We start from the raw sequence: 134,947 nt of genomic DNA on the forward strand, positions 1-134,947 counted from the left end.
CCATATTGGAACTGCAGTGAGAGGAAAGGGTTAACCCCCTACACGTACACGTGTACACACACGGGTTCTGACCCAGGTCAGATCCCTGCATTTTGAGTAATGAAAGAAAAGACTTAGATTCTACCTACATCTTTAAAGTAATGCGCAGTTTGACCCATAGTCACCTCATAACCACACACTGATTTAACTCTGTGACACTGTACAATCCAGACCACTTTCCCCTGTATACACCCAGCTGACCTCTAAGATCTTTATAGGATGCCTTGTTGGCCATTCTGGGACCAACAGAATATCCCCATGTAACATCTCAAAAGCAGAGCCTTCTCGACAGTGGCGCCCACCCTCTGGAACACCATCCCCCATACAGTTCAAGAGGCAGAAAGTGTGGTAGGTTTTAAATGCTTCCTGAAAACGTATTTGTTCACGCACACTTTCCTGATCATCATGATGCTGCTTCATTTTGCTGTTTCTTTTGTTGTTGAAAGTTGAAATGTTTTAATGAAATATGATATATGTATTGTTAACTATGATTTAAACAATTTTTGTATGTAAACCACTTACAGATTATACTATATTAAGCGATAAACAAGTATTACAAATGAATGAATGAGTACAACAGACAATGTTTGAAATCCTTTAAAACTGGGATGGATAATTTACGAGCATACGCTAAAATATAGTTGGGGAAGCTTCTGAAATTATCCCCGTCCAAATTTCTTCCTGGAATTTGGAGCTCTGAATTACCTAGCCCTGTTTCCAAAGTGGAAGTGATGCATTAGGTAATCTCCATTGCTCTGTCTTTGTTTCCTATTGTACAAAGCACTTCTCAAATGTATAATTTGCCAAGCATTTGTTTCATTCAGTTTATTCTCAGCTTCCCCTCACTTTACACTACCAAGGAACATGTACATATTGATAAATACTATAAAAAAGCAATGTTGATATCATTGTGCATGATTGTTTGAATATGCTTTTGGGGCTGTGTTTCATTGATGCACATGCACACAGGTATGCATATGGATAAAATGCTTGGGGGAAAAACAATCTTGATCCACTGGTATGATCAGTTGTATAAAGATTCTTTTGGTGTGTTTTATCAGTGCATCCTATGTGTATGTGCGCATCAGTAAAACATAACGCAAAATTACAGTCACATCACCAGTGTGTTAACAATGTGCGTGTGCAAATGGGTAACATAAATGATAGAAAATATGCAGATAAACAGAAAGAACTGAAAGCTACAGCAGACTTTGCATGCCCCACTTCCAGATTTTATATTAGAAATTGCCCTAGTTATTTATCGAATTATTTGGAACATACGTGGGCAATTTGTGGGCCACATATGCCCCTCGAAGGCCATCTGTGAAGCCCACTGTGGGTGTCCAACCCCAGGCCCCACCCCTTAAGATTCCCCCCTCCCTGCTGAGTTCATGCTTCCCCAAGCTTGCTGCTCAGCTGTTAGACGGAGTTGTGGGAGCACAATTGTGCTCCCACAACAGCATGCAGGGATGACTTTCCCCATGTGCAGTCCTCCCTAGCACACTTGTGCTCCCACAAGCCCACCAAACAACTATGAGCCCCTCATAGCTGTAGGGTTGCCTCCTCTCAGGGCCTGACCTGAAATTTCAGGGTTTACACCCCACAGGAGATGGCCCGTGTCATATGCAGTTAGGATCCTGCCCCTGACTGGGCCCCCAAATGGGACTCCTTAAACAAGCTTGAGAGGACAAAGGTGATCCCCACTGAGCAAAGGCAATAGTAAACAAAACAAAAGGGTGGACCTTTCATTAGCGATGTGTGCCTAAAACGGGGTTTGCCACCTACTTAAGCTTTATGGTCCAGGCAGATATCATAAAGCCTATCTGAAGGAAAGAAGAAACTGAGGAGAGCACATGAGTGAATCATGAAATCAGCAAGGTATTTCAACTGGTGACCATTTTCTACTTTATCAGGTTACCCTGCAGTACTCCTAAAACAAGCTTTATGCCATTTTGGGGTGTTAGCCTCAGCCAAATAACTGGAGGGACTGCTGAAGTGGCAATGACAGTGGTGGTAGAAGAAAGCAGTGGGTTGTGGTAACATGTACCAACTCCCTCTCCAATAGGAGTATTCATGAGAGACATTAGACTAGAGGATATGTATCTGACCCTTGAACTTGCCTCATTCAATCTTCCCCCTCTAAAAACAATAAATAAGAACAAAAAAACACAACCAGGCAAAAATAGTAGAAAATATAATCTACTATGTTCCATCTGAGAAGATAATCTGCTTTCCAATGCACAAATTGCTTTCTTCATGGTATTTTCCACTGACTGTTGTATAGAAAGCCAGTGTGGTGTAGTGATTGGAGTGTTGGACTGGGACTCGGGAGATCTGGGTTCTAGTCCCCACTCAGCCATGAAGCTCACTAGGTGACTCTGGGCCAGTCATTGACTCTCAGGCTAACCTGCCTCACAGAGGTGTTGTGAGGATAAACAGAAGAGGACCATGTAAGTCAGCTGTCTTGGGTTCCTTGCAAGTGGAAAAAAGCAGGATATAAATGTAAAAATAAAATAAATATTACTTGCTGTAGTATCTTTTCATTGGGAGTAGGGTGGGGAATGATGCTGGATCCTCCCCCCGCCCCAAAAGAACAATGAGAAAAAGGGCTTATGAAGAAAGTAATGATGTTATACACCCCACTCAGATACATATCTGCAATAAGTCGTTATGCTTTTCAAAGCTCCTTGCATTGTTATTTAGGTTTGTGTATATGAGGGATCTGGCACATTACCAGCTCTTCCTTTGTTTCACGTTCTGCCTGTCCCCTTGCACCATACATTTAGACCCTTGCATGCCTATCCTAGCACAGAGGGCAGTTCATGTATCTATATGAACTAAAGAATCCCTGGATTTGTGTGGTTGCAGCAAGGCTTGCATGCCCAACATGCATATATCCACCAATGTGCTGCTGATACACCCAGTTTTTGAGAATGCAGTTCAGAATGACAGAATTATCTTTTCTATCGAACCAACCAGAAACTGATGCAGAAAACAGAACAGTTTCTCCATTGCTGCATGTTGTTGCCAGATGTTTCCACAACACTTCAACACATTAAAGTTATTTGTGTGCCCATGACTTCATCCCTAAAGACTAGTTTGGAAGGCTCCTCCTCCTTAATTAAACCAATTAGCTCTGTACCACATTCTTTATAAAGCACTTCTATTGTCTTGCTCATCACAGTATCTGAGCATTTCAACAGTTTGTCATTCTTATACTATGCTATGGTTTGAAAGGTTCTGTCATTCTTATACTGTGCTATTGTTTGAAAGGTTCTCCTCAATGAAGCTTAACACCTTTGAACATTATCTTTGACCCACTGGAAAATGGCTTAAATTTCCTTCAGAAGAAGTACAGAAAACCTGCAGTGTTTTGACAGTAGAAATCTAACAACTTGGGACTGGTGTCACCAAAGGAAAATATTCAAGAGTTCCATTGGCCACTAGATTAAACAAGATCAATCATTTTTTATTATTATTATTTATTATTATTACGGTCATAGACCAACAAGGACAAGATATCTTAGGCAGACTGACTCTTCAGGACAGGCTTGGGATTTCACAGCTTCCATAACAACGGTGGGTCTATCTTAGATAACAGGATGTAGAAGATCTGATGAAAACAGGAGGGTTAGGAGAAGAGGATGATGTCATTTGGAACCCCCATAATGAATGAGGCAGGGTGATGGTTTGTTGCACCATTTGACTGGAAGCATTCCTGGCCTTTAACCAGTTACCAATACATAAGAGGACTTCTCCTCTTACTCCATGTTTGCTATGTTTGCTCAGGAGTCTTTCATGAGGGACTTTTGTCAAAAGCCTTTTGAAAGTCCAACGTCAGTGGTTATTAGTTCTGTTAATTTTTCTAAGGGAGCCATCACGTATATTCCACTACCTTGGATCCATGACATTGGTCAACACAACATACTGGTTTTCAACTCCTCTTTTGTTTAAAGTTAAGTTAAAGAAATAATCTCATTTTCACCTACATAACTGCAATTTGATATATTATTGTCTTTGCCCTTGGTTCTTTTAGTACAGTGGTGGGCAGACTTCAGGCTTGCAAGATCTACTTTGTTTTTACTAGAACCCCGAGATCCACTAACAGACAAAAACTTAAAGAATTCTGAGCCCAGGAACTAGTTTTGAGTACCAGAATTGAATGCAGCTCACAGTCCTTCCACACAACAATCCAGTCTTGGCTACCCCCAAGCTTTTTCCATTTCAGCATTAATTTAGGTCAGTGGGAATCATTTTGTTGTGGCTATTGTTAAATAAGTGGGAGTCAGAAATCCTTGCTGGTCTGCTGCAAATCACCTAGTGATCTACTAGAAGATCCACATCTACTTTGTACACACCCCTGTTCTAGCTCATGTTTTATAATAATAATAATAATAATAATAATAATAATAATAATAATAAGCTCATGTTTTCTTATTGCCTGTATGCAGCCACAAAACAATTAAAACCACCATTTGGGTAGCTCAGAAGTGTGAAATAGGATTTCAACCATGGTTTCTCCAGATTAGATCTGACACCCAGTCTATTGTAGCATATTGGTCAGTGCCAACAACTCATATGCTCTTAATTAGGATCTCCAGATCATCTACATTTATCTGTCACTCTTAATACTCTATACTTAGTTATTTGCACATTTTACAACTTATCGGCTGTAGTTCTCAAGCTGTTTATGATGGAATGTCCCATTATTCAAGCATTATCCAATCAGCAGGATTCCTGGGGCTCTCTCATGAAGTTGCAAAACATGCTGCAGGCTATTTTGTGGATATATATTTCATCTGATTTTTACCTTTGCTAGTTTTCCCAGATCCTGGAACTGTACACTTCAAATGGTTTATGCAAAACAAAACCAAAAATGAAAAAAATGAAAGAACACACATATATAGCAAATATAGCAGTTGCTGATTTGTCATTTTTTGGTTAATTGTGAGCTAAGTAAGCACTGTCTTAACAAAGGATTAAATTTTTAATAGGTAAAAAAAGGAGAATACTGCATAGGAAGGGCTTTGATGCCCATTTCAGCCTTGTTTTAGAAGTTGCAGTCTTCACATGGACTCTGAAACTGATCCAATTAAAATGCAATCTTACCCAAATCAGGTAGCATGTTAATCTGGGGTCCTGGTTTTTTCAGGATCTTTAACAAAATAGATTAGGGATAAGCTAAAGGGAGACAAAGCCACACATGGATCAATTGAACAGTTTATTGATTACATGGATGCAGAAATAAAGCAAGGCAAATAACCTCACAAATCCCTTGTGCTGACTGGAGCTGGGAACTCCCCCCACAGCCATGTGCGTATCTGGGTCGCAATCAAGATGCACAGGACACCTCTCCAAGGACCGATAATCAATTCTCCAAATTGGTATGTGCGCCAGTTCTCCTTGGAATGAGACCAGCTCGGCATGCTTTAAACAATGCTTATATACCTTTCCTTCCATCTCCTAGTGGATGCATCATAGCCAAGGCAATGGGCCCCAACATTCCAGTCTGGGCCCGGAAGCTTCCCAGCTCTTCACAGAGACATAACACTACACTCTTATCAGAAGGACCAGAGCGACCTGGCAAGAATCAAACAACTTCACGTTCATTGACATATTGAATTGGCCTTGTCTGCCATCAGCTCTCCCATGTAAGACAGCCTGCTTAATTACCTAGAAGCCACCTTCTGTACTATGTTAACACAGACCTCTATGCACTTAACAAACTGTGGAGAATGTGACTGTGGAAACTCACTATACTCTTTGCCATCTTCCAACGTAAACCCCTACAGGTGGCCGGTTGCAAATTTATCTGGATTCTTCCTCACTGTTATGGGGTTGCTCTGTAACTGTTGCCGGCCAAACTAATGCTTGGTGCATTGCATATTATCAATCAATGCCTGTCGCTTGCTGACCTTAGTGTTAAACAGCGGAACTGGAGTTAGACATTAAAATCATTTTGAAGCTGAAGAGTTCATGGAGAGACACAAAGGTTAAATGATTGAGGATATTTTATCACTGAGACTGCAATCCGGTATGTGGTTACCTGGAAGCCCCATGGCACGGAACTTAATGGGACTGACTGAATAGGCATGTATAGGATTGCACTGTAAGTAATTCTGAACATAAATCAGGCTCTTTATCCATTATCAGATTATCCAATACACTTATAATACTTTTGCTTGGCTTCCTTTGTTCTCTGATTTACTACTCGTTCCCCTACTAGAGGAAAGCAGCCATCACTTTCTATTAGCTGTATTAAAACTTTACCACCAAATTTTCCAAATCTTGATTCTACACTTTTTAAAATTCATGATGAAAACTAAAACATGATGAAGTTTTTGTTAAGTATGTTTGTTACAAAAAGTATGTTCTGTTTTTATTGATTTTAATTGGCAATTGGTTTTCATGGATTGTACTGAAATGTGGTTTTTATGGATTTTAAAACCACTTTGAGTGGTTTTTATTTTGTACGCTGCTTTGAGATGTTTCCACCCTTAAAGGAGCCTAGAAATATTTTTAGATTAGATAATATTATGCAAATGAATTGGGGTTGATTCGAATCTAACCCATTGTGGGAGGAGCTTACGTGCTGTGCGTGCAAGGAAGCTGGATGGTGAAACCTGGGGTGCTGCCAGACAGAGGGCTCTTCGTGCTAGCAATCAGAAGGCCTTGTGCAGCTATTTCTTCTTTTTCTCCTTCATGGATTTTCTGCAGTAAGAAAAAGAAAGGTGGAAGAGGTGGTCAGAAAACGTGGAAGGGTTATGAGTGGAAGACGACCATGTCTGCCGCCCCCCTAAAATTATGGGAATGAGGCTGAGTGAAGGTGTGATAAAAGCCTCATCTGGAAGTACCCCTGTTGATGACTGAGGGGCTGGAAGAAAATCTGACCCAGTTTATTTACTTAGGCAGCAGCACCTAACATCCCCCCACCCTCCTATGGACGCATCCAGCAACTCAGTCCCTTCCATGAATGTTCCTCACACTGTGCATGGGACTGAATGCCTAGATGAGTCCAGGGGGGAGGATGCCATCAAATGCCATCACTTAGGCAGCAGGTGAGACTGTGCAACAGAAAAAAGGGGAATGAGGTGGCTCAGCTTATTACCTTCCTCCTTGCCCATCCTCCCTTTCACTCAATGGCAGCTTTTTGTTCACAGGCTTCCAGATGTTTCTGTGTGGATCCAACATACTCTTTCTTCTATAACAGGCGCTGAATCATGGCCTGTTACAATGAAAAATCCATATGTATTTTCCCATATGTGAGGAGTGCCTCTTTTATTTCTATTTATTACAATTCTGTACCAACCAACAGCCAAAGCTCTCTTGTGTCTGCATAGTTCTTTTTCTCCTTTGGGTTATAGCTAGGGATGCATAGATGTCTGCTGTTATCCTCACAAGTCTTCCCATTGTACTTTTAAACATTTGGTTATAATTGTACATCGCTAATTAGAAAATGCACCTGTAATCTATATTGCATTATGCTTGTGGAAGTAGACCTCCAGCACTGACTGGCTGAGCTGATTGATGGATCAGACTGTTCAATTGCTCAGGGAACAAAGCAGTTTGCAATTCAGATTCAGTGAGAGAAGGGGAGATCGTTTGTTTGCCTAAATTTAAAAACTCACACAGGGGTGGGCTGAGAACTAGAAAGAGGTCCCAGAACCTAGGAATTCTAATGGACAGAGAGCCCCAAGTTAAAGAGACTGAAGGAAGGTGCAGAGCAGGGAAAAAGCCGTAGCTCAGTGGTAGAGCACATGGCTTGTACGCAGAAGGTCCCAGGGATAATCCCAATCAACTCCAGTTAGGGGAAGGATTGAAGGTCAGTGGTAGAGCACATGCTTTGCTTTGGGTGCCAAAGACCAAGGTTCAACCCATGGCAATTTTAGGGTGGCCATGTGTCCTACTTTACAGAAGACAGTCCTCTGTTTGAAGGCAATCTCGATGTGAAGGGCTGTCCACTCCAAGTCCAGCTTAAAGATAACCATAGAATCATAGAATAGTAAGGTTGGAAGGGGCCTACAAGGCCATCGAATCCAACCCCCTGCTCAGTGCAGGAATCCAAGGCAGAGCATCCCTGACAGATGGCCGTCCAGCCTCGTCTTGAACGCTTCCAGTGTGGGAGAGCCCACCACCTCCCTAGGTCATTGGTTCCATTGTCGTATTGCTCTCACAGTCAGGAAGATTTTCCTGATGTTCAGCCGAAATCTGGCTTCCTGTCACTTGAGCCCATTATTCTGTGTCCTGCACTCTGGGATGATCGAGAAGAGATGCTGGCCTTCCTCTCTGGGACAACCTTTCAAATACTTGAAGAGGGCTATCCTATCTCCCCTCAGTCTTCTCTTCTCAAGGCTAAACATGCCCAGTCCTTTCAGTCTCTCTTCATAGGGCTTTGTTTCCAGTCCCCTGATCATCTTTGTTGCCCTCCTCTAAACCTTTTCCAGTTTGTCTGCATCCTTCTTAAAGTGTGGTGCCCAGGACTGGACACAGTACTCCAGATGAGTACTAACCAGTGCTGAGTAGAGGGAAACTAGTACTTCCCAGGATTTGGAAGCTATGGTTCTATTAATGTAGCCCAAAATAGCAGTGGCCTTTTTTGCAGCCACATCACATGGTTGACTCATATTCAGCTTGTGATCGACAATTCCAAGATCCTTCTCGCTTGTCGTGTTGTTGAGCCACGCATCCCCCATCTTGTAACTGTGCATTTGGTTCCTTTTTCCTAGGTGCAGAACATTTATCCCTATTAAATGTGATTCTGTTGTTTTCTGCCCAGCGCTCCAGTCTATCCAGATCACTTTGAATTTTGTTTCTGTCTTCCAAAGTATTAGCTATCCCGCCCAATTTTGTGTCATCTGCAGATTTGATCAGCATTCCCTGTACCTCCTCCTCCAAGTCATTAATAAAAATGTTGAAGAGCACTGGGCCCAGGACTGAGCCCTGCGGTACCCCACTCGTTACCTCTCCCCAGTTTGAGAAGGTCCCATTGATAAGCACTCTTTGGGTCCGAATCTGCACTCTTTGAGTCCGATTCTGTAGTCAACTGTGGATCCACCGGATCGTTGTTTCATCTAGCCCACTTTGAGCTAGTTTGCTCATCAGGATATCATGGGGCACTTTGTTGAAAGCTTTGCTGAAGTCGAGGTATATGATGTCTACAGCATTCCCACCATCTGCAAGGGAGGTTACTTGATCAAAAAATGAGTTCAGATTCATCTGGCAGGACTTGTTCTTGACAAATCCATGTTGGCTTCGAGTAATCACTGCATTGTTTTCAAGGTGCTTCCAGATCCGCTCCAGAATTTTCCCAGGGATTGATGTCAGTCTGACTGGTCTGTAGTTCCCAGGTTCCTCCTTTTTACCCTTTTTGAAGATAGGGACAACATTAGCCCTCCTCCCGTCATCTGGCACTTCCCCTGTCCTCCATGATTTCTCAAAGAGAATAGACAGCGGTTCTGAGAGTTCTTCTGCCAGTTCCTTTATTACTCTAGGATGCAGTTCATCTGGCCCTGGAGATTTGAACTCATTCAAAGTAATTAGGTGTTCCTGGACCATGTGCCTATCGATCTCAAGCTGCAATCCTGCCCCTTCAGCCTGTACTTCGCCTTTGCCAGGGGGCTCATAGACCCTCTTTTGGGAGAAGACTGAGCCAAAGTAGGAATTGAGCAAATCTGCCTTTTCTTTGTCATCTCTTATCGATTTGCCATCCTTATTTAATAGCTGAACAACCATTTCTTTCCTCTGCCTTTTACTATGCATGTAGCTGAAGAAAGCCTTTTTGTCATTTTTAGCATCCCTCGCTAACCTCAGATCGTTCTCAGCTTTAGCCTTCCTGATGCCATCCCTGCAATTCTGTGCTACCTGCCTGCGCTCTTCCTTTGTTACTTGGCCTTCTTTCCACTTCCTATATGTGTCCTTTTTTTGTTTTCAGGTCATCCCTAAGCTTTTTGTGAAGCCACATTGGCTTCTTCTGTTGTCTTCCACCTTTTCTTCTTGTTGGAATTGTTTGTAATTGTGCCTTGAGAATTTCCTTTTTTAAAAGCTCCCACCCATCTTGGACTCCTTTTCTCATTAGAGTCGCTTGCCATGGGACCTTACTGATCATTGTTCTGAGTTTATTAAAATCAGCTTTCCTAAAATCCAGGGTACGCGTTTGACTACACTCGGCTTTTGCTTCCCTTAGAACCAAGAACACAAGTGCAACATGGTCGCTTTCCCCCAGAGTTCCTGTAACTGCTACTTTATCCACTAAGTCATCTCTGTTGGTTAGGATCAAGTCAAGGATAGCCGATCCTCTAGTTCCTTCCTCTACTTTCTGTGGGAGGAAGTTATCTGCCACACAAGTCAGGAATTTCCTGGAGGGGCCATGTTTTTGCAGAATTTGTCTCCCAACAAATATTGGGGAAATTGAAGTCCCCCATTACTACTACATCATGCTTCCTTAAAACATTGGCTATTTGCTTTTCAAAGGTTTCATCCTCGTCTTCTCCTTGGTTGGGTGGCCGGCAGTAGACTCCGACCACCAGGTTCCTTTTATTCTTTGCTCCATTTATTTTGATCCAGATGCTCTCAATGGGGCTACCAAGCTCCTCCTCCTGTATTTCTGTGCAGATATATGTATTTTTCACATACACTGCAACCCCGCCTCCCTTTCTGTTCCTCCTGTTCATTTTGAACAAGTTATATCCTTCAATTGCTGTATTCCAGTCATGAGAGTCATCCCACCAAGTCTTAGTTATACCTATCAAGTCATAATTTCCCTCCTGTATTAAGAGTTCAAGTTCGTTCTGTTTGTTTCCCATACTCTGGGCATTAGAGTATCGAAGACCATGTGCTTCATAGTCTGGCTTTCTTACTACATGTGTCTGAAGACTATTATTGGGCGCTATCAGAGCTGTTCTCTCCGTTGCAGTACATGCGCCTATGTCCATTGTTACCCCCAACATTACATTTCCCTTCCCCGTAGGATTCAGTTTAAAGCCGTCCCGATGAAGTTCTTCATGCTGTGGCCAAACACCTTCTTCCCATCCTTTGTGAGGTGCAACCCATCCCTTGCCAACAGCCCATCTTCCAGGAAGTATAGCCCGTGTCCCAGAATCCAAATCTCTCTCGTCAGCACCACCTTCGTAGCCAGTCATTCACCCGAAGTATTTTTCGTTCCCTTTCTATCCCTCTTCTAACTACTGGAAGGATGGATGAGAAAACTATCTGGGCCCCAAAGTTCTTGAGTCTCCTTCCCAAAGCTTCAAAGTCTGATGTGATTTCTTCATAGCTCTGCTTGGCAGTATCATTTGTTCCCACATGGACGAGAAGAAAGGAATACCTGTCAGTAGGCTTTATGAGTGTAGGCAACCCTTCAGTCGCATCTCTAATCCATCCTCCAAGGAGACAACAAACCTGGCAAGTCCACAGATCTTCGCGACATACTTGGGTCTCAATCCCACGCAGCAAGGAGTCTCCCACTACTACCACTCTTCTCTTCTTCTTGTGGTAGGCCTGGGTTTCATCGCCTCTGTTTGACTGACCTTCAGCCTCTTGCTCACTCTCATGTAGGTTCCCCCGTGATTCTTCAGGCTGCAGGCTGTCCTCCAGTCTCATCCACAAGTACCTGGAATTGGTTCCACAGCTCCACTGCTTCCACTGGTGCAGAGTGGCGTCTAGTTCTTCTTCTCCTGTCACCCTTTTCCAAGGAGTATCCTCTACTCCATTTTTCCTCACCTCAGCATTTCCCACTGCCTCATCTTGCTGTTGCTCTTCTAGCTTCTGGTCTTCCCTTTGCTGCTGCAGTTCCCCCATTCTGTCCAAGAACTCTTTGTGTTCTCTTATTCCCCGGAGGGTCGACAGTCGCCGCTCCAGTCCACTTACTTTTTCTTCCAGCAGCATGATCAACTTGCATTTGTTGCAGGTGTAGGCCATGTTGTTCTCAGGCAAGAAAACAAACATTGCACACACCTTGCAGGTCACCACCACTGGAGAGTCCTGTCCTTCCATTGCCTCTTTTCCCTTTTTGTGTCTAGCTTTGTGATTGTCTAGACTAGCCTGTGCCTGTTCCTCTACTCAGTAGAGGTTAAAAGCAGAGTCCCACTGGTGTGGAAGTGTGTGTTACAAGACAAATAAATGAAAAAAAGTTAGTTAAAAAATAAAATGAAAAAATGAAAAAAAAAATGTTAGGGGCCTCCCCCTTGGCCTCCCCTGGCCAACTCCCGTTTGCTCCCCTGTTCGCTCGCTCTGGTCGCTCGCTTTCTGGGAGCTTGCTTGCTTCTGTAGCCCCTGGACCAGCTTGCTCTGCTCTGCTCAGCTGGGAGGCGGGAAACAGACTGAAGCTTCCTGCCCACTCAGCTGCTGGGAGTACTCAGGCCACACACACACCCCAATTCAGTTGGAGCTCTCAGAAGCACCTGGTGAGTTCACAGCCACTCAGAAGGATAAAGGGCAGCCCCCTGGGCTTCCTGCAGCCCACTTACCTCTTTGCCTCTGTCTCCTTTGTCTCTTCTACTGCTGCAACTCCCCTGGCCAACTCCTATTTGCTCCCCCTGTCTGCTTGCTCTGGTCACTCGCTCTCTGGGAGCTTGCTTGCCTCTGTAGTCCCTAGACCAGCTGGACCAGCTTGCTCTGCTCTGCTCAGCTGGGAGGCAGGAAACAGACAGCTGGGAGGCGGGAAACAGACATCTATAGGAAGGGAAAGCAGGGGTCTTGAAGTTGCCCATGAGCAGATAGTACCTGGAGAACAGACTGAGCAGTCACATAGGTCACCTGGTCATAGTCATCCCCACTGTAGTGGGAAGTATTATTTTATTTAAGTTTATAGTAATTATTTCTAAATGTGCATCTATCTATCTATCTATACATACATACATAATTTTTTAATGCAAATATGTATCCTCTTTTGTCCTCTGTTTTGGTAGCACTGCATAAGTGGCCACCTTACCTAGGGATGTACGAATCCCTTACCTGGCTCCGCGCAGGGGCATCCGCGGTGGTGGGGAGATGCTCCGTCCCTCCCCCCGGAATCCTCAATGGGGGTGGGCAGTGCTCCATCCCTCCCTCCGGAATCCTGCCTGGCTGGCCGGCTCCAGCCACCCGCAGCCGGATATCCGGCTGCTGGGCAGCCCTGCAGGGACACAAATGGCGGCTGTTGTAGCCGCCGCCATTTGTGTCCCTGTATTGAGCTGTGATAGGCTACGTAAATATTTATGCAGCCTATCACGGCAGGGGGAAAAACCCCAGCATACGCAAATGGCGGTAGCCGCCGCCATTTGCATATGCTGGGTTTTTTTTCCCCCTGACGTGATAGGCTATGTAAATACTTATGTAGCCTATCATGGCCTCCGCAGGGACGCAAATGGCATCCCTGCGTTAGCCGTGATAGGCTACATAAGTATTTACGTAGCCTATCACAGCTATGAAGAGGAGGAAGCGAATGGCGGTTCGCAAAGCAGCGCGGACGGGAGCAGGTAAGTGCTCCGTTTCGCGCACCTTTTGTGGGTTGGGGGGCTTTGTTCCACGACAGATTTCGGGGGGCCGAATGCACTGGCATTTGGCCTCACTGAGATCCGTCGCGGAATTCTCCGACATCCCTAACCTTACCTAGCATCTCTACATAGGACTTGGAAAGACCTCTGTCTGAAAACCTGGAGAGCCACTGCCAGTCAGAGCAAACCAGTCCTTCTCAATCTGGTGCCTTCCAAATGTTTTGGGCTTCAACTCCCATTAGCTCCAGTCAGCATGACCAATGCTTAGGAATGCTGTGAGTTGTAGGCCAGAACATTTGGTAGGCACCAGGTTGGGGAAGGCTGGAGTAGACAATACTGAGCTAGACAGGCCAATGGTCTGAATAAGGCAGCTTCCTATATTCCTTAGTAGACAGTGCACTGAGAAAGAAAACCCTGAAGGAAGAGTAGATAAGAGAAAGCAGGCAGAGTAGGCAGGGAATTAAGGCAAAAAAAGCTTAGCAGGGAGGTATCTCTAAAAATCAAACACACATCAGTTAAGAGGACAAGAGGCTGTCTTCTATGGGTGAGGGAGAGAGGCACACTGGGTACCTCTTCAAGAAAGAGAGTGGCTAAAAGAAGTGGGGCATAATAGATAGTGTCCCGCTGGCTGAAAAAGGAAGAGTCAAGGAGAAAGTAGAACTGAGGCAAAAGTATGCATAGGGCCCACAGAGTAGCAGTTGCCGATGAGTGGGGCAGAAAGCTGTAAATGGCCACTAATGCTGAGCGATGACCAAGACAGAAGGGAGTCCTGCACCCTTACTAACTGGCCACTTGGAAGGGAAGAAAGCCTCTACACACACTATACATACAAGATGGGAAAGGAGGCATAAAATGCATTTTGCCCAAGGTACCTACTTATTTGAGCTAGCTCTTTAACCTTTGCTCCTTTTTCAAAAGCACTGACAAACTCTCTCACCCTTCCTGGTCACTACAGATAAGAAGCTGCAATGATATCTTGGAATATAAATACTAGATAGGAGGGAGGGGAATCATACTGCTCCTCAAGCAGAAGTTGACTGCCATTGATCATTATTCTTTTTACATCATGCAGAAAGCATGCATGGCTGACGGCTACATCACAGAAAACAGGGAGCTATCCAAAAGAAGAAAACTGAGTAGGTTACAAGTTCTTGTATCAGTAGAAACAGTAGGAGATGTCAGAAAGACTACAATGATAAAAAGAGGACTTTTTTTGGCAAGGGAATCTTTTTTCTTCATGCAATTGGTATGATTGCCAGACAATAAACAAAAATTACTGGCAGTCATTGAGGATTGTTTTTTTGGTTGTTGTTGTTTCTAAACTGTTGACTGTGAAGTAAATAAATATGGTCATTCAGACCTTGGAAGAATTTGTTAGCACTACCATTGGAAATAATATTGGATACAATCTACCAAGCACAGCTCCTTCACAAAATCCACTGAAATGAAACACAGTTGTGTGGGAAGCTGTGGAGGCTCTTCCATTTCACTCTACAATTTCCCCTCTATCCAAGCTTAGAACATGCAATGTAATGACAGTTTAATAACATTTGTCAGCATAGACAAATGCTTAATTCCAAGATAATCTCACTTTAAAGATATCCCTAACAAGTACTCTGGCAACATAATTTTCTGTAACCTTTATTTTTATTGATTTTGAGATAACCAAACCTTGAAAGTAAATATGCACCTCCAAAAAATCAGTAATATGTTGCTTTTAGATACCTGTATTGTGACTCCAATGTTACAACAGCTTCACTGGCTACCGATGTTTCAGGGCACAATTCAAAGTGCTGGTTATGACCTACAAAGGTCTACATGACTTGGGACTAAGTTATCTGAAAAACTGTATTCTTTGATACAGGTCTACCCAGGTTTAAGGTCTTCAGGAGAGGCTGTTCTTTCTGTCCCAACATCTGAAGTGCATTTGGTGAGAACTTGAGAGTAGGTCTTCTCACCGTCTACTTCCAAATTCTAGGATTCCTTGCCATGGGAGGTCCATCTAGCCTCTTCTATGGTGACCTTCCACTAGGAGGCAAAGGCATTTTTATTAAAGCAGGCTTTTGGCCTCATAGGCCTACCAATATAGCCATTTCCATGTCACAGTTTGGTCAACTAGCTGTTCTTTGTAGTTTTATTGATTTTATTTATGTTTTATCTACTTGTTTATATACTTTGATTCTACTTTGTATTTGATGGGAAGGCAGGATACAAATTTAACAAATAAATAACAAATAATTGTATAATGCTGTATCTGTATTTCCTCTGACAGCAGAGGAAATACTAGGGTGGAAAACAGATTTCATAAAAGATACTTAATGTAGGGATTGGTAAAAACAAGCATCGTTATAGAATGAATACTGCACAGTGCTTTTATCCTGCGATTGGGATTGCTTCTTCACAGAAGTTTGCAGGCTCTTTACATGACGCCATGATCCTCCTGCACTAAATGCCCTTTGTTCCGTTTTTAAATAGATCGCAGATAATAAACTATCAAATTACCCCATTGTGTTCCACTTGAGTTCCCTCTGTGAAAAGAGGGAAAATGGCAAGAAGAGGAGCGAGATCAATGAAAGATAATGGAAGACTCAGATACGGGGAGAAGGAGATGGAAAGGGGAGGGAGGAAAGGAAGAACGTGAAAAATGGAGTCATGCTAATCCTGCATTTAAAACAGAAGCAGAAAGCCCGGTTTTAAATGCGGTAGAGATGCCCATAGAGTGCATACTCTCCATTTAAACTGCTTGGCTATTCACAACTAAACTGTCACCATTTTTTAAAAAAAATATCCCATTTGTACTTAATGTCCACTCTGGTTGCAGTAGCCAAATGGGTGGAGAGCAAGAAAATGCACCACATACAGTATGTGGTGGAGAGCAAGAAAATAATCCTTGGCAAGAACTTTATGGGATAGCAGAGATGTGCACACCAGCAGGGAACCTCTATTGGCTTTGTCTGGGAAATCCTGAGAATTGTAATTTCATGAGGGGACTGAACATTCTGTGTGTGTGTGTATATACACACACGTGAGTGCACATGCCTGCACACCCACACACACTTTAGTTTGAGGAGGGAAGAGGATTAAATCAGCATCCCCCTCATAAATGTACTTGGCCTCTTTAGAAATCTGTTCCAACTTCCCACCCCGCCCCACCTCAGCCCAATCATCATTGAGCCCAATTTATTTTCTATAGAAGAGTGTTCACATTTAATTGTTCAAAAAGTTGCTGAACTGTTCATTTTTGCTAAGTTGATCTATTGCATAAATATCACAGGTTTTTATTTTTAAATGATTTATAGCACATCCCATAAATGTTTACTCTGAATGGACTGAGACCTTTGGAGTAAGGTGCCACCAACATGCCGATATCACCAAATTCTATTTCTATTGCTCTTTGTCACCTAACACCAAGGCAGCAGTTGAAACCCTTCAACACTGCCTGGGTTGGATAATGGGCTGGATGGGGGCGAACAAGCTGAAGTTAAACGCAGTCAAGACAGAGGTGCTGTTGGTCAGTAGAAAGCCTGACTCAGGGACTGGGGTTCAACCTGGAAGCTGTTGTGCTCCTCGTGAAGGCTCAGGCCCATTGCTTGTGAGTTTGCCGTGATCCTACACTGTCTCTGAATCTTCAGGTGGTGGCGGTGGCAAGGAGTGCGTTTGCACAAGTACACTTGCTGCACCAGCAGCAACCCTGCCTGAATCCGTCTGACTTGGCAAGTTATCCATGCCTTGGTTATACCACATTTAGGGCGCAATCCTATGCAGATAGGCAGCTGCCTCCGAACTCGGAGGCGACCACCTATCCAATGCAGGGCAGGAGAAGCATGGAGGTCATTGTTCCCTCCATGCTCCTCCCGCCCTGCATTTTTGGCTAGACAGCTGCTTTCAGCTGTCTAGCCGTGGGACGGTGGAGTGGGGGAGGAGGCTGCCAGACAACACATTGGATGTATCATACAGGCATTTCTGCCCTCCCAGCTCCGGAATGCCCCTTCTCAGCTGCTCTGCGCTCCTCTTGTGAGCACGAAGCATAGTTTCTCCGTGCTCACTCACAGGCAGTGTGGAAGCGGGGTGGGGGAGTCAGTTCTCCAGGGACCCAACGTCAGAGCATGGGCTCCGAGGTCAGTTCCTGGAAAACAAGATATCCTATGGCCATCTAGCCACTGACTAGTGGCCATAGGATTGCTTCCTTAGACTACTGCAATGTGCTATACATGGGGCTACCCCTGAAGATTGACCAACAATTGGTGCAAAATGTGGCAGCTGGGCTGCTAACTGGTGCATGGTATTGGGACCATATTACACCTGTCCTGAAAGACCTGCACTGGTTGCCAATTGCTTTCCAGGCTCAATTAAAGGTGTTGTTTTTAACCTTCCAAGCCCTAAACGGCTTAGGACCTGCCTATCTAAGGGGCTGCCTGTCTCACTATGAAAATGCCTGGGTATTAAGATCTGTAAGAGAGGCCATTTTGGGGGCACCATTAGCTGCAGATTCCTGTTTGTTGGGCTCACCTGAAATGACTCCCGTGTTGTCCCTAAACTATGGAATGTGCTCCTGCAAGAACTACAACAGGCCCCCACTGTCTTGGCCTTTGGAAAGGGTATAAAGACATATCTTTTCAATTTAACTTCTTAAGATGTGTAGCTTTTAATGTTTTAACTATTTTTAATGTTCTTATTTTTATTGTAGCAGGGGTTTATTGTTTTAAATTGTTGTATACCACCTTGATGACTTTTTAGCAGAAAAGACAGTATAAAAATGTTAATAAATAAAATTGACCTCCTTCCTTTATTTGACTAAACAGGACACAGAGAAACTGAGTCAGTGTATATCAATTCCCTATCCCCCCCCACCCCACTTTGCCTGTTCTGGGCTATACTGGCCCTTCAGTTGTGTGGATCGCTTTCATGTGTAATGTGTGAAGGGGCTATTTACACTGAGTCAAATCTGTAACAAAAATACTTTTCTGTGGTCAGTGAAGTGAAGTGGCCTTAATACATTTTTAAAAACTGGCCCTCACGAGTTACTTGAGTTATGCACCTCTGGAGTCCATGGATAATATTTTTATAGGGTCAAAGGGAGTTTGATTGAATGACCCCACACACACACACATCCAGCATGCTGAAAAAGTAATATATATGAATATTGACACAGTAGAAAACACTGAATAGCTCTGGATATTCAGTGTATTACAAATAGCTCAGACACTCAGGATAGGCTACATGGATTTTTCCTCCCAATTATTAGTATTATTGTTACATGTCTATACACCTAATAGCCAAAGCTCTCTAGGAAATTCACAAAAATTAAAACCATAAAACACAACATGATAAAACATAATATGAAGCCATGAAAAGTTCTAAACATAATAAAACCAAAAATGAAAATCTGAGTAAACGCTAGCAGCAGTGTAAACATCTAAAAACACAATAAAAAAAAACTGAAGGACTAAAAAGCCTAGGAAAATAACAAGATCTTCACCTGGTGCCAAAAAGTCCACATTGCAGGCACCAGATGAGCCTCTTTGGGAAGGGCATTTTGCAACCAGGGTGCGACCACTGAAAAGCCCTCTCCTTAGTAGCTACCCGCTTCATCTTATTTAGATGGCCTATGAAGATGATCTTGGGGTCTCCGCAGGTGTGCAGCGGGAGACAATTCTCCAGAAAGCCTGGCCCCAAGCCATTCAGGCCTTTAAAAGTTAATACCTACATTTTTAATTGGCCCCAGAAACAGATTGGAAACCAGAGCAGATCACAAAGCGCTGGCATATGATCTTATTGACCAGTCCCAATAAACAATCTTACTGCTCTGTTTTGGACCAGCTGGAATTTCCAGACTGTTTTTAAAGGCAGCTTCACGTATAACGCATGGCAGTAATCCAAATTTATCTCCATTTGACAAGTTTGGTATTGGTTTTACAACTTTTTTTTTTACAACTAAGCTATTTAATATTGTTACTATATTATGAGGAACTTGATCCGTTACTTATCTGCACGGAATTTTGAAGTTCTGAAAGTGTTTGTACTTCTGGAAGGAGACATGTTGTGACAACGAGGCATGCTGCACTTACAGCAGCCCCAGCAATTTAGGCGAAGTAAATCCCATTTCCTTTAATAGGAACCCCCCCCCCCCCGAAGCGTGAAGAGGGCTGCAGCCTTTACTACGAGCCCCTAAACGTGACAATGCGTTCTGTATGCTGCAGGGAAGCACGTCTTCGAAGTATTTCAGATTTGACCGACCGGCGGTAGCTTGCCCCTCGACCCCCGCGGAAAGCGGCGCTTGGGGCTTGCTCGCTGCAGCGTGTGTGCAGCCCCTCGTTCCTTCTTCCCCGAGCCTGCACGCAGCTGGCAAAATTGCGCTGGACGGGATTCACCGCCCAACGACGCTGGCTGTGCGCTGCCCGGCCGCCACCCAGCGCAGTTAGGCGGGAGCGAGGCCCTCGGAATTCGGGGGGATTTACTTCTGAGTAAACACGCCCAGGAGCAGCCAGTGGGGGCGAGGCGGGCGAGCACAGCGAAGGAAAAGAAGCGGCGCTGGCGCCCCAGAGGAAAGTGCGGCGGGTGAAAGGCCGGGGGGAAAGCCGCGGCCGGCGCGGGCGGGCGGCGAGAGCGCGGGCGGGGAGGAGGCCTCGTTCGGGGCTGCAGTTGCCGCGCTCAGTCAACAGGTCGCACCGTTCCCCCTCGGCTGCCCCGCAATGCGCGCGCTCGCCGGCTGGCGGGCTGCTTCCCGGACGCGCTCTCTGCTGCGCCGTGCCGTGCCGTGCCGTGCCGTGAGCGGCCGGACCGGCGCGGCTCTGCTCCCCCTCCCGTGCGCGGCTCTGCTCGCCTCCCATGTCTGCGGGGAGGGGGCGGGAGGCAGAGAAGGAGGCGGAGGCAGCCGCCGCTGCCAGCGCCGCCGCCGTCCTCCATTTTGTGGCCGGGGCAAGCCGTGGAGCCGAGCGCGGACGGAGTAGCTGGCGGCTGGGTGGGGAGGAGGAGGAGGAAGGGGGAGGAAGGGGGAGGGCGGGGCGCTCGGTGGGTGTGCGGAGCAGACGGGAAGGGGGGGCAGCGAAGGAGGGGGCGAAGTGTGGCTTTAATTAATCGAGGGGCGCCGAAGAGCGTGTGTGGGGCGAGAGGGGGGAAGAGGGGCAGGTGAGGGGCTGCTGGGCGGCTGTGCCGGGAGACGCGGCGGCTGCCTGAACCCACGCCCAGTCCCAGTCCCGCGCCCCGCCACTCGCCTTCCTTCTAGCCCCCCACCAAGTTGTTTATTCGCGTCGCTTCGTGCTGGAGCCATGGAAGTTGGCGGCTAGAGGAGTCCCAGCGCCCCCACTGGATAAGGTAAGGGGTGGCCTTTGATGTCTGTCTGCGGGGCGGGGAAGGAATGCGCTGTGCTCTCGGGATCTGCGCCTTGCGAAGGGAGGTGCATAGCTGAGGAGGACGACGGCGAGGGGGGGAGGGGGGGCGGCGGCGCTTTTTCCGTAGAGGTCGCCCTCCCCCATCTCCAGCAATGTCTGCCTCCTCCCCTCCCCGGCCGCCGTTTAGACCCAGCGATTTGTTACGGAGTCGTGAGGCCAGATAAGGGTGGGAGTCTCTCGTCTCGCCTTGTTGCGTCGCCCAACTTTTGAGCCGTCCGCGTTAAATTTGGACTTGGGAGAAGTGGTGTGTGCGCGCGCGCGTGTGTGTGTGTGTGTGCGCGCGCGGGGGGGGGGGGAAGTGATTAGCGATCCTATTTCACAACCATCTTTGGCTAATTTTAGTCTCGTAAGATAATGTTCAAAATGGCCAGTCTGGGAAAGAAAGGGTTTTAAAGTTGGAATCCTGTACTCACGTACCTGGGAGCAAGACGCATTGAATTTTGTGGGACTTACTTCTGAGTAGGCATGTCCTCTGTAAAAGTAATATAGTCTTATGTAATGGTTCCCCCCCCCCCCGTTTCCCGTGGTTGTGGGAGAAACGATACTTGGGAGTATTTTTTAAAGTATATTTATTGGCAATCTTTTTTTGCCTTTTTTTTTTTTAAGATCGAAGTTGCTTTCCCACCCCCTTTTTTAATTTGGCGGGCCCGAGGGATTGGAAACAGAGAAGGAGTCGAAAACTCGGAGTTGGGAGTTTTTTTGAAGCAAAGGGCTGGTGCTGTTTTTCAGAAGTGGGCGTGCCAAACAAAATGCTCAACAGGTCCCGACACATTTTTTTCTTCATCTTCAAATTTACTTTTCGCAAAGGAGATTTTGAACTAAAAAAAAAAATTGCGCTTAAATACCCCCTCGGGGGCGGGCGGGGGGTCCTTATCCACAACTGCTTCATGTGATAGATTTCCCCCTTTGGCGTTGTCTATCATTTTAATGGCTTTTGTGTCTCTGTGTGAGAGGGACTCTTGTCACATGTAGTAACTCCAGTTATTTCCCCGTTTTTCCTTCTTTTTCTTCAGAACTATGTTACAGTGTGGATGTTTGTTTTTTTAATTACATAATGGCGCCATGCCTCCCCCCCAAATACTTTAAGTGTTTCGTGCAACTTTTGAAGAGAGGATGTTGTAGAATTGGCCGTATCACTTTTGCATGGTTGTTTCCGTGTTGGAGGGAGCTGTCAGGAAGGCTTCCTGCCCATTCACAAAGTGCCCTTTGCAGCTTTCTGTGTTCTGGGGAAATCTATGCAATTTTCTAAAAGGGAAAAGAAGAGGTTAAAAGAAGCTAAATATTGTTGAAGTTATTGAATTACTTTAAGAATAAATGTCTGCTATCAGCTTGTGAGTTTGACCTTTTGACACCTCGTCATATTTGTCCATATTTGACCTCCAATCCAGTTACTGATGGGAAACGCAAAATAATCAGCTGTTTTTGGTTATAGCAACATATGCCAACTTTACCTAGCTTTCTTTCCATGCAAGTGGGCGCAAAGGATGGAAGGTTGAAAATTTTAAAATAGAATTATCTGTCTCAACTTATTTCTAGTAATGATATGTTTTAAGTATAACTGGGTTGCTTTTTTAGTTTATGATCCTTAAATTCCAAATAATAGCAATTCTAGAAATCTTAAGAAATGTGTAGGACTAATTGTTGGTACATCTGTGTTTTTCCCCCACTCATTTTTAAAAAAAAATACATCCCCTTATTTCACCCTGTACTGTTTGAAACTGACCATGGTTTTGACCCAAAGTAGACTATTTGCTAAGTTGGTCAAACCTAGAAATTAAAATACTAACTAACAACGCCTTTTAATTGTATATTTTTAAGCTTGGGGAGTAAGAGGAGAGAGTGAAAGCCATTTGCTAAGTTACTAGGCATGCCAGATAATATGGTGTTGTCAGGGGATCTTTTTTCCTAGTAGAAGTTGGCTCATTGGGCCGTACTGAAAAAGTTGTCTGGTGTGTTGTATGAATGGGGGTGGAAGTTGTGACGTAGTAAAATTCAAGTACGTGTGGAATAGTATTTGAACGGACCTTAAAATCTCAAGAGAGAATTCTTGAAAATAAAATGTAATAGTTTACAAAAAGAATCAAAGTTGAAAACTTATTTATCTCTACTTTAATTTCTATGTAGACATTTTGATTTGGCATAAATTATATACTTAATATCACTTCAGTGACAAACATGACTGAGATGTTCTGATTTTGAGTATTTTATAATGATAGTAAGTTAAGTATGATTTTTATTAAACCCTAAATTGAAGAAAATTTTAAAGGTTTCTAGCTGTTCAGATGGATTGGGTTAGAAATCTTATTTAAAATACATTGGAAACGATTAAGCATATGCCTGCCTTTTTCATTACGATGTTTCTTCTCTGTCAGTTTGTAGGGATTTTTATTTTCACTTCTTCTGATGTTGTGCTAATGACAAATAATTTTCTTCTTTTATAGTATTAAAATAATGGAGCCCAAAGAGTCACTAAAATCCTCAGGAGGGGAGGAAGCAGGGAAAAGTGCTCACTTCCGTGACAAGGGAGGAATTGTGATAGACTTCCATCCATCCTTTAGGGGTGGTGCTACTGTCAAGAGTCCTGCATCTACATCTCCCCTGCCTGTCTCTTCTCAGTCTGACTCCAAGCAACAACCTGTTCAGTGTGACTTGTCAAAGGGATTAGGAAGTAATGTGCCGCAGCCAGATCTCTCCAAAGCAGTGTCACTCTCAATGGGATTGTATATGGGTGAGACAGATGCAAAAGTGATGGGAAACGAACTTGGATTTCCTCAGCAGGGCCAAATCAGTCTCTCTTCTGGGGAGACAGATTTTAGGCTCCTTGAAGAAAGCATTGCAAGCTTGAATAAGTCCTCTAGCCTGGCCGAAGGCTCGAAGGGTACTCTGTCTGTCGATCTGCCCTTAGAACCAGGGTTCTCAAGCATGGCTAGTCGTAATCTTAGTTTAGATCAAGGGGCTTTAGCACAAGGCCAGGTTGGAACTAATGGTGGCAACTTGAAGCTGTTTCCTGAAGACCAAAGCACCTTTGATATTTTGCAGGATTTTGATTTGCCACCAGTGTCTCCAGGAAAAGAAACAAATGGGAGCCCTTGGAGAATGGACCCTGTACTGGATGAAAGTAGTTTGCTTTCACCTCTTGGTGGAGATGAGGGTTTTCTCCTGGAAGGAAATGAAATGGAGGACTGCAAACCTCCCATTTTACCAGACACTAAGCCGAAAATTAATGAGTGTGGGGATCTTTTGCCCAGTTCCACAATGCAAATGCCACAAGTGAAGACTGAAAAGGAAGATTTTATTGAACTGTGTACCCCTGGGGTAATAAAGCAGGAGAAAATAGGCACAGTTTATTGTCAGGCTAATTTCTCTGGGTCAAATATGCTTGGAAATAAAACATCTGCCATTTCTGTTCATGGTGTCAGTACTTCTGGAGGACAAATCTACCACTATGACTTGAACACAGCATCTGTCACTCAACAGCAGGATCAGAAACCAGTTTTCAATGCCATTCCATCTCATCCTGCTAGTTCAGAAAATTGGAATAGGTGCCAGGGCTCTGGAGATGATGCCCTTACTCCAATGGGGACTTTGAATTTTTCTGGTAGATCAGTCTTCTCTAATGGGTATACAAGGTAAGAGACATTTTTGTATTAAACTTAATTAATACAGTAATATTCATGTTGACCTTTCCTTTAGTTAAACCAGACTACTAATTTCTTATGCTTGGTGTGTATATGTTAACACAATGCAGTAGAGAAATTACTTTGATTAAATGAAAGACTATCGGCAGTAAAAGGCAATTCATCGTGGTTTAGAAATGTATATGAGGCACAAAATATAAAACAGGAGTATTAAACATAATTAGCTATTGCAGCTATATAGGTGACGCTAATTTTTAACCACAGGTCAAAGATTCCTTTTGGAATAGAAGAACAAGTGTATTAGTGTAAAATTGCCATTGCTCAAAACAGTGAGTGTTCAGTACACACAGCTTGGTGGGTTCCCATGGTGTCAGGCTTTCAGAACTAAAGTTTGACGGTTCTATTTGCCTTGGTGTATTAATTGCGGTCAGTAAACGTTCAACTCCAGTGATCATAGTAAGATTTTTTTCTTAACAGAAAAGACAAAGATGATTATGTTCTAATCGAAGTTCTGATTATTAATTACGTTTCTATACCACCCAGTAGCCGAAGGTCTCTGATTTTAAAGTTGAGAAGTGAATTAGAGAAAGATATTCTGTAGACTGGAAAAAAAAAAAATCTGTGGAGTGGTGTTAATGCTAAATGTTGAAAATATTTGGTTCAGAAGTTTATAGAAGTATTTTTTCATTCTCTCAAGTCTGTATGATGAGTACATTTCTCCAGATTCTAGAAACGTAATATGTGGTGCCATCACCTGCTGAACTCTCATTTCCATTGTTCTTTCTGCTTTTCCTGTTCTTTCAAACTAAACTTTCATTTGATGTTTTTGTTGTGTCTAAGTGATTGAAAACCAATCCTGTGCGAACTTACATTAATAAGCCTCGCTAAAGTCAATAGGACTTATTCTACGCAAGTTTGAATAAGATTGCAATATTGGTTTCTGTGGCACCTCACTTGTTCTTACACCACATAGTGGTTTAAAGGATTTTTTACATGAACTACCTCATCCTTGATTTCTCATGCATGCTTTTTTAACCAGATGGGGTACAGGTTCTTACTTTGCATTTGATACTGGATTTTGAGTAAAAAAATTAAACTGTGAACCTTGCTTATGTGCCTTAGGGGTCTATAGAGCCCTGTTTCTTCCCTCCTCCCTCTTTTGGCGTGCGCAGTTGGGTATTTATGAAGCAGCAAACCAAGAAATTATAGGGAATGGGATACATGAACTGATCTCCCGTTCCATGTACTATCCTGCTTTCACTCATGACCATGCACCCATGCTGTGGTGGGGGAAGAGAAGATAGGGTTTTATTGAGCCAATGGGAATCCCTTTGTAGATATATATCCCTAGACATGGAAGGATTGTGAGCAATACGTGTTGCTTCATATTAAAATGAGCTACTGTTTGTAGGGCATGCTTTTGGAGCATATATTTCTAGTGCTTTTTATTGTCGTTACTTTTTGTTACAATATAATCTAAGTTCAGCACTGTAAAACCTATGAAATATGCATTTCATGATTTTAAAAAATCCTAATGCTAATATTGCTCAAACTTACGACATTGCCGGGTATGTCTGAAATACTTGCTTATGAAATGCTCAATTAAAAACTGACTGCTTTTTGTGTCATCCTGATTTATTTCTGATGTTTAACTTAAAAGGTAAATTAGAAGTAGCTTTTATTTTGAATTGTTCTACACCTATTTTTATAGGAAAACAGAACTAATACACACACACACTGTTAGTTCAAACAACAGTGGGTAATATCCAGCATTGTCTGACTGAACTTCAACTTGTGCAATGGAACTTCCCCTTTCCTCTGTGCTGAGCCCCCCCAAGTCAGCTCCAGGGGATCTTCCAAACCTCTGAAGCAGATTTGATGGTACACAGGGGACTTCATGGGAAAGGGGAAATCTGTTCCAGCAGTAGGGTCTCTTTCGTTGGTGGGCAGAGACGGTTGGGTACAACCCAAAGAGTCCTGTGATGCTTCAGAGGTTAATGTATTTGTAGTGGCATGGGCTTTTGTAGGCTGAAACAAGTAACTTTAATAGGAGCTTCCTCCAGGATAACATGACTGTCTAGCTCAGATAAAAATGAACTGGGACAGGTTTTTGTTTTTTAACCTTTGAATATAGATGTATGATTGGACATAGGAGTAATTTTTAGCCTTCTAAATATTGCACAGAGGAACTCGTGACTAACCCCACCTCTAAAACAAAACTAAAAACTCAGGGTGCAATCCTATGGCTGCTAGACAACGGCTAGACAGGCATAAGATTGGTGTGTTCTCAGGAACCGACCTCAGAGTCGGTGCTCCAAGGTCAGTTCCTGGGGAGCTGCCGCCTCATCCTCTCTCCTGCTGTCTTGTAGGCGGCATGAATTTTCCCCACGCACTATGCTCAGACGACCAGCGCAGTGTGGGGGAAAGGAGGCGTTCTCTGGGGCAGGGAGGGGAGTTCGTAAGTGCCAGTATACTTCCTATGTGCTGTCCGGCCTCCCCACCTTGAACTCTGATGTCCCATGGCTAGACAGCGAAAATTGGCCATCTAGCCGCGAATGCAGGGCAGCTGGAGCACGGAGGAGACGATCCCCTCCATGCTCCTTCTGCCATGCATTGGATAGGTGGTCATCTCTGAGTTTGGAGGCAGCCACCTCTTCACACAGGATTGCTCGCTTAAAAGCAGTTAACATACATGGCAGGCTGATGTATTTCTAATTAGATGTGGTTGGTAAAGGAAGAACGGTGTCTAGAAAACCAATAACCCAGTGGGTTCTTCAGTCTGTCAGTTGTTTAGGAAAAACTAAGGCTTCTCACTAGCTCTAGATCTGTCTGTCCCACTGGCTTTGGATCTGTCTCTGGTGTGTGCATCTCTGGATTTTGAGAGGTAAAATAAGTATTAGCCTACTATGGCCTGATTCATAACACTAATCCATGTTTTATTTAACCCAGGATTTGTTGCTCTACCCAGGTTTGTCTGGCAAAAGATCGAACAAACAGTGGTTTGTTTTCTCAACCCCTGGGTTGTTTGTTTTCCTCCTCCTTCACCCACTCTGTGCCTGTATCCCAAATGCCTTTGTGGTGCTGTAGGGCTGACATATAGAGTGGCTAGTGTTGTTTTTTTATCACTCTTGCCTGCTGCCACTAGCCTGCAAAACAACCTATAAACAACCTGGGTTCTGGGTTCACACATAATGACAACCCATGGTTTAAACAACCCAGAGTTCACAACCCAACAATCCTTTCTGGGTTGTTCATGGCTAACCATGCCCTGTATGAGCTAACCATGTTACTGTGGGCACAGTAACATTAAGACAGCCCAGAATTCAGCAACCTATACCATGGATTTGTGCATGTGCGAACCAGGTCTGTGAGGTAAATGCATACTTTCCCTCCTTCTGTTTCTGTGCAGTTTTAATGAGAACTTCTGTAATAAGGGATTCTTCAGAGTTTTTTTTTTTAAGTTGCCTTTAGGCTGTTTTCTTGATGTTTAATCAAAAGAACAAAGTATTGAGGGTTGGCCAAATCCACTCACTTTAGTTTGAAATGAAAAGTATACCATGTCAAGCAGGGTGGATTGATTTAAATTAAGGCAATTTTAAGTCATGATTTAAATTAGCAAGAAGAAAAGGATGATTTTAAATCATTGATTTAAATCAAGTTTCCCATAGATCATGACTTCTTATAGGGTTAAGTCCAACATGGCACTAGCAGAAATCTGCTAGCATGATGGGACATTTTTCCTCTTCTGTCCCCTCTAGCCTTCCGCACTTTCTGAAAAACTCCAAAGGGGTTTCCAGTCCTCTGGAGAACATTTTGAGAGCGGGAGGGGAATTGCCCCCCTCCCGGTTCTGGTGACAACCCATAGTTTCTAAACAATGAGCCAAAACTTATCACTAAGCCATGTTAATTTTCAACTAAATAAAGTATTATGTACACTGTTGCATTCTTACCGGTCCTTGTATCTCTTTTGTTTCTGTATATATTTTGCATGGTTTCTTTTTCTAAGATCTAGAAGGAACATCTTTAAGATTTTCCAGTATAGGTTCTTTCATCTGACTAGCATCCATGACAGTTTGTGGGGTTAAGGGAATACAAGGACCTGTGCACTGGGCAATTTTGTCTTCTACTTTCTGTTGTTGCTCCTTTATGCTTCACTCTTCTTTGGTCCAGCCCCACCCTCACAAAAACAAAGTAGCAAACCAAAATGAAATTTTTATGACTGATAGAAGTAAGGGCTGATAGTTACTGGGCAGACTAGAACAGTGTATTTTCATGAGGTGAAAGTGAAATGCCTATGTTTGGTGTGAAGAGTATAAATACTGGTATTTGAGAAATGATCGAATTGGTTCTTTTACATAGAAAACCCTCCTTTATCTTGATGTGTCTGGTAGAGACATTGATTCAATTTAGAGACCAACTTTAAGATTAGAAGTTATATATCAAGGGTGGACAACTTGTGGCCCTCCAGATATTTTTGGCCATCAGCTCTAGCCAGCATAGCCAATGGTGAGGTATGATGGGGAGTGGTAGGCCAAAACATTTGGAGGGACACAAGTTGCCCATTCCTGGTTTATATTTAGATCACTTACAGTAAGTCTAGTTATTTTTTAAGGAACTTAGTATTTACTTAAAAAAAAATCCATTTTTATCCAGCCTGACATCAAGTACTTTAAAATATTTTTTGATTGTTTATTGCTGTCATCTGGTGCTTCAGACAATGGCAAACCAAGATTGCAAACCAACTTCAAAACGTAGTTTTCTGGTTAGGCCAACACATGCAAACCATAGTTTGCTAATTCGGATGTAAAGACAAAGCTTGGTTTGTGCTAAATTATAAAAGAAAGTAATTAAAGTGGACTGGGGAACTTGTAAACAAAGACTTGGCATTGCAGGTGAACAAAGCCTGTGGGCCAGACTATGGTGATAGAAATTAGTGGTTGGAGTCATAGTTTCTTCAGGGAAGAGTTGTTTAGTGCATACTATTTCCCTAATCAAAATTACCACCCCCACTGCAGCATTTCAGTAAAAACAAAAACATTGGAAGTTCTAGATGGGGATCTCTCACAGAGTGTGTATTAGGGGATTCCTAATAAGAACCTAAGATTCCTAATAAGAACCTAAGAAGGGTGGGGGGATTCAAGCACTGGCAAATGAGTCTTGATGATAATCCGAGTAAGCAATGGATATGCAGACAAGGTGAAGCTAGGGTAGTTCAAGAGAAGCTTTGTTAAGGAAATGGACATGAAGGATTGAATGGAGGAGAGAGAAGTAGCTTGATAAATAGCAATAGGGGGTAGTCATAGGGAGCAACTTGGGAAAACAGAAACAGGGAGGAAAAGATGATAAAAGCTGGTAGTGGTAAGTTGGCTTGTTTGAAATAGAGCTAGTGAGAAGAGTGAATAGACGGGGTCAGTGTAAAATTAAGGAACATATGTTTGGCATGGAAGCAGAAGGTGACAAGTAGTCAGCATAGATGTTTAAAGAGACTTTGGATGTAAACTGGTGTATCTGCTTCATTATTAGAAATATATGATAGTTATGTCTTTGGCATTTTCATAAAGCATGTAGTCTGTCCAAGGTGATGCATTCTAACAAGCTAACAAGCAAACAAACAAAAAATTCAGCAAGTAGTAGTGCACAGTAAAGCTTATTTAGTTCCCTTAATGCCACTTTTCTGTTTTAATAGGTCTTACTCAGTCTGAATAAACAAAATCAATAGCAAATGATCATTTTGGAACAACCTTTATATAGGTAAACCTGTTGCAAGAACAGACCATTGTCACTGTGAAAGTCTACATTCTCTCTTTTATTTATGCATTGTTGATTTTAAAATATACGGTGGTCTTAGCTTAACTACTTTAAATCCTACTGATTTATAATTAAAATGTATTAGTGCAGGAGTGTATTATAGAATGCTGGCTAAAAGATTGTTAGATTTGTGATATGTGTCTTAAGTGGAAAACTTACATTTAATTTATGCCTCTGTTTTACTCACCTATACTGGGAGGACAGGTTAGGATGGTTTATTGATGGAAAGATTTTGGAGCATTTTAATGAGGGTTTTGTGTTTGCTATTTAAAATTATATTTGGAACAACTTTAATTTATTTTATGTTTCCACTGCACCCAGTTTAAAATTATAGTTAGGCTTATTTTACTTTACCACTGAAGTTAAAAAAGTAAAATACAGTGGAAGGACCAGAAGTACACAGTATTTTTTCATAAGACTCAATTATGTCATACAGTAATTAAATGTTATATGTAAAATTACAGTATTAAAGATTACTACCATCATTAACTGTACAGTTAATGGTCTGGGGAGTGATATATTTCCACTGGTGTGTTTATTAGAATTACAGTAAAGGTAAAACCAATACTTAAAAAACAAACATAAGATTAATATTATTTTCTCAAAGTTGGATGCTGCAGATACTGTCAAAAATTCTTCCCCATCTCTGTGATCTGTACAATGTTACAGTTGTCTTATACTGCACTCTTGAAACTGGTCATGTTTAAAAAGCTCTACTCTTCTGGGCTCCAGAAAATACAATACTGCCAAGATCCTGGTAGTTAAACATGTGTATACATATCAGCAGGTTCATGCCCTGGCTAGTCTGTCTACTACTAAATGTACTCCTATATACATTTTTACCTCACCTGTATTTTTCTTTTTTAAAGGTTTCATGAGCCACCCCAATTGCTAACTCATCACTGTCACACATGAGTTATTGTTTATATTTCATGACTTGATATCCACTCTTGTATCTTGCCCACTTCTCTAGGCATTGTTCAATCCCCATCAAATGTCTCACTATGTGTGCCTGAGTAATATTTGTTAATCTGTATCATATCATTATTTCATACCCAAGCAACTCTCTTTTCTGTTGTTAGAGACACTTTGCTCGGATTCATTTTGTTGCTCATGAAATATATATATATTCAGAAATAAGACCCATTGGCTAGTTCAGATGTCACAACAAACCATGGTTTATTTTGAAGGGAACGAGCTGCTGCAGTGAGCATCAGGTTTGTACGCTCCCTCTCTCTTCCTCTGACATCGCCACGAAGAGAAGTTTGGAAACTATCACTTCTGCTTTTGATTAACTTCAGCTTGCCATCTCATCCAAACCTGACAAACTAGTTTGTTTGAAAGGAGATAATTTTATGACTCGTGATTTGAAGTTGGCTTTTTGGAAACAAGTCATAGTTAAGATTAACCACAGTTCATCATGTTCGGACAAAATGGCCAACCACAGTTAATCCAAAACAGAAGTGAAAGATTCCAATCTCCTCATGGCCATGCTGAAGGAGAAGTCAAGAGCATGCTAGCCCAAGGCTTGCTATGGCTCATGCCCATCATGTTAAACCTTGTCGAAACCGGGTCATTTCAAAGAGACATGCTCCCCAGTAACTGTGGGGATTGCAGTCTTGTTAAATTCTGAAGACTTGCTCCGAATGGATTACTATTAATAAATAGTAGATTAAAACTGTGTTATTCCATTGTGCATCTCACCTAATTATAGTACAGTTTGAATTATGGGTGTCAAGAACGACACAGGTAACATTTCATTCTTATTTTTAGGAGTAGCACGTTTCTGGTTTGTCTTGAAAGAACTGAAACTTGGTAGGGACAATACTAAAATGGATATAACAGGTTAGGAAAAATCGCACCAAATCCAAGAGGTTGCTGGCATGGTTAACTAGCAGGATTACGGGAGCTATTAGAGAAAAGAGAGCTTGCTTCAGAAAATGGAAGTTTTGCCCAAGTGAGGAAGACAAAAGGCAAGCACACAATAAGAGATGCAAAAACGCATTTTGAAGAGCATATTGCTCACAACGTCAAGGCCAACAATAAAGAATTGTTTAAATATATCAGAAGCAGAAAACCAGCTAGGGAGGCAGTTGGACTATTGGATGACAGTGGAGTTAAAGGAGTACTGAAGGAGAGCAAGGAGATTGCAGAGAAGCTACATTAATTCTTTTCTTCTGTCTTCACTGCAGAAGATATAGGATGCCTGAACTGCTGTTTTCAGGAAGGGAGTCTTAGGAATTGAGGCAAATAGGAACATAAGAGCCATGCTGGATCAGACCAAGGGTCCATCTAGTCCAGCATTCTGTTCATACTGTGGCCAACCAGTTATCAACCAGGAACCCACAAGCAGGGCATGAGTGCAACAGCACCCTCCCACCCATGTTCCCCAGCAACTGCTGTACATAGGTTCACTGCCTCTGGCACTGGAGGTAGCCATCAAGGCTACCAAGTAGCCATTGATAGCCTTTTCCTCCAGGAATTTATCCAGCCCCCTTTTAAAGCCATCCACATTAGTGGCCATCACTACATCCTGTGGTAGCAAATTCCATAGTTTAACTATGCACTGTGTGAAGAACTTTTATCTGACCTGAATCTCCCACCAATCAACTTTCTGGGATGAACCCAGGTTCTGGTATTTTGAGAGAGGGAGAAAAATACCTCTCTATCCACATTTTCCACACCATGCATAATTTTGTAGACCTCTATCATGTCTTCCCTTACCCTCCTTTTTTCCAAGCTAAATAATCCCAGCTGTTGTAACCTTCTCTCATAGGAGAGATGCTCCAGCCCCTTGATCATTTTAATTGCCCTTTTCTGTGCTTTTTCCAGCTTTACAATATCTTTTTGTAGGTGTGATCAGAACTGTAAACAGTATTCCAAGTGTGGTCGCACCATAGATTTGTATTAGGGCAGTTTCATGTTGGCAGTTTAATTCTCAGTTCGTTTTCTAGTTATGCCTAACATGGAGTTTGCCTTTTTTACAGCAGCTGCATAGTGGGTTGACATCTTCATTGAGCTGTCCACCACAGCCCCAAGATCTCTTTCCTGGTCGGTCACTGCTAGCTCAGATCCCATCAGGTTATACTTAAAGTTGGGATTTTTGGCCCCAACATGCATCACTTTACCCTTGCTTACTTTGAACCGCATTTGCAATTTAGATGCCCATTCTCCCAGCTTAGAGAGCTCCTTTTGGAGCTCTTCACAATCCCTTTTTGTTTTAACCACCCTAAATACTTTGGTGTCATCGGCAAACTTGGCCACTTCACTGCTCCCTCCTAATTCCAGATCATTTATGAACAGGTTGAAAAGTATGGGTCCAAATACAGATCCCTGTGGGACCCCACTATTTACTTCCCTCCATTGGGAGAATTTGCCATTTTTTCCTACTCTCTGCTTTCTGTTGTTTAACCAGTTACTGATCCGTAAGAGGACCTGTCTTCTTATTCCATGACTGCTAAGTTTGCAGTCTTTGGTGAAGGACTTTGTCAAAAGCCTTTTGGAAGTCCAAGTGAACAGTGTCTATTGGATCACCCCTGTCTACATGTTTATTGACACTCTCAAACTCTAAAAGGTTAGCAAGACAGGACTTACCTGTGCGGAAGCCATGTTGATTCTTTTTTCCAGCAGTGCTTGTCCTTCTATATGCTTACTAATTTTATCTTTAATAATGCCTTCAACCAGTTTACCCAGAACAGACATTAAGCTAACCGGCCTGTTATTTCCCAGATCCTCCCTGGATCCCTTTTTGAAAATTGGAGTTATATTGACCACCTTCCAGTCCTCTGGGGACAAAAGATGAAGTTCTCAATCTTATTGATAAATTGAAAATAAATAAATCACCAGGCCCAGATGGATCTGTCTTAGAGTTCTCAAAGAACTCAAATATGAAAATGCTGATCTTCTAACCAAAATATGCAACATGTCCCTAAGATCAGCCTCTATACCAGAGGACTGGAAGATGGCCAATGTAACACCAGTTTTCAAAAAGGGATTAAGGGGGGATCCAGGAAATTACAGACTGGTTAGTTTGCCATCTTCTTGATGTTACAGGCCAGTTAGCTTAATGTCTCCTATAGGCCGATTAGCTTAACGTCTAACTAGCGTATACTTGATACTTGTATTACCATGTCTGTGGCCTTTACTTTGTTTTTAGACTATAAACCTGCAGGCAGACCCCATTTCATTTTGTCTTTTTGGACAGTGCCTAGCTGCTAAGCTGGGCAATCCTATCGTCCTGCCATGTTTGTAGCCATCTTTTATTGGCTTAACTTCTGCATAACTTAGGACCAACCAGATATTACTTTTAATGCGTGGTTAGAAACCATTGTGGATTTTGGAATTGTTTTAATACCAAGTCTCTCTCCCTCCACCCCCATTTTCATCAGAACTGCAGCTAGGAGGTAGGGGAGGTTTAATCCTTTCCTCCCCAGCCACATTCCTGAAACCTCCCTGTGTGGCAGTTAGCCTTGGGGTCAGTGGGGGCTTTTTCTTAAGAGTAGTTGCTGTATGGGAGGGGTTTCTGTCAGGATAGCACTCAGGTTGGGAAGGATTAAACTTTCCCTGGGGTCCCAGTGATCCCTCCCAACACACACTCTTTAGCAGCCGTAACCATACATTAAAAGTGGCATCGGGCCTTAAGTTGCAATCCTGTTCAGTCCTAGCAGAAAATTTGAGAAGAAAGCCACAGCAGTATAAATACCAGAAAAGGTAGCCACCCCACCAGCCATTCACCCGGTATCCATGCTAATACAGCTGATTTCCAGCAATCACTGAGCATCATGTTGACCCTCCTCCATAGCAGCCAGACATGGATGGAACCAAACCATCCATAGTGACAGGAAAACGTCCTTTTGACTTTATCCTACCCTGCCACAAGCAACACTCAATCCACCAAACATAAGGGCAACACATTAGTGGCCGCCATTTTGAATATGCAACCCTCACTCTGGGGTTGTCGTTTCATGTGAACCTGGTGAGAGGAGGTTATGGGATGGGTTAAACAATTCTTGCATAACCCATGGTCTATTTTAGGCTTATGCAAGGGTTGTTTACCCCTTGCTTAACCCACATTCACTGGGTTTGCATGACACAACAACCCTGAGTAGGGGTTGCATGTTCAAAATGGTGCCTACCAGCACCATGGTTCATCATGGGTTAAATAACCCAAGGTTATTAAATAATCCACGATAAAATGCAGTAGGTGAGTTCGTACATCACGCTAAGCCAACCTGAGAATAAGCGACAGTGGGTAGCTTTTCTGTTATGCCTTATAGATGGTCGTCTGCTTGCCATGGCTTGGTTCTCCCTCGGTCCTTCTCAGTCCTCCTAGCCACTGCCAACATGTATCCCAGGGGCCTTTGCAGCAGAAATTCCCATTTCTTTGTTCCATTACTATAGCCCCCTTTCTGCAATTGGTCCACTGGCGTTGACGGCTAATGAGGGAAACTCTCCCCCCACACGCACACACACATCAGATCACCAGAATTATTTAAGCTTCTGAGCCCTTATGAACATGGGAATGCATTTGCAAACTTTTATTTTTATTTTAAAGGTCTTGCGCAAGTATATAGGACCACAAGACCATCTATCCAGTATTTAGGTCAGCATACCGATATCCTCCTCTTGTCAGTTTCCTTCTCAATTTCAACGTCCACTCTTCCCGAGTGAAGCATCCCCTCCCCCCCACACACATCAGATTGCAAAAGGGAAATACATTTCTGAGCTCTTATGAATGCGGGGGACACGTTCACAATTTAAAAAATAATTCCAGGGTCTAGCACAAGTGCACAGCTCTGCAAGACTGCCTGTTAGCTATTTAGCCAAACATACTGATACGTCCCTCTTGTCAATGTCCTTGTGAATTTTATCCTCCATTTCTTCACTTCCCTTGCTAGCAAACACTTCTTTTTTAAAGGCTGCTTCACATTTCACTGAAGTAATAAAATCCGCCCTAAGCTCCTTCCCTCTTGCAGCTAACAGCCATTTTCAGCTCCCCACCCCCCAGTCATGTTTGTTGCTTCTCTCCACTGATCTCCATTGCTAGTTATCAGATGTACCTGAGGGTTACAGAGCAGTGAGCAGGATTGCTAAACATATGCAGATTTCAAGCCAGAGCAGGAACTGAGTGGATAGATATAGGCAAATTTCATGGCAGAGCAGTAAAACTGAGGGTGAAAATTACCCAAAATTCCTACTAGCGGACATTCACTCCTGTGCACTTGTGCAAAGGACTGATTTTTTTTTTAATTGCGAACATGTTTGGGACACCAGGTGGCTCTGTAGGCATTCCTGACAGCCCTCAATAAAATCACCGTGCTGTGTTCGAATGTCACAACAAGCCACCCTGTGAACAAGTAACCCTAACCAACCCAACTACAAGCCCTGGATTCTCAGTGTGGCTTGTTTGCAAAAAACAACCCACGATGGAAAAACTGCTCCATGTTTGGATGTCACACTAAACCAACCGTGGCTTAGCATGATATGCAAACCAAATCAGTGGGTTACTTTGCATGTCACATGAAGCCACTCTGAGAATAAGTCAGTATGGGTTGGTTAGTTGTTTGCTTGCTAATCCGACAGATGATTGGGTGATCTGTGGCTTTCCGTGGCTTGTTTTGCCCCTCAGTCCCCCTCAGTCCTCCTACCCATTCCAGCTTGCATCCCAGGCACCTTTGCAGCAGAACTCCTCGTTTCCTTGGTCCCTACATCAGCACCTTTCCTGCACTTGGTCCATTGGGTTTGCCAGCTAAGGAGGGTCACACATACTCCCCCCCCCCCCGGCATCAGATCGCCAAATGGAATTAAATTTCTGCGCCCTTATAAACGCAGTAATGCATTTGCAAACTTCTTTTTCATTTATTTTTTCGGGGTCTTGCAGGAGGCCCCCTGTTTGCTATTTAGACAAACATACCAATATCCCCCTCTTGTCAATGTCATTGCCGGTTTCATCCTACATTTTAGCAGCTTGCCTTGCTCACAAACATTTTTTTTAAAGGATGTTTCAGGTACTATTTATTTATTACATTTCTATACTGCCCAGTAGTCAAAGCTCTTTGGTACCAAAAAGCTCCTTCTCCTGCAGCTGACAGTCGCTTTCAGCCCCATTCCCCCCACCCCTTCAGCTTGTTGCTTCCCTCCACTGATTTCCGTAGTTAGCTGTCAGATACACATGTGGGTTACAGAGCATGGTGGAATTAGTAAAGATATGCAAATTTCATGGTAGAGCAGGGAGTGAGGGGATTGATAAAGTTATGCAAATTTCAAGGCAGACAAGTGAGGGGGATTGACAAATATATGAAAATTTCATGGTAAAGCAGAGGGGGAAATTATGCAAATTTCATAGCCGCTGACTTTCGAATGTACGCACTTGCACAAGACCTTTTTTTTTTTTAGGGCTGTGAATGTGTTTGGGACACTCTCCGGTGTCCTTCTCAGTTTTTAGAGGCGTGGCGTGTAGGGCACTGAGAAGGGATGAGGATGGCAGTAGCACTAGTGAGATTGCAAGGAATGGCAGGGGGTTTTGCTGCTCTTGTTGGATAGTGCTCTAGTAGTTCCCAACAACCCACAATGAAGTCGCCCTGCCAGGTTCAGAGGTCACAACCAGCCATCCTGAAAACAAGCCACCCTGAAGAAGCCATGGGTTCTCAGAGTAGTTAGTTGGTTAAAAATAAGCCACCCTGCAGAAACACCACCAGGTTCAGACGTTGTGACTACCCACCATGAGTGATCACCCATGCTGGGTTGTTGTGTTATGCAAACCAGGTTAGTGTATCATCTGAACCCCATCAATGACCTACACAAGCACCCAGAAATTGAGTTGCTGCAAGAATCTCTGCCACGGTTCAAATCCCCTTATACCACACTTGCATGTAGGCTGCATATAACCACAGATTTTACTGACCCAACACACTGGGGAAGGAAGGGTAAACAGTCAAGCACAACACCTAGTTTACTTGTGAGGGAGGGCCAGTGTATAATGAGCAGTAAGGCATCCGTGGAACAAGGGTTCAAATGCTAATGAGTGAGCAGTGTTCATATGGGAGGAAGGACTTGGTTCTTTCAGCTATTGATTGTGAAGTTCCTGTTCTTGATTGTTTTTCCTGTTGTTCCTACCTTTTTCGTAGCTCTGCTGTAACCTTACAGAACTCAAAATCTTGTTGGGTCTTTTGAATGATGAAAATTGCCGTTTTTAGGTGGGTCAGAGATGGAGGCCTCTGTTCCTTCAACTACTGTTGTAAACTGGATTCTCGGTTTCCTAGTATCTTTCTTCTGAACACACTCCTTGTAAGAAACAACCCCCCAAACCACTTCTGTCATAAATCTCGTACAGATATTTCAAGACTACTTCTAATTAAACTATGCTGCAATGTACCTACCTAATATTAATAGAACCATCAATTTACAGTTCCTCTAAAACCAAAATAACTACTTGTGTGAAGTTGGGAGAATCCATAGACCACTTTCTCATCTTTCTTCCAAATAAAATACGTGAATCTCTCTTCTTTTTTTTCTGTTGCTTACTTGGCTCAATTCATGTTGGTGTGGTGAGGTCTCTTCATTATTCAATGTGTGTACCAGTCTCCCTGCCTTTCTACTTCATACACAGATGTCCTTTAGGTCAGGGGTGGGCAGAAAGTAGATTAGGATCTACTATTAGATCTCTGCGTGATTGGCAGTAGATTAGCAAGGGTTTCTATAATTTAACAGCCACAACAAAAATACTTTTTTCACCTAACTTTGGCTGCTGAAACAAATAAAGTGGACTTTGGTGTGAAAGGACTGTGGGCTCAGTTCAGTTCTGGTACTGAAAACAAATCTCTAATCTTAGGGTGTGTTCAGAGGCACCTTGCTCCTTAATTCTGTGTCGTTTGTGCTTTTTCTAGTTGGTGGATCCTGAGGTTCTCCTAAAAAATAAAGTAGATTCAACAAGCCTGCAGTCTGCCCACCCCTTCTTTAGATTATTTAAAATTAGAAAAACATCAGTTCGTCATGGAATCTCCCTTGCTAAACATTCTAATCTGTAATTCTACCATATTACTTCTGCGTATCAGTTTGAGCATCACATTTTGTTATACAGAGTTAAGTCATTCTAAGAGTTCCAGTGGCTTTCATGCAACTGGTTAAACTTGTGTCTGTGTCTGTAGACCAGGGGTCTCCAATCTTTTGGGGCCCATGGGCACATTTGGCATTCTGAAAAAGTGTCCTAGGCACCACCCGAGATTCGCTGCTGTAGCCCCCAAGGTCTTTTGTGTGGAGTGGACTATACCCTCTTTAACCATATTTTGGCAAGGAGAACTTTTCCGCCCTGTACAAGCAAATTGAGGAATCGCTCCATTCACTTGCAGAGAGGCAAAATAGCTTGCTGGGCACCTCAGCCTGGCCTTGCGGATGCAGTGGTATCTGTGGGTACCACGTTGGAGACCCTTGCTGTAGACCCGTGATACCTTCCTCTCCACATTTAGATTTTACCAGGGTAGACTTTTTTTTACAGTTTGTTTGCCAGGCAGCAGCTGTTATCATGATCATTCTTATGCATCTGGGTCACATATATAATCTGAAGTTATCTAGTAGCTTCCAGTTCTTCATTTACTTTATTATATTTTGAGGATCCCAGTTTTTTATGCATTAGTTTTCAGAAGGCTTAACTGAATAAGTTAAAATTTTAAAATACAAAAGGAAGTGATCCACGTAAACTAAAATCCAGCCCTGTTTGTACAAGTTGGGCAAAATATCCTACACTTTGCTTCAGAATTGCTAGGAAGGATATGCTATGAACCTTACTAATCAATACTAGAGAATTCTGCATTAAAACATAATTTTGAGGGGATGGAGACTCCACCATCATGAACCATTGCTCATTTTTTGGGAGGATTTTAAAAAGACATGGAGCAATCCTATATCCCCTAAACATCATCTGGGGGACATTGGATATTTCAGTTTCCTGGCTCTGAGCCAGGAAACTGCACTCCCTTTCCCCTCGTAGCCCGTGCAGAGAGAACCACGCCAGCTACCGCTCCATGCTTGAAAAATTGAGTGTGGAGAAGGGGAAAAGGGTGTTCCCAGGAGCGGGGAGGGGACAAGATCAGGGCAGCAGCCATACAACATATCCTGTGGCCACCCCATCCTCCTTTACTCCCCGAAGCCTCCACTAGATGGGCAAAAATGCCCGTCTAGCTTAAATGCAGAGTGGGAGGTGTGATGTGCCTAGTGCTCTACATTGAGTACCCAGGGCGGTTCCCATAGGGTTGTGCCCTAAAGATTCCTTCTGCATCATAGTAGGTTGACATTACATATGATGTGTAACAATAATATTGGGTTCCTTTTTATTTTTTATTTAAACAGTGCTGTGTATTTTCTCAACAATGTTGAATTTGGAATATTCAGTAAATTGTTTCTTCAAACATTCTCTCAGAACTGAATTTTTAATCTTCAATGCTGTCCTTGTTCACAACAGTGTAGAAGCCAGCTAAAGAGGAGGGAGAATGCAGAATGCATGTGCGCGTGTGTGCGCATGCGCGCGCGCACACACACACACACACACACTCTCTCTCTCGTAATTGCAAACAAACACACTTCCCTTTTGTTATAGTTGGCAAATTGCCAGACTTCAAAGCTTAGAATTTTCCCTTCTCTACAATATCGTCAGTAGAGCAATCCTTGGCTTAAAAAAAGGAGTGGATATTCTTTTAAGAAGTCCTTATGAGTGAAAACAAGTAATTAAGGCTGCAGTTGAATGAATGAATCCAGCTATAAGCATTCTTATTAGGCAGTAAGTCCAATTGAACTTGAGCTTTACCTCCAAGTAAAGCTGTTTAAAATTGTGCTGTAAATGTATTGGGTTTGGGGTTTGTCTTCATCTCCATTTCAAGATTAGGCAGCCAGTGTGAAGTATTAATACTAGATGACACTCTGTAGCTAGACCTATCTGTAGGGAAAAAATGCAGCAAATTTCAGTTATGAAAAATACAGCATTTGAAAGGTAAATTATCATGCATTATTGCAGACACGGTGGAACAAGTCCAGCAACGAGCATTCTTACATGATAGGCTTTAAGATTGTTTGGTAGAATTCTGTCCAACTGAGCTAATCTACTCAGGTTGATTGTTAAAATTCTTACTTGTGACTCAAGTGTCTGTTCCTCCCATAATCCAATTCTCTGATATTGTTGTGGAATGGAAGCTCTAAATAAACAAAAATGGACAGCATACAGGAGTAGAAAGTAAATACTCTTGGATGTAGATATATAGATAATCTCTTTTGTTTTGAAAGGTCTATCCTATATAGGGCTTTGTGTATAAATAACAGCATGTTATTTATACTCAAAATATTTACTTCTTTCCGTATTATACTGGGATATACAATTCTTACAAAAGTTAGGATCTAACTAGGGTTTTTAAGACCCATAATATACACTGGAACATAAAATAAGACTCAACTTAGGACCTGGAACTATGTGAAGTTGTGGGATGTGTATGTTTAACCTGCAAGTTAATGCAAAGATTCAGTGCACGTGCTTAGCACATGCATTTCAAACCAGCTGAAATGTCTTGATAGACTTGGTGAGGAATTGAAGACCCTACCTCATAGTTTGTTCTGATGAAATGCCAGGACTGACTTGTATTATAAAACTCTCATGTGAATACTTTGCTAATAAGAGCCATACTTTTGCATGAGTTTATGGCTTCAACGTAGACCAGTCTCGAGCAGTTTTTAATGCACATTGGCCACTGATGTACTGCGGGTACTACATACCTTAAAAGGCTTTTTCACCTGGCACTGAAAAGGCCACAGGTATATCAAGTTTGGTGACTTCCGTTGGTAAAGGAGCACATATAGGCTACAATCCTAAACAGACTTAACTGGGAGTAAGCTTAATTGAAAACAATACTTCTATGTTTAGGATTGTGCCAGTCTACAAATATACCATCTGTGTGTCTCTTTGTGTGTTTAGAGAGCTCTTTCATGGAGTAGTTAAATAATATTTTTTCTCTGGAATCCAGGTGTGCACTCAGCCTCGGTCATTCCTTCATAGCTACTGCCAGCAACGTATCAAAAGTTAGAAACGTAAACTTTGAGATGTTAGTGGTTTCAAGCTTTTAGTGGTATTCTTCATGTAGTATCAGTATATTTCACAATTATAATAGAACAGGGATGGGCAACTTGTACACCAAAATATCTGGAGGGCCGCAACTTCCATCAGCCATAGCCAGCATAAGTAATGGTGAAGGATGATGGGAGTTTTAGGCCAAAACATCTGGAGGGACACAAGTTGCCCACCCCTGTTAAAGACAGAATTATTACAAGCTAACTGTTGAACTGTTTTAAATCTGTTATGGTATTTGAAATCTTTGCATTGCTGCTAGGTTTTATCTTGGTTTTTACTTTTATTTTATACTATACTTTTAAACTTTTATATTGTATCTTATGTTGTATTTTATGGTTTCAATTGTTGTGAACCACCCAGAGAGCTTTAGCTATTGGGCAGTTTAGAAATGTAATAAATAAACTAATGGCAGGTGCGTGCTTACAAATAAATGTTCCTATGGGGAACATATACCCATTTTATATCTTAGGAATAGTTCAAACATGCATGTTCATCACTTCAATTTCTAATCAGTTGATGATGAAGAGTTCAGCATGTGAATAGGCTCCATTAACAACAGTACTAAAAAAGTAATGATGTAAAACTTCTAACTGTGGTGTGAGTCTGTCCATGATAAGTCATTCGCACATGAAAGTCATTATTTGATGATACAATCATAAAGTGACATGGCCTTGATCCTTTGATCTATAGTAGGTCGCATTAATTTCAGCTTAACCAGCCAGCAAAAAATGTAAGTGATGAGGATCCCCCCAAATACTTGAATTGACATGTTCGGATAGCATTGTGCTGTACTTTGTTCATATTTTTTTCATACATGTAGGATGGTTCCAAAAGTGTTACTGATTGCTTACTGTTAACATGCTCTCTCAAAATGCATCTCTGTATTTATTTTTATTTTTTATTGCTTGTATTTTTAAATCGCCCAGTGACCTAAGTTCTTTGGGCGGTGTACTAATTAAAAACATAAAAATGCATAATAGCAGTAAGACATCAAAACAAATAAAAACCAAGACAAAGTCACCAGCAGCAAAATAATAAAAATAGAAATAAAACCAGCAACAGAGATAGAATAGTGCAAAGATCTACAAACACTAAAAACAGTTCCTAAAATGCCTGAGATAATAGAAAGATCTTCATGTGGCACAGAAAAGACCATAAAGTAGGCTCCAGGTGACCCTCTCTTGGAAGGGCATTCCACAGATGGTGTGCCTCCACTGAAAAGGCCTGTTGTCTTTTAGCCACCTGCCTTTCCTCATTTGGTGGGTACTTTAGGGCCTGAGTAGGTAAATATCAGAGGAGATGCTCCATGAGGTAACCTGGTCCCAAGTCATTTAGGGTTTTAAAGGTTAAAACCAGCACTTTGAATTGGGCCCTGGGCTAGCAGCCAGTGTAGATGGCAAGGTTCTGGCTTAATATATTGATCAGTCCCCATTAACAATCTAACCACCATGTTATGGACTCATTGAAGTTTCTAGACTAGTTTCAAAGACAGCCCCACATACAACACATTGCAATTATCCCAAACGGGAGGTTACTAGGACATGAATAACTGCTGGAAAGCTATCTTTGTCCAGGTAGGGTCATAGTTGGTATATTAGCTAAATCAGGTAAAAGGTGTTCTGAGCCACCAAGGCCACCTGTGCCTCTGATGACCGCAATGGATCCAAGAGCACCCCCAAACAATGCACTTGATCCTTTAGAGTGAGTACAACCCTCTCCAGAACAGGGTACACACCACTCAGCCAGCCTGATGAATCACCAGTATCTCCATCTTGGATTGGCCCTCATACAGTCCATTACCCTGCCCAAGCACTGTTTCAGAACATCAACTGCCTTTCCTGTATTACATGAAAGGGAGAGGTAGAACTAGATGTCATCTATATATTGGTGATATCTCAGCCCACATCCCTGGATAATATCTCCCAGTAGTTTCATATAGATGTTGAAAAGAAAGGGGAATAAAATAGAGCCCTATGGAACAACACAGTGTGGCCTGGGGAACTGTAGGATACAGCAATAGCCCCTCAGCACCACCTTCTAGAATCACCATCCAAGTAGAAGTGTAACCATTACAGTAGAGTGTCCCCACATCCAAACTCAAGACAGTCTATCCAGAAGGATACCATGATCAGTGGTATTGAAAGCTACTGAGAGATCCAAGAGAACTGACAGGGTCACACTCCCCCTTTCCTTCTTTCAGCATAGGTCATCTCACAGGGTGACCAAGGCAGTTTCTGTTCCGAAACCAGGACTGAAACCAGATTGAAATGGATCCAGAAAACCATTTTCAGTTAAGAGTTGCCTAGAATTGATTAGTGCCCACTCAGTCGAACATCTTGCCCAGGAAAAGGATGTTGGCAACTGGCCTATAGTTGTTTTGGGGTGAGATCTAGACTTTGGCGTGTTCAACTGGGCTGGCAGAAGGCGATTTCCTCCTCCGCACAGCAATCATTCCAGCCCCCTAGAAATGCTATACGGGGGGGGGGGCTGGTGAATAGGGTGAACTGTGGTGCATTGGGAGGAGATCCCCCCAAATTGGGAAGAGGCACCTTCTGTGAATGGAGCCCTTCCAGCAATGAAAGGCAGATCCTGGATCCAACAGTTCATCTTCTGGGTGCAGGTTAATTTCTTCACGAGTGGCCTGATCCTCTTTTAGAGAGTATACTATTGCCCCCTCTCTCAGAGAAATTTACAGTCTTCTCCATCCAGCTAGACATTTCCTCCCTATTAGATGTAATAAGCCAGGAGGGGCAAGGGTTGAGCATAGAATCAGGCAGCCAAACTCAACCAAGCACCTTGTCTTCATCCTCAGGCCTTAACAACTGAAATGCATCCAACATAACTGGACCAGATGGTGTTCTTGACACTTCCACTATTGGTATTGCAGTAAGTGTGGACTCTAGGTTGTGGCAGATGAAAGTACCTTTATCTTTAAAGTGTCTTGCAAACTTGTCACAGCATGCCACTGGGTACAACCAATTCTCTCTCTGGGCCAAATTGCAACAGGTCACTTACTTAGGCATGACTAATGTAAGTTGCACTGTTTTCGAAGGGGCTTGACTGCACCACGTGTTGGATTGTATGCAAGGTTATCCTCAACTGAGCACTCTTTTATCAAGGAATTGCTGTTTCATATGCCAAGTCTGTACTGTAGACATGACAGAATGCACTACTTCCTTATACTTATATCTACAAGGTAAGTCTAGTTGCTATACAACAGATGCAAAGTTAGATTTGGATTGGACAAATTCATGGAGGATAAGGCTATCAATAACTATTTGTCCAGATGGCTATATGCTACCTCCAGTATCAGAGATCATATGCCTATGTATACCAGTTGCTGGGGAACTTGGACAGGAGGGTGCTTTCGCACTCATGTCCTGCTTGTGTTACTGTGGGCACCAGTGTGTGAACAGAATGCTGGACTAAGATGGACCCTTGGTTTGATCCAGCATGGCTCTTATGTTCTTATGTATAGAATTGGGCATTTAACTAAACAAAAAAATATTTGTGGCAGAATACATTGCTTCTGCATGCACGACAGGACTTTCTCCCTCCTACAGTCCTCTGTGATTCCCAAAAATCTGCTCTGGATAATCCCCTGACCTTCTAGAGCAGTTTTTGAGGGTGAGCAGCAGACTGCAGGGAGAAAGGGGAATTCTCCCACTCCCAGTTCTGCTGGTGGAAGCAGTTCCATCAACAAAACTACTTTACTAGATTTCACCCTTAGGGTATTGACCACTCAAACATTGACTAGTCGATGGGCTAAGGAATTCTGGTGGATTCCAGAGGGCGAGGGGGGGATTTCCTGTTGGTATGGCTGGTACTCCTGTCGATACCCTGTGCACTCTGTTGGATACAAAGATATCCTGGGCAGTTGATGTGATCGCGCCCAAATGCCCTCTCCCTCTGTACAGACCCCATGCCCCTCCTTGGTAAACTTCTGAGCTGAGGACTGCGAAGTGAGCAGGGCAACAGCTAGAACACAAGTGGAGGAAGACTTGTGCCAAAGCTGATCAAAGACAGGTTAAAATCCATTATCACGCCTAATTTGTAGCAGTGACAGTGGCAAAAAAGGGATTCTTTTCTACCTTCATCTTCACAATGTCATATAGCGGAACTTTTCTGGATGGTGAATGGCCTGTTGCAATTCCTTTCAGTGGAGTTCAGTCTTGACTAACATCTGCTGAACTTTGTCCCATATGTTGTATACTTGTATTGAGTGTGTACTTGATTACCATAGTGTCATATTCTTAAAATTATTTCCTCTTAGTAATATTCATTTGTTAGGCTAGTAGCTATTGATAAGAGGGAACAAGCATGCAGTGTTCATGTGTTGCATTTGTAGTAGACAATGGGTAGGTTCGCATGTCACGCTAAGGCACCCTGAGAGTAAACCACAGTGGGTTGGTTGTTCATGGAACAACACACAGTCCTCTCAACAGACAATTGGGCTTGCTGTGCCTGGTTGTCCTCCTCATTCCCCCTCAGTCCTCCAGCTAGCTCCAGCATGTATCCCAGGGGACTTTGTGGCAGAATCTGTCTCCTTGTCCTAGCCTCCTCCCCACTCCAATCACTACCCCTTCTCATTCCCCAGTATTTTTAAATTTTTCATTTCCTCAAAAATGCACAGTTTCGGTGCCTCAAAAATATGCAATTGCAATAGTTCCTATCTCTACCCCTTTTCATTCCCCAGCATTTTTTTTTATTTTTTGGTACCTCAAAAATGCACGATTGCTATTATTTCTCCCCTGATCCTTCACAACTGTGTGCAAACTCACCAGTAGGCAACTTTTTCTTATCAGTTCCATTGTATGTTTTACCTACTTCCGTTTGACCACCGAAAGGGACAAGGTCAGTGACCAGACAAGACTACACATATCAGACAGTTGTAAGTGCACACTTGTGAAATACCAACAAAAATAGTAAGAATAAAAAATTATGACCCCAGTTGCACTGTTTTGAGGCACTGAAAAATATTAATAATAAAAAAGCCGGGGAACGAGTGGCAGTGCTTCCAAAGTGCCATTTCATCATCAGTGGAAAGGCAGTCACTGGCAAGATCACAAAAAGTGAGCAGCACAGGCTTTTTTGCTGTTCTTACCAAGCAGCTCTGTAGCTGATCGCTGCAACCCACAATAACATCAGTCTCCCATCGTGGGCAAGAACAGCCCTACAACAAGCCATGGGTTCTTGGCGTGGTTTGTTCCTGAAAAATAAGCCACCACCCAGAAAACACTTCAGGTTCAGACAACATGACTACCCACCGTGGGTGGCTGCCCATGGTGGGCTGTTGTGCTGTTTCCAAGGTAATTGGCTGGGTTTGCACAGCAGTCCACTGTGGCTTAATTCACCCATGGGAGCTGTCGCATTGTAGCGGGTGCTTGCAGGTGCCATTTTTGCATAGTGCCCATGGCTGCCCAGCCTGCTGTGGCTTGATGTGTTGTGTGAACCCAAGTGGCAGAGGTTATTCTTACCTTTGTTCTTACTGCGAATTCACAGTAAAGTGATATTATTTCATTTTAATAATTAATTTAGGAACATGGACTTCTGAAGACTAATGCTTGTCTAGGATCTTAAGAGTTTTCAGTACATTCTGGAATATGACTGCATACTACATGTGAAAGTATTCACATGTAGAGAGTTGATGAGAGTTTTGTCTTTTTGTACAATATTTAATTAAAACATGTTAGACTATTTCTCCAATAGGCTCAAACTGGCTTACAAAAGAAAGCATTAAAAATAAAAAGTAAAGAAGTTTATAAAAGCAAAATAAAACAGAATCTATAAGCTCACAGAAGAGGTAGATGGCATAAAACAAGCTAAATATGCTTATGCCTCCCAGGACTCATAGGAAGGTAGGAAGATATGTTTGGGACTAGCTAAAGTTTGAGTTGTCTTCAAGTATGGGTAAGTGTGGTAAGATCCCTTCTGTCCAAGAAGGGGTGGGGCCTGTGCAATATATGCAGTAAAGCAGCACCAGCCCTCTGCTGATATATTAAAAAAAAAACAGTGCTGGGCCAGAAGACTCCTGGATTTCATAGTTCCAAGGCAGAAAACATAGCCCCATCAATGACAGGAAAACCAAACCAATCCAAAGCCTAAGAATGTCCCACCCATATCACCTCTGGTGTGTCTGGATTCAACTTTAACTCATTTATGCTTATCCATCTAACCACTTGCAGCTTCTGGGTGATTGCTCAATGAAATACAGAGTTCAGTGTCAACAGCATACTAATCACACATCACTCGAAGTTACAGAGCGAGAGAGAGCCAATAAGAGATTCAGCATGAGTCTTCTACCACTGTCAGTTAAGCTGTTTCCCAGCCTACTTCATAGTGCCCAGCTCCTCATTAAATTAGGGGGATGAGCTCTGTCATTACATTGCTCATCATTCTACATTAATATAACTTTTTTTTTATGGAAGAAGGTTGACTATTTGCAAAAATTCAAGTAAGTTTTGGCAGCTTTCTAAAGTGAAGTAGATTTAATGCTGTCTTAGAATATAATTACATACATTATGAACAATTAAATGTTTTGTTGAAATGTTTAAATCCAATCTTGGTAATGCAGTAATTGGATATTGCTTTTCATTCAAATATTTGATGGATTTTAATTTCATCAGTAAACTTAATTTCTTTTCTTTCTTGCCTTTGTTATTAAATACAATTAACAGTGACCTGGGGGCAGGAAAAAGGGAGAGCATATGCATGCCTCCACATGTTTGTTGTGCCTTAATCTTTGGAGTTGAATATTAAAAACCATTTGGAATGTAACATGAATTCGCATAGAAAAGCCATTTCTTACTTGAGTTCTACATTTTCTGCACAACATCTCTAAACCTGTCTCTTCATTTTATAACTGTGTGTTACTTGTGTAGTAAAACAAATACTTTTTTTACTATCTGTAATTTTCTTTAGAATGTTGATGCTGCTTTTTTTTAGTTCAATATGGAAATGGCAGTATTGAGGAATAGAATTTTGGTCCTATTATAGAGCTTCTTTCCTTCAATAAAAGTTATTTTAACAATGATCTGAAATGTCTGATCAAGTTGCAACTTCCTGTACACAGTTTAAAAGCACTAAATTTTACTCACCTACCCAGTGCCTCTATAGCAGCTTTTCTCGGTGCCCTCCTGATACGTTAGATATGGTTCCCAAACCAGTCCACAAACAGAAACTTTAGTTATACTTCAATATTTGCACTTCTCGAAATTTAGTGATGCAGTTCTCTGATAAAAAACGCTTACAGAAAGGTGCATATTAGAGAAAAGTGTACACACAAATGCATATATTAGGGAAAATAACATAAAATGCATTATATTAGGGGAAATTACTTGCAAAAATGCATATATTAGGGAAAATTTGTATATTGAAAGAAATGCACATGAAAATGTGTAAATAAATGTATGTGGAATCTTTAAAAAATCACAAACTGATGCCGAAATGGGTCGAAATTAATTTCAAGTTGGAAAAATGAAAAACTGAAATTACTAAGATGTATTAATATTTCTTAACCAAAATTAAAAGATCCATCCCTAGTTGGACTTCGTTGTTGTTTATGCGTTCAGTCGCTTCCGACTCTTCATGACTTCATGGACCAGCCCACGCCAGAGCTTCCTGTCAGCCGTCGCCACCCCCAGCTCCCCCAAGGTCGAGTCCATCACCTCCAGAATATCATCCATCCATCTTGCCCTTGGTCGGCCCCTCTTCCTTTTGCCTTCCACTTTCCCTAGCATCAGCATCTTCTCCAGGGTATCCTGCCTTCTCATTATGTGGCCAAAGTACTTCAGTTTGGCCTTTAATATCATTCCCTCAAATGAGCAGTCTGGCTTTATTTCCTGGAGGATGGACTGGTTTGATCTTCTTGCAGTCCAAGGCACTCTCAGAATTTTCCTCCAGCACCACAGTTCAAAAGCATCTATCTTCCTTCGCTCAGCCTTCCTTATGGTCCAGGTCTCACAGCCATAGGTTACTACGGGGAATACCATTGCTTGAACTATGCAGACCTTTGTTGTCAGTGTGATGTCTCTGCTCTTCACTATTTTATCAAGATTTGTCATTGCTGTCCTCCCAAGAAGTAAACGTCTTCTGATTTCCTGGCTGCAGTCAGCGTCTGCAGTAATCTTTGCGCCTAGAAAGACAGAGTCTGTCACTGCCTCCACGTTTTCTCCCTCTGTTTGCCAGTGATCAATCAAGCTGGTTGCCATAATCTTGGTTGTTTTGAGGCATCATCTTGCAAGATTTTAAACTGTCCAGCTGGGTTGGACCAACTACTAGTTGGACTACAACTCCCGTAATCCCCAGCCCATATGGAACGGTGGGAGTTATAATCCCACACATCTGAAGGGCACCAGGTTGGGGAAGGCTGCTATATAGTATCAGGTAAGAGAACTTAGGTTTTAAACAGCATGAGCATGGGGATATGCTTTTCAGCTACACATTGTGAGCTACCAGTTAGACTAATATTAACAAGCTGTAACTACTTGTTTTCTCTGTTCTCTACATAACATCAAAGTTCATGTAAGTGATAATTATGGACATTCACTTGAGTCTTATGTTGGATAGACTGGATTATAAAATAAATTTAAGGTGGTATATTTGCTTTCCTTGGTCTGTCCAGCTTCTGTAGCTTTTGTTCTGTCAAGAGCAAACTTGTCTATTAAAATAACACTGACCTGGTTTACATATAACAGCTAACTACGGGTTAAACAACCCATAACTAGCTGTGGCGAGCAAGCACACTGTGGAACGAGCAAGCACACTGCCTCCTGTGCACTCATAGCTTCCATTTTTCTGAACAAACCAGAAATGTCCTATTCCTGGGTTGTTGTCACCACACGCAAACCCAGCATTCTGGCTTGTTAAGGGTTAAACAACCCAGAGTTTTAATCCAACAACAGACCATTGGGTTAAAATTCTGGGATGTTTAGCCCTAAACAACCCAGAGTGCTGGGTTTACAGGTCACGACAACAGCCCAGGATTGGGCCATTCTTGGGTTGTTTAGCAAAGCAGAAGCAAGCGAGTGGGTGGGATCCAGCATGCTTGCTTGCTCCCACATATCATAGAATCATATCATAGAATCATAGGGTTGGAAGGGGCCTACAAGACCATTGAGTCTAACCCTCTGCTCAGTGCAGGAAGCCTGATTCCCAGGCAGTCTCCCATCCAAGTACCAACCAGGGCTGACCCTGCTTAGCTTCCGAGATCAGACAAGATGTTCACAGACAACTCATGGTTTGTTAACCATGCATCATTGGTCATGCGAATTGGGTCAGTGCCTGCCATTACACTTGTACTTCAATGTAAATTTAACACGTGTTATGAATTGGAAAAGTTCTTGTACACACTTGCATTAGCCCCCTCATCCATTTAATTTTCTTAAAACAAGTAAGTTCCCTACGTGGATAACTACTGATATGCAAGAACATTTACGTTTTTTTGTTCAGAGCTTAACTGCCGGTAATTTGCTCTATATCTTAGAGGGGTCTACATAATTTCAGTTTCTAGCAATCTGTAATATTCTGCTTCTTTAGTGCTTACAATTTTAGACTATGAAATAACCCTGAGTAATTTTAAAGAGCGACTTCTACACACTTTGGAATCTTGGACATATTTGTTTGTGGATCCATTGCTGGACAGCAAGTAAACAATTTATTGTAAATGGGGTTTATGCCAGCTGGCATACAGCTATTCTGAAGCTTGTGGCTGGGCTAGAAAAATGTCTTCACCCTTTTTAATTTTTAAAATGGTTCCAAGAAATCAGTGTTACTGCTTTAGTTCGTAGTTTCTTTGCCATGCATACAAAATTTCAACTATACTTAAACGTACCAAATATATAAATATATGCTAACACTATGATAGAAAGCTAAATAATTGGATGCTTTAAGTCAAAAGTCTGAAATGAGTCTGGTATGCTTTAGAAGCTTTCCAATATAGTTTATCCCAAGATTGCCACAAACATATCTCTCCCTCCCTTGCTCCTGTCTGACTTAGAATGGAAACTTATTCCACCTGATCTTATACTACTGGTTATGACATTATAAAGTATTTATTTTTATTTCATAACCTCACTTACTGCTTTTCAACAGAAACAGCTCTGAAATTGACCTACAATAACACACACCATTAAAAACAATATAAAATACAATAAACAGTGTAATCAAATAAAGATGCTAAAATAACTTTGAGCCTATGATCATTCTCAGAGGCCGCATGGTTGTGCCACATCCTGCAGATGCCTTTCAGGTAACAACCAGGAAAAGGGCCTTTGCTGGCACCCACTTTCTGGAATACTCTTTCCACAGAAATAAAACGTGCGAAATCTGTTGCAGTTTAGGCACATGTTGAAAACTTTTTTATTTGCCTCAACGTTTACTGATTTATGATGGGTTTTATAATTTTTAGTTTGTAGTCTACTGATTTGTTATATAGTTTTGTTTTAGCTATAATGTATATTTATATTGTAGTAGTATTGTTGTACACTGCCTAGATACATTGTAAATGACAGGTGGCACAGGAATATTTTAAATAAGCGTTTTTAAAATAAATTAGGTGCCAGTGATCTTTTGAGTTCACATGTATAAAATATGTGGGCATCGGTGTAATTTGTTTTGTTTAGTCAGTTACATGTGTGTTAAATGTAAGAAATGTCGCTTAAATTCTCTGTTCACCTTAACTGTTTTTTCACCATGTTTATATATCATTGCATATAGCAATTATGTTTATATATTTTGTATTCTGAATTAATTGTTGAGTTGCACACACATGTGCCAGTCACAACACCCTAGTTTTTACAATATATGTGAGTTTCTAACATACATACAGATGCATGCGTAAGGGTCATCTTCTAGTAATGTATTTCTAGTAAAAGATATGATTATCTTATCACTAAAATGCACATACTAGTAGCGTGACCTCCTCATACTTAATGCTTTTGTGCATCATGCATGTAGAACTAATAACCAAGATACTGCATAGATGGGATGTGTGTCGATGTATCTACTACTTGTGTCAGAAGCAGGTTTTCACATTTTACTTTGGGTGAGTGTGCTTTTCTCCCAACCTTGAAACTGCAAGACAGGCTGGAATTGTTTTGGCAGCATGACCAAGGCACATTGAGAGACTTGACAATGCTGGGCAAAATGGGCAAGCCTCTACTCTCCTTTCCTGCTCCAGAGCAGGAAAGTGTGGTTGGGAGCTTCCTTGGCTGCTGCTCAGCAGATGTACTCTGAGCACTTCCTTTTATCATCAGACAAGTTGGCAGGGGAGGGGCGAGGGCAGAAACCAAGTGACTACAATTTTTGGAATGGCTCCCAAGACCAGCGCCAAACTGTGGAGCCCTAGTTACAAGGATGTAAGAGTTGCCTTTCTAGATCATACCAAATCCAGAATTCCAAGGGACTATACACAGGAACTCCCCCCCCCCGCCGCCATTTAGCCACAGCTCCCTGTCCCATTGGCTCTGAAAAGTGGCCCCCAAAGCTTAGGGAACTCAATGGAGTACCATTCTGTGACACAAGGGACTCCTGCTGGGAGAGAAATACCCTGCCTTTGCCTATACAGGTAACCATTACTGGTTTCAGTTGTGGCCACTTGGAAAGCTCATAAGCTAGCAGTGATGCAGGGTGGGAAATTTTCCAGTGCTTAATTTTTGTGTGGAAAATTTTCCTCCTGTTACTTTCATTAGTCAAAATGAATGTGTGCCATTTGCAAATACAATATTAGGCAAGCTTGGCAGTTTCAAAGTTGTACTGTTTTTCAGGTGTTTATCCATAGGAAGCATCTGAGAGAATAAATATATGTCATTGAAATACATATTTGTTTCAAAGTGAAAAGCAACTAATAAATAGTGACAGTGAAACCGAAGGTGCCCCAGCATTGGAGAACTGGGCACCCTTACTAATATGTTTCTGCCCCATCTCTTTGGGAAGCATCAGGTTCATACTTGGTTGGCTGCTTGGCCCACAAGGCGGTGCCTTTGGGGGAAAAAAAAATATAGAAAAGAATCCCCAGTTTTGGAGGAGTGAGCCCTCCAGGAAGGAAGCCATCTTCTTTCTTATACGGCTGGGGGTGGGCAGTTGTGCACACACACATGCAATTACCATAATGACACTGACAGACCAAGAGGTCCTTCCTGGCCCACAGCCACAGCGTAGTAGCAACATCAGCAGCCGGCTGAATAGAAGAAATCGGCATGATGTGGCATGGCCAAGCAAAGGTTTGGGTTGTTGTTTTTTTTTCAAGTTTTAATTGGATGGGATGGGGTGTGTGATGGGTGGGGCACTGAACACCCTTCCCTCTGATTTGCACTGCCGCTGACATTAACATGAGATACTTTTTAAAGCTTTGTTATTTACTCTAAATACAAGCAAAATAAAAATGCTAAATTAGATCTCTCTTGGGCTGGGGTGGACCTCCAGATGTTTTGACCTATGACTTCCATCAGCTCTAGCTAGCATATCCAGTTGCGAGGAATGATGGAAGTTGTAAGCCAAAACGTCTGGAGGGCCACAAGTCCACTCCTACCCTAGAGCATCAGGACGTTCACCGATGCAAATGGCCCTATGCCAATTAACCAGATTGCATTTGAAAATTTTCCAGAAAACCCACATTAATACAAGCTAGGCGATGGCTGTACCAGATTCTGGCAGTCAGAGCAATATTATATGGAAATATTTTATAGTCTTGGAGAACTGCTGGCTTGAAGAAGAGAGACTATAAAGTGGGAGACATGGTTAGAAAAATTACAAACAGTGTGAGAATGTAGGGGGAGAGATTGGTCTGTATCCCATAAATACTGGAACTCAAATGAAGGGTCATCAAATGAAGTCGCTGTCAGGAGCGCCCTAGCCGCCTCTTGCAGTCCCCTCCAATAGCCAACTCAGGACACAGACGACGAGGATTCTTTCCAAGGCTTTATTCCTTTATTACTTTATGACTCTTTCAGATACTAATCACTAGCGACTGAGCAAGGAACAGCACTGGGTAAAGACAGCAGAGTAGCTTAAGCTCCAGGTAAGGCAGTTGGTCTCCGTTTGAAGGAGAACCACGGGAAGACTCTGAACTTATGGGCTATGGAGAGATTTTCCCTTGGGTCCTCGGGACGCGACCGTTGTTTTAGCGCCAAACGAGCGGAGCGCCTCCTTTCGGCACCCTCCATCTGTCCCTGCATCTGTGCCGAGCGTCCAGCAAGCCCCCCTTCAGCACTCTCTCACTGCCAGGATCACTATCCCAGGAATGCTGGCAGGAGGAATCTCTGCCAGCTGCTGTGCTTGTGAGAGATGAGCGAGCTCCTCTCCCATGGATTGCTGTTCTTCCTCAGAATCAGAACTGCTCTGGGGCTCTGTGGGCTCAGTTTCCACCCTGACAGTCACAGATATCAGAAGTACAATGCATGAGTTTAGAATGTAGGTTGAGGTGACGACCACTTTGTTGTTTATTCGCTCAGTCGCTTCAGACTCTTTGTGACTTCATGGACCAGCCCACACCACTAGGTTAGACTTAATATATATTAGACCAATACATGGAGCATAGATTTAGCAACAGCTAATTGTCATAATAGCTAAATAGAACTTTCATGTCTAGGGGTAGTACACTTCTAGGGTTCAGATTCTAGGGACAAACAGTGGGCATAGCCTTTACCTTTTGTGGCCTATTTGTGAGTCTCTCTAGTGGTATCTGACTGACTCTTGTTGGAAAGAGAATGTTGGACTAGGTGGACCTTGATCCAATCTAGCAAGACAGTTGTTACATTCTTATAACTTTGCCTTTTTGGACTTTGACTAGTTGCATATTTTGTCTGAATGATGGCATAAAAATAAGCTATGTCTATAGTTTCAATGCAACATGGCAATAAGCAGAAACTGTGGTGCAGATACTGTGGTTTCCCCTTCTCATAACATGATTTCAGAGCAGCATAATGAACATTTGGCCAGCAGGAAACTTGAGAATTCTTTGACAATAAAACTGACTCAGCTAAGCTTTTGGACCTGGGTATCTGAGGGCTGCCTTTAGGAAGGAGGTACCCAGCTGTTACGGCTGTCTCCATGTCCCACCTTCAAAAGTTAGACATTTTGTGACCAGAGAAAGAACCATCTCAGTTGTAGTGTGCTGTTTGTGGAATGCCCTTCCTGGGGAGGTTTGCCTGGAGCTAGCTTTGATGTATTTTTGGCACCGGGTGAAGACCATTTTTATTTGCCCAAAGCTGCTTTTTTAGTTTCTGTTATTTTTGTTTGGTTTTATCTTGTGTTTTTACAGCCCTGCTTTTATATTACTTTTATATGATCATTTGTATCTTTATTTTGGTTTTTATCTTTTCGATTTGATTTTTTAAACTTTGTAACCCACACTGAGAGCCTGTGACTGAAGGTGATCATCTAAACTCCTTAATAAATACATACATAAATTAAAAAGATTTAGAGAGCAGTCCTGTGGCCCCTAGACAGTCTGGGGGGCTGTCGGATACTTTGGATTCCTGGATTTGAGGTCAGAGACACTGCTCTGACCTTGGACCCAGGAGTCCGAGCTCCCAGCCCCCCTCACAATCAGTGTGAAGAGAACTGTGCTGGCTCCCTCCCAGAGGTCTCAAAGGCGACTTCAGAGGGAAGGGAAAGGGGGCAGTTCTGTGGGCAGGGAGAAGGGGAGAAAGAGGCATTTGGCTTACAGTGTATCCTCCAGCCATCCCAGCCTTCTTCCCTCCTGCTCTTCAGAGCCCCAGCTAGATGGGCAAAATCAACTGTGTAGTGAAAATACAGAGTGAGAGCCGCACAGACCTGAACATCACCTCTGTGCTGCTCCCACTCTACATAGGATTCCAGTCAGCCTCCAAGTTTGGAGGCTGACAGGAATCCCCATAGGATTGCATCTTTAGTGTATTTTAGTGCAAAACTCCTCAAGATCAAAAGGGTGCTTGTGGATGGCAAACAGCACAGGAATTTTACAAGAAATATTTAAATCACCAAACTACTATTGCACTAAATGCACAAGCATAAATTTTGTTCTTATGTTAATCCTTCTAAAAACATGCATTTAACCACAGGTTTTAATAGTTTACAGAAACAAGGAGCAAAGTCTGGGACCATGGTTTCATTTGTTCTTTGCCTGCAGGCTTTATCGTTTATCAATTTGACATTTTTTAAATGTTTCTGAGAACAAAGATAAAATTAGTATACAACAGAATCACCATACCTTTTCTTCTAAGTCATTACTTCAAAGACTTTGCCTTATAGCAAATTTTGACACAAACCAGGGATAATTGTACGTGCTTGTTTGTTCTTTAAAGCTAGATTAGTGTTAAGAGTGATTTTATAGGTTCTGAAACTAACAGAAGTGAGTCTGATTTTAGGCCAGAAGAAGGAATTCCTTAATGGCTAAGCACAAAGCTCAAAATTTATATTCTATGTTGTTCCAACTTAATCTTATATTTTGTATAAGTTGTTTTTCACAGACTACTATGCTGTTTTCTTACTTGCCTCAGAAAAGTTAAGATGAATTATCCACAAATGCTTTGGAAAGACCTCAGCAAATTTCTTCAACTAACGCTGTCCCCTACTTAGATTAATTCAGATTTTACCCTACATTTCTAGAATAGAATACCCCTGTATTATTTTTTTACACTTGTATCCAGCTGACAGATTCCTCAGTTCCAATCTTTACCCCGCCCAGCTTGTTTGCTCTCTTGCATATCCTGTATCTACAACAGTGACTGAAAACTTCCTGGAAACATTTCAAATGTTATAGCCTGAAGATAATGACTTACTATCCCCTTGCAAGGCAAATGATAGAGACAAGCAGATGCAAAGGTCCTTTGAATCAGTAGAATCACAAATCATGTTTATTGCACCACTGCAGCAAAACATGCAGAATGTTGCACGATGGATCAGTTCAGGACAGTACACATACACCATGAAAGGCCATGCATAAGACAGATGCTGATTTTTGTAGTTGAGTGAAAAGGTGAATAGAAAATGCTCTCTCTCTAAGCAGAGGTGTGCAGCCATTTTTCCCTTGCATTTCCTTCAAGGCCATATGCTTGAATCAAATACTGTTTGTCGCTTTTTTTGACTGCTGGTATGAATTTCAGCGCTGTAAAAGCATTCCTCCTGGCAACTTGCAAAGGTATGCATTGTTCAGAAATATGAATGAAGGTTTAAAAGATGCTACCCAGGTAATGATTTAATAAAGCTAAAGTACACAGTAACAATAATTATACCCATTTATAGTAGTTAGGCTGAAATGTTTGCGGTCCTTGTGAGGGAGACATTAATCAGGCTCGCCTAATTAGCATAATTATCCTAATTGTTGTCATGGGTTGTCATGATGACCGAACCCAGCAAAGGTGGGTGGCTGGGGTGGTTTACGAAACATCCTGAAACCCATGGCTTGTTATAGCGTTTCAGGGTGGTTTGTAAGCCACCCCAGTCATCCACCCTTGCCAGGTTCGGACGTCATGACAACCCGTGTTTGGCGAGGGTAATTAAGCCAATTTGGCGGCTCACCACCAACACATTTGGGGAGGGAAAATAAGCCACCATGGCTTATTTTCCCTCTGTGATCGTGCGAACCAGGACTACATATATATAAAATTAAGGATGTGCTTTGGATTCAACTGATTTGGACAGATGAAGGAGATAACCGAACCGAAGCAGGGCTCCTCCAAAGTGGCTCAACTCTGAACCCTCCTAAAGCTTTGTTAGCAATTCAGATACAGAGAGACAGAGGAAAACACCAGGGTAAGGGAAGGAGAAAAAGGTTATAGTTTTGTGGCTGGCAGCTGGCACTGAAACACCATCAGGGTTGGTGCCTGTCATTAATGTTGGCAAAGCATATTCTGACAGGTAATTGTGAGTGGCAGGTTTTGGTTATTACATATCTTTGTTGAAGGTACAGGAGAAAGAAAAAATTATAAAATGTGCTAACAGTATTCACATACTAATTTGGTAGAAGGCATTAATGTAGGCATTGTCATTATACAAAGAAATATACATTCTCTCTGGAAGGAACATTGAAATGCGAGTAGAGAAAATGTATAAAACATTTTAGGAGAAGAATTTGTAAAACTTGTAAAACTTGTTAAAAGCAGTATGTTATCTATAGGGCAACTCCCACATAAAAGAAACCTTGGGTATTTATTGCCCTTGATAGCTGCTATCATTAAAAAGTATTCATTTAAAACTATACAGTATTTGCTGAAGAGTGACACTAGTAGGGAAGTGCAAACCCATCCCTATCCAGGATTGGCTGGTGCCCGCTGAAGGCCCCCCCCGCTCAAGCCCCTCCCCCGGACCTGCACTTGAGCCCCATGAGCAAGGCAAGCCACCCGCAGTCACCCCAGGCCCCATCTGGCGAGCGTCCACCATTTTGCCAACTTGTTGTTTTTTTTCAAAAAGCAAAAAAAAACCCTGCGCATATTTAAATATGCGCACATTTGGGCCAGGAAAGCTTAATTTATGCAATTTGTGCATAATGCCTCCAATATTGCATAGATTTCCTGGCTTAAATGTGCACATATTTAAATATGCACAGTTTTTTTAGCTCTCTTTTTTTGTAAAAAGCCAAGTTAGCAAAATGTTGGGTGCTCGCCGGATGGGGTCCGGGTGAGTGTGGAGAGTATCTGGGACTGTACCTGCGACATCTCGAGCGCCGGCCAAGGCTCCATCCTGCCTGGTTGGCTGTTGAGGAAGCTTTCTTGACAACCAACTGGGCAGGAGGAAGAGGAAGCATGGTGCATCCCCAGCTATTAGTGGTCTCCTGCTCACGAGCAGGAGATGGCTAGTGGCCAGGGTGCTGGAAGCTTCCTTGACAGCTGATGGGTAGGAGGAAGAGGTGGCGCTGTAAACGTCCCAGCTGCTCTTGCCATTGGGGCACACACGGCAACAAGTCCGAGCTGTTTCCGGTTGCTCGCCATGCTCCAGGATCCTTGATGGCCACCCGGACTAAGTCGGGCACTCACAACATCTCTAGAAACTAGTGTGAATTGTTACAGAAAACCAGTGCAGGAGATTAACAGGTTTGCACATAGAACATACCTACAATGCCTGGCTGCTCCTGAGGCTCTTCTTCATTCCATGATGCGCAACCACCTTTTCTCTTCCCCCACTCACCCACCAGTGCCTCCACAAAAGTGACTCCTTGAAAATTTGCCTCTAGTACACCATGAGGAATTGAAATTGGAACTGGAAACTTGTGTAAGCCTTGGTGTACGTGTAGAAGATGTAGAGCATTTGCTTTGGGCTCTGTTGATTCTTGTATTTGCACTAGCACCCTCAAATAGCATCATGCTCAGGAATTGCCTGACTATACAAGTGGCAATATTTTAAGGGTTCCAAGAAAAGAACATAAAATCCAAGAAATTTACCCCAGCATCCTGGGACATGCAAAGGATTATGGTTGGTGGAATGTATTGGGGTGATTCTGATTATGTATAGAAGTAGACAGAAAGCATGCCTGCTTTCTTTGAAAATGGAATACAAAATGGAATAAAAAATAATAATTCTGACACAGGTTAAATGACAAATGCATTGTTCAGACTTTATATTTTTGCTATGGGAAACCCCAGCATGTAACACCAGTGTATCTGCAGCTGTCACATAAAGTGTGGAGCTGTCTTGAGACCTAGCTGTATTATTTCAATGGGACAAATTAATTTGTATGCTAATCATATCCTAAGTGCTGTATATATTCATTCTCTTTTTCGGAAATATCTTCCTGTTGAGTATGATGTACTGTAGAAGGAGCTTTGATTATTGTTGGAACTTGGGATGTTGAATGCTCACTGCCATAACAATTCCAGTTCAGGCAGCACAACCTGTATTATATTAGTTTTACATTTCACATATACTAAATTTCTGGATGTGAAATGCCCTTTTAACAGGACATTTTTTTATGGCAGGGCAGTAAGAGATGTTTTGGGGAAATGCTCAAAATCATAAACACACTACTTATTTGTTCTTAAAATGACATAGGCTAAGTCTGGCACTGTCTATGAAATGAGAGTATTAAAAAATGTTGCTACAGAAATGATACTTTGATTTTGTCATTAAATAGTAATTCACAAGTTAGTTTAAACTTTTAAAACTAACATAAATCTCACATAAAAACTCTTTTGATTTTAAGTGATTAAATATTAAAAATGGGTTCCTAAGAATTGCTGGAATGTTATTTCTGAAATTTTATATTTATTTCCAATACAATTCTGTTTTCTCCATGTGTGATCAGTGAAAAGCTCGAAGTGTAGTTGGGTATATAAGAACTGTGTTGTAATTTAACAGCTGAATGTGTTTAAGATTCTCATATCCATAGGGTGCATCTGTACAAAACTCAATTTTCAACAGTGCATGTCTCTCTGACATGTTGATATGTAATGTTTGTTGTTGTTGCACAGATCAGGGTCATTTAATTAGTTCAAGTTAAAACATTTCCCTTGAAAAATACGAAAGGAAACACACATTGTAAGATGGTCTGAGACAGCTGTTCTCTTTTTCCTGTTTAACACTGGGGGCAACTTTGGAATTAGATGGGCTCAGAAACCCACTTTCATGTAGTTCAGGCATTTGTTGTAATATATTTTTCTTCATTTAGAGTAGAATATCACACATCATTTACGAAGGCTGTAGAGAGGTGCATCCAGTAACCAGTAGTATTGGTTTATCCATTTAGCCTTCTCAGGTTTAGGAGGCTTTAAAAACAATGAATGAGATTTCTGTGGAAGCTTACATTAAGTCCTTCCATTTAGAAGGGTAGCTTTTGGCATTTCTATTTAAGTATGAAGCTGTTTGTGCTGGGTTTTTAAAAATAGTAATAACTTCTAAGTATCCACATCATTTGTTTTCCACTAGTAATTTGCAACATGGTGTCAGTTGAGCAACATCTGACTCAACTGACAACCTGATCATCCTGGACCTTTTTCAGGTGGATTGAATCCAAAATCTAAATTTCTGACATACGGTCCCTCTGCTCCTTGCGTCCTTGGCTGTGCAGCACCATTGAACATTGAATCCAAAATAGTGTTAACACTTTTATGGTTGCTTTAACAGTCTAGTCTTGGGTCTACAGGGGTGCTGTGGGTGTCAGAGCATATGTATATATAATAACAACCATACAAATTCCAGGATTGTATGGATATTCAAGTCTACTTTGGTGGATAGTTCAAAGGGAAATAGTGCAGGGCTTCACAAACCAGCTTTCCAGGCAACCATGGTGACAGCCCCCTACCTGAATAATTGTTTCTTCACCTCTCCAAGTTCTCCATGAATTGAAGAAAGCCAAGGGAAGGAGTTGGTCTCTCACATCATGCTGGCTTGTGTAGATGAACCAAGGCAGTGTGTTTGACTGGCGACATAGGCAGAACTTTTCCATTCTTAAAACAACCTGTAGGTTGAATTTGAAACCAAAGGGATTGAGTGGTGGTTAGCTTTTTTTTTATGATGCTGCGCATTATGATGCGGTAACCAGAACCATGCCCTACCTTCAGCACAATCCAATGCTTGTTTCCTTGGAAGTAAGTCCCACAATGAGATCAATATGTTAGATAAAAAATGGGAAAGAGGTGGGGTAGTAAGGTTGAAGGAACTGATCAGAAATGGCAGAAATATACACTATGAAGAGATAATGAAAATCAAAACAGGATATTGGAATATTGGTACAAATAATACATTAGATACAGAATAGATTGAATCACAGAATCCTAGGGTTGGAAGGGGCCTATAAGACCATTGAATCCAACGCCCTGCTCAATGCAGGAATCCAAGTCAAAGTATCGCTGACAGATGGCTGTCCAATTTCATCTTGAATGCCTCCAGTGTGGGAGAACCCACCACCTCCCTAGATAATTGGTTCCATTGTCATATTGCTTTAACAGTCAGGAGGTTTTTCCTGATGTTCAGCCGGAATCTGGCTTCCTGTAACTTGAGCCCATGATTCCGTGTCCTGCATTCTGGGATGATGGAGAAGAGATCCTGGCTTTCCTCTCTGTGACAACCTTTCAAGTACTTGAAGAGCGCTATCATATCTCCCCTCAGTCTTCTGTTCTCAAAGCTAAACATGCCCAGTTCTTTTAATCTCTCCTCATAGGGCTTTGTTTCCAGTCCCCTGATCTTCTTTGTTGCCCTCCTCTGAACCCTCTCCAGTTTGTCTGCATCCTTCTTAAAGTGTGGTGCCCAGAACTGGACACAGTACTCCAGATGAGACCTAACCAGTGCTGAGTAGAGGGGAACTAGTACTTCCCAGGATTTGGAAGCTATGCTTCTATTAATGCAGCCCCAAATAGCATTTGCCTTTTTTGCAGCCACATCCCATTGTTGGCTCATATTCAGCATGTGATCGACAACAATTCCAAGATCCTTCTTGCTTGTAGTGTTGTTGAGCCTCGTATCTCCTATCTTGTAACTGCATTTGGTTTCTTTTTCCTAGGTGCAGAACTTGGCATTTAACCCTGTTAAATTTCACTCTTATTGTTTTCAGCCCAGCACTCCAGCCTATCAAGATCAATTTTGTTTCTGTCTTCCAAGGTATTAGCTATCCCAAGTTTGTGTAATCTGCAAATTTGATCAGCATTCCCTGCACCTCCTCCTCCAAGTCATTAATAAAAATGTTGAAGAGCAGTGGGCCCAGGGCTGAGCCCTGCAGTACTCCACTCGTTATCTCTCCCCAGTTTGAGAAGATCCCATTGATAAGTGCTCTTTGAATCCAATTCTGTAGCCAACTGTGGATCCACCTGATAGTTGTTTCATCTAGTCCACTTTGAGCTAGTTTGCTGATCAGGATATCATGGGGCACTTTGTTGAAAGCTTCGCTGAGGTTGAGGTATATTATGTCCACAGCATTCCCACAGTCCACAAGGAAGGTTACCTGATCAAAAACTGAGATCAGGTTCGTCTGGCAGGATTTGTTCTTGACAAATCCATGTTGGCTTCGAGTAATCACTGCCTTGTTTTCAAGGTGCTTACAGATGGATTGCTTTGTAATCTGCTCCAGAATTTTCCCAGGGATTGATGTCAGACTGACTGGTCTGTAGTTCCCAAGTTCCTCCTTTTTGCCCTTTTTGAAGATAGGGACAATATTAGCCCTCCTCCAGTCATCTGGCACTTCCCCTGTCCTCCATGATTTCTCAAAGAGAATAGACAGTTGTTCTGAGAGTTCTTTTGACAATTCCTTTATTACTCTAGATTCCTTTATTACTTAGATGCAGTTCATCTGGCCCTGGAGATTTGAACTCATTCAAAGTAATGAGGTGTTCCTTGACCATATGCCTGTTGATCTCAAGCTACAATCCTGTCCCGTCAGCCTGTACTTTGCCTTTGCCAGGGGGCTCATAGACCCTCTTTTGGGAGAAGACAGAGCCAAAGTAGGAATTGAACACTTCTGCCTTTTCTTTGCCATCTGTTACCATTTTGCCATCCTCACTGAATAGTTGAACCACCATTCTTTCCTCTGTCTTTTATTATGTACGTAGCTGAAGAAAGCCTTTTTGTTGCTTTTACCATCCCTCACTAACCTCAGCTCGTTCTCAGCTTTTAGCCTTCCTGATGCCATCCCTGCAATTACTCTTCCTTTGTTACTTGGCCTTCCTTCCACTTCCTATATGTGTCCTTTTTTCATTTTCAGGTCATCTCTAACCTTTTTGTGAAGTCACACTGGCCGCTTCTGTTGTCTTCTGCCTTTTTTTCTTGTTGGAATTGTTTGTACTTGTGCCTCTAGAATTTCCTTTTTTTAAAAACTCCCACCTACCTTGGACTCCTTTTCTCATTAATGTTGCTTGCCATGGGACCTTACTTATCATTGTTCTGACTTTATTAAAATTGGCTTTCCAAAGGTCCAGAGTACGTGTTTGGCTACACTCAGCATTTGTTTCCTTTGGAACGAAGAACTCAAGTATAACATGGTCACTTTCCCCCAGAGTTCCTGTAACTGCTACTTTATCCACTAAGTAATCTCTGTTGGTTAGGATCAGGTCAAGGATAGCTGATCCTCTAGTTCCTTCCTCCACTTTCTGTAGGAGGAAGTTATCCGCCACACAAATGAGGAATTTCTTGGAGGGGCCATGTTTTGCAGAATTTGTCTCCCAACAAATATCGGGGAAATTGAAGTCCCCCGTTACTACTACAACATGCTTCTTTGAAACATTGGCAATTCACTTTTCAAAAGTTTCATCCTTGTCTTCTCCTTGATTGGTGGTCAGTAGTAGACTCCGACCACCATGTTCCTTTTATTCTTTGCTCCATTTATTTTAACCCAGATGGTCTCGATGGGGCTACCAAGCTCATCCTCCTGTATTTCTGTGCATAAATACATATTTTTATCATATAGTGCAACTCCACCTCTCTTTCTGTACCTTCTGTTCTTTTTGAACAAGTTATATCCTTCAATTGCTGTATTCCAGTCATGGGAGTCATCCCACCAAATTTCAGTTACACCTATCAAGTCATAATTTCCCTCCTGTATTAAGAGTTCAAGTTCGTTCTGTTTGTTTCCCATACTCTGGGCATTAGTATATAGACATCGAAGACCATGTGCTTTATGGTCTGGTTTTCTTCCTACATGTTTGTGAAGACTATTTTTGGGTGCTATTAGAGCTGTTCTGTCCATTGTGGTGCATGAGCCTTTGTCCATTGTTACCCACAGCTTTACATCTCCCTCCCCCATAGGATTCAGTTTAAAGCCCTTCTGATGAAGTACTTCATGCTGTGGCCAAACACATCCTTCCCAGCCCTTGTGAGGTGCAACCCATCCATTGCCAGCGGTCCATCTTCCAGGAAGTATTGCCCGTTTTCCCATAATCCAAATCTCTCATGCTGGCACTACCGTCGTAGCCAGTCATTCACCCAGAGTATTTTCCTTTCCCTTTCTGTCCCTCTTCTAACTACTGGAAGGATGGATGAGAAAACTATCTGGGCCCTGAAGTTCTTGAGTTTCCTTCCCAAAGCTTCAAAGTCTGACGTGATTTCTTTGTAGGTCCACTTTGCGGTATCACTTGTTCTCACATGGATGAGAAGAAAGGGATACCTGTCGGATGAGAAGAAAGGGATACCTGTCAGTGGGCTTTATGAGTGTAGGCAACCCTTCAGTCACTTCCTCTTGAGAGGAAGAAGATCACATGAAGAAGACAAAGTCTGAAACTTTAATTGAGGAACTAAATAAAGTGAAAGTATTAAAAATGTTTCAGAATAAACAAAGTAACAGATATTGTGACAAGTGAAGCAAAGATCTAAAGAAGAGTACAGAAGAGGAAATGTGGAAACATTGTAGGAATGTGAGGATGAGTCATCTTGCAGTGTCAGTCAGATAGAATATCATTGTAAGATAAACTGCAAGATGTCACTTGGCAATCGAAGATGCATCTTCACAGTGCTGGAAATGTGATCAAGAAAAAACTGATAATACATATGTGGTGGCTCTGCACCCAAATCCAACAATTTTGGCAAGAAGGAGTTAAAAGGATTAAGAACATACTGGTGTTGCATATACCATGTGATCATATAATAATAATAATAATAATAATAAATTTTTAAAGGTAGGAAACAAGCAGGTAGCAGATGTAGTGTTCCATTTGACATCAGTAGCAAAAATAGTAATTACCCCCATTTTTTTTTCAACATTGGAGTAATAGGCATATATATGTAAATACTAGGATTGAGTTTTTTACTTTATGGGAACATTAAATGTAACAGGAATAAGAAAATATGGATGTTTTTGATATGGAAATGTAATGATAATATGGCAATATTTTTGAAATAAATAAACAGGGAAGTAAGTTCCATTGTTATAATTGGTGCTTTGTTACAGATAAGTATGTATAGGATTGCAGCCTTGGATGCTGACTTTATGCAATGCCTTCACAGGAGGTCAGGGACAATCTTTTGCTCCTCTCTCCACTTCCAGGCTTTTGGAAGTGGGGTAGGGGATGGGGGGCTTGTTTTTGTGCTAGCCAGCTGAGATTCTCTGAGCACTTCAGCTTTCCACAGATTCTCTCTGGAGCCAGAATGAGGCTGAATTCATTTTGATGAAGTCCAGCCAAGTCACTTTGAGTGCCTCAGCTGCCTGCTACCAAAACTTTCAGCCCCAATCTTCTTCACTAGTTTGGAGCTGGAGAGGTGGACAGGGATCTTTCCCATTATTGCACTGAGCCTCCTGAAGCTCAGCACAGCCACGAGGACAATGCATACCCTCTTGCCAGTTCCAAGCTATAGAAGAAGGCTGTGGTTTCTCTTGTAACTATTTCCAGAGGTCAATGAAACACTTGCCATGGCAAGCAGAGAGGTGGACCCCTGGATATATTAAATTTGAATCTGTTGCCAATCAATGAAAATCAATCCAATGATCATCCCTTATAAATAATGGGTTGGATCAAGTGCACTGACAGAAGTGGACTTTCCTGCTCTCTCCTTCCCATGGCAGCCCCTCCAGCCACCTGAAAATACTACAGAGAGAGTTAGGAGACTTGCTGAATGGGGCTGAGCTGTGGTGTTGGGGGGAGCGGGATCCCCAAAATTGTGTGGAGGGGACCTATCACAAGCAGAGCCCTTCCTCTCATGGAAGACAGATTAAAAATTAAATAAATTCCATCAGTGTTTACAAATAACCTAGTCTGCTTGTGGGAAATATAATTTAGATTATATAGAAAGAAATAGTGTTCTTACCTAAAGCATCCTTGATGGTCGACCATTTTATGGTTTAAAGCAGAGTCTTCAAATATGTAGTTTATTCAAAACTTGGATTGTTTATAAATTTCTTGTAATTAGAACTTGCTGTTAAGCTGTCCTAATATCTATCTCAATATATTATGAAAAATTAACCTCTTATGGCAGGATCTGGGCATCAGCCTGTAATGCTTTGGACAGTTTTACTTATCAGTCAAGACTCTTGCTTGCATGAAGCTCAGCTTGTGTCCAGTGTGCCAAGAGTCAAGAGGACCCTTGTTCTGCTTTGCTTCCTGAGAGGTGAGCCACATGAGAGGGTGCCTGGGAAATAATAGAAAGCTTACCAATTATGCTGACATGAGCTTGTGCTCCCTGCACTTTTTTTAGATAGAATTGAAGAAGCTGTTTTTGATTTGTAAAACTATCTCACTGTCTTGGACATATTAATTGCTTCATAAGATTGTCCCCATCTTAAATGAATACTCTGAAAAGCATTTTGAAACTTCAGCTGTGCAAAATGCAGTGACCAGACTGATTTCTGGAGTCCACTTTGTTTATCATATCACCCCAATTTTGTTTCTTCTGCTGAGTGTAATACCCAGTGCTGGTTTTCACCTACAAAGTCCTAAACCAGGGGTGAGCAACTTGTGGCCCTCCAGTTGTTTTAGCCTACAACTCCCATCAGCCTTAGCCAGAATAGCCAGTGATGAAGAATGATGAGAATTGTAGGCCACAACATCTGGAGGGCTGCAAGCTGCCGACCCCTACCCTAAATAGTTTGGGAGCAGGATATTTGAAGGACAGCCTTGTCTCATATAATTTGTAATTGGAGACCCTACTATGTGTGCCATCAGTTTCAGAAGCACAATTGGTTGGGACCATTTCTCTTGTGGCACCCAGGTTGTGGATTCCCATCCCTAGAGAGGGATTCCATCTCTTTCAAACTTTTGTTTTTTTTAGCACTGCAGTCTTTAATCTGCTGTCACGTTTTAAATATGTGCACTGCTGCTAGGTTTTACTCTGGTTGTATTTTATTCTGTAGTTTTAATCTATTGTATTTTATACTGTATTTTCTGTTGTATTTTTGTTTTAATTTTGTGAACCACCCAGAGAACTTTGGCTATTGGGCCAAATGAAAATGAAATAAATAAACTAACTAACTTACTAACTAACTTCAGGTAAGCTGCTAAGACATTGTTATTTCCCCATCCCTCTTATTGTTGTTTCTGTGTGAACACTACAGGCCCAGTGAAGCAAAAGCTTCTCCCCCACCCTTCCCCACAGGCCTAGAATTGTGTTAGAACTCTGGCCTGTATATCTTATATTTCAATAATGAAATATGAGGTTGATAATAATTACTGGCCTACCTTATAGGATTGTTGGATTACTGATGTTAAGCATGTGATGTGCCTTGGAAATTTGAAGTACTATTACTAATATCCTGCAATATATTATTCAAGTTAGGATATTTACTTGTGTTTATATTTTAGGCCACTTTTGCATAAATACAAAGCAGAATACAACATAAAATAAAAAGATCACAATAAAATACATCATATTAAACTGATGCGCAGTTGTGACAGGATGAAATTAAGATGGGAATAGTTAGAACCTGAAAGAAACCAAAATCAACATATTTGCCCATCTTCACATAAAACCAGTAAAAAAAGTATCTCACTGTTGCAAACAGAGAAAGAAAATGAGGAAGATGAAAGAAACAGAGGGGATGGCCTGCAACTATCTACATTCCCTTATCCTCTGATGACCCCTCCACCTCATCATGTTATATCTCCCCCTTCCCATAACCACAGTTATCGTGGTGCCCCATACCTTCCCCTCTGCATCTCTCCCCCAGTCCCTCCAGCCTCGCTGTAAACTTCACAGTCTCATTAAATTTGCTCACCCCTAACTGGTTCAAAATTGGGAAAGGAGTACGACAAGGCTGTATATTGTCGCCCTGCTTATTTAACTTATATGCAGAGTACATCATGAGAAACGCCGGGTTGGATGAATCACAGGTCAGAATTAGATTGCTGGGAGAATTATCAACAACCTCAGATACGCAGACGATACCACCCTAATGGCAGAAAGCGAAGAAGATCTAAAGAGCCTCTTGTGGAGGGTGAAAGTGGAGAGTGCAAAAGCTGGTTTGAAACTCAACATTAAAAAAACGAAGATCATGGCATCTGGCCCCATCACTTCCTGGCATATGGAAGGGGAAGAAATGGAAGCAGTGACAGATTTTATTTTCTTGGGCTCCAAGATCACTGCAGATGGTGACTGTAGCCATGAAATTAAAAGACACTTGCTCCTTGGGAGGAAAGCTATGGCAAACCTAGGCAGCATAGTAAGAAGCAGAGACATCACCTTGCTGGCAAAGGTCCGTCTAATCAAAGCTATGGTTTTCCCAGTAGTAACGTATGGCTGTGAGAGCTGGACTATAAGGAAGGCTGAGCACCAAAGAATTGATGCTTTCAAACTGTGGTGCTGGAGAAGACTCCTATGAGTCCCCTGGACTGCAAGGAGGTCAAATCAGTCAATCCTAAAGGAAATCAACCCTGACTGCTCACTGGAAGGACAGATACTGAAGCTGAAGCTCAAATATTTTGGCCTCCTAATGCGAAGAGAAAAGTCCCTGGAAAAGACCCTGTTGCTGGGAAAGATTGAAGGCAAAGGAAAAGGAGATGGCAGAGGATGAGATGGCTAGATAGCATCAGCGATGCAATGAATATGAACCTGAGCACAGTCCGGGAGAGAGCGGAGAACAGGAAGGCCTGGTGTGCAATGGTCCATGGGGTCGCGAAGAATTGGACACGACTTAACGACTGAACAACAACAACAGAAAGAAGGACCTTGAAGCTACACAACCAGCCTGTCTCAATAATGGGAGACCCTTCCAGGCTCTAGGGACTGTCACTATCAGTCATAAATGAGCTGCTTGGCCATGGGCCCCTGACCAGACTCCCATACTAATCAAACAGACCCCCGCCACCCAGCTCTCACTCAGCTCTCTCCCATAGTGTCCAGACCTGTTCCCTACCACCTTTTACTGCTCTAAGCTCACACCTCGGAGAAGTATTTAAGGGATCTTTCCCTGCTCTTCAGCCCATAAGGGACTCAGAGAGACTTACAAAGACCAATGCGTTCAATAACTAGAATAATATATAATCCAGACAGTAAAAATAGCTCATTTGAAGACATGGTGATGGTGACCATTTACTACTACTACTTCTGCTCACAGGGTAGTTGGTTGGAATAGCCTCTGTGAGGGGAGGAGGGGCCCACCCCAGTTTGGTGACGACTTAACGACTGAACAACAACAAAGCAGTGCAGAAGGCGGTGATGGCAATTTGCTTTGCTGGCTATTTCTTCCTCTCCTGAAAATGGAATGTACCACTAGAAAAATCAGGCAAAAGGAGAGGTGGTTCTTCAAATTTGCAACTGAAAGAAGAAGAAACCTGCAGGCTTGGAATTTGAAGCTAGCAGTAGACCAGCCCAAGTTTACTCCCCATTCAAAATTAAGGAAGGGGTATTTCCTTTTCTTCTCCCCCTCCCAGTTTCCTTGAGTGGTTCCCTCCTATGGGATTTTGAAAATATCTTAGGTCCCTTCTCCCTGCAGTGTCTCATGCTCTTGAAAAGCCACTCCTTGAAGATTAGAGGAGTCTTTGTATTTGCATCCAAAGTACCATGAAGGTTATAGATGACAACAAAAACAAAATGTGGAAGCACTTTTAAGTCCAAGGGACCCCTTGGATCCTGTCCATTATATAATTTGCATTAGTTGTCACAGCATCTTAGGTTCCTTCTTAAAATGTTTTAAGACCTTGAACTGTCAATAGTATACATCTTTAGACAGGGCCAGAACCAATTGTTTCTCTCTCTCTCTGTCTCTCTCTGTGTGTGGGGGGGGGAGAGAGAGAGAGATTAGGCCAAGGGTCACAGTTTCCCACTTCTGGTACAAGAAGTAGAACTTTAAAAAGGGATTTGAAAGGGGTAGGGTGAGTGATTTCATGGATAGAGAGGGACAAGTTTTTTCAGGGTGAATTGCTGACATGGCAGAAGACACAAATATGAACGAAAACAAAGAGACCCAAATTGCAGATGAGTTTGGTCCGACTTCTGTGGAGCTTAACATCATGGTTGTGTAGTTGAAGTATCTGCAGCACAATATTTTTATCTGATTTAAAGGGACACGAAGGTGAAGCTAAATTGTTGCTACAGTAGCTTTTGTAGAGTACATTTGAAAATCAGAAGTATAAAATGTATTAAATGATTGTCAAAAGTAAAGGATATAGCTGCAAGTTTTTCTCAGTGGGAGAAATGTCATCTGCTGCAACTTCCTGCAGAATTTTCAGATGAATTACAGAGTTTTTGGTAGCATGCACCATATTTTAGCCATAATGCCACTTCTTGTTTCTCATGGATTTTTCTCTCAGTTGTGTGGGCCTTCAGTGAATGTTACTCCATTTTTAATTGTAGGTAGCCTGGGTGTGTGTTCCCTCAGTTGAAAAAAGAGTACAGTTGTGAAATATTGCTTTTTAATATAACATTGGGCAATTTACACCTAACACCTATGTTTTTAACTCTCCTTTCTTAATAAGTTTGGACCTTGTGCTTGATAGAAGGACTCTGTTAAATCATTAACAAACCAAATGATGTTTGGTAACTTGACTAGTCTACATAAATTGTCCTCTGAACTTTTAGAAGGCTCTTATCTTTACTTGCTGGAAGTAAATAACCCCTTTTATAATGAGCACACTGGTGTAAACTTGCTTTTTAAGAATAAAAGGCAGAAAGTTTTTAAAATATATTCCCTTTCAAAATAGGAATTATAGACTTCTATAACTTGTCAGACTTGTATTTTATAACCCCTGCATTTTTCTTCTGCCTAGCTTTCTATCCATAGTCTACAAATCTAATAAATAAATACTAACTCCACTTCTGTCTTTGTCTTCCTAAGATACTTTTTTAACTTACTAAAATAGAAACTGTGTATGGCAAGGAAGCGTTAGCTCCTGCAAGCGTTGACTGAGTGTGTTGCTCTCATTTGGGAGGGCAAGTGGCATGAAGGGGAATTCACAGATCAGAGAACACGAGGGGATTCCTCTCCCCACCTCCTCCCCAAGCCCCTGGTATTTATTTATTTTATTTATTTAAAACATCTCTGGTATCCTCTAGGTCACTTTGTTGCCTTAAGACAGCCTTCCCCAAACTGGTGGCCTCCAGATATTTTGGATTTTAGCTCCCTTCAGCCTCAGGCAGCATGGCCAATGTTCAGGAATGCCTGGCACTGTAGTCCAAAACATCTGGAGGGCACCAAGTTAGGGAGGGCAGCTTCAGGAACACAAAGCAGCCTTTCTGTTCCTGAAGTTATTTTATGTATAACTTAGTTTGCTTTTTAAATTATCATTATATTTTAAAACTTTTAAAAGTTAACTCAGTAAATTCATAATTATTGTCTGAATAGATTAGAACTACATTAAATGACTGCTACAGTATCACAAACTCAGGACTCTATAGACTAAAACCCAAACTGTCAAGAATGCACATTTGCTGTCAAGAATGTGACTCTGCTTATATGTTGGGAAACTGAGCTTACATGTCTATCAGTAAAATATACTTTAGATCAATAATTTTATTAATGAATGAAAGAACTAACTATGCTGGGAATCTTTCAGAAAGGATTAAAAACATTTTTCTCCATGGTTTCATTGTTTCCGGACATTTTGCATCTCGAGTCTTTCTATAAAAATGTCCTTATTCCATAGTTTTTAGAAATCATTTTGTGGGGAGCAAAGGTTGAGTAACAATATATAAATACTATGTTTTAAATTCTAAAAGAAAATATTTCATAATCCAAAGCTGTTCAATTTTTCCAGTTGTTTATAAAAAATCAAAAATGGTCCTGGGGAAAAAGTTTTTCCCCCAAATTTTTCCTTTTTTTTTTTTCTTTTCTGGGCCTTCACATCTCAACTTACGAGCAGTTAAATGGCTTTCTGAATATTTTGGCACTTTATGCCAATCTTATTTTGGAAATTAGTCTTTAACTATTGGCACAATCTATCATCTCTAAGGATTGCATTCATAGGAGGGGAGTCGATTAAGCTTTTAGTGCTGCCCCTCCCCATTACCTTGTGTAGGTGCAAGAGCAGCAGAGACCACAAAATGCTTTTTTTTTCAACTTCCAAGAGCAGTATTCTAGTTTTTAGATAGCGACACCCCCCTTCCAAGGATCACAGTGCCTCTGTCTAGCAGTGTATGAGCCAGCATGTTTGACACCTAGCTTTCCTGCTGGAAAGGCTGCTGCGGGAGTGGGGAGAGAGGCGGTCCTTGAAGAGGAGGGTCAGGAACTGGTAGTCACTTTTTTTTTGGCCTGGCTAGAAAAGCTACCCAAGAATTGTAGATTCATGCATATGCCACTTTAGCATAGGGTTCCTGTCCCTGTGTGTCAAGCTATTTTATTCTGTTGTATGTGTTCCCTATTTGCGTAATCCTTTACCGCTCCACTATGCAACCACTTCCACATACAGTTCGAACAACCAAACTCCCTTTCCTTGTGTATCAGCCCCTTCTTTCTCTTGTTTTGTGTGTGTTTCTGGCTTGAGTATCCTCTCAGGGAGAAAGTTGGCATACAAATGCCCTGAATAAATAGGTTAGCATTCTGTTGCCAGCTCTGGATATCTCGATGGCCCAGCATTTGGTTCTCACGAATTATTGGGATGTGGGGAGGATGAAAATCTCCCAGGTGCACAAAGATTTTTTTTTAATTGAGCACAAAGTGTTTCTAGCTGAGCTCTTCCTCAGGGGAACTATGATTATAAAGAATATAAAACTATACTTTTTCTCTCATACTTTTTATCAATAGCAAAGCCAAATAATGGAAATGAACAACCAAATTATTTACCATTTTGATACACAATGTTTAGGTAATTACAGTACTAAAACATGAATAAACAATACTTTCTCATAACCAATATCAATGACAGTGAAGTAAATATGAAACAAACTATAAAAAAGTGGGGGGGGGAAACAACTCTCAAAAGCTCAGTGGTAAAACCTGATGATGTTGATGCTGGTTATAGTTATTATAGATTATAGAAAATTCTGTTCAAGTCATGTTGAACTCAAAAAAAACTCTTGTGCACCTAGAGGCCTCTTTCCTTTTACCCCAGTACTTTTCCACATTTCTACTCTGAGTTGTATTGCCTCCAAATATGAAGGTTCCATTTAGCTGGTATGGCTAAACATATTTGTGGGTATTGTCTGTGTATTTGTCTAATCCCCTTCTAAAGCTACCCAAGCTCATGACCATCGGTTATTATTTCCATACGTTAGGGCGCAATCCTGTGGCCGCTAGTCAGTGGCTACACAGCCATAGGATAGGTCGGTTCCACAGGTCAATGACCATACAGTTGCGCAGTAAATACTATACTGAGGTAGAGATATGAAATATTGAGTTAAAAAATGAATAGCTGATTGGCACTGCTGCTTAAAGGTAGAATTGGATGAGTCAGTTTCACGTTTTGCTGCATTTGAATTTTTGTTAATCTGAAGTTCTTTCTGTCACATTTATCAAGAAATTTGCAATTTTCAGTAAATTCTTATCAAAAAATGAACCAAACAGAATTCTTACCCAATTCTTCTTGAAGGTAATGGAGAACAGTGTTACAGTTGCATTGATCATGAAGCAACAGAAATAGAAACAGTATAGAAATGTAATAAATAAACAAATAATAAATACTTTTGATAAACAATTAGTCTTTTTGAACAACATCAAACTTTTTTTTAACTAGCAGTTGCTTTTCTTATACCTGTCAGCGCTTGTATACATCAGCTGATTTAAATATCCTGTGCCCAACTTGCCAGACATGATTAAAATGTTGGTATCTTTAAAAAGTTTTATTTTAAAGAATGCAGTCCCTCTAAAAGCCTTGTGCACTTAAGTAATGAGGATTTGTTATTTTAAAACTGCAGAAAAATTCAGTGGTATAAGTGGAAGTGCAAAGTAAAACATAAGATTAGAAAACTTTAGATACCAAAAAGTAAGGGAGAATACAGCAGCCTCTAAACAGAGCCAAGATGGTCGGTACAGTGAAAGTCTAAAGGACAGTTCAGGCATTCAGCCAAGCTAGAGAGGTGAAGTTCATATCTGGATTCTTACCAGTAATGCCGAAAGGATATTCTGCTCCTTTTTTGAGTGCTCAGGCAAAATAGCTCCAACACTATGCTCTAGGAAGAGAAAAGTTGAATGAATTAATGAGGGCCCCTGAGGTTGTCCTAGTCTCCAACTGTAGTTGGTAGGTATCCCACAAAACGGGAAAGAACCACAATGGGTTTTTTGGTTTGGGCTCCAGCTGTTCCTGTCACTGACAGAGGGAGGTGGGCAGGTCTAGAGGAGTATTTATGTGCACACTGCCATGTATTTTGATTGGCCCTGGTTCTCAGTCCTAATAATCTAGTTGGGTCTTATGGTCTTACTGTTAGATCCAACTGTTCTTACATGGCTTGCAGTGTGTGACATTTGTAGCCCTGATGAGAGTTGAATAGGGGCATAGCCTGCTTCTGGGAGAACCACAGTACTGCAGCCTTAAGTGATTTTATGGATAAAGTGTATGAGCCAGTGGCAGGCCTTAAGAACTAAAGAAGAATGATGAAGGAATTCTTGCAATCAGAATATAAATCTATTTGCATTGGAGGACCATGAATAGCATTTGTGCATACTGAAATATATGGATAAGAGTAGCATCTTCAGCACTGTTCAGAAGGGTGACCAGTTCATACTTCTGATAATTTTAGCATAATGTTTTTCAGTACTGCTGTTGACCTATAGTGGAGGGAAGGTTAGAAGACCTCTTCTTCTAATCGAAAACACATCTCAGCCAGTTTTAGTTTCTCTATCCCTTAGATTCATAGCTAAAAAAATAAAAAACATTACTATGGTGTAACATTGACAGGATAAAAATATATAATTGGATAGTTCACAGCATGGGAGGTATCTAAAGGCCTGGATATAGCAACACTTCCTTTTGAGGGATGAATGTTTGTGTTGTGTGCACACAGCATTTCACGATTTAATAGGTAGAGCATTCCCCTGCATGTAGAAGCAGAACTACAATACAAGAATTCACAGGCAATTTACAAAGACTCTTTGGCTTTCAATGGGTCAGTTCACATGTAATGCCAAACCATAGTTTTGCTCTGTAGAACAGGCCTGCTGCTGCCTGGTGCACTCCACTTCATTACTTCCTGGATTGTGGGAAATCATCGTTTGCAGTTACTTCCTAACTGGCAAACTATGGTATGCCTTTGCCCACCAAACCAGAACAGCAAACTTATCATTTGAAACTGATTTACCATTTACCTCAAGAAAACACACTAGGGGAGGAAGAGAAGGAGTGGGGAAGAGGAAGTGTGTGAGCCCAAGTCTTGATCTTGTAATGCCAGCACCAAATCATGGCATTTCCGTCTCCCTGAAATTGCCCTAAGTTTCATAGGAACTTTGAAAACATCAGTGGCAGCTTTCTTATATCCACATGAATAATTTTTACTGGGTTCTAAACAGTATGACATCTCAATAGAATAGTCTTTCTTTTATCATATATCAGTAAATGCTCCAAGTCCTAAAAGGCTTAGGACGCCAAGGCTACCATTCAAGAAAAAGCAGACGGATGATGATTTCATTAGAATTGAGAGCGCATTCCAAACTTGAAATATCTTTCCTATTGTATGTTACAGAAAATTGCAATAGATAGCTTCTGACGTCATAACATGTTTTAAAACCGTCCTACATGAGTGCCTACGCAGATCTCAAAAATGTGTGTCTCGTTTTGCTATCGTTAGGTTTCAGTTAGAGGTAGTGATTGCATCAGAGATTCTAACTTCCTTCAGCAATCAGCTCAGTTCCAGTTGTTGCTGGGCCAATCATTATGTAATGTTTCTTCCCCAAGAAAGTGTTGTGGTTTTACCCCTATGAAAGTACCATGTGTGCAAACTGAAGCATTTAAAAATTATGTTGATCCTAATGGCCTCAAGACAGTACTTTTAAAAGAGCATCTAGGCTGACTTCCAGCTGACATCCTAACACCGTTTGCTGAGATAAAAATTACATAGATTAAACACAGCTAGACAGCATGCATCCCAATGTACTTGTGTTGTCTTTTAGTTAAGGAAGAAATAGGAGGGAAACTAGACTTCTAAATGTAATTGTAGTAATAACCGTCTTTTTAAATTCCAGGATTTCTGCCTTCCGTGTCAAGCATAGCTAGCTGCACATTCGCCCTGGAATCTTGTTGAATAAAGGGCACTACTTATTATAGCTTAAAAATGTGAAGTGTGTATTTTTATTTTATTTATTTTATACAATTATGTCTGAGTTACCTTTTGGTCCCTAAGCAACTTACATCTAGAAACTTTAAAACCATTTTAAAACTTTAATAGGTATTATGAATATATCAAATATAATATATAATGTTATACTAAATTGTACTATGACTGTGGGTACAATGAATATTGCTTTTCTCAGGTTTTGGTGATAGACTTGTTAACAGAACAAGACCTGCCTGTAATTAAGAGATAAGGTTTTTGTAACTTACGTGTTCCTATATTTTGATTCCTTTCTGGAGTTCCTTCTATGTTTTTCTTATTTCCTCAGCCCCGGAATGAGATCTGATGTAAGCACTTCACCATCTACCTCTTCAGCAACTACGGGACCACCTCCCAAGCTCTGCCTTGTTTGCTCAGATGAGGCTTCTGGGTGTCATTATGGTGTCCTAACTTGTGGCAGCTGCAAAGTATTCTTCAAAAGAGCTGTGGAAGGTAAGATATAATCTAATTATGTAAAATGTAAAATAGTCTGTCCCATCTCAAACATTAGGGTGTTGATACATACATCATTAAAGTTCACTTCCATGCTGTCTCTTCATACTTTTCTCCAAATCTTTGGCCTTTAATGGTTACTGCTCAGACCAGCCACTGGTCCCAGATGCCATAGTGAACAAGAGTCCTATTCAGGCATTCTAAATATGGGTAAAGTAAATAAAGTGTGGGGAGGGGAGGGGATGAGCACACTAGCTCTGCTCCCCCACTGTCTCCCTCCACATGTAGGGGGCAACCATTTGAAAGAGTGAGCCTCTCCTATCCACAGAGGCTCCCCCTGTGATTTAGAACATCAGAAAATCGGGTTCCAAAAATCTCTCACAGGGAGAGCCTCTACAGAGAGAACAGGCTTTCCCTTTCAAAAAGTCAGCCTCCACATGTAGAGGGGATGGAAACATGTGAGGAGGGTGCAGGGCTAGCACACTTGTCCCCATTCCCCCTCCTCATGCATTTACTTTGCTCACATTTAGAACACATTTAGAATGTTTGAATAGAGCTAAGGTTCCTCTAATATTCACATGTGAGGGTTTGCGGGGGCGAGGGTTTAAAAATTTAATACAAAAGGGAAAACATGGAAGATAATTATGATTTTTTTGGTCATGTTTACTTACAGACCCTAACTGACTTTCTCCAAAGATGTTTACATATGTTGAATTCCAGCCTAGTTAGTTACTGTCTAATTTTCCCATGTGAACAGATCTTGATCATTGTTCAGACATTGATCTAGTTAATCAGTATTGATTAGGAGGACAAGAATAAAGGGAATCTTCTACTTTAGGCTTCTTTGTTGGGAGGGTGGAATGAGAAGGATGGATTTGGTTATTACTGTCTGTCTAGACAGAACACAGATCGATCCAGAAGAATTCTCAGCAGCTGTTTCTATAGATAGTGATAAGATATCAGAGTAAATGCAGACACAGAGGGAATGTTGGACTCACTTCTAAGAGAGACGCAAATCTTTACTTTCTATATGTAAACCTGACTTTTCCCTGTAAATTAAGGTAATGCACCCTACTTGTTATACTGATATAGAATTACATGGGTTTTTTTATTGTAAGCCACCTTGGGAAGACTGAAGTTTTGAAAGGCAGCTAAGAAATCCAATAAATAAACAGATAAATAGATAAATAAATGATAGTCTTATTTACTATCCTTGCAGACTAGATATTAGTTGTCGAATAAAGACTGTTTCACAATTACTCTCTCAGCAGGGAAACTCATTCAGGCTCTATCCCAGCCACTTATATAGTCTGCTAAAGTCTATTTTCTTCTGGCCTCCTGGACAGGTGACAGTCAAGAGGCCCCTTCCAGCATTCACCTACTCCTCGCCGTCCACTCCCCCCCCCGCCATGTTATCTATACAGATCCCCAGGTATCAGCACCACAAAACCACCGTGAACGTAGCTTTCTTCAAAATCAGCAGCACCTCCTCTGGCTGCAGCTTCTCTCCCTGAGAGGATAAATAGGTGGATTTCTCTCTTCCCAACAGCTTCTTTAAAAAAGCAGGCAAACTGGGAAAATAATCTGTTTAGAAGTGGTTTTGCATAAAAGCACTAGGTTCACAATGGGTGTGCAATGCCTACACTGGAGAATCTCTCCCAAAGAGCAGATAGCTGAATTCAAGGGGCATCTCATCCTGCCATATTGATTGATTGACTGATTGATTGAATTTCTTAATCGCCCATCTGGCCATGTACAGCAATACAGCTCTAAAACAATAAAATTCTACTTTAAAACATCATATTTTTAAAAATACCCTAACCCACCCCAAATGCCTACCTGAACAACTACGTTTTTAATGCGTAGCGGAAGGTCATTAAAGAGGGGGCATGGTGGAGTTCCCTAGGGAGAGAGCTCCACAGTGTGGGGGCCACCACAGAGAAGGCCCTCTCCCCCGTCCTCACCAGCTTAGCTGTCCTGGCTGATGGGACAGAGAGAAGGCCATCTGAGGCTGCGTACGGAAAGAAAAGAGCCATCAGAATGCTTAATTACACACAACTGCCTTTTGAAGAAGGCAATTTAGTGAATCAGCCCTCATAGAATGAATTTTAAAAACCTTTGGTGGAGCATTTTGTGCTATGTTTATATTACATTTTTCTTTTTAAAATTTTAAATATCTTTTGCTTTAGGAATCATGGGGCTATACGTACCCCTTAATGGGAATTGCCAAATTGACTCATGGTCATAAATTGTAAGTTTTGCATCTTGATGGTTAGAGGTTGCTGATTTGGAAGGAAAAGCAGAATTGTTCATGGACTTCTATGAACATAGTTTCCCAGAGTGGCAGTGTAGTCCTCAACAAAACAAACATAGTGACTGGATTCACACAACACTGTAACCCACACTCGGTGGTTGAGTGTGGGTTGTTGAACTGTGGGTGGTTTGTTGAACTATGGGTTAGCATGCTGTCTGAACCCAGGACATCTTCCACAGGGTGCCTTGTTAACCATGCAGTATGGCTTATTTTTCTTGAACAAGCCACCATGGTTTATTGTTGGGGTGTTCAGGGTGGCTAACAAGCCCCATTGCATGGTTAACAAGCCACCTGGCGGAACATGTCCTGGGTTCAGACAACATGCTAACGCACGGTTCAGCAAACAACCCACGGCTCAACCACAGAATGTGGGTTAGTGCGTTGTGTGAACTGGGTTCAGACAATATGATAACCCACACTCAAGGGTTGAGTATAGGTTGAGTGTGGGTTATTATTGAACCATGGGTTGTTGTTGAAACATGGATTATCGTGTTGTCTGAATTCAGCCACACTAATAAACCATGGTTTGTTAACTACAAACAACCCATGAAGAGAACCCGTGGTTTGTTGTTGGGTTGTGAACTGTGGGTTGTTTGAGGATAACAAACCATGGTTTGTTATCGCTGCCGGGTTCAGACAACATGATGACCCACATTTCAACAACAACTGACGGTTCAACGACAACCCCCATGCTCAACCCTTGAGTGTGGGTTATCGCATTGTCTGAACTCAGCCATTGTGATTCTTTGCTTGTTGGATTGCCAAGGGTATTCTTTGTTTGGCACTACAGTAATAGTATATTCATTGCATCACAATCCTGTGTATGATTACTCAAAAATAAGTCCCATTGAGTTGCGTGAGATTTACTGCTAGGTAAGTGGTATAGGACTGCACCCTCGGATCACAATCCTAGATAGCCATATGTACAGCCAAGGGAGTAATCTATGAAAACTTTTATTGTACCTGATAGATTATTGGCTCTAATCAATTTTTCAAAATCTCTTTAGTTGTCTTATATGTGTGCTGTATTCAGATTTAGGCACATGCAATTGGGCTGGCTGAAGGGGACATTCCCAACTCATCCTCCCCCTGAAAATGCTACACAGAAGGTCAGGGGACCCTGCTGAATGGGGTGAGCTGTGGTATGGGGTTGAGTGGAGGTACACACTGGGTTTGGACAATCAGCGGGGGAAACAACATATTGTCAGTTGTTTCCCCCATGTGTGCCGGTCGTGTGACCAGGATTATCCTAATTACCCACACTGCATTGTCCCAACCCTGTGTGGGCTTAGTGACTTTTCACCTGCCCTACATCCCATGCCTTGCAGTAGGGACTGTAAGGTGGGTGAAAAGTCACTACTCCTGCTCCACACACCAGGTTTGGATGACACAGCGGCACGGGTAATTAGGGTAATCCCGGTCACACGACCGACACACGCAGAGGACACAGTCGATGCTGCAGTGTTTCCCCCACAGATCACCCAAACCCAGAGAAAGTCTTGGATCAGAGCCCTTCTATCTACAGAAAGCAGAACTAGGATCCATCCCATTATATTTATATATAGATATAGGTGTGTGTATGAATAAATAAATATGCTGTGTAAGGACCAACTACACATGATGGACAGTTCTGTGATTCTTCCTCTCAGTAATAAAAAGCAACTGTGGGGAGCTGAACTTGGGGGCAGAGGACTGACTGAGGTGGGGGTGACAATAGTGCTACTTAGCTTTCCTTTCTTTATATTTTCCTATTCAAAATCATGCGCCCCCCCCCCCCAATCCCTGTCCTGCACCTCCTGTGGATATTTTTCATTAAACAAATGTCAGGAGGAAGAAGCATGCCGAGTGAAATTTGGCCCTAAACTTGCAAATGTAAGTACTACGTGGTTCAATTAGAGTGTGAAATCAACTCTACATTGCTTTTGATTTATCATTTAGCCTTTGAAAATCTGGACTAATAGCCAGGTTACCTTATGGCAAGAAAGTCCTGTAGCATTAGTAAGACTAACTAGCTCATTACTAAATGAGCATACTTCTTTGGATGCTTTCCTAGGACATCTTCAAATTTCCTGGCGAATAAAGGAACACCTCTTTTTATTTCAGAACTTTCTGCAATATCTGCTTTCTAGGAAATTCTTTCCCTGATCAGCTAAAAATTAGAGATGCCTAATCATATCCATATATCCTTAGAAGTTGTTTGTTGTAATTAGGCTTATTTTCGAGCTGGTGTTCTTAAAGCTGCAGCCTACATATCAAAATTTGTGTTTATTCATTGGTGAATTATTAGATTTGACACACATTTTGTCAAGAATACTATAAGAGAATAGGGAGGGACCTGCTTGTGTAGCCCATTTTAGATTTTCTTGTTTTTCAGAATGAAGGAGGGAGTTTTCTTGATAAACTGATACTTAAACCACTGTTGAACATACAGTGTGTGAACAGCAGAACTCAACAATCTTGATCTCCACTTTTGCCATGGCGAGTGGTCAGGCATCTTCTGGCCAGTGAAAGGAGCCTGACACATCCTCTAAATCCTGAAGCTATGGGGGGATGGGGGATGATCTCCAGCCCCAAAGTTGGATGGAATCCTGTGGGATTTGGTTTGGCTCTGCACTTGCTGGGCACAAGTACAGAGCCAAAGCAAGTCTCTGCCTCCCCTCTCGTGCTTTGAACTGGAGGTGTAGGTGAGGTGTCTGGGCTTGTTTCTGGATCTGCTCAGAGCTCCTGGTTTGTGCAGAGGCTGAATAAGCCAACACGCTTACCTCTCCCTCCTTTCCTCTGATTTGGAGAAGGGATACAAAGGCTCATGGGCTTTTTTCTGCGCTCGGTGCTGCAAACATCTAGCAACTGCAGAACCAAAGCAGGTCTGTGCTACCTTCCAGCTCCATGCTGGAAGTGGGTGGAGGAGAGTGAGGGCTTGTTATCACATTGGATAGAATCCCTTACCCAATGCTCCGCTCAAGCTGGAGATTGCCCCTAACCTCATTCAGAGACACAGTGTGAGGTTCACAGACAAGACCTCACTCTTTTGGAAGTGGCATGTTCTGGCCACAAAACATGTTGGTTGGTCACCAGGGCCAGGCAAAAAACAGATCTGTCAAGGTTCATTGCTTTTCCCCACTGTTGCTCATGTTTAATGCTGCTATATAATTCAATATGGAAAGAATGTGCTCTTTAAAAGTTGTAGTTAGATTTATTTTACTGCTAAGGTTTGCTTATACTTGAATCTCTGGTTCCATAAAAATTCCGAAGGATTTTGTTTGCCCGCTTCACAGGCTCCAAAACCCAAATAGTTTCCTCCCCGCTCTTTTAAAGTGGTAAAATGAATATATCCTAAAGAAGCATTTCAAAACTAAATTTCTCAGACTGGCTTTGCTGGCAGCTTGCTCTGGTGTTACCAACTTCTTGTAACCTAAAAAATGCAGAGAATACATAATTCTTTTCTAGGAAAAAATATTGATAGACATCTTAGAATGAATTATCTATAGTAGCTTTCCTAATGGTATTGTATTCTAAAAATTCCATATTGGAGAGATTATACAGTACTATAAAAAGGCATTTGAAGGACCATATACATTGATCTATATTGTAGAAATGTGAATGATCTTTAATTGTCCTCGGTAGCCTCTTTTTTGTAGTTCCATTCTGATTTTCCATGGCAACAAATTGAAACAGATTGAAACAGAAATTTGTAGGGAATTAAGTAATGAATAGTCTTCTTAAGAAAAGTCTCTCCTCTTTTACTTATCTAAAGAGTCATTCACAGAATTCTATGGCCAGCCTCCAACAAAACCACTGGCCAATATCTTGGCAAGTAAGAAAACCTAGGGGCCAAATGTCTGGAGGGAGCTTATGTTACAGTAGCTAAATTAGGCTGCCAGAGAAACCTGGACTAGAGTTTTGGGGAATGGGAGACTATCTGTTTTAGTTCTGGATGGCATTGGCAAGGGTTGCTTCTCCCCTTTCTGAAAAACAAAGAATGTTTGCTTTGTAAATTGGTTGGCTCGAAAAGCAAGCATGGATTTTTTGTGTTGAGTAGAAGAACTGTGGATTTAGCTCTGGTATCAAAAACAAATTCCTAGACTGAGTATGTGCTCACAGGCATTTAATCCCTTAATTCTGTGTGTGTGTGTGTGTGTGTTGTGTGTGTTGTCTATAACAAGAAAACAAAAGGGGTGGGGGAGGAGATGATTATTATTATTATTATTATTATTATTATTAAATTTATTAATCGCCCATCTGGCTGGTCACCCAGCCACTCTGGGCAATGTACAACATACAATAAAACAGTTTAAAACAATAAAATTCTACAATAAAAACATTTTCTAAAATACCCTAACCCAGCCCAAATGCCTGCCTGAACAACCACGTTTTTAATGCACGACGGAAGCTCATTAAAGAGGGGGCATGACGGAGTTCCCTAGGGAGGGAGTTCCACAGAGTGGGGGCCACCACAGAAAAGGCCCTCTCCCTCGTCCCCACCAGTCTAGCTGTCCTGGCTGATGGGACAGAGAGAAGGCCATCCGAGGCTGATCTTGTTAAGCGGCCTGTCTGGTGCTGCTGGAGGCGCTCCTTAAGATAGGCTGGGCCGGAACCATATAGGGTTTTAAAGGTCAAAACCAACACCTTGAATTTGGCCTGGAAAACAACTGGTAACCAGTGCAACTCCTTCAGCACTGGAGTGATGTGATCTCGCTGGCAGCTGCCTTTAATTAGGCGAGCCGCCGCGTTCTGTACCAGCTGCAGTTTCCGAACCGTCTTCAAGGGTAACCCCACGTAGAGCGCATTACAGTAGCCTAAACGAGAGGAGACCAGGGCATGTACTACCGATGGGAGCAGATGGTCGGGAAGGAAGGGGCGCAGCCGCCGTATCAGATGGAGTTGATACAGCGCTGTCCGGCTCACAGCTGACACCTGAGCCTCCATGGACAGCTGGGAGTCCAAAATGACGCCCAGGCTGCGGACCTGGTCTTTCAAGGGTAGCCGTACCCCATTCAACACCAGGTCAACATCCCCCAGCCTCCTCTTGTCTCCCACCAAAAGTACCTCGGTCTTGTCAGGGTTGATCTTCAGCTTATTCCTCCCCATCCAGCCACTCACCGTCTCCAGACATTTGGACAGGGATTCTACGGCCAACCTTGGTGAAGTTTTGAATGAGAGGTAGAGCTGCGTGTCATCTGCATATTGATGACACTGCACCCCAAACCTCCTGATGATACCCCCCAGCAGCTTCACATAGATGTTAAATAGCATCGGGGAGAGGATGGAACCCTGTGGCACCCCACAAGTGAGTGGCCACGGGTCCGAAACCTCCTGTCCCAGAGCTACCCTCTGGTACCTGCCAGAGAGGAAGGACCGGAACCACTGCAATACGGTGTCTCCAATGCCCAACCCCTCCAGGCGGTCCAGGAGGATACCATGGTCAACGGTATCAAAAGCCGCTGAGAGGTCGAGGAGAACAAGGAAGGAGCATTCACCCCTATCCAGAGCCCTCCTCATATCATCTACCAAGGCGACCAAGGCCGTTTCTGTCCCATGCCCAAGCCTGAAGCCTGACTGAAATGGGTCTAGATAATCAGTTTCTTCCAAGTGTGCCTTCAACTGCACCGCCACCACCCGCTCATTCACCTTGCCCAAAAATGGCAGATTTGAGACTGGGCGAAAGTTGTTCAAAACTTGAGGATCCAAGGAGGGCTTCTTTAAGAGCGGTCTTATCACTGCCTCCTTGAGGGCTGATGGCATCACTCCCTCTTCAAGGGAGGCGTTCACCACCGCCCTGATCCCCTCATTCCGCCCTGTTTCCAGGAGAGAATTGTGGAAAGAAATGGTTGTACAGTTTGTTAAGGAAGGTGGGAAGGACAGTCCCTAGTCTAAAGACAGACATCCTAGGGCTCAGCTGTATAGGAGATATGCAATCACGTTGTTAGCCTTACTCATTTTTTTCTGTATGAAGGGAGGTTACAGGCTGCAATTGCTTAATAATATTGGGAGGGAAAGGCATCCTACATGTGCTTAAGGGCGCAGTGCTCCTTAATTCTAAAAGTCAGGAAAGGGCAGGCTTCAGTTTCCTAGCAAAAGGCACTTGGCAGATCCTCAGCCTCTCCCTCACCAGTCTCCCTTTTTCAGATCTGTCTCTGGTTCACAAAGGTACTTATGCAGAGGACTGCCCTTGCCCTCACCTGTGCAATGTTGCAGTTATGTAGGTCTCAGGTGCCATTTCCCATCCCTCCCACATTCCATTACTTCTCATCCTTCCCCCTCACCACATGTGTCCTTCCATCCCAGATGTTCTTCTGCCACTACTCACCATCTCCCTTTGCAGCCATTTTTTGTTGTTTCTAACTTTCCCCTCAAATTGATCAATCTAACCAATCTTTATCAGTGGTTTGTTCCTATTCTGTCAGATCCCCTGTAAAAAAAAATAATCCTCAAGTTGTAGTAATTTTTAGCAAAATAAGACGTATGTAATGGTAGCAACATTTAATTCTTGACAGAAAGCCTCACAGTAACTCTGCTGGTTTTCATTTTTGTTTCTTTGTTTTATAATAAAATGGAAAAATACACCTTAGGATCATCCGAAATATTGCAGAGAGCACAAAAACACCCAAATAAGTAGTAATGATATGATACTGTATTTTAATATGGTATTATTTGTGAGGCCCAGAGAACAGTAGTATTGCGCACCCTATATAAATGCCATAAATACATAAAGTAATGGGATTTCAAATTATTGTGAGCAAGAATTTGGGTAGCTGGGAGGGGGGAGTATCTCAACAACTCTTCTATGGCTAGCAGAGCAGAGCAGGGGACGAGCACAGAAAAAAAATGGAATATTAGCTCTGGTGTGCTGCATTTTTTTGGCTCTGCTCAGTGACTTGCATACAGTGGTTTGGGAGCAGGGGAAATATTCAAGTTCATTTTGGGTTGGACCACATTGTTTAGTTAGTGCATAATTTTTGATCCCAGCATTTTTTCCTGCAACAAAATTTGTGCAAAATTCAGGCAGGAAAGTTAGAAAAAATGGTCCGCAAACTCACAGTATCTGCCCAACAGGGGAAAAGCCAGTCTGCTGTGGAATCCATGGGTCAGATTCATAAAAATCCGAACTCATCTGGCTTATACCAATATTGTGAGTGTTTTTAATAGCCTACTGGAATCTCATTCAGCAACATCATTGCAATATTTAAGAAATGTATAGTGAAATCTGAGTGCTTTATACGAGGAACGTGTACTTACATTTATCTCTAGATGAGGGGTGGGCAACACCCAGGCTGTATGCAACCCCTAGGATGGCCACTGCACCGCTGAATTCAACAGCGGCGAAAAAAAAATCTTTTTAAAACTAAAAAAATGGCACTTTTAGTGCTACAGAGTGCTAAAAGTGGTCAAATTTAGCTTGAAAACCAAGCTAAATTTAACCCTTTCAGTACCATGGAGCCATTCTTTTCTGTTTTGGTGGGTTGTCCCCTAGAATGCACTGTGCCCTGCAGGAAGGGGGTGAAAATGGTCCCTGGACCTTCAGCAGTTGCCCACCCCTGCTCTAGATGAATAGTACAGGTACATACATGTCTTCTTTTCCTTCCTTCTCCCATGGAGTGAATATTATAAATGTAAATATTTATAATTACAGGGTCTTTTTTGTTTCTTTGCAAATACAGGGCAGCACAATTATCTCTGTGCTGGAAGAAATGATTGTATTATTGACAAAATTCGGAGAAAAAATTGCCCAGCTTGCCGCTACCGGAAATGTCTTCAAGCAGGCATGAACCTAGAAGGTAATTTGAAATCCTTAATTCGTTGTTTTATTCCTGAAAACCAGACAGGCTTCATTTTGCATTTCTACGTGACAGACACCCTCTTCATGTGTTAGTCACGTGAAAGGAGCCTATACACACTAAGAGGTAGAGGGAAGCTGCACAAAGTTAGGGTCACGGTAGGCAGTGTGGTCCAGCCCACTGCCCCTTTTTGTGCATGGACCCGCTCCATCAGAGTAATACGTGAAGGGGCTAGTGGTAATGAGAACAATGCTTTATGTCATGAATAAGTATTTATTATTGTATATATTTAACATATACACACATTTTTCTTGGCAGAACTTAGATATTTCTTTGTGTGTGCATTTCCAAATCTTTCCCGCCCGCCATAAGAACTGCATTTTGTTTTGCAGTCTTCCATCTCTGTCGTTGTCTTATTGCGGCTGGATCGTGTATGCATTCAAATTGCTGTTTTCTTTTTCTCTCTCTTTTCTTAGCTTCTTTGTTTTCCTGTTACCACCTATTTACTATTTGTACACTCCTTCTTTCACTAGCTACTGTGTTGGGAAAAGTCCAGTTCAATGATGCAACAGTTTGAATGCAAATGAGGGGAAAACGAAAATGTTAACTCCTTGTTAACAATATGAAACATTTTAGGTATGAAATGGGCAGCAGCATTCAGTGAATGTTGTGGGAGATTCTTAATGAACAAATTCACAGGTTTGATTCTTGCAAAGTAGATATGACTATTGCAAAGTTGTCATTGGAATCCAATGGTAGCATTAATATCAGTAGCATCTGGCAGAATTAAGATTTGTTCATGTGTAATAGGCAAGCTCTTAAACATGAAGAATCCTTGGAATGTGGGACCCTGCACCATAATGGGTAAGGTCCAGGACTCATTTCCTTTGTTGTTAATCTAGTTTTTTTTTTAAGTCTGATATTCAGTACCAACCATGGTTACCGTGGTGTTTTTATCTAGTAACCTATTACCATTGAAAATCTACCTATTTCCCATTAGGTGTTCCCATTTGTTGATTATTTTAAAGTTAGGGATTTTGCATTGATTATTATTGTAGAGATCTTGAAGGCATATGTTTTACAAACACAATTGCCATACAAATAGAGTGGTATTTTTTGGAAAGGTAATATAAATATTATAAATTGAATATTGAGATGGCTTTTATTCCCCAGTGAAGTTGAATTATATTGCATTTTTGGACATTTTAAAATAACAGTTAAGAAAAGGAAATGAATGAGGAATGTCTGGATATTTCTTAATAATTTTGTGAAAGAGGAAACCACTCTAAGATTCAGGAACCATTAGTTGTATAATTTTAATATACTGGCAAAAATCATGTACCTTATAATGCCACTGGGTTATATTGATAGTTGCAGAAGTCAGTATTCTTGCATAGTGGGGCTTTCCCAGCCCTTTCACCACACCCTGATCCTCTGTGCAAAAGCCTGTCTTGAGGGTTAGGGACACATTCAGGAAAGGACTGGGATACGGTATGTAAGAGGGATAAGGCTTCAGTAGTTTGTGCTCTGGTAACATCCAAATTAGATTACTGAAATGCCTCTACGTGGGGCTGCCTTTGAAGACAGTTCAGAAGCTGCAGCTTGTGCAAAATGCAGTGGCCAAATTCATAACAGGGGCCAGAAGGGCTGAATAATACCAATTTTTGCCTGTTTGCATTGGTTGCCTGTGCATTTCTGAGCCTAATTCAGGATGCTGGTTTTTACCTATAAAGCCGACTTGGGACTGCAATACCATCTAAAATTATCTCCAGCCTTGTTGACATACACATTTATTGATTGATTAAATGTATCAATCAATAATTATTATATGTGTCCCCCTATAGCCAAAGCTGTCAGGGCAATATACATAATAAAAACAAGCACAACAAAACCAATAAAAACAAACATCACTTAAACGAAAAGAATTTAAATGCAGCAACAACAATAATTTTAAATTAATTTTAAAAGGAAAAATAAATATAGCAGCTAAAACATGAAGAATTGCGTTTTCAAAACACAGCTTTAAGCAGCTAAAAATTAAAAGGCCTGTGTGTATAAAAAGGCCTGAGGGTATAAAAAGGTATGTTCACGTGGCACTGGAAAGTCAACAAAGTAGGTGCCAGATTGACCTCTATAGAGACTTAATTTCTCTCTACTTCTATCTTCCACCTACCAAAGAGCCTGTGCATAGGAGTACAGCCGTAATCAGTTCAAGTTGTTGCATCTTTAGCTATATAGTAATTATATTTTAAAATTATGTACAGCCATTATATATCATCCCGTTTAAAAATATAATGGAAGATGGGGTTCTTAAACTTATGAGTTTAGATGCTCATAAACAATGGTTATTACTACTGAGTTGAATAATACTAAGTTGAATGAAAGAACTATTCATTTTATATACTCGCAAAACATGATCTAGTGAATTTGGCCTATTTCTACTGGCAAATAAATTCCGGTTTTCCAGATGGATGCACCTGAAGGGATTTTTTTTAATCACTTCTGGGAAATTAGTGCAAATTTGCATGTGTAACAAGGAAAGGCCAGTGTTCACTCTAATACCAGGCTATAACTTGATAGTGAAGAAATTCCAGTAGATCTGTGAGGTTCTGATTCATTAGGATCTACTGCAGGAAGTTGTTTATCTATTTGATTTGTATCCTACTGTGGGCTCAGAGCAACTTACAGCAATTTTTCTAAATGTGAATAATCCTGTCCTCTAGGGGCTTGTGGCCCCACCAAATGTGCTTCTGATCGCAATGGTACCAAAAGAAGGGCCTCACCCAAAGCTCTTTAAAACCTGAGCAGGCTCGTATGGAAGATAGCCTAGGCATCAGTTCCATATTCCTTGCTGTGCTTCAGTAGAACTTGCAACTATAGTAGAAGAATTATTCAGAAGTGCTAATTCAGGACACCTTTTATGCTGTTGTTCATTATGTGTATACATTAATGTACAGGTGGGCTTGGTGCACCATGGGCTAAAATTTAATAAAACTTCTGTGCCTGACCAGCATTTCTCAGGAGTGCTTGCAGAAACCCAAATCATTACCAGTTCCCCCACACCTTCACAAGCAAAACTTCCTCTACCTTTGCGGAAGTGGAAGAGACAACTGGGAATGGGATGGGCTCACTAAATAGGCCTGCCTGCCTGACTCCTGCACTTAAACTAATGCTTCTGAGCATGCTTTAGAAGTATCAGTTTCTGCTGGAATGAGAGCAAATCCAATGCAAGCAGGAAATGATGCTCCTGAGCATTCTTAGGGGTGTCATTTCAAACTAAGTAGCCAGGCAGGCAAACCTCCCCGGTAATCCATCCCTGTTGCTTTACAGTTGCAAAGGAAAGGAGGTTTCATTTCCAAAGGAAAGGGATTTTATCTGGACCCAACTCAAAATGAAGTTTGAAGTGGGGAGTTCACATTTTGAACCCCGCCCATCGAATTTCATTAGCGCCACTAATTACATTACAGATCCCTCAAAAGAGTTATAAATATCTAATATCTAGAGTCCCCCTGAAATATGAACCATGTTTTGATCATTTAAGCCCTTGTGTCCAACAGTAGAATGTCTTCAACTGAAACCTCTTAATTTGAAAACAAAATGAGCTGGGTTTTGCAGATAGCATTTTAGTCAGATAGGACTGATTGGGTAAACAACTGAGATGCTTGGCTGCTTATGCTGTTGCAAAGTAGTATCAATGAGCCATGTGTTTTGCATTTACTATTATTCTAACACTAAGGAATTTTCTCCAAACTGTCATATTTTTTCCCCTGGAGCCAAACACTTTATAATAGAAGTGACAGACCCAGAATACTTAGCAAATACAATGTAGTAAAGATCTCCAATACTCATAAAAATTGTCGAAGGTTTATTATGGTCTGACATGCTCTGCTACTTTAGAATTACAGTACAGCAGTTCTACTACAGGGTTTTTTGGCCCAGTTTTTAACTTGATGAAAGTGCTTTTTATAAACGATGTATGGAAATCTGACTGCCAGTGGCTTCAGATGTGCTGCCTGAGGAGAGTCTGAGAACTGAGACTAATAGAATTCAGAATTTGTCTCAAAATTATACTAAAAATGTCTCCAGATCTGACCCATTCACCAGATGTGTTTACGGGAAAAGCGTAAAAGTGACTTACTAACTTTAAAAGGAATGTTTTAAATTACCAAGATTAATAATTTTGCCTTCTTAATGATTTTCAAATGTAAAGGGATATTTTAAAATCTGAAGAGATGGTTAATCAAGTAGGCTATTTGCTTTGACCTAACTATTGCGCTTTGTTCGTTGTTTGGGCCTTGTGTGGAAAACAGGACATGAGGTCCTGTTACATGAACCAAAATAGAAAAAATCCAGTGATCATCCCTTTGCATGTGTAAATTCTTGGTTGGTGCAAATAGGGTACCTGGTGAAGATGGGGTATGCAGTCCAGAGAATTGTATGTGCATACCAATGCAACTTCTGCAGTACAGTCTGTAGCACCACCTCACATGTAAGAGTGAGGGTCCAGCTTTTCATCTATTTCTTTAGTTAGAGATGGATTTAAGTTTACCTTTCATATACTGAAAAGATATTTTCACGATACAATTCATAAAAGTGAAAAGACATGCAGGTGGCATAGTTACTGTGGAAATAATAAAAACAGTCTTCGGAGAAGTGACATTTTAAGCCGTTTATCTGGCATGTGTATTCCATAGTTTAATTACAACAGTAAGCAGATGCCAAGGAAAAAATTCATCTTTGGTCCAGCTGTACGAGAAACAAAATATTCCTGCCTTTGGTGATTCATGTCTAGAAATGCATGTGCACGTATGCACAATTCCACTGTGTATATGTTGTTTTGCTGATCCATTACCAAGTTATGCTGTCTCTTATTTCTGTTGTCATGATTAAGTACCATGGGAAAGCCATATTGAAACCACCGGATCCCAAAACTTTGGCTCAGTTAGATTCTTCATTAATCTCCCCATATATACTGCTGTCATTTCTTTGCACATTTCATCCACTTTTTCATCTTTGACTCATACAAATAAGACGTTAAGGATTCCTTTGGATGCTAGTGGCTCACAAAGATGGCATTCATTGGGCAAGTTTGCACATCACACTAAGTCACCCTGAGAATAAGCCACCATGGGTTGTTTGTTTGTTGAACAACCTATGTTACTCCCAACAGACGATCGCATGACAGCTTGGCATGGCTTCTTTCCCTCTCTGTCCTCCCGCCCATGTCCGGCACATATCCCAGCTGCCTTTGCAGCACAACCCCTCTTGGATCCTCATATTCCCAACAGCTGAGAACTCCCCCACCCCACAGCGATAGCTACAGTGTTATCAAATCTACAAGTTGCAAAGCACAAAATCTCGGAACCTCATCTTCCCTATGGAGGAAAACTCCCCCCCCCCACTCTGATTGTAACCCCTTTTCTGACCAATTTTAATGTTGGCAATCTTTTTCTTTCCTTTTTTGGACCTTAAAATTTGTGCAAATGGGATCGATAGTTTTTTCAGCCCTTCAAATTCACGCAAATGGATTCAGGTTCCTCACCCCACTTCATTCTTGCAAGTGCACACATTTGCATGAGTGCAGTTTACATTCTTAAGTTGTATCAGTATGAAAGCATGGGAATAAAATAGGAAAAATATGACTTCCTGTAGTCCTGTGAATGTGCGCACTTGTGCAGGACCAAAGGGGCAGGGACCCAAAGCCATTTGTGCAATTTTTAAGGACAGAAAGGAAGGGCTCCTAACACAATAAGGGCATTGCCAAATGTCAATGCAATATCAGTGAAGGGGCAGACACTGACAGCAGACGAGGAGGGTGGATGGTGGCTGCACTAGCAAGATTGTGAGGAGCAGCCGGCATAGTTTTTCACCACTCTTGCCAGGCGGCTCTCTCACCATTTTAAACAACTCACGCTGAAGTGACTCTGCCAGGGCTCAGACATTACAACAAGCCACCCCGAGAACAAGTCACCCTAAGGAACCCTACTACAAGCCATGAGTTCTCAGAGTGACTTGTTTGCAAAAAACCCATGACAGAAAAGCCACACCGAGTTCAGATGTCACGCTAAGCCACCCTGCAACTGCCCATAGAGACAACTTACTGTGGCTTAGCATGATGTGTGAACCAGGTCATTGTGTCAACAGCATTTTCTACTTTTCTGTGTTATTTGATTTTCATTTTCTAAAAACTTTCTAGCACGAAAGACAAAGAAGAAAATAAAAGGAATTCAGCAATCCAGCATGACTGCAGGGAGGGACACTGCTGAAAGTCCTGTAACCAAGGCAATAGTTCCTGCCTCCCTGCCACAGCTAACTCCTACCTTAGTTTCCCTGCTGGAAGTTATCGAGCCAGAAGTGATGTTTTCAGGCTATGACAGCACAATACCAGACACAACCTGGCGTATAATGTCAACTCTCAACATGCTAGGAGGAAGACAAGTGGTAGCTGCAGTGAAATGGGCAAAGGCAATACCAGGTAAGTAAGTACATATATATGTGTGAGTGTAATGTGTTCCATTAATGTAGACCAGGGCTGTGGGAACCTCTTTTCTGTCAAGGACTGGATTCCCTTGGGGGTAATCTGTTGGAGGCCGCCTGCTAGAGGTGGTTGGGGCCCAAACAGACCAGACCACTCTCTTTTTCGTCAGCCTTGTTCTAGGCCAGGGATGGGGAACATGTGGCCCGCCATATGGTGTTGGAGTACAACTCCCATCATCCCTTACCTTTGTCTGTGCTGCCTAGTGCTGATGGGAGTTGTGGTCCGCCAACATGTGGAAAGCTACATGCCTGCTTTAGGCTCTCCAGCTCCATGTAGTATCAACAGTTACAGTGAGAGGTTAAGGAAGACTACCATATGATATTTTTTAGAGGAAATTTTATTTATTTCTTTATTTAAATATGTTTATACCACCTTAAAAGGCGAAGCCGCCTCAGGGGAGTTTGCAAAGTAAAATATAAAATGTAACTAACTAAAACAGCTCTGTAAAATATTTTAGAAAGCAACCACTGTAAAAATTATAAAATAAAATCGGACATCCATTCCAAGCAGACTGGAATATCTAAGCGATTAAGGCCTTTCTAAAAATAGGAAGAGAGCCATGTGCACATCCAGTGATAGGGCATTTCACAAGGATGGGGCCATCACAAAAAAGGCCCTCTGTCTTGTGCCTGTAAACCTAACAAATCTTATTGGTTAGGCCCAGACAGGTTCATATAAGAACTAACTGATAGGTACAGGTGATCTGCAAGTAATCTGATCACAAGCTGTTTGAGCTTTTAAAGCTCATCACCAGCACTTTAACTTGGCCTGGAAACATAGTGACAACCTGTGTAACTGGTATAGCACTGCTGTTACATGCTCTGATCATCTAGCTCCTGCAAGCAACTGGGCAGCTGCATTCTGCACCAACTACAGCTTCCAAACCACCAGCCTCATGTAGAATGCTTTACAGTAGTCTACTCTGGATGTAACTAAGACATGGATTACTGTAGCAAGGTCTGCTTTCCACAGATAATGATGCAGCTGGCAAATCAACTGAAGGCAACGAAAAGCACTCCTGATAACTGCCACCTGTGCTTCCCTAGATGTAGCTGAGTCCAGAAGACCCACTCCCACCAAACTGCACACTTGTTCCTTCCAAGGGAGCGCATCCCCATCTGAGTGGTAGAGTTGCATGGTGTTTGCATTAATGACACTTCAGCCCAGCCCTTTGGATAATTTCTCCCAGAATCTTCATGTAGATGTGAAAAAGCATGGGGGACAAGTTAGCACCCCAAAGGCCAATGTCATGTGGTAGTACAGGAGTCCCCCACCCCCACCTTCTGGATACATCCCTCCAGAAGAGACCTGTCTTCTATCCTTGTTGCACTGGCCAAGGTGGAAGAAATTACAGCAGCAGCAGTAGTAGTAGTATTAATATGACATATTTCCATTACTGCCTCCATGTGAGGAGGAAAAAGGCCTGTGAGGCTTTATGCCACAGGGCTGCATTTCACACATTAAGATGAATCAGCCAGATTTTGAGGGCTTGGCCTCTGGTACTTTCATTTCACACACACACACACACACACACACACAAGTGCCAAAATGTTTTGTTTGTTAAATTGAAATCTGTTTGTTAATCACAATTACGTGTGTGTGTGTGTGTGTGTGTGTGTATGCATATATACACTCTTACTTTAGAAGCTGCACTGCCGCCCCCCCAAGTGGGGGAAAAACCTTGAGAGTGGGAATGTGTAAAAATAAGGCACAAACATGTGCTTTATTCATCTATGTTTATATTGTGGGCTTGCAAATTTAAACCAGACTTCTGTAGCAAAATTTGAAGGATAGAGAATAGTCCTTCAGTCTCACAATGGCACTTTATGTACAGTAACATTTAGCACAGTTTGGGATCTCTAGTGTTGCACTTCTGCATAGTTTTGTTATCAGTTAATATCACCGTAGTTCCCTGTAGTAACCTATAGCTGCGAGAGCTGGACCATAAGGAAGGCTGAGCGAAGGAAGATAGATGCTTTTGAACTGTGGTGCTGGAGGAAAGTTCTGAGAGTGCCTTGGACTGCAAGAAGATTAAACCAGTCCATACTCCAGGAAATAAAGCCAGACTGCTCACTTGAGGGAATGATATGAAAGGCCAAACTGAAGTACTTTGGCCACATAATGAGAAGACAGGAGACCCTGGAGAAGATGCTGATGCTAGGGAAAGTGGAAGGCAAAAGGAAGAGGGGCCGACCAAGGGCGATATGATTGGATGATATTCTGGAGGTGACAGACTCGACCCTGGGGGAGCTGGGGGTGGCAACGGCCGACAGGAAGCTCTGGCATGGGCTGGTCCATGAAGTCACGAAGAGTCAGAAGCGACTGAATGAATAAACAACAACAATTAATGACTGTGGTTTCTATAATGGGTTGAAACTTGGAGGCAAACTACACATCACACCACAGCCATATATAATGATGGGCCCATGACCTCTTCTTCCTTGCAGATGCCTTCAGAAGGAAATTATTTGCAACAGAGAAAGAAGTACTTAACCCTTCATTTTCCTTTAAAAATCTCCCCCTGCCCCATACTACTTTTACCCTTGCTAGTGTTCCAGACATGCATATGTAAAATAAATGTGGAACTGAAGCAGTGAAGTGGGAGAGGAGTGTGGAAGGGAAAGGATTTTTAAAATACCCTTCCCTCCAGTCCCTTCTCCCATGCAAATCCCCTCTTCTCAAGGATGCTTTGAAAAGTAGAGAGGCTGTCAGGGCTTTGTAACATTTAGCTGCCGTGTCATTTGTCCTTATGGTGGAGGCACGGTATTATAGTAGTTCTGCTCCTGCCTCTGTGGCTGCTCTTGGAAAGTAGTGATGGCGGATTTCTGCTTGGCCCCTGAGAGTTGTGCTGTGGGGTCCCACAAGGTGCCATCTTGTCCCTCATGTTGTTTAACTATTGGGAGTGGTCATTGGGATTTGGGGCAAGGTGCCTGGGGACAGTGATAGTTTGGATGATGGTCAATAAACTGAAGTTGAATCTGTACAAGAAGTAGGTACTGTGGATTGGTGGTTCTCGGGTCTGGGAGTTAGGGGAGTGGCCTGCTGTGGATGGGGTTGCATTCTCCCTGAAGGACTAGATTCATAGTCTGTGGGTGGTCCTTTATTCTACTTTGTTGCTGGAGGCCCCCATGCTTGCAGTGGTATGGAGTGCTTCTTTTTAGGTACAGCTGGTTTGCCAGCTATGGTCATTCCTGGACAGGAATTCCCTGGCCACAGGAATTCATGCCCTGATAACCTCCTGTTTAGTCTATCATGAAGTTCTCTATGTGGGGCTGTGGTTCAGATATTGCAGCTTATGCAAAAAGCAGCCGCGCCGCAGTTGGTGGATTCAACTGTGCAAGACCATATACACCAGTCCTTAAAGAATTGCAGTGGCTGCCTATTTGTCACCGATCTCAATTCAGGGTTCTAGTTTTGACATGCAACTTAGGAATTGGCTACCCAAAGGAGTGTCTTTCCCTGTATCGTCTTGCCCATGAAATGAGACCCACCGGGCTATGGAATGCTGTCCCCCTGGAGATCAGATTGGCACCAATATTGGTCAGCTTTCAGCGCCAGGTGAAAACAATTCTTTTTCAACAGGCCGTTTGATTAGATGGTTGGGCCTACGTACAGCGAGTGTATATGATTTTTTTAATATATTGATCAGTTGCTGTACATTTGTATTAGTTTTATAATGCTGTTTTATGGATTGTCATCTGCCCTGGAATCATTTGATGATGAAGGGTGGGATATAAATTGGATAGATCTATCGATGGATAGAAAGAAAGAATTGACAAATGTTAATGGACTGCTATTAATATTCGCTTTTGCCACTTAGCATTACCATTTGATTAAAATTCCTTGAGATATAATGTCTCTTGATAGATTTTTTGTTGCAGTTTAACTCAGTTAGGACCGCCTCAAGATATCATTCTGAACTATAAATTCAAAACAATACTTTGGACGAGCAGTACTTTAATTATGACAGGATCTGTACTAGAGTATGTATTTTTTCCAATCAGGTTTCAGAAACTTGCATCTGGATGACCAAATGACCCTTCTGCAGTATTCGTGGATGTTTCTGATGTCTTTTGCTTTAGGATGGAGATCATATAAACAGTCTAATGGGAGCCTGCTGTGTTTTGCACCAGATTTGATCATTAATGAGTAAGTAATATTGGATCATTTTCTCTGCATTTCTAAAACTTGGTTAAACTTCTAGAAATAATTTGTGTTCTTATAATTAGGGCACGATTATAATGCTAAAAATTAGCTTGTAAAATCAATTTCCTCTTCATTGTTTTTGAGTATTTCATTAAGTTATACTGAACTTCATAGAACAAGAGGAATGCTTGTCCTTTTGCTTCTTTGAAGACATTTTTTAAATGGTGTTGCTGTCAGTTATGAATGACTATAAGTATATGGAGCTTGGCAAAACTGATACTATTACAGTGTGGGTTTTCCCCTAAAAAGTTTTTCCTGTGAAACAGTAATTCATCAAGATGAGAAGCGCTTGTTGTAGTGGTTATACAGTTCATAAGAAGAGCCCTGCTAGATCAGACAAAAGGCTTATCTTGTGCAGGATTCTGTTACCACATTCAATAGCAAACTCCTATTGTGTTCCCCAGCAACTTTTATTGAGAGGCATATAGCTTCTGATACTGTAGGTAATATACAGCCGTCATGACTAGTAGGCATCGATAGCCTCATCCTCCATATTTTTGTCTAATCGTTTAAAGTTATCCAAGTTGATGACCATCACTTCATCTTGTGGTAGTGAATTCTATAGTCTAACTATATACTATGTGAAGAAATACTTCCTTTTACTTGTCCTGAATCTCCCACCATTCAGCTTCGTTGGATGGCCCCAGGTTCTAATATTATGAGGGAGGTAGTAAACATCTTGGCAGTTTTGCACCTACATATAAATTAAACATCCGACTAGGACTGGGGAAACCAAGGTTCAAATCCCCACTCAGTCACAAAGTCTAAGCTACCTCACCTGGTAGTTGTGAGGATAAATTGGGGCAGAGGTGTATGCCACCTTGACCTCTCTGGAGGAAAAAAAGAATATGAAATACCCTAAATAAAGAAAAGGCTAATCTTAAATGGGTTTGCAGCATAAAAGCAATATAGTTCTAGCATTGTCAATTAATGCCAAGCTAACTTAATCCTTTACGTTTCCAAAATGTCATGCTGATCACTTGCATATCCTGCCACCCAGTTCTTGCACTGACAGCAGTTTGCCTCCCCCCCCCCCCCCCCGGTACTAATTAGTATGTGCAATAAGTTGTACTGGGTAGCACTCCCATTTGACTGAATTCACTACAAGGAAGGCAAAAGGTGCGATATGCAGACTGACAGGAACCGTTTTTTAGGTTACTTTTGCCTTTATGTTGAGGCCCATGGCAGGAAGGGTGAAGATGGCTCTCAGTAAGACAGGTGTTAAAATACCGCAGCTCCATATTTTGGTCCTTTAAATGTGCAAACAAAATACTTTGAACAGATGTTATGTAAGTACTAGGGTTAGGAACACCCATCAGTTGATCGGACAGATATTGCCAATAAAGTCCCTATTTGATAATGGTCAAATATTGTTCAATATTCTGTTGAGCAAAATATACAATTCTTTTGGTTTTTGAAAGGTTTTTTGCTCATTATGGTATCATCCAATAGTAAAACAGCAGAATAGGGTTGAGACTGTTTGCTAAGCAGCTATACAGGAGTCAAGGTGCCTATTATACTGATAGGTGCAGGCAGTTGCTGCCTTGCATTACAATCAGTCATTCCCTCTAATAGTAAAGCAGATGCGCCATGTGTAACAGGTCCCTATAGAAGGGACCTCAGGGGTATAAAGCAACTAGCATGACACTCATCTGTTCCCCCATATTCCAAAAATCGACAGGGCTGAAGGTTACACATGCATGTCCAAAGGAGGCATTTCCTCTTACGTTACCCCACACACACACCTGAAGTCCCTTTCCACCTATGACATTTTTTGCAGACCTCACTTGTTGATTATAAAACTGATTTGTCTTTTATGGTTACTATGCGTGATTGCAGTTGTTTTTTAAATCTAATTCTACTTTTCAAATTTACACTGATGGTTTGAGCTGCCAGTATAAAATGTAATAATAATTGTTCCATATCATTCACATGCTGTTTGTATAGCATGTTGTTAGTTGACAACTGTTAACTGATATTGGTCTGGATACCTTGACCCCATTTTTACATCTGTGAATCCTTTTATCATAATAAGTTAAGAGCATTAAATGTCCTTGCATCTCCTAAGTAAGCTCTTGCCTTCAGATGCTCTCTACAAAATGTGCTTTACTTAATCAATGGTGACATCACTAATAGTGCTGTGTATGTGATACTGCAATGCAGAATCCTAATAATGCAGCAGTGGCATTTATGTGGCACTGGGTAATGGTGCACAATTGAAAAATGCTTTGATAAAATAAGTAACTAATCGGTAGGTCCTAAACATAAATTATTTCTGTATTTTAAACATGTGTGAAAGCCATTTTTTCTTGAGAGCTCTGAATTGATAGATTTAAAGAGCAAGACTGATTGGGGTGTGAAGTCTCATGAACTACAGCTTTCAGAGACCTGCTGGTTTGTACCAGCCAGGGCAAATCCGGGGGGGGGGGATTTTCCTCCAGTGACTTCACTGGTTCTTTTTCTTTTATTCCCCAAGTTAGTTTCAGTGGTGGCAGGAAGTAACTACACTAGCTCTGGGTGGCAAAGTTGAGGGGCCCAGTCCTGGGGCCTCTTAGGAAAATTAAGGTAATTTGGATCCAAAGGTATCTCCAACACCCCAAAAAACCCCGTTTTGGGTCTTATCACAAGTGGAAAGACAAGCAACAGTGGACCTAGACCATAGGTCTCCAGAAATGTACCTGTTGCGCGTGCGCGCACCCCTCCACCACCAGTTCTTCCCCATCCAAACTCACTCAGGCTAGCAAAGCTGTGACTTTGAATTGCTTGGCCCATCCTCAAATGCACATCTAATTAAATTTTAGCAGTGTTTCTGTGCTAGAGGCTTTGTAAAATGCTAGAGTATTCAGACATTGTGGGATGTTTTCATCAATAGATGTAGCCCTGTGGGTTCTTGCTGCAGATTTCATGAAATGTCTTTACTGTAAGAAACAACAAGATGGATAATAGGTAGACCAGGTTTGCAGTGAACCTAAATGCCCTACTATGATCTTGATATTCTTGGCCCTCCAGAAGCTACTTTCTCAAGTGTTTTATAGTCTTATTCCCCCAAATAGACAGAATTTTACTAGAGTGCTCCAGCAGCTACAAGCCTAAAATGATTTTTTTTGTTCGTTTTGGGGCTTGCCCCCAGAAGCACTAAATTGCCATTGCGCAAGCAGTGGGGACCATTTGTGTAAGGGGACTGGCAGAGCTGGCAGCGTGTGGACCGGAAGCAGTAGTGGGCCCTGTATGCAGGACATGCAGGATTAGATCCTGCCCTATAGAAGGAATGTCTTCAAAAATATTTCCACATAGGGTCTTTCTTACAACCAGCAGCGATGACAGTTTGTGAAGTTAAATATGGGACTGTAAGAACCTGCACACTTGACAATTTTGCCTTCCACACAGTATTGCGCCTTTTCTGCTCCGCTCTGCCTTCGCCTAGCCCCATCCTCACAAAAACAAAGTAACAAACAAAAATGAAATGCTGATTGGTAGAAGTAAAGTCTGATAGTTATTGAACAAACTAGAGCGGTTTATTTTTATGAGGTGAAAATGAAATGCCTGTATTTTGTGTATAAATATTCATATCCGAAAAATGAATCAAATTGATCCTTCATTTATATAGAAAAGCCTCAAAATTCAGTGTATGTGGTAGCAGCATCTGTTGAATTTAGATTAACTGTTGAGCTAACATGCTTATATCCAGATTAGTTCATATTAACCTACTTGTTATTTAAGAGAAACTTGGTATTTACTTTTTTAAAAATCCAATTTAAAATTTAGAAATGCATCTTTTTATTGGGGTGGGGAATCATTGATTTTTATCCACCCTGCTTCTGCCATGAAAGATGTGGAATTTCCTTTATTTTATTTCTCTGCTATAACTTAAATCCCCATATTGCGTCCGAACAGTGAAATATTTCTAGACTGAGTGATCAAACACAATAGTTGATTTTTACTGTTACTCTTTTTGTGATAGTATTTCTTAAGTACAGGTAGACAAGGAAGCCCTAAAAGGAATCGGGATTTTTTGGTCAAGCCATGAGATAAAGGAAGAGAGGAAGCTGCCTTATGCCGTGGGACCATTGGTTCATCTAGCTCAGTACTCTCTACATGGTCTGGCAGTGGCTCTTCATGGTTTGACAGGAGTCTTTTCTAGTCCTACCTGTAGATGCTAGGGACTGACTCTGGGAGCCTTTGCATGCCAAGCATGTGCTCTGCTACTGAGCTACAGCAAATCCAGAGGTGGGCTTTACACTTTTGTATCTTCCCAGTGTGGGTCTCAAAACCACATTTCCTTTTTCCAGTACATTGTCCTTCTTTCCTCTCAGCTACCAAACAACTCACATAGATATAAGTAGATATAAGGTGCATACCCCCCAAAATCAAGAGTAGAATTGATTCTCAAGTTACTCCCCTCCATTTTATTGGCTCAAATGTGAGTTTCTGAAACAGGCTTGTTTTTCACATACTTGTGAATCTCTCTCAAAAAAAGTGATGGCAGTCCAGGGATGCCAATGCAGACAGGGCAAGTTGAATTGCACCTATACATAATCGGCAGGGATCTTCATTGTGCATAACAGAGCCTTGCCTTCCGTCTCTTCCTCATGTGCATGCGTAGACACACCAGGTTTTTATGGGGAGTGAGGGAAGTATGTACAACTCCAATTAACTGATTCGGTCCACCCTCTCTGTTAATTCAAGGCACACAAGCTCAGAACTCATGTTCTGGACTCAGCCACCTGATTAGAAAGCAATCTCCCAAATTCTCGATGCATTTCATGTATCACAGAATGAGGATGGGTTCCATATTCTCATCTGATCCACGCCTGCTGAACAGATCCGAACATAGTTCTTCTTTGGTATTCAGATCCCAAGGTGTGGTCTGAGGCTGCCTTAAAATAATTTTTAAAACCAGTAATAGCCACTCAAAACAGCTAGAAAGTGCAGCTGCTGACGTGCGTGTTGAGACTGAAGTTGCAAGTGCCCCTGAGAGCAAGGGGTCCTGTCCCTTCCAGGGAACTTGTATGGGAAGAAAACGGCTGCCCCCATCTACCCTTTTGGCCCCCAGTTCACTCCTCGCTTCCTTCTTCAGTCCTACAAGCTTACCTATCAGCAGAGGTTTTTTTTCCCTGGTCCTTTCAGTCAGGTCAATTTCACTTCTTCTTATTGCAATCAACAGACTAGGGATAAAAGCAGTTCAAAATAGGTTTACAAAACAAAATATAACAGCATAAATAACATCAACTCAAACATACAACTATTCAGAAACAGATACCCTGAGATAGCTTCCCAGAAACAACCTTCTAACATCACATAATTGCATCCTTGTTCTCATTTCTACTGACAAGAATTGGTGACAGCTAATATTACTGATGGGATTTATCTGACAGCAGATATTTAACATAGAATTAAATATGTTTATTTATATTTATGTCCCACCTTTCTGCTAAACAATGGCACTCCAGGCAGATGATCTTACTGGTAAAGTAGCCAATAAAGGGGCAATCAGTTGCTGCCTAGCTCCAATGTAGAAATTGCAGAACAAGAGAATATGTTCCCCCAGTTTCCATCTCCAGATTGGTATACAGGCAAGCAGAATAGTCTTGAAAGGAAATGTCCCAAAGTTTTTGCTTTATTAGGGCTATCATGGGATCGATGTCCCTTTTAGTTTTAGCTGGCTGGAAAGCAGCAGAGCTCTGGCCTCCAGCGGCCTGCACTTTTACTTCCTCTGAAGAATGCTGTGGGCCCATGTGGGGCCCAGAGGCATTTTGGGAAAGGAGGAGGGCAGGGCAGCTGAAGTTAGGAGCTCTGCTACTTTCCAGCTACACAACGCATTGGTTTTTTTAAAACAAAATTCCCCTAAAGAGTTAAAAATCAGGAAGGGAAGGACCTCAGCAGGTACCAAGGACAGTGCCTGGGGTTGCTGTGGTACCCTGGGACACTGTGTTGCCAACCCCAGAATTACACCGTGAAAACAGTTACTATTCTGAACCCCAATTAATACATCAGTCCATAATAGTATTTGCTGAATCAGTCATAGATCCAATAATTGAGCTGATCTTCTATCCCAGTGCTGTTCCTTAGAATCCCACAACAAAGCTTTGACTTGGATTGAAATATTATTTAAAGAGAAACAAAAGATAAACAGGAAATATGAATTAGGCTACTGCATCTTGTGAGACATGCATGTGGTATGCAGCGCAGCCCAACTCCCATCATTCAGCGTTGCAGAATGTAAATCCTTTTAATCTCTCATTTACAACTTTACCTTGAAGCCTATGGGTAAATATTGGTTTAGTAATGATTTTCCTAAAGGAAATATAGCTATTTGTCTGTTAAGCAGATAATGATTTCAGATAATTAACCTAAGAGTATAAAAATATGTACTGATAGTCTGTTCTTCAACATATTTGTTTTGCCAAGGTAACAAAAATGCTGCATCAACAAGAGCTAAGTACTGCAACCTGTATAAATAGTACAATTAAGCAAGGAACCAGTATGATGTAGTGGACAGAGAATTAATCTAAGTTTTCCTGGTTCTAGATTGCCACTGTGCTGTTGGATTTACTGGGTGATCTTCGTCCAGTCCCTGTGTCTCTTAGCCTGACTTACCTCTCAGGGATGTTAATAAAATGTTGTGTGTCCTGCTTTTTTGCCTTTCTTTAGATGTATTTTTCATGGATTTACTAATCTCATAACATTCTAAACCACCTCAAATAGTAGGAGAGGCAGACGAGCTTTAAAAAATAAAATTGTAGGTTCTTAGGGAATGAAAAATAGGGCCACCAAGATTGTACTTTTGTTCTGAACACATAGCACTGCTTGGACTTTTAGTCCATGCTGTATGCACACTTCAGAATAGCAACAAGTATATTCACATAACATATGCCACAGGAGGAAGTGGGAATTGTAATTGCTGGGTAGTTATAATGTAATTACGTTGCAGATTTGCTGTAGCACCATGTCATTACTAATTATTCATTTTCCTAGAAGGGAAGGTTAGCTGCAGGAATGTTGCACTTACTGTTCATGTTTATTTTATATAAGTATTCTCACTTGTGCGCTTTCGGGCCATAATTACAAGCAAATCATATTCTCAATACTCTTTAATAGCAAAACACAGCTACTTAACACAGTGTAATGGTTAGTGTTGACTGGTTAAGAAAAATTAGTCTATGAAAACAAAAATCAAATACTTCCCCCAAATGTGAAGTGCTCATTAAGAAAAAATCTTCCCATTGTACGTGGCTGTCAACTTTAAATGTAAGTCAAATTATCACGGTGAGACCAAGATCCATCTTTTTCAGCATCCCGGTTTCAATACAGCCAGTAGAATGCCTCTGGAAACTCACAAGAAGGTAATGAAGGTGGTGACCTTTCCCAGTTGGTTGTCCGTTTGGTATTCAGAGGTATAAGTTGCTTCTAAACACTGAGGTTTTATTAGCTATCATAATAGCTGTTGATGGTCCATCCTTTATTAATTTTTCTAATCCATTTTTTAAACCCATGTAACCTAGTGGTCATCATTACATATTGCAACAGTATATTCATACATTGTGAAAGTAGGAATGTGTGTAGCATTGCTTTGGGAGCCTACCTGAATTTATTTTTTCTTTTGATTTTGCAAACATGGGAAGTGGGTGAGGAGCAATTCAGAGTAAGGTATACTATAGCATTTCAACAAATGTTGGGTCAGGAGTAGTAATTTTTGGAAGTAGAAATTATTCAGAGGTCTTAATGTTTGGGGCTGAGACTCTACCTCTGTCCTATACTCAGTTTGTACTCCTCAGCAAATTATCTTTTGTCTCAGTCTCACAAGTTTGGTTTTAGTCAAAGTGATTGATTTGGTTGGTTGATTTTAAGATTGATATCCTGCCTTTCAACCATTTAGATCTTCCAGGTGGCTTACAAAATATGTTTGACAAATGATATTTACAGTCTCAGCAGCGGCAGGCTTCCACATTTACATCTTGCACCTCCCTGAACCTACACCTGATGTTTGCTCAGGTTCAGGCTGTCTTAGACTCAGCAGCAGAGCAAAGTGCAAGCTCATTGCTGACCAGTTTTTGGAGCAGAGCAGATAAGTGTCCAGGGTTAGGGCGTCATGGCAGGACCCACCACACAGTTCTTCCCAAAGACAGCTGGATGTGTTGCAGCAGCAAAGGGGTGTTTGTGTGAAAGGTTTGATGTTTGTGGCTCAGAATGCCTCTGCCTTATACTCACTTTAGAGTTATGGGCAAATGGTTTGTCTCCATCTGCTCCCAACACTGTTTCCCATAGTGGCCAGCCAGGTGCCTCCGGGAAGCTTACAAGCAGGACATGAGGAGAACACAATTCCCTTTTTGTCCCCATTACCCGGTATTCAAAGATATACTCCCTCTGAACTCTGAGGTTCCATTTAGGAAGGGCCTCCATAGCTAGAACTGGGAGGATCAGGAAGGGCAGCTTTGAGTGGGTCGAACCAAGGGAAGGTGTGGCTTAGCAGAGGTGGATATAACTTGTAGAACCCCCAGTTTTGGAGGTACCAGCCCCTCCCCCCATCTGGGTCATTAACAGTTGGGAGGAGTTATTGCAGGACAACTGTGCTAACTCTCACATAAAGTATACACTGCATGATAATTGTGGCAAGTAATTACACAGCATCCTAAAATTACAGACTTTCAAAGCATCTGAAATATGACCTGCAGCTTAGCACACCTTGAGACTTCAAAGCTATGCCCCACATCCTCTTCAAGCAGAAACATATGGCAGGGTGTGGGCCTTTCTGATAACTATACCCCCCATCAGGATGTTAAAAGGAAATAACTTTGAAAATAGAAAAAAAAATTATATGAAATGTGAATTAATTCAAAAAAATACACCTCTAAAAGTGAACTGATTTGTTTTTTTCTGTCCCATTAAAATTTGCCAATATAAAAAATACCCAACCAAAAAAGCTTAAGGAAGTGTATTGGGGCAGTGGGGGGGCGGGGAATTCTCTTAATTTTTCACACAGACACAAGAGTTGAGCTGTGTTAAGAAAACTTAAGCAATTTCAGTTTTAGTAACTGGCATTATTTGCTACTGGTATATTCTTTTTTCAATTTTAGGACATAATTCTATTTCCATGAATGGCAGGTAGCTGAATAAAGAAATAGCTTTATTCTTTGTTATGCTCTGTTAATAAGGTATGTCAGAATAGTTTACAAAGCACAAAATATAGGAGAGTCCACATTACAATAGTTTAAGAAAAGGAGAAGTTGTCCATAAACACAGCTCTTAAAGTTAAAAGATCATAAAGGCAGTTTACTAATGCCACAGAGTTTTCTTCTGTAGACAGCTGTTTTACCCTGCCAGTCCTAATACAGTTTTACCAGCAGAGAGTAAACCTTTCACAATGTTATTAAAACTATTTGAGTTTGTTTTCAAAGTACGAATTGGGGAGAAGGAACAGTAATTTAAAAAGGCTCCTTATTTGTTAGTTTTCTATATTCTAAAGGATAGTTAAGCAAAAAAATTAATAATTTCAGAATATTTATTGTAGAAACCTACATCATCTGTTTTTACCTACATAGGCTTCAAGAAGCCTCTGCACAAACACAATACACACCAGATGCTTGCTCTCTTTAGTCCTGTTCATTGCAGCAGGAGAGGTATGATCATAGGATGGCAGCCCAATTTGGAAACCGAGGGAAATAGGAAGCACAAAAATGCTCAAGTCGCCGGTTTTATATTCGTGTGATATCTAAAGTTGGAGCAGGGGGAGTATACGTACCCACATGTATGCAATTCATGCTTCTCCCTTTGTCAGAGACTACAGCAATTGTAAGTGTAGTGGTGATTGTGATATTCAGTTCACGTGTATCTAAGTGCTGTTTGACAGCTAGATCCTGGAAATGTAAATGTGTCTTAAGCCCCATCTATATGAGCCTTTTATCAGCCTTTTACGAGTAGAGGTCTCTCGGGATAGATGACGCAGTTGCCACTTGGCAGCCATACATGGTTTTCTCCTGGAAACTGCGGATTTCCGAGGTGGCGTTTTGCTACGATTTGGGGAGGTTGCTGAGGGGTTCCCTGCAGTTGTGGGCCATCTGTTCCTTCCCCAAACCGACTTCACATTTTGCAGTGGGAGTGTTGTAGGTGTGCGTAGTGTTTGTTTCGCTCTGTGGCACCCCTTTACTCCCCCCATCCCCTCTCAGCTGCGCAGTTACAGAGGCACAGAGAGGTGTTTTCAGTTATTTAATCACACTTTCGCACATTTTTGCAGCTTCGTATCTTCACAACGGTTGCTTTTGGACTCAGTGCCCAAGGGCTGGGGAGGGGATGCTGCAGAGTTGCGACGGGGTAGGGGGTGAAAGTAGTGCCTTGTTCTGCCATGAAACTGGCCTGATATCAAGATAAAGGTTTAGATCCAGTATAAGCCTCCTGCGGACAGAAGGGCTCCTTCCATCAGTAGGAGGTTTGTGATCCAGTGGAGCTTTTCTGCTGGCTGAATGGGGGAGAAGGCAATCTTTGATTTCCCCTTGCAGTCCCTTATGTCCCCCCAAAATACATTCTGGAGGTTTAGGGGACTGCAGAGAGAGGGGAGCTGGGAGCTGCAGAGGGAGGGGCTTAGCTGAAATCGCCTCTCCCTAAAATTGCCGTTCCATAAGCTTGGGCATTCTCAGCAGACCTCTACTCAAGGATGTTCCCACAGGCAGAATAAAACTCTGTATCCAATCCAATGTTACCTTGTAGTTTTTGGAATTTACCACCAATTGAAAATGAATCCCCCCATCTTACATAAAGTTATTTCTCTGCAAATTATATTGAGAAAGTACAAGCAACATCATCATTATTTCAGATGGCTTATAATACAAATAGTGTTTGTATTAAGTGCAATCCTGTACATGTCTTAAGAAGCAAGCCCCACTGAGTTCAATGGGACTTACTCCCAGATAAGTTTGTATAGGATTGCAGCCTTAGTCTTTGGAATAGGTCAGTTCAGACTTGCAAAGTTAATTTAATCAAAATACATAAGAGTTTTCCTTGCAAGCTTTCGTTATGAGCCCATGGATGCAATGTGATATAGGTAGACTCACCCAACCTCAGATAGTCTTGCAGAATCTTTTTGTTCTCAATTCTGTGCGCAGAAAAACACTGAAGCTTAATCCAGACAAGACAGAAGTACTGTTAGTAGGAGAGAAGGCTGATCTAGATAGAGGTTGTTCAACCTGTTCTGGATGGAGTTGTACTCTCCCTGAAGGAACAGGTATGCTGTTTAGTTATGCTCTCAGCTTTACACCTAGATAAGCAGGGGGCGGCTGCGTTGAGAAGTGCTTTTGCTCTGCTTCGTCTGGTGTGCTAACTGTCCTTTTCTGTAGGAAGTTGATCTTGCCATAGTTATACCTGCCCTGGTCACTTTAAGATTAGATTACTTTTAATGATCTTTCTATAAGGCTGCACTTGCAAAGAGTCCAGAAGTTTCACTGCAGAGTGCAGTGGTGAGGCTGCTGATATGGACTTGGTCTTTGGGCCATATAACACTAGTTTTATGACAGCTTCACTGGCTCCCTGTTTGCTTCTGTACCCAATTCAGGGTGGTAATTATCACCATTCACTTTCCTGGACGGCCTAGCAGGCCTGGTTTTGCCTCTTCAGGTACTAATTGAAAACTATTTCATTAGGTGTGCTTTTTTGAGTACCATTTCCACCTCAGATGGTTCTCTTTTTTTCTTTTTATGGTTTTGCTGGCTGCATTTTTATCTGGTATGCTGCTGTTGAACTCCTTTTATTATTTATTGTTGTACTTGATTTGATGTATTTATACATTTTGTTAGCTGTTCAAGAGATCTTTTTAGGGCCAAAGATGTGAAATAAACTCACTAGGAATTACCAATGAATAAACTTGAATAGGATGAGAAGGTTTGTGATGTTATAAGTGAATAGGGCCTGTGTAGGACTATAAGAGCTAGGGGGCGGGGGTTAAAATATGGGAGAAATATTTCCCCAATTGTAAAAAATGCATGAGGAAAACTCCAGCATTTTCCAAGTATTTCTCAGCCTTCACACCTCTAGGTCTGTGTTAATTAATCCCATTAAGAAGCTTCCAGATAACACAACTGTGCTCTTAGAAAGCTATTTGATTTGACTTGTTTATTGACTCTTTCAGGATATTCATTAGGTACTAGAATTAACCCATACAGGAAAGAATTGGTTCCTTTGTACTGATGTGGGTGTGTGTGCTCTTTCCTCAGGCAGAGAATGAATTTACCCTGTATGTATGAACAATGCAAACGTTTGCTGATGGTTACTAATGAGTTTGCACGGCTCCAAGTTTCATACGAAGAATACCTCTGCATGAAAACTTTGCTGCTTCTCTCTACAAGTAGGTGATCATTGGTATTCTTGCTATAGTTTTTTGTTTGGTATTTTCTTTTGCAATGTTGAAGTTGTGTTTCCTCCTTTGACACTTGAACTGTGAACTGAAAAATATTGAGGCTAATTGAAACCTCTTAAATTTTTATCATCCTCTTCACAACATTTCTATCCTGCCTTTTTTTCCTATCACAAGGAGCCCAAGGCAGCTTACATGATCCTCCTCTCCATATTATCCTCACAACAACCCTGTGAGGTAGGTTAGGCTAAGAGTCAATGACTGACCCAAAGTCACCCAGTGAGTTTCATGGCCGAGTGGGGACTAGAACCCGGATCTCCTGAGTCCTAGTCCAGCACTCTAACCACTACGCCACACTGGCTGTGCCTTGCTGCGGTGCAGTTCACAGGGAGTTTTGTTATCGCTACACCGCATCATTTTTAGGGCAATCAATCAATGCTAATGCGCCTCTTATTGATAAGGTGAATGCAAGACATTTTGTATGTAAAGACAATCCCCACACACCATAATGGTACAAAAATGTTTTAGTGTTAAGATTATGTGATTAAGAGTACTGTCAACAAATAACTTTTGCTGGACCAAAGTGATTTTGCCAGCATGAAGACCTAGAGGACCGTAAGATCCACTGCTGTTATAAATAAATGCTTGAACAAGCAAGACCTCATCCAGACTGAGATTAATCTGATCATAAGTCTATGGAAGAGAAGTTTGCAGATTTTTTTTTCAAAATGCAGTAGAAGAAAGGTTGACTTGTCTGGGCTTGCAAGACAGAGGAATAAAAATAAGAGAATCAGTAGCCATTTATGTTTTCCTGGAAACAGTTGCAAAATACCACAGCCATGGGTTGTAACCAATGATAGTCCTACTTAGAGTAGACCTGTTGAAACTTGACTTAAGTCATATCATGCGTATATGTCTGGCTGGACATGGCCGCTTGGAGCTTTCTATAATTTGGGGGTATGTGTTCATCTGTGGACACTGTCACAGGCCAGGCCTTTCTCTTCTGCAGTACAGTATCTTGGAGTTCAAACCTTGTGTCCTTTAAATGGTGCTAACCAGAATACTCATCTTGTACAAATGCTCTGCACACTCACTGCGTTGTCTCTATAGATATCCACGGTTTAAAGTCTTGATTCTGTCCTTTTTTGATTTGTTATGAATATGAAAAGATAACATTTAATTTCATGGTAGGATGTATAGAGAATTGAGTGTTCTAAAACCCCAGTCTCAATATTTTAGTTCCCAAGGAGGGCTTGAGGAGTCAGGCTCTGTTTGATGAAATTCGTATGACCTACATCAAAGAGTTGGGGAAAGCCATAGTGAAGAGAGAAGGGAACTCGAGCCAGAACTGGCAGCGATTTTATCAACTGACAAAACTTTTGGACTCCATGCATGATGTAAGTTTTTGGGCAGATATGCTTCTCTACATTTATTCTGTGCAGATGGTAGTAAAAACTAGATAGAATCTGGCCAGTGGCAAGGACACCTGGACATGGCACGCCCGCCATTTTAAGTTAAAGTTCTTCAGTGGTGTGGGCAGGAAAGGCAGGGGGGCACAGACCCTAATAAACTTTCAAAAACAGCTTTTTGCTGCTAAAAGCCTGATGCTTTTATCTGAAAGGAACTAGACGACAGCATTTTGTGGTGGCTCAGCTTTGATCAAAGAATGGAGAAATCCAAGCCAGCTAAAATGTGTCTGAAATCATTTGAAATGAGTAAATGAGAAGAAAGTCAGGGTTTTGTAAGAACAACAAAAATATATAAAATACCTAGTGGGGCTGTTCACATGACACAACAGCCCAGTGTGGGTTAATTAACCCAAAGGGAGGCTGTGCTGTTTGGAGGCTGCATGCAGCCTCCATTTTGAATATGCAACCCCCACTTGGGGGTTGTTGTGTTGCGCGAACCTGGCGCGCATGGGTTATGTAAGGGTTAAACAACCCTCACATAACCCATGGTCTGTTTTAGGGATATGCAAGGATTGTTTAACCCTCGCATAACCCACGCTCCCTGGGTTCGCACAACACAGCAGCCCCCAAGCAGGTGTCTGTGGGCGGTGTAGCTCATCATGGATTAAATGCCCACAATGAGCCACGGCATATCATCTGAACTTGCCGAGATATTGGGCTTCACCTATATACTTCTAAATGGGTTGGGTCTGGCATATGTGAAAGACCCATCTGTTTCCATCTATCTTGTTGAAAGTGGTTTCTTGACTATATCCTTCATGTGCTAAATCAAGATGATTTTTGCCTAAAGAAAGGTGGTCCTGGTGGCTGCCTCACAGGAAAGGAAACCTCTCCTCGGCAGTCTACCTAAGTTAGTGTATGAAAGTTTTCTGGAAGTGTTCAAGGCCTGTGATTTGGGGTGGCTTTGAGTAGTCATACTTACATTGGTGGTGTATGATAGTGGCATTCTGCCTTTCTGGTACAACATAGTTGGAGCCTTTGACAGAGGACAGGATATGTAATATATATAAATACTCCAGCAGTGGTCTTCAATCCATTCTTGAGTTGGCATTAATAATTTTCAACCGCTACATGCTGCAGTCTAGTAACATTGCTTTGCTCTGTTAAACACCAGTATATGGGAACTTCAGAGCAAGGCTTTTATCTAAATAGCTTACTATTTTTGTTGGGACTGAAGTATTGCTTCACGATGAAGGAAGCTTAACTATGGCCCAGTGTGATGATTGAATTGGCAACCAATAGTTTGTTATCGGCCAGCATACCATGTGTTGTATCCAATATGTCACTCCACTGACAGAAGGCTCTTTGATACAGCAGAAGCATCTGTCAGCGGAATGAGGCAGGAAGTGACTTTCTTCCCCCTTGCCCCCAAAAGCCTGCTCTGGGGGGTTGGGGGACCCCTTCAGACAGTGTGTGAGGTTGTGTGGGGACTGCAGAGGGGAAAGGGGAATCACTGAAAATCACCCCTGCCTTGTTCCACTGACAGAAGTCTCTGGATCAAAGAGCATTCTGTCAGTGGAGTAACACCAATTGGATATAACCCTAAAACCATAAACTGGAGTTTAGGGTGGGTTTGCAAACCATGGTTTCTGCTAATTTATGGTTGACATGATCTCTAAATTAACAAGCCATAGTTACGTCCATTGCTGTGCTTCTGGATGCTACTGTACCTAGAGAAGGTAGAGTGTTGAGCAGGTGGAAAATGACAGTGGACAAAGAACCATAAACCAAAGCTAGTCTGTACATTTGAAAGCGCAATCCCTGGTTAGTACATACTGTAATTTGATGTGATATCTGAAGTGAGCCAGTATTTTTATTAGTTTAATTTGAGCTGCAGTATGTTTATTATCATTCAGGATTTCATATTTCCTGCTATAGGGTTGGATCTAATGGTGTCCTTACATCAGTGGAAATGAGACTGCTAGAGCATCAAAAAAAAACCTTGCAGGCCCCCAGATCTGATCTGGAGTGTTGGGGGACCCTCCAGAGCAGATCTGGGGTATGTTTGGGGGAGGAGAAGGGAAACTCCTGTTGCGCAAATGGAAGTCCATTCATGTAACGTTGAACTTACCCCATAGATAAAGAAGCACTAATAAATGAGTCTTGCTTTTAAAATATTTTGCAGAAAAGCAACAACACTTGTTTTTGTGCATGGGAAGTTGGCTTCACCCTTCTCTCTTATCATTTGCAGGTGGTTGAGAATCTTCTAAGTTTTTGCTTCCAAACGTTTTTGGATAAATCCATGAGTATTGAGTTTCCAGAAATGTTGGCAGAAATCATCAGCAATCAGTTACCAAAATATTCAAATGGGAATATCAAGAAACTCTTATTTCATCAGAAGTGACTGCCTTAATACAGAAAGATTGCCTTAAGAAAAAAAAAGTCAGATTATAGCTTCTTTTTTATAAACTAAAAGACTTGTTAATTTTGTCCTTGCAACTATATTGGGTGTTCTTCTTTTTGTTTTGTAATTATGCACTACATGTGGTTTACAGAGGGCCAAGACCTAGGTTTCAAAAGCAGATGCCTCAAACTGACTGATTACAGGAAGAAGGAAAGGAAAGAAATATGGCTTGGGATTTTTCCTCCACATATACCATCATACTGGCAGTACAGGATGCACCAAAAGCAGTGGTGTGAAGTTCAAAATCTACATTGTCAACATTCTGCTAGGAACTTCTGCAGTTGGCTGGATAAAATATTCTAGGTTTTTGTTTTAGTATAGATTTTTTGTATAGTTAAAGTAGCATTTTTGATTTATGCATGTAACATGAAGAAAGTTTACAACTGTATATCAGAAAAGGGAAGTTGTGCCTTTTATAGCTATTACTGTCTGGTTTTAGCAATTTCCTTTAACTTTATATACAGTGAACTAAGCTTGCTTATTTTTTCTTACATAATTTTTGTAAAACTTCAAGATGCCTATTGTACAGCTGTTTTTTAAAGTGGGGCAGCTCATAGCTTAATGACCTCTAGATATTAATCTTTAAGTATATTCATGTGAATATAGGTTGGCTTTTCTATTCCAATCAAGACTGTCATAGTAACCCTTCTAAATTTGTCCTATAAATTTAGCCTCCTTCAAGGGACATAGGGATTGAAACGTATGCCAAATCTAACCTGAACACTGGAAATGCATACTTTTGATATTGGTCAAACTTGTTATGTGAGCTACTGGGAAAATAGCTCTGTCTTAAACGTATAGTTGTGTATGAACACAAACTTTAAAAACAAAAGCAGCCTAGATAAACATTTGCATTTAATGCAATAGCCATAATTGTAAGGATCTTGGGCTGGATTGACAGGAAAAAGATCAGTCTAGATTGCCCATCAGGAAATCTTCAGGAAAATATGCATTATTGTTTAAAAGTTTACTTCTGCATGGAGAAATTAACTTTTTCCATACTCAGTTTATTGCCATATGTGTGTACTTTGTGTATATCAGTGTATATTATATATACCGTGGCCACAATCCAGAGCAGCTGTAAGGTGCAGAACAAAAATGACGTGCACAGAAATTGGCATGTCTACTATTCTCCTTGGACATAACTGAAAAGCAGCAAAACCTGTGCTTTTTTAATTAGGAGAACAATATTTGTAACTCATTCATATTTTTCACCAAAAAAGTGCAAAGTTGCCTCCACAGAAGTCTTCTCCCTTCCACCTAAGCTGTGATCAGTACTGCTAGGTCTGAGAATCTGTTGGGAAGGTGGGTGGCAGGAGCCCGGACTGACTTAGAGCTGACAGTGCTGTTCATCTCTTGGGCAGTGCATGTCCAGGGCAGAAGTACCCTGGGTCCTGAACAGCAGGGCCTACACTCACAGCAGCTTTTTGCATTCCCAGTAAAGCAGATCAATAAGCGGAAAGAAGCTACTTTCTGCTTGTAGATCACTCACTGGATTGAGGCAGTCGTGTACAATCCTGACTCCATTTTAAGTTGATGGCTAAATTTCTTTTAACTTCTACAGTCAACAGTCAGGAATTATATACATAATACATACATACATATATGTACATACACACACAGACACACACACACATATACATACATACATATACATATGTACACGTATACATACTTTACATATAAATGCATACATATAACATTGATTTACAAAATAGTTGCAATTATGCCCAATATATATAATGTTTATAAAGTTTCTTAAAAGATTTTACTTCAAATAAGATTTTTACCTTTATGTGAAGAAGAAAATAGACCAAACTACAAGAAGAAGAAGAAAAACTCTTGTGGAAAATAAAAATCCCAAACCTGTGTATGGTTATACACCCATTTTCACTTTGTCACCCAAATGAACCTACCTTGTTTCCTGGAAAACATGAAGTTTCCGCTACTGATTTTGTGGCTTAGAGTAGGACTTAATCTCTGTACAGCTCCAACCCTTCTGTATCAAACTACTAGTGTGCCATAAAACAACCATATATGTCTTGTGAATTTTTCCTTGTCATTTTTTTTTCTTTTAAACAATTTATAAGCTGTAGTAGCCCATCCTCTGAGCACTTTAGGAATTTTCAGAAAATGTAAAATGCTATGCCACTCTAAAAGAAAGAAGAAAAAAGACTTTTGCTCTTAAGTGGCCTAAATATTTCTGTAAAAAATAATTATAATAATGGGGTTTAATAACCGAACAAGAGATAACAATCAAAATTTGATATGAAGCTACTAATATATTTTTGTTTAATTATACTTTCAGATAAATATAATTTGGTAGTGTTTGAAGAAAAGAAAGGAAGAGCTACTACAGCTTTAAAAGCAGTTAATCAAATTATTGTAAAATAGCTTGTATAGTGTATCATAAGAATGGTTTTTAGATGACAGATTGCTTTATCATGACACGTGATATATTTTTTCTAGGGGTCACAAATGTGTTTGAATGGTAACCCATACAAATTGTGGTTTGTCTGGAAGTATTAATCCTGGCAGCATTGTTCTGAAGTATCTAAAGAGGTACTCTAGTTTTATTATGTGTGCTTCTGTTGTTGTTTTTCCTTTCCTTTTTTATTTTTAAAGGAACTTGCCCATATTCAATGGGAGTTCCTGGGGCTGAAACCAGATCCGTTATACTGCTGGAAGAAAAAGCATGGGCTGGAAGTTGAATGTAATGCTCCAGCCTGTGTCCTTGGTCCCCTCACATTCCAAGACTAAACTTGCAGCAGCTGTGCAGGTATATTTGACCCCTACTGCAAACAACATAAACTGAAGTAGTGTGTCCATGTATGCATTTGCCTATGTGTTCACACCACTGGATATCTGGGGTTATTTTCATACATAGCCTCACAGAGCACAGCAAAACAGCTAAGACAAATTTGGCAATAAAATGCATACAGGTACCAGCAATATGTAAATAATAGAACATAGTTTGGTCAAAGTCTACTAAATACATTTCTAATTATTCAACAAAAATGTTCCTGGTTAAGTAGGAATTTTACCTGACCTATTTTTGTCTTTTCTTAATCCTCTTTTTAAATGTTAGGCTTATACATGAAAACCCCTAGCTGTTATAGTCAATACTTGGGAGTATCACATTTAATAACAGTAATCATTCTTGGTGGTTTCTGTGCAATCCCACTATTGGGTGGTGCACCTACACACAGCATCTTGGGAACTTCTCATGCCCTAGTCAAAGAGTTGGCACTCCTGCACTTCCTTTTGGCCAGATACAAGCCTCATTTTGTATGCCCGGGGTGGGATTGGATGAACACCTTCCCCACACAGTGCGCTTGTGACTGCTGCGCTGCAGCATCACTGAGAATGTTCTGCATGAGTTTCTGTGAGCTTTCTCTGTAGGAGTGCCAGCTTCCTGACTAGTGTTCTGGAAGGTTCTGAAGATGTTCTGCCCAGGCATAGAACGCGATCATTTTATTGCGCAGATGATCACTCAAAGAACACCCAGAAACAGGTAAGCAACCTGTCTTTCTTACTGAATAAGCTCTTTATGTATGTTTAACAGTTTATCTAAGCTTCAGAGAGTATTTTAACAGTAGTGTGCAAACCATTGGGATGAAAATGTGTATTCTGCCTGTTTTTAGCTTATGCTAACGGACTCAAGTATTTGGTTTCAAAAAGGCTCCTGAATAGTAAAGCAGGAGGAAAATTTGGAAAGTTACACTTGGGAAATGATGTGTCTTGAACATTTTCATCCTTGATACCAAGTTTAAGAAAGCTAGCAGTTTGTGCATTGACAAAGTATCTGTGGTTGTTTACCAACACAAGTGAGGTATACAGAAATCAATACTCTGGCTACATGCAAACAAGTACTTTAGTGGTGGGAAAGAGGCTCTAATTCTTTTGATTTAATGTATTTGTTCAGTTTATGGACTTTTGAGTTCACTTTTAAAAAACGCAAATGTTGATTCTGGAAAAGAACTTTCAGTTTAAATGTGTTGTTAAGGTTTTAAACACAAGCCATTTAAAGTACATACGCATTCAACAAAACGTGTTTTTTGTCTGGCTAGTCTTTTTCATGCTGGGGGAATTTCAAATAAAGCAGGGAAAATTCTGACTTCTGTCTCTTCAGTGCCTTGCCATATCATGCTGACATGGAAATGATTTGGATAGCCCCAGTTATGCATGCTGTATTGCACATGGAAAGTAATAGGAATGGTCTTTCACAGGATATGTTAGAGCATGCAGTTGGAAAGAAGAATTTTTTGTAGCTCTTGCATCAGTAAGGCAAAGGATGAGAGCCTTAGGCTATAAACCTGAGCATACCTATTTTGAAGTAAACCTATTAAAATCTGTGGGACCGACTTCCAAGTAAATGTGTTTAGGATTAGTTTGCCAATCTTGCCAGCCAAATTAAACCAAAAATGCAACATTGAATTATCTTGAAAACAGCATAGAAGTACAAAGTGCACACAAGTGTGGAAACAAGTGCCAACAACCTTTAAAAGTGCAGCCTCTTCACTTTACAATGTATTAGGAACAGAGGAGGGAAGAAGGCAATTGGTAGAGAAATCAGGACTGAGATTAGTCCCGTTTGCCATACACCTTATACACGCACGTAATACTGAATGACTGCAAATATGTAGGAGCACCGGGATCATAGGATAGGTAACCACATCTGCATTTTATTCAATAGGCATAAAGTTAACAGGACCTTAATTCTAAATGGTGGTGTGATACTGATTGTGCAAAGAGCTTGACCCTCCTACACTTGCAAAAAAACCTTAAATCAGATATTGTGGTCAAATAGACCTCTTCTCCCCCACTCCAGTTTAGTTAGGAGTCATATCTCATTCCCTTTTACAAAAACAGGAAATTGTATTAAAGGTTTTCTATAGAGATACAATGACACAGGGATGGTATCTGGAGGTCTGTAATTCCTATAGGTTTAACAGGCCCCTACAGGAGACTTGGGAGTTGGAGAGGAAAATGCACTTTCCCCTCAAACTTGAAAATTTGACCCAAAGGTATTGTTTTCTGCAGAAGGTGTGTCCTGCTCACAGCAGTGTGTTACAGCTTGTGCCAAAGGAAGTGAAACTAAATCCAAAGTTGTTCTTCTGTTTGCACAAGCAGAAGCCTGAGAGCTTCTTCTATGGAATCTACCCATTATCTCCTGCATAAATGCATCTCCTAGTGCTTGTGTAAGCTTTTGCAAAACTGCATTACTGGCTATTTTCATTCCACTCTCCATTATTAAGATTTGTTTTTAAACAACAACCATATGCAGTGGTTAACACCTTATCTTTATTGCTGTATTAGCATAAAGTAGCTATTGCAAGTCTGCATCACATTGGAGTTTTCATCATTTATACCCCCCTGCCACTTTAATAAAATCCTTTAAAACACACACACACACACACACACAGTTTGGGAGTTGAAACACCATAGAACAGTAGACCACAATTCATTTAGGAAAATACATGGGTGATGAAATAATGCAGGTCAAGGGGGGAAATTTACATGCTCTTAATAGCCCTTTTGGATCAGTTAGGACCCCAGAGTGTAGGAGGGTTAAGACACATACTTCTGAGAATGGGTGGCAAGGCCCTGGTGTTTGAGTCACTTCACTAAAGTACTTCTTAGAAAGAGACCAGTGTCTCCCGCCTCTTTCAGAACTGAACCTCACTCACCACCTGATCCATATTGAAATGAACTGGGCTGTCACCCTTGATGTATTCATATTGTTAATGCTACTGCTGTTATATAGGAACAATACTTTCAGGCAAGGAATAGAGCCTCATATAACTGGAAAACATTACGACACCTTTTTTGAGGCCTTTTGTTTTCTAGTAAAAGATGGTGTGTATGAAAATAGCCACCTCCCATCCTCACCTCCCACCCAACATGCTTAATAGCACGGATTCAATAGTGTGTCAACATTCTATTTTGTATATTCTACAAAAGATATATAATGGGGACAAAACCTATATTATGCTGGTGTATGGCATTAAAAAGCTTTTTCATTATTTTTATCACAGTAATTTTAAACAGTGTACAAATTAAAACAAGTGACTCCTGTTTAAAAATAAAAGTTGTAGTTTTTTATTCATGCCGAATAACTCTGTAGTAACAATGTCTTTCCACCCACTCAGTGAAATGTTGGACTGTAAAATCTTGTGTGGAACTGTTGAGCATTTTTTATTTTAAATTTTGCTGTTCTAGTAAATTCAAAGCCACCCGTCTGTACAGAAGTTGCGGTAAATGTAAGCCATTTACAGCAATGCTGAATAATGGACAAAATGACATAATAAAAATCTGCTTTTTTATTACATGTTCAAATACCTTTTGAAGCAGTTTTTTGTTTTGTTGGTTTCGTCTCTTGTACAGAGAGCTAAAGACTATGTTCAGCCATTTATTTGCTTGCATACTGTTATCTTCCTCCAGACATCAAGTTAACTAATTCTAAACCAGTAGTGTCTGTCAGTGAGAATACTACAAGCAGAAATCTATAACATTTCACTGAAAGGATATTTTTATCTTCAAGCACACGCACACACAAAACAATCTTTCCTCAACTTCTCTCTCTCCTCTCCCCTCCTTCCTCCCCCACCCCCACCCCAGCCTCTCTGACTCGTCAGAGTGATGACAGTTTCTTGGAATTTCCAGCAGAGTTGCAGGAACAGGCACGAACAGAGCTGCTTTATGCCTCCCTAGGGCAGTTGAAACCTCTTCATGTGGCTGCAGTGACCTAACACGCCCTTCCTTCTCCCAGTGGGTGCAAGTGAAGAATCTAGGAATTATGATGAGCAGATCATTCCACTTTTTTATTGAACAGAATAGAAATAAAAAGGCCTATTGCTCCAGTTACAGAGTTAAATATCCCTTGGGGAGACAGTAATTCCTTACCTGTAAGCTATTAAAGCTTTACAATGAAAGAACATGTAAGGTGGGGGGGGGTTAAGTTTGGGGGTGCAAGACGCTTATTACAGAAGATGCTGCTGGTCAGCTTAAAAGTAGGGTTTGCTACAAAATGAGCTAAGGGATCTTTTAAGGTTAAATAAAATCATTAAGGTCACAAAGGATGTATTTGTTATACCACATATGTTATACACAGTTATTTTTTGAAAATATTTTTTTGTAAATTTGGAAAGATGTGTTTAGGCGGAGGGGAAAATAATTTGTTTTTGCTTTTTCAGTGCTTAATGTGATTTCATGGAATGTCAAGGGGCTGCAAAATGTAAACAAACAGAAAAGAGTTCTTACTAAGTTAAAGTTAAAAGAGCTTAATTTGACATGGCTTTTTTTACAAGAAACTCATTTGATGGCTGCAGATTGACAGATGTTGCAAAAGGACAGGGTTGCTGAGGCTTATGTAACAGATACTTCAACACTGTGTAAAGGGGTTGCAATTTTAATACATAAGTGACTCTCTATTTTAGTTCAACAGATCATTGATACTGAGGGGCATTTTTTTATTCTGGTAGGGAAGTATATGGGTAAATTAATTGCTATGATCAATGTATATGGGCCAAATATTTATTCTCCGGTTATGTTTCACGATTGCTTTGCTAAACTGATTGATATTGCTCATGATTATTTGATTGTGGGTGGTGACTTTAACATGATCTTAGATCCTTTGTTAGATAGGAGTACACCTTCTCCTAAGACCCAGTCTGCTGTGAATTGGCACTTCAGACGTATATGATGGAATATGGTTTAATTGATACTTGGAGAATTTCACATGCTGATGACAGAGAGTATACTTTTATTTCACCAGTTCACCATAATTGCTTTAGATTAGACTTTTTTTTCCCCTACATCTTTAGTATGTCAAATTAAAGATTGCGAGATTGACACACTGGTAGTTAGTGTCAGATCATGCCCCACTATGTTTGGAGCTGCAAATTTCTGACACTCCTAGGGCCCCTGGTCTTTGGCATTTTAATGTTTCTCTTCTCAATGAGAAGTTTAAAACTCAGATGTTAGCTGAACTAACAGAGTATTTTAGTACTAACGAGGGTACAGCGGGTTCGTGTGCCATTGAGTGGGAAGCCAGTAAAGCTTTTATAAGGGGCTGAATTATTTCTTACGCTTCTTATCAAAAGAAACTTTAAAAAACTCAACAGGTGTTTTTAAACAAGAATCTGAAATCTCTCATAACTCAGTTTTTCACTTCCCCTACAGCACAACTTTATCAAGAGCTACAGAATACTAAGCATGTGCTGAATAATACTCTTTCACAGTAGGTGGAATTTGCTCTGACCCGTCTACAACAGAAATATTGGGAAAATGGTGAACATTCTAGTAAGATTCTTGCACATCGTCTTAAAACAGCATCAACATCAAAATGTCATTTCAGCTATCAAAGATGAGAGTGGCAAAGCGTATGCCTCTCCTACAGACATAAACTCAGTTTTTAAAGTTTCATTCTGATCTTTATAGTACCAGTAACAAGATATGGAAGCTTTTTTCCTCAGATCAATCTTCATGTTTAGATTCTTCACAACAACAGCTTCTTTTAGCTCCTCTGCATTTAGAGGAAATTATGAATGCAATAATGAAAATGAATACTGGGAAATCACCCGGTCCGGATGGATTCCCAATTGAATGGTATAAAACATTTTCCAGTTTTTTTAAGCCCCAAAGTTGTATAGCCTCTATACATATTTTTTTATAGCCCATACTTTTGAGGTGGGGTCCCTTTCTTCATCATTAAGTGATGCTTATATTAATGTGACTCCTAAGCCACCCAAGGATCATACGTATTGTGCTAACTAATGTAGATATCAAAATATTAACAACAATCTTGGTCGATAGATTGCAACAAGTTATGGCCACATTGGTTAGACTGCCAGGTGGGGTTTATTAAAAATAGACGGGGCTGATAATTTTAGATTAGTGTTGATCTAGTTGCTTTAAATGCTGAAAGAACTGACCAGGCGGCCATTATCTCCTTGGATGCAGAAAAGGCCTTTGACAAAATTCATTGGAAATTTACTGTTCCTACATTGACTAATTTTGGTTTTCGTATAGAATTTTTGAAATGGGTTAAAATCTTATATTCAGCTCCGAGAGTGAGAGTAATGACTAAGGATTTATTTTCAGCTTTTTTTACTTGGGCTCTCCACTCTCCCCATTGATACTCAACTTCTGTTTGGAATCCCTGGCATGTGCTATTAGACAAAATAGTAGTATTCATGGATTTGTCCATTTTGGTTTAGAATTTAAAATTAGCCTTTATGCTGATTTTCTTTATTGTTTATCTTGAAACTCCAGTCGTCGGTTCCAGCTTTGATGAAAGTGAGTAATACTTTTGGTGAATTGTCTGTGTATTCAATTAATTGGTCAAAGTCGGAAATAATGATGATTGGAGATAGGGAATATTCTAGTGTATTGGCCAACTGGCAACTTCGACGGTGCCCAGAGTCTATTACTTACTTGGGAATAATTATTCCTATTCATCTCAAATAGGTTAAATTTAAAATAAGTTGATTAATGATATTTCATGAGATATAGATAGATGGGCATCTTTAAAGTTAAGTTTATGGGGTCAGGTTAATACACTTAAGATGAATACTATACCTCAAATTATTTATGTTATACGTGGGATCCCTATACTAATACCTGGCAAATATTTCCAAAAACTTGATGCTTTGTTTCGTAAATTCTTTTGGGGTTCTTTTCCACCAAGAGTATCTTTGAAAAGGATTCCTCTTCCAATTATCGAAGGAGGGTTCAGTTTTCCGGATCTGGCTGCATATCATCGGGCTTATTTGCTGACCTGTACTAAATTTTGGTCTTTTCCACTCAGATTTGATTTTCCACCTTGGTCAATGTTGGAATCGTCTTGTCTGGAGCCTCTCTTTAAATGGATGGCATTAGGTTCTCAGCATTAAGGCAGACAGAGCTCCTCCCACAATCTTGGCAGTCAGTGATGTGTGGTGTATAATGTCACACCAATTACAGTTTGACCCATTTTCCCATGCCAAATTGACTTTATGGGGAAATCCAGGTTTAAGAATTGGAAAGAAAATGTTTTTATGGTGGACCTGGACAGATAAAAGGATCTTTACCCTGGATCAGTTAGTGGGTGTTGATGAGGAGGAGGAGTTTTTGCTATTTTCAACTTTGCGAGATAAGTTTGGTTTGCCTGCTACAGCAGAATGGCAGTATTTGCAATTGAAACATTTGTTAGTGTCTAGATTCGGTCCTGCTGCTTTTACTGCTTTGGAGTCTCCTTCGTTACTGGAAATACTTATTGAAGCTTACCAGATATATCGACCTATTATTCATGTTTATAAATACTTATTATCAATGAACAAATATGATACATGCAGTTTACAGCAGGAATAGTATAGGGAATTGGAATGTACTATTTTGTTTAATCAGTGGACCCCTGTTTTGGCGTCTGTATCAGATATTTCTATGGATCTTCAGTATTCAGCAAAAACTTTTGTTTCGGGTCTCTTGGACACCACAACATCTCTTTAACAAAGCCTTGTCAAATTCAGCTAGTTGTTGGAGGTGTAATGTAGTCAACGCTTCTCTTATTCATATGTTTTGGAAATGCCCAATAATAGCCTCCTTTTGGGAGGAAGGTATTAACAGATACATTTGTATTGGAAACCTCTTTAATATTTACTGATGTAAATGTTCTTTTAGATTACTTACCTGTTTTTTGTAATGTGACACGTGGTCAGAGTAAATGGATCTTTTGCACCCTTGTGGTTGCTAAAAGACTGATACTATGATACTGGAAGGATAAAAGCTCACCACCTATAATGCAATGGACTGAAGACTTAACAACACTAGCAACATTAAGAGTGGTATATAGGCATAACTTGCAAATGGACTTGTATTTGGATATTTGTTCTGCTTTTACTGAAGTTTATGTATAACAATTTTTTTTCTCTTTTTCTCTCCTTAGAATATTGTAATATTTGAAACTGAGGATTTTAGAATATGTCGTTAGATTTTTAAATTTGGGGGTTTTAATGTTTTTTGTTTGGTTGGTTTGGTTAAAATCCACAGTAAAAATGATTTTTTAAAAAGTCACAAAGGGAAGATCAGTAAAAACCTCACGTGAAGCCATGGTTTTACATCAGTAGTTATAGCACCAAGGTAACCAAAGCTGTCGAAAGACAACACTAATGACCTTAGTGAGTTGATAAAATAATTTGTATTTGTTCACACATTTCATTTCGTTCTAAAACAGGCTGCGCATTTACCTAGAAGTACACTGAACTCCATATGGCTTACTTCTGAGTAGACCTGCATATGATTGCTCTGTTCAGGTTCTAAAGAAATAGCTTAAATGATGAAATCTCAACAGTGGCTGACCTAACAAACAATGCCGTTTAGAGCAGCAACCACACTGCTGTTAAATGCTTAATTTAGAAATGATGGATTTTATGTTAAGTTTGAATAGCTTGAAAGCTGCTTGAGAGATGGCCTAGTAATCTTTGCTTGAAGGATGTCTGCGGAAGCTATTCAGAAGTACCACTGAGTTTAATGGGGCTTGCTTCCAGTTACGTGGGTATAGGGTTGCAACTTTCTTTTTTATTCTTTTTCAAAGCCTTTTTTGTTGTTGAAATGGGTCTGGAAAACATGGTTTCTGGTTGTTCTTTCATGGAACCCAACTTCAAGGGAGCACATACACCTCTTATACCATCCCAAGACCAGGGCTGGGAGAAAAGGAGGAACAGGGATCTAAGAAGCCAGGCACTGGGCTGCTTTAAACCCATTACCATGACGATATGCAACTAAATTGTAGATCATGCTTAAGGATATTTATGCAACCTTATTTCCTGGTGGGACTGAGCCTTCCTCTGGGTTACCTCTCAGTACCCTAAGACTCCTGTCACCACCACCCCTTAACCCTTCTTGCTAACCCATCTCCAGGGCTTTCCTTAAAGGGAATAAGGCGCGTACTCAAATAGACAAGTGAGTGTATCTTTGCGTCTATGATGGTGCGTGGCTGGGATCCAGTAAGTTCCCTGACAGACTACGCTCAAGCAAAGGGTTAACATGAGCAAGGAAAAAGTTTTATATACAGGCTTCTTATCACAACAAGAGCAGACTGCCACACATTCCCAGCTAACTTGGTTACCTTTGTATCAGTTTGTAACCTTTCCCTGAACTCTTGCAGCTCTCTCTCCCTCTTGCTCCAAACCTCCCTCCTTTACCCCTCTCTCTTGCCCAGCCTTCTCCAAACTGTCACATCCCCAAAACAGTTTCCCCCCTGCTACTCCTTCACAACATTCCAGGGGCTGTGACTGGGTGACCCAAGAAAGGGCAGACTCCAACCCTGTCCGTCACACCCAGACTCTACGAATGTCCAGTGCTTGTGATATTTATTGGTTTCAAACAGAAGTAAAGTTAGAACACGCTGAACAGGCCGTTGTCCCAGACCCTCCTCCAAAACAAAGATTCTAGGTGTGGGAGTTGGATTTTCAGCCTCAAAACCTGCTACTATTCTCTTCTTAGGAATGGTCTTGGAGATCTCTTTCTAGGTTCCCTGCTGACTAGTGGGGGTGCTGGAACACCCTAGTTTCCATATATCAAATAGAACATTGCAGTAAATTCAGAGTTCCTGGGGACCTATTGTGCAATTGGGACTACATTTCTCAGCATGTTCCAGAGATCCTATATAATCAGCTTTTCCACTGGAATGCATATGTATCCATTCTATGCCCATCAACAGAGGCGGAAAAACTACCAAGAGCTGAGTTTTGGGGGAAAGGCAATGTACCAAGTTTATTGAATACCATGTTAATCAGATCTCATTCACGCATACCACCACCACCTTCCTTATATCTATCAAGTCATTGTCTATAAACTCTGGGTTGTCAATTCCATAGCATAGAGAAGAGGAGCCAGGCACTGTCTGACGCATCAAGCTGTTTCAGTGAGATGGTGTTGGGTTCCCTGAGGGGTCTTTGTTTCAGGTTTAATGTCCTCCTGACAGGAAGTTTATATTAACTGCCTTTCTTTTTCTGCTTATGTGCCAGGATCTTAGATCTTCTCGGAGCCCCTCCTAGACGCCTTATGATGGTCTGTATACAGTCAGGGCCAGAAATATCAGAACAAGGATAACTGTTTTGGCAGTTGGCCTCTGTATACCACCACACTGAAGTTGAAAGGAAACACACCCAGATGGGAGCAAAGTCAGGACTTCCAGCTGTAATTCAAGGGATTTGACAAAAGTGGGGCACTAACCATTCAGGAAGGACAGCCAGTGGCATACACACACACCCATCGCTGGTGGCTCATAAGTAATGGAACAAATGGCTGACAAGCAGCTGCATGGCCAGGTTGGCCTGTTTCCTGGGTACCGCATGACCAATCAAGCAGATAAAAGGCCTGGAGGTGGTTGTGAGTGTTACATTTGCATTTGGTAGCTGTTCACTGGAACTCCCAACATGAGGTCCAAAGAGGTGTCCATGCAAGTACAGGAGGCCATCATTAGGCTGAGGAAACAACATAAACCCATCAGAGAGATAGCAAAAACAGTGGGAGTAGCCAATACAACAGTTTGGAACATCCTGAAAAAGAAGGAATTAACTGGCAAGCTCAGCAACAGCAAAAGGCCTGGCAGACCACGGAAGACAACTAAAGTGGATGATTGCAGAATTCTGCTCATGGTGAAGAGTAACCCTTTCACAACATCTAGCCAGGTCAAGAACGCTCTTGAGGAGGTAGGCATGTCATTGTCAACATTACAGTTAAGAGACGGCTTTATGAATGTAAATACAGAAGCTTCACAACAAGGTGCAAACCACTGGTAACGCTCAAGAACAGACAGGCCAGATTAGCCTTTGCCAGCAAACACCTAAAAAAGCCTGCCCAGTTCTGGAATAAGATTCTTTGGACTGATGAAACCAAGATTAACTTGTACCAAAATGATGGGAAGAGAAAAGTATGGAGAAGGAAAGGAACAGCTCATGATCCAAAGCATACCACATCATCTGTCAAACATGATGGAGGCAGTGTCATGGCATGGGCATGTATGGCTGCCAATGGAACAGGGTCACTGGTGTTTCTTGATGACCTGACTGCTGATCAAAGCAGCAGGATTAATTCTGAAGTGTATAGGGCTATACTTTCTGCTCAGATTCAGCCGAATGCTGCCAAACTGACAGGACGCCGCTTCATAGTGCAGATGGATAATGACCCAAAACATACAGCAAAAGCTACCCAAGAGTTTCTCAAGGCAAAGAAGTGGGATGTTCTTCAATGGCCAAGTCAGTCACCTGATCTCAACCCAGTAGAGCATGCTTTTCACTTACTGAAGACAAGACTGAAGGCAGAAAGACCCACAAACAAGCAACAGAGGAAGGCAGCTGCAGTAAAGGCCTGGCAAAGCATCTTGACGAAGGAAACTCAGCATTTGGTCATGTCCATGGGTTCCAGACTTCAGGCAATCATTGACTGCAAAGGATTTTCATCCAAGTATTAAAGGCGATCCTTAAGTTTGAAATGAGGTTGATTTGTTCCATTACTTATGAGCCACCAACGATGGGTGTGTGTGTCCTTCCTGAATGGTTAGTGCCCCACTTTTGTCACACCCCTTGAATTACAGCTGACAGTCCTGACTTCGCTCCCATCTGGGTGTGTTCCCTTTCAACTTCAATGTGGTGGTGTACAGAGGCCAACTGCCAAAACAGTTCTCCTTGTTCCAATATTTCTGGCCCTGACTGTATGTGGCCCTCCAGATGTTGCTGGACTGCAACCCCCATTATCCCTCACCATTAGGTATGGGAGTTACAATCCAAGAACACATCTGGAGGGCCACACACTCGCCACCCCGGCTTTAAATTAAAGATTTGTTTTCCCCTATAGCATTCTTGCGTTCATGGTAATATTTCAGGTGAGAATTTCTAGAAATGCAGAGTGAAATATTCTTAATTGTTTGTGGCTGTTATGATTTGGGATTTCTTTAACATTTCCAGTCTTACTATGAATTTTATGGATGTTGTGGTTGCGGGGAGGGGGGGAGGGAAAGGCATGGGAGGGAAAGGTCCTGCCAGTGTGATCTGTAGAATGAACAGTTTCAGTAGTTCTGGCCAATAGTCTGGCTATCTTCTCCTCTCCTTCACCCTTAAATGGTAATTGAGAATAATTTGGGGCAAATGGTGCACTATATCTCCTTGTGTAAGAAATTACACTTCTTGTAATTCAGGTGGACATTTGTTGTTGTTCAGTCATTCAGTCGTGTCCGACTCTTCGTGACCCCATGGACCATAGCATGCCAGGCCGTCCTGTCCTGCGCTGTCTCCCGGACTGTGCTCAAGTCCATATTCATTGCATCGGTGATGCTATCTAGCCATCTCATCCTCTGCCGTCCCCTTCTCCTTTTGCCTTCAATCTTTCCCAGAATCAGGGTCTTTTCCAGGGAGTTTTCTCTTCGCATTAGGTGGCCAAAATATTTGAGCTTCAGCTTCAGTATCTGTCCTTCCAATGAGCACTCAGGGTTGATTTCCTTTAGGATGGACTGATTTGACCTCCTTGCAGTCCAGGGGACTCGTAAGAATCTTCTCCAGCACCACAGTTGGAAAACATCGATTCTTCGGTGCTCAGCCTTCCTTACAGTCCAGCTCTCACAGCCATACGTTGCTACTGGGAAAACCATAGCTTTGATTATACGAACCTTTGTCGGCAAGGTGATGTCTCTGCTTCTGACTATGCTGTCTAGGTTTGCCATAGCTTTCCTCCCAAGGAGCAGGCGTCTTTTAATTTCATGGCTACAGTCACTGTCTGCGGTGATCTTGGAGCCCAAGAAAATAAAATCTGTCACTGCTTCCATTTCTTCCCCTTCTATACGCCAGGAAGTGATGGGGCCAGATGCCATGATTTTAGTTTTTTTAATGTTGAGTTTCAAACCAGCTTTTGCACTCTCCACTTTCACCCTCAACAAGAAGCTCTTTGGTTCCTCTTCACTTTCTGCCATTAGGGTGGTATCGTCTGCGTATCTGAGGTTGTTGATCATTCTCCCGGCAATCTTAATTCCGACCTGTGATTCATCCAACCTGGCGTTTCTCATGATGTACTCTGCATATAAATTAAATAAACAGGGCGACAGTATACAGCCTTGTCGTACTCCTTTCCCAATTTTGAACCAATCGGTTGTTCCATGTCCGGTTCTTACCGTTGCTTCTTGTCCCTCGTACAGGTTTCTCAGGCGACAGGTAAGGTGGTCTGGTACTCCCATCTCTTTCAGAATTTGCCACAGTTTGTTGTGATCTACACAATCAAAGGCTTTAGCGTAGTCAATGAAGCAGAAATAGACGTTTTTCTGGAATTCTCCCGCTTTCTCCATGATGCAGCGAATGTTGGCGATTTGATCTCTAGTTCCTCTGCCTCTTCGAAACCCAGCTTGTACTTCCGGTAGTTCTCGGTTCGCATACTGCTGAAGCCTAGCTTGTAGGATTTTGAGCATAATCTTGCTGGCATGTGAAATGAGCGCAATTGTACGGTAGTTTGAACACTCTTTGGCGTTGCCCTTCTTTGGAACTGGAATGTAAACTGACCTTTTCCAGTCTTGTGGCCATTGTTGAGTGTTCCAAATTTGTTGGCATATTGAGTGCAGCACTTTAACAGCATCATCTTTTAGGATCTTAAATAGCTCTGGCTGGAATACTGTCATCTCCGCTAGCTTTATTGTTAGTAATGCTTCCTAAGGCCCACTTGACTTCACTCTCGAGGATGTCCGGCTCAAGTTCAGTGACGGCACTATCATGGCTATCAGGGATGTTAAGATCTTTCCTGCCTAGTTCTTCTGTGTATTCTTTCCACTTCTTCTTAATCTCATCTGCTTCTGTTAGGTCCCTGCCTTTATCATGCCCATCTTTGCACAAAACGTTCCCTTGAGATCTCCAATTTTCTTTAAGAGATCTCTAGTCTTTCCCATTCTGTTGTTTTCCTCCATTTCTTTGTGTTGTTCATTTAAGAAGGCCTTCTTGTCTCTCCTTGCTATTCTCTGGAACTCTGCATTCAGTTGGATATATCTTCCCCTTTCTCCCTTGCTTTTCGCTTCCCTTCTTTCCCTTCAGCTACTTGTAAAGCCTCATCAGACAGCCACTTGGCTTTCTTGCACTTCTTTTTCTTTGGGATGGATTGAGTTGCTGCCTCCTGAACAGTGTTATGGACCTCTGTCCATAGTTCCTCAGGCACTCTGTCTATCAGGTCTAATCCCTGAAATCTATTCCTCACCTCCACTGTATATTCATAAGGGATATGATTTAGGTCATACCTGAATGGGTTAGTGGTTTTCCCTACGTTCTTCAATTTCAGCCGAAATTTTTCAAGAAGCAGCTCATGATCTGAGCCACAGTCAGCTCCAGGTCTTGTTTTGACTGACTGTATAGTGCTTCTCCATCTTTGGCTGCAAAGGACATATCAATCTGATTTCGATATTGACCATCTGGTGATGTCCATGTGTAGAGTCGTCTCTTGTGCTGTTGGAAAAGAGTGTTTGCTATGATCAGCGTGTTCTCTTGGCAAAACTCTCTTAGCCTTTGTCCTGCTTCATTTTGTACACCAAGGCCATGCTTGCCTGTTATCCCGGTGATTTCTTGACTTCCTACTTTAGCATTCCAATCCCCTATGATGAAGAGGACATCTTTTTTTGGTGTTAGTTCTAGAAGGTGTTGTAGGTCTTCATAGAACCGATCAACCTCCGCTTCTTCGGCCTCAGTGGTTGGGGCATAAACTTGAATTACAGATGTTGAATGGTTTGCCTTGGATTCGTACTGAGATCATTCTATTGTTTTTTGAGATTGTACCCCAGTACTGCTTTTCCCACCTTTTTGTTGACTATGAGTGCTACTCCATTTCTTCTAAGGGATTCTTGCCCACAGTAGTAGATATGATGGTCACCTGAATTAAATTCGCCCATGCCTGTCCATTTTAGTTCGCTGATTCCCAAGATGTCGATGTTCAATCTTGCCATCTCATGTTTGACCACCTCCAGCTTACCTTGATTCATTGATCTGACATTCCAGGTTCCTAAACACTATTGTTCTTGACAGCATTGGACTTTCTTTTCACCACCAGACACATCCACAGCTGAGTGTCCTTTCGGCTTTGGTCCAGCCGCTACACTCTTTCTGGCGCTACTTGGAAATTCCCTCTGCTCTTCCCCTGTAGTATATTGGACACCTTCCGACCTGAGGGGCTCGTCTTCTGGCGTCATCTCTTTTAGCCTTGTGATACGTTCCATGGGATTTTCTTGGCAAGAATACTGGAGTGGGTTGCCATTTCCTTCTCCAGTGGGCCACATTTTGTCAGAACTCTCTGCCATGACCTGTCCGTCTTGGGTGGCCCTGTACGGCATAGCTTATGGCTTCACTGAGTTACGCAAGCCCCTTCGCCACAACAAGGCAGTGATCCATGAAGGGGTGGTGGACATTATTGTCTACTTAACAGAAAAGGGATTACTCCTACCTTCCAGGAAAGAAGGGGCTGCTATAGGTTTCCTTGAAGAAATGTGTAGTGTAGGAGACAAACTGGGAAACTATTTAAAGGTTTAAAACAATGGTGCTTCCTCCAGGTAGTCCAATAAAGGGCAAAGGGTGGCAATAGTATTTGCAGCTAGGGATGTACGAAGTTCACTTACCTTTTCGCGGAATCTTTTGCGGTGGGGGGGAGGCGATCTGGTCCTCTCCCCCAGAATCCTCGGTGGCTGGCTCCACTCCGCAGCCAGGCCGTGGAGCAGCCGGTCAAGGCCGACCGCAGCCGGATTTCTGGCCGTGTATGGGCTGCTGAAGATGCAAATGGCGGCCACTGTAGCTGCTGCCATTTGTGTCCAGCCTGGCAGCCGTGACAGGCTACATAAGAATTTACGTAGTCTATCACGGCTAACCCCCCCCCAAAAAACAGCGTACGCAAATGGTTACGGCTATGGCGGCCGCCATTTGCGTTCCCTATTTTTCGCCGTTTTATCCTACATAAATATTTACATAGGCAATTACGGCGAAAAGGGAACTGCAAATAG

At 41.6% G+C, this 134,947-nt stretch overlaps 1 protein-coding gene and 1 long non-coding RNA gene across 3 annotated transcripts; one reads left to right on the forward strand and one right to left on the reverse strand.

The window, feature by feature from the left end:
- Positions 1-5,244: 5,244 nt before the first annotated feature.
- Positions 5,245-20,345, reverse strand: LOC146354400 (uncharacterized). Its single transcript, XR_014788383.1, has 6 exons — positions 19,749-20,345; positions 15,237-15,539; positions 12,504-12,708; positions 7,148-7,264; positions 6,629-6,750; positions 5,245-5,619 (listed from the first exon to the last, which is right to left on the reverse strand). It is a non-coding gene; the product is annotated as an uncharacterized LOC146354400 (long non-coding RNA).
- On the forward strand, positions 20,274-120,070 carry NR3C1 (nuclear receptor subfamily 3 group C member 1). Of its 2 annotated transcripts, none has more exons than XM_084838778.1 (9): positions 20,274-20,825; positions 23,344-24,531; positions 78,744-78,907; positions 88,880-88,996; positions 95,193-95,471; positions 99,539-99,683; positions 111,941-112,071; positions 113,320-113,477; positions 115,741-120,070. In XM_084838778.1, exons 2-9 carry the CDS (start codon positions 23,354-23,356, stop codon positions 115,891-115,893), a joined length of 2,325 nt encoding a protein of 774 aa, XP_084694904.1. In that variant the 5' UTR covers positions 20,274-20,825; positions 23,344-23,353; the 3' UTR covers positions 115,894-120,070. The 2 variants fall into 2 exon arrangements, with proteins under 2 accessions (XP_084694904.1, XP_084694905.1); XM_084838779.1 differs by lacking the exon at positions 20,274-20,825 and adding an exon at positions 20,835-21,068.
- Positions 120,071-134,947: the final 14,877 nt, after the last annotated feature.

Source organism: Heloderma suspectum, chromosome 2 (genome assembly GCF_057233095.1).
Source record: "Heloderma suspectum isolate Gila_16-S chromosome 2, 16-S_ref, whole genome shotgun sequence".
In the NCBI taxonomy this organism is placed as follows: Eukaryota; Metazoa; Chordata; class Lepidosauria; order Squamata; family Helodermatidae; genus Heloderma; species Heloderma suspectum.

What these genes read in the sequence shown, in the direction of transcription:
- NR3C1 (XM_084838778.1), top strand. Translation starts at nt 23,354, where the DNA reads ATGGAGCCCAAAGAGTCACTAAAATCCTCAGGAGGGGAGGAAGCAGGG. An exon ending in AGCAGGCATGAACCTAGAAG is followed by an intron (nt 88,997 to 95,192) that starts GTAATTTGAAAT and finishes AAAACTTTCTAG; the next exon opens with CACGAAAGACAAAGAAGAAA. An exon ending in CCAGATTTGATCATTAATGA is followed by an intron (nt 99,684 to 111,940) that starts GTAAGTAATATT and finishes CTCTTTCCTCAG; the next exon opens with GCAGAGAATGAATTTACCCT.